Here is a 124,862-nt window from a genome sequence, read left to right on the forward strand (position 1 = left end):
CTAGTGGACGGCAAGAACACGAATCAAATCAATGGGTTGTAATGGGACATATCGCACAGCTAGGAGATTATAGTGAGATTTAACCGTAGTAATGCCCTTCCACGACTGTTGGCTTATTGTTTGGAATACAACAACATCCCATGTTCTTGCATAGATATATTTTGGTTTGTTTTCTTTGTGTTTCGGGAATATTTCAACCACAATTGCATGCTTATCTCCTCAGTGTATGAAGCAGCAGCAGCTGCTGCTATAGCAACCATAGACTATGAACAGGACGGCAGATAGCACTTAGGCAAAGATCTGAATGTTACCGCTCAAGTTTTTTTTTTAAATTTCCTATTTCTTTTCAATTCTTTAACTTAAGACATGTAAGAAGTAAAGTTTATTCGCTGGGCAACGCACAAACTGACGAAGTTACATTAGCCCTAGCACTATGAGCTACGATAAACGTTAGCTAGAATAGCTAGCTTTCTAAGTGTGGCAGCTAGTTATTATTTCATGTTCTGATATGAGATTCTTAACGTTTTGACTATGTTACAACTGATAAAAGCAAGACAAATAAAGTAACCAAATCGCTTTGCAATATTTTAGTCCAGAAATACTTATGGGTGTTCATTTACCATAATGTTAATTACAGTAGCCTAATGTAACGCTATCTCCCCTTGCTGTTACCACCAGTTTTAATAACTTTACATTTGGCGATCATGACCCATTTCATCTAACAACACCACTGGCATCTTCTTTGACTATCAGACCCCAAACAGCAATACATTGAACTACAAAGATGTTATAGTAATGGTGTTCAGTTCATCATAATCTTTATGACATAATGTAATTTGCCATCCGTCTCCCATCTTTTTGCCGTCTAGCATGGAGCCGTCACGTGTCTGCAAGGGGTGAATACACAACATAGACAGTAAAAGAAATGGACCAACAGACTCCGTCGTTTTCAATGGGGGGGCACTGAGTCAAATAGAACGATTTTTCAGTTGGTCCCCCAGTATTATGAGACTCACACTTAACTTCGTGGACGCTAGCCATCGAACTGAATCTTGTAACTCATATGATAGATACACAGAAATTCTTTTCACACTTCCTTCGCCAAAGTCATCTAAGTTAAACATTTATTTATGTATTATTATAATTCTCACCAAGTCGCGGTTAATGTTGAAGCTACCATACATGATCATCTTCAAAAACAGTCATGCTAAAACAAAACCAAAAAAGTTATAGGCCTAGCCTTGAAGCTAATCTTCTTCCACTTTTCCTGACCCACGGTCAATCCATTGAAAACCCTCTGAAATGATTAGTGCCGCTTTTTAAAAAAAAAAATTAGGTTTACTTTTTTTATTATTATTAGGTTGCCTCTGTGTAATGCTTTACCTTAACATACGGTCGCAGTATGTTTATGAGTTACCGCCATAGACAGTAAGGTGGACTGAGCTTTATCCAAACAATACGGTTATCTCCCACGGGCGCCGAAGAGAGATTACGCCAAAGCTAGCTTCCCTCCAACCCAACAAGCTAACCATTCTTCTTACGGGTAACCAATGTTATGGACGAGGTAATGGAGTCTGTTTTGCCTTTGTAGTGTTTATGTAGATTACACAGAAGCTACAATATCGACACAGGATATATGTTATATGAAGTTATGGTATTTCAAAAAAATCCTAGAATGAATGGACTTCTATGGGAGTTAGCAGAGAGGTGGTCCCTCCAGCCTACGCCGATTCTTCTACTTCTCCGAATTCTGCCTGCCCCCTTTGATACACAAACCGCTAAACACGGAAGTAAAGCAGCCCCATTACTGCGCGTTGCCTTGCTGCTAAGGAAGTAGCGAAGCAATGTGTTGGTCCTGTAGGCGGCTGTAGCAGACGTTAGCTGTAGATGCGAAATCTTCTTTTATTTCTTAATTTTTATTTAGTACGTATGCTGTCCAGTGATGCCAGGAAAAGCGTGTTGTGTGGTCGGCTGTTTTAACAACAGTAAGAATATACAGACCTAGAATTAAACCGCTTGTGAAATTCACAAACCTTTGTTGCACATTGAGTGCCCATGTTTACAGGCTTACGGATTACACACAGTTCCTTGTCGAAAGGGAGGACCAAGATGTGCTAAAAGTGGATGAAATACATACGATTAATAAAATAATCCTGAATACCTGTAAGAACATGTATTTAACTGCTACAAGTGGTCGTATAATAGTTATTTGCAACTTCTGAAGCTTGTGATATTAGCAACACAGCTACTAATGATAGCATTCGGCTTATTGTTGTCATTAATTAATACACGTCTTAATACATTATGTTGTCAATAAATTACCTTCATTGGTAAGTTTTGGCCACTGCCTGACATCTACCCAGTGTTCCCTTTCACCTGACATTTCATGAGCAGGATCTCCTATTTGATATTCTCTGACAGGATGCTTTCATTGAAAAGCCATTAGAAGGCACCGGCAAGTGTCACACCGTCACACTCTGCAGGCACGCAGTAATGGAGGCAGGCAAGATGGCAGCGCCCATAAAGTTCGCGGCGGATTGGTGTATATTCTGTTTATGTAGGCTAATGTAGCCTATAGTGAATGTAGCCTGCACAATACAAAGAAATAAAAGATAAACTATGGTGCATTTCCATACTCATAGAAATGAACATTGCGAGACACCAGATATAGATAGATACTTTATTGATCCCCAAGGGGAAATTCAAGATATCTCTTCTATGATCTCATCCCAGAAAGATTTTCTTTGACTTGTTAGTTTTTTGAACATTTATTTTATCTAATGACATAGCAAACATCATGAATTGAATCCACATATCCTTGCGAAAACTATTTTTCACTAGCCTAAAACCGTGAGACTGAAAGCTAATTGCGTTCACATTCTACTTAAAGTGACAGGCACTCAATTAGATTTAGCCTACATACCACAAATGATGATATTAAAGAGTGTAGCCTAATAATTTAAATATCAATGTGATGTATTCAAATGACTAAATATGTTATTAGTAATTATGCAGATCATAAAATACTATAAATAATTAACAATATAAAGTTTATATGAATTCCAAAATATGAAATAGAAACCTATGACAACCATCACTTTCTATGTGTGTGTGTGTGTGCGCGTTGGAGAGGGTCAGTCAAATTCTATGATTGCCACTGATGTGAATGATCTCACAAATCACACAAACCAAATCAAATGTTAAAAAAATCGCAAAAGTATCAAAATCGAGATTCTTCACTTACTATTGGTATTAAAACAATAATGTTGGTATCGTGACAACAGGAGTTGGGGATGTGTCCCCACCAAAGCTGAGACCAAACCTACACCCTTGATTCCATGCAAAGGTCATCCTTACCATGGAAAAAAAAGTTATGCACACACAAATATAACTATTGTTAAAATGTTCATTTAGGTCTATATTTTATTGTTTGTAACTGATCTGATTGAATTTCATGGAGAATTACACTCTTTTTACATCATAAATATGGTGTGCAACCATACAGAAACAACAGTTTTCACATGGCAATATTATACATATTTAAAAAGGGGATAAATGGACTCAAGGTTCCAACAAATTGTTATCATTTGACAAATTTAAGATTGACAAGGGAATGGTAGAGCAATGTATGCTCAGTTTGCCTTAAGAGCACAGCTCCTTACATTTGTAATGCTTTTGTTTTTAAGTCAGCAAGTTCCATGTCCATGTCCCATCCATAACGTTTTATAGGAAACGTTTATGCTACACATACAGTGTTGATGCAACAATGTCCAAAGTGTCTGTGCAAAGCTAATTTATAACAATGTAAAGTATGATTAACAAATTGTGCCCCGCTGACGATGTTTCGCGAAAATGGAATGAAATGTACAGGACTACCTGCAAACAATGTAAGAGGCCTATGCTGACTGCATCAGTGCTCAAAGTATTCTAAAAGTTTATCAATTAATTGCTAATAACTAACTAACTTCTATTCAAGTCATATTTCTGGGACTTTCTGGGATAATTATTTCTATTTTTTATTCACTCGTTCAAATGTTTATACGAAGAGTTCACAAAGTTGCATAAGGTGAGTGAAAGTTAGAATGGTGGTCATTTCAGACTTTTCAGCACTTCATAAAATTCTCATAGTTTGAGAACTTCAAATTATTTGTAGGATATTCACAACTTGAGCTGTGTATGCAAAGACACAGAGTTCAGAGTTCACACATTTTTAATAAAATATACTTTTGGGAATGCAAAAGTATTTTTATTAGTATTATTTAATTTGAGCTACATTTTACACTGATATGGCATGATGGCAATATAAACACAGCTAACAATGGTATTAAATTGCAATAGCCTATTAAATGTAATGGAATATTCAACTAAGGTAGACTGCTGTTGTTCACAGCACTAAGCTATTTATGGTTACTGATATACTCCTGAGTCTCTGGCCCTCTCTTAGAGCCACGCATAGTGAGCTGGCCCTCAAAAGAAAAAGTCTGGGGACCACTGTTATGTCACATAATGTGAATTTACAAGACTGGAGACTTTATTTTACCTCAAAGCTGGTAAACGTCTGATCTGGTGGAAACACATTTCACCTTAGTAATTACAATTGATGTTTCAGAGATTATTAGGCTGATCAAAACCACAGGAAGGCCTCAACATAAGCAAAACAAAACATAATATTAAAATACCTCCAGTGATTGGCATAGCCCATTTTCGAGTGGTCTAATAACGAAAATCTGAGCGATTATCTTCCCGTAATTATCATACTGTTGTTGTCAGTAACTGGATTATCGTGTTAGCTGGTGAGGATGGCTGACTTTGCAGCTGGAGTTAACGTAGCAACCTCCTTCTGTTGCAGATATGTTCAGCCTGCTGTTCACATCTGTTTAACACAGTTTAATTTTAAGTGTGACGCTCATTGACAAAGGTTTACAACACGATATGCCAGCATTTTAAGTGCTAATACCCACAGAGTAACATGAGTAACGCCAGCAGTAAACTAGATGTACCGCAAAGCGGTAGAAAATATGATTGCTGCTCAGTCTTGCACATTCTCTCCACAAAAATAAATCACGCTTGTCAATTTGTCTCCATCTCCTGCAACTCATTGTCATGTAAATGAGTGTGTGCACGTGTGAGTTTGCTTTTGTGTATAAAAATGTGTGTGTGTGTGTTTATGTTTGTGCGTATAGTGTGTATGTGCTTGTATGTCTGTGTGTGTGGGCGAGCCCGTGCATGTACTGTATGTGTCCAAATCACAAATGAGTGGGTATGGGCTAGGTTGATGCGGGCTCTTGAGACTAATATACCATAAGCATTTTATCATCTTGGGTGCAACAGTTCAGGTAGAGCTAGTTATTTAGCCTAGCGCAGTGGAGGAGTGGCCAACAAATGTCATGTTCCCTGGCATTTCAGTAACTATTTCATAGTAACTATTTCAATTGTTTCATATCAAAATTCACTACTTAAGTATGTGTTTTATGTAGTTTGTGGAGGACTGGTTCAGACATGTTACATCCATAACGGCAGTTTTTCCAACATAATGCATTACGAAAATGACTCATAGTTTCAAAAACAGACTTTTTATGTTCATTCAAGTCTCCTTCATGCTACATTTCACAGTTCGGCAGTTTCCTTCAAAATTCACAATTTGTAGAAAACCTGTAATCTCATAAAAGTGTGTCTATTTCATATCACATTCATAACGCTGATAAAATGCCTTGTATTAGGATGTTAATGATTATATAAAATTTGAGGAGTTGTCAGTATTCAGAGGACAGAGGTTACATTAAAAGTTATGCAAATTAATTCACTGTTACTAATTTTGCCCCTGCTATAAGGCATTTTGTTTACCAATCTGAGTCCAACCGTCACATCCATAAGGTTGGAACTGCCCTGTAGGCCTACTGCTTTTCCTCCTTACTTGTAAATGTTGCGAGGGTATTTAAATTCTCACCGGATTTGATTTACATACCTAACCCTTACCTCCACTAGTTGTGTAAGACAATAATAGTGCAGTGGCTATCATCAAGAAGTCCACATAAAATAATTTATTCTACGGCCCTTCACAATGCTAGTAGAACGCTCCATTGCTCCATGGACTTGAATGGGAGTTCCCATTCTACGTTTCTACGTTCTACGGTCAAATAAATTCATGTAATTACCGCTGCAAACATATAATTACCGCTGCAAACATATAATTACCGCTGTCGATGGCAACGGGTTTTGTGCTGCTGATCATATCACTCCGCAAGTATTCCGGTCACTTCTTGTATTGGAACTTCATTCAAAAGTGAAAGCAGACGGTTGATCAGCTGTGTTCTAAAGAATGTTTAATTCAAGTTCAGCGGGTGTTGCGAACTATTTGTTTCTTAGCAAAAGCCACGACGAAACGGTAACAAATAAGTGTAAAGAGACATATCATGGAGTTTATTTTTTCGTTTTGGCAAGTAGCCGTATAATAAGCGGGATAATGTACAGAACGCCGGTCATTATGGGAAAATAAGTCCCTTCAGGGCGAAACAAGACCCCTCCGCCTGGCTCAAACTAGCACACGACCTCAAAGTCATCGTTCTCAGCCACTCCCTCTGTTCGCTGATTGGACCTGCAGATTTTTGCAGGAGAAAACTTGTGAAAATACCGCAGACCCAGACGACGTACTAAAGGGAAATGACTATTGTGCAGAAGTATAGTAGGAGGGCGGAGCCAGGCTACTGTCTTGCACCAAAAATATTCCAGAATATTCTTCCCACATATTGCTCCTAGCATGTCTAGTCATTTCAAAAGCTTCCATCTCCTTTAATATATATATATATATTATATATATATATACCTAAGAAATGTGTATGACAACTTGTTATATGCTGGAGGAACAAGATGATTTAGGCCCTTCCTGTCTGTAAGAATACACAGGTTTCCCGTTTACCAACAAAACTAGATGCGCGCGCAGCCGTGAGGCAGAAGATGCTTGGTGGCCGTCCACAACGTTATAAACTTAACCTAAATAGTCGGCTGCTGTAAGCTACAATCGGATTTTATTGTATACCCCTGTTGTCTCAATGATAATAACATCTCATTTCAGACTATATTTCAAAGTTTGCCGTTCATTTGCATTATTAATATAACATCGTATTTTGTCATTTTTGGTGAAGACATGCATTCCGTTAGGGATATTGAACATATTTAACATTCTCTAACCATCGTGATTTCGAATTGGTGCAGTTGTCAGCACAAAAACTCATTTTATTCTTTTGCTCTTTTGCATTGCTCTGCTGTTCTATGGTGCTTTCTGCCTCTTGGTTGCGCACGCATGTTTTCGTGACGTTGCATAGAAATCCATGTATACAGGCATTTGTCCTGTTATAGTATGCACTGTCTTGGGGTTTCCACTATATTGTATACAGTTAATATGTCATCAATATATCATGAGTTTTACTTTTGAAACTTGTGCGCTGAATGTCCATTAAACATATTTATTGTCTTCAGGAGTTTTGTTATGTTTTCCAATCAGTCGGACTACCAGTGGGATTTCTCAACGTATCATTAACTTAATATGTAAGCATCATTATCCTCCTTATCCTAAGTACTGTGAGGTACCTAATTAGAATAACCTCTAGGTGTGGTTGTAAATCGCTTTTATATATCATTCACATATATTAGAAACATAATTTACGTTAGAAATATATTAAATATCTAAGAAGTGATGTTCATACAGTGTGACGATGTTTTACAGACATGACCACCATTAGCTGCTCATGGAGTTGATGTCAGTGTGCTGCAGATGGATCCTTTATTTAGGTCTGTGCAAAATTTTGCAAGTATTTTCATTGAAGCAAATATACATATTATTAAACAGATGTAAAAATGAAGAACAACCTTAACATTTCAAAAGTATGAGTTCAGAAATCGCATGTATACCCAATATTTAGTGTATAAATCCAAATCCAGTAGATGACAGTTGAAATTAAAAAGGAAGCATCTCATTGTTGTTATTTCCCAGGTGTTGTGTCTGCTGCTGACATTTCTGTTGTGAAAGTGAAAATCGGAAAGCCTGTGACACTCCATTGTGCCATAGATGTTGAGGACAATGTGGATGTGGCTTCAAAGAAGATAGAATGGAAAACTCTTGACCAAATGGTGGCTAAGTTTTTGGACAAAAAAGTCACACCAGGCTGTGGCTATGAGAACAGAGTACAGATGTTCAAACAAAATATTGAAAAGGGGAATTTATCTCTTACCATTACACCCACTTTGATGAGTGATTATGGTGAATATGAATGCCATTATAACAGACAACATAAGAAATCTTGGTCATTGCAGATTACAGGTATGTATTTCATGAACAGGTCAACCTAATGGTCAACATCTTCTGATCAACATCTTATGATATAATACTGTATATGCTATTGATATTGCATTCATATTTTTTTAGCCAACATTCCAGGTGTGCTTAAAGTGACTGTTGGACAGCCCATCTGGATTCCTTGTTATTCAAGACGAAAAAAATGCAATGGAGATGGAGAGCCAAACACGGATCCAATCTCTTTTGAATGGTTGAAAGACAATCAACGTGTATATTGTATGCAGAAGGGTGGAATAAAGGCACCGGGAAGAGCAGATGTATCACCTAATGGCATAAGAGATGGAAATGTATCTCTTTTCTTTCACACAGCATATTTTTCTGACAGCGGGACCTATCGGTGCAGTCAACAAAATGAAACTACTGTACTTAAGCTGAATAGTAAGTCTGCAGAATTGGTTATCATGTTGTTTAGGTGTTTATTGGTATATGATGTGATGTGGTTTAGGTACACTACCAGTCAAAAGTTTGGACACAGCCACTCATTGATACAAATGAGTAGCCGTGTCCAAACTTTTGACTGGTAGTGTACATGTTTGGTTCATGTCACTCTGACTGTACACAGCCTCTCTTACAGAACTTGGCTCGAGTGACACAATTTAATATGATTGTAAGGATATAGGTTGTGATTACTAGGCGGCACAGCTGTGGGTAAATTCTTACCAACCCCACATTTGTGCTACATTGTTTAAAGGAACCATATGTAAGATTGTGGCCAAAACTGGTACTACAATCACTTTCAAATTACTGTAGAGCGGTGTATCCCCTCCCCCTCCCCCCTGACTCGAGGTAGCCAACCCAGATGCCGAAACACCACTGACTTCCTGATTAGTAGATAGGTGGAGGGTGGCGCATCAGGCCAAAACACAACACAACATGACAAAACACAACATCAACATCAGTTGAGGGCTGCAACTTCACTTTTTAAATGACAATATCCTGGCCGGACTACTGTTGTCAGTGATATAAGTATTTGAAATGCACATGATTTCTTAATGTCTAGTGACATATCAGGGCCATTTTATGATTAATTGAAATACATTTCTTACATATGGTTCCTTTAAATAACTCAGTTATGAAAACTTTATTCTTCATGGAATTCCTCCTGGAAACAGAAGGGGTCCCATATACACTGCTATTCTCCCTGTCCAAATATTTGACACATTGTAAAATAAATCTCAATGATTTCTCAATAGATGTCCACTTTACCTGTAGATTATACTTTATCCATTTAAAGAGTAGGGTTTTGTTACTGTCATGTCATCTTATTTTTGTGTCATGTTACACAGCAGCACTACTATTCAAACACTGAGGGAGCATTTGGTTAGAAACATAGACAACATGCACATTTTTTACATTTTCATAAACCAGACTAACTACAAAAGGAAACTCGGGCACTATGTTATCAGATAAGATATATTGGGATTTCCCAGCTTCAGATGGCATAGGTTTATTCTGACAGAGTCAAACCTATTAATTCAATGTGTAGGTACTTCCTTTCCAAAGAACTTTTTCCTCTAAAAACTTTAGTGAAATTAAGGGAACCATATGTAAGACATGTATTTCAATTAATCATAAAATGGCCCTGATATGTCACTAGACATTAAGAAATCATGTTCATTTCAAATACTAATATCACTGACAACAGTTAGTCCGGTCAGGATATTGCCATTTAAAAAGTGAAGTTGCAGCCCTCAACTGATGTTGATGTTGTGTTTTGTCATGTCATGTTGTGTTTTGGCCTGATGCGCCACCCTCTACCTTTCTACTAATCACAAAGTCAGTAGTGTTTTGGCATCCGGGTTGGCAACCTCGAGTCAGGGTGGAGGGGGAGGGGTTACACCGCTCTATAGTAATTTGAAAGTGATTGCAGTACCAGTTTTGGCCACAATCTTACATATGGTTCCTTTAATGTTTTATCATCTGGACATTCTAAACATGAAAACAGTCCAAATCATGTGATTATGTGAATTTCATGAGTACCATATTTTTTTTTTTTCAGTTCACAAAAAAGAAGTACACGTTTCTATGAAGGATCCTCTCTCCCTTCCGCTTTACACAGTCGATCCCGTTGATGTGTACTTCCAGAAGGATGGTTCCAGCAATACAGTCTTACTTAGTGCATATGACAAGAACTGGAAATACATCAACAAGACTCAAACACTTGAGTTGCTTCTTGTAATGAGGAAGCATTTAGGGACATACACTGTAAAAGATAGAAAAAGAGAAGAAATATTTTGTACATACATTGTGACATCTCCTGATGACAATGTTACACCTGATGAGTCAAAGTATAAAAATGCTCTGATACCCATATTCATATTTATATGCATTGCAACAGTAGTGTTTGTCTATTATTGCAATATATATGGAAGCAACTGAAATCCATGCATTTCCACAGAATTATTTTTGGAATCTGATCCCTTATCATACCTGTTCATTCGTACTTGCCGCTCGACTTATCATGACTAAATTCAAGATGGCGGTGAACGGTAAACTTCCTGAAGGTACTGTCTGTATAAATCGTCTTGTAAATAAACTACCAGTGCTTTTTCAAAGTTCTCAATGTCTCGTTTTAAATGTCAAGGCCCTCGGAAGCCTATCAATGAAGTATGGAGCTACTTTGAGCCTCACAAATGGTGTAAAACAGTGATTTATTTGCATGGCTAGGCCGATGCCCGAGGCACTCCCATCGAAAAACTGTTGGTAGCATTGGCTAACTAGCGCCAGATTTCTGAGGTCATTCAGGACTTTAAGGCTGCTCTTCTTGGGAATGGGAATGATTGTTTCCATGACTGTGGGACAGTCAGTGGCAGTAGATAGAGACCTCTGGAATATCTGCTCTAACTCCTCTAAGTTGTCCAACACAGTATTTCAGTGTGTAACAGCAGATGTGATCTGGACCAGGAGCTTTCTTGATCTGTGTCCTCTTCAAACATTCCACCACAGACTCAACAGTGATGATGATGGGGTCAAGCTACTGATGATATCCACCAACTGAGACTGGTGATCTTTCTCAAACCTGGTGTAAAAAGAGTTAAGCTCATTGGGGAGGGATTTATCACTGTTGCCAGGCACACACACAGGTCAGACGGCTGACTATGTTTTTATTCGCCGCGATGCCCACAGAGGACTGATACGCCCACCCTACGAGGGCCCATTCCGTGTTTTGGATACAAACATTTTGTGGTGGACATGGGCAGCAAACCGGAGCGACTCTCCATTGACCACCTCAAACCAGCTCACTTGGACGTGGCCAGGCCCGTTGACCTGGCCCAGCCCCCACGACGCGGACGGCCTCCAGCTCTGCCCCACCCCCTGCTCCCCTCTCTCCCAAGCCTCCCACACGCCACATGCCCCACACCCGTGTCATGACGGGACACCTGCCGCAGTTGGATGTTATCAACCTCCAGTACAGCACAGCCGTTGCGGATGGTTAATATGCCCACCTCCCCGTTGACTGTTTGATTTTACTTCTGATATGGTGAATTCTGGGGGGACTTGTGGACTGAATGTGACATACATAATTCACCTTTGTTATTACATGTGGTTCTACACACCATTTATATTAAACACATCACTTTGTACAGTGGGCGTTACTTTCAAATGACCACTTCAGTCGCGCATTACGCGGCGTGGAGCTGCGTGAAACTTTAGGACCACTTTCAGCCACTGTGCGTCGCTCTGCTACTGTACATCACTCTGTCAGTAGCCTGCCTGCCGCCCCTTCTGAAAAAGCAGGAGGCTACCTTTAAACATAATTGTTGCCGAGAGGAATCCCAGCCTACGAATTCAATAACAAAATAAATCATGCATAATTAAACATTACCTCGATTTAGGCTACTTGGGTATGGCTTAAGGCTTGGCTGCACAGTGGTAACGAAAATCGAAATCTGCTTTTGATATCCTACTGGTGCCGCTCCACAAAAAGAAAAAATGTATGCATTCAAGTTAACTTTGCAAAGTTAGTGTTATAGCTTACTTATCACAAAATTGTCAATCACAAACGCTAATTTATTATAGAGAAATGACTGTTCAGAATTAATCTGTAGCCTAGGGTAGGCTCCTGCAGAAAACAATGTTGTTGGCGATTTAATACTATCTAGCGACGGTTTTAACAGGCTATGCAATAGAGGCTTAGACAACTATGACCCACGTTTTGGTTTCGTAAATTAATTTGTCCTACTTCTTGACTGCAATCTAGTCGATTGACTGCTTGACAGGTTATTTTTATTTTTCTGTACAATAAACAAATAGGCTACATCTGCTTAATGCGTTACAAATAGGCTAGCCTATAGAACGGGCAATTTTGGAGAAAATAGAGAATGTGGCCAAGAATCTGTAGGCTATTTGTGGCAGGTTACCAAAACAATGTTTAATGCATTAACTCAAGACGTCAAACGTTTTCTAAACAATAAAAACAGAAAGAATGCATCAGGCAGCAAATGTAGAAGAGTCATTTCCAGTGGAAGAACAAAATGCTGAATGAAGTCCAAAGATATGAAGGCATATCTGGCAAGTTGTTATTTTATGAAGATGTAAATGGTTGCGCTATAGGCCTTCAAGTTGGCAAGAAGGAGACATAACGCGTGAGCATGCCACACTATCCACAGCTGTGGTAGTGGGGGTAGGAGGATTACTGTTAGCGCAGGCTTTATATAAAATTCTTCAACAGGCCTCCCTCGAATGTAGGCTTTTGCGCAGCCTACTACAGTAAGTAGGTTAAATAACAGACCCGCCACAATATGCGGTATGATGATTTTTTATGTGCAAGATGTTTTTGGTGCCCTACGCGCACTGCATGTTCTTAAATAACAATGATCATCAGTAATGTTCGACCATTATTTTGTGTAAATGGGCTATGCATTGGGTTAGACACCAGGGGCCATATTCACAAAGCCTTTTATCTTACCACTAGGAGTACTCCTAAATAGCAATAAAAGATTTTAGCTATGAGTTTCTCTTATTAAGTTATTCACAAAGCCTTTCAGACCTACTCTTAGGGCCCCGTCCCATTTCTCCCCCCTTAAAACTTCCACTTGATTTTGATTGCCCTCAACATTAAAGCCCCCTCGACGAGGGAAGTGGGGGTGAAGATCTTTCCCTATGAATTGGGACACCACTATATGCAAATTAGCGTAGCTAACATGCTCACCTACGTCATGCGCAGCGCTGACGTGTCTACAGGTAGTGTAGCCTGCTACTATTTTCATTCAGGAACATGCCCATTCCAGTGGTCATTGTTGTGTGGGCTGTGCTGGTTTATCTACGTCTGGTTAATCAACAAAGACCAAGGGCATAGGTTTGGTCTCAGCTTTGGTGGGGACACATCATCAACTCCTGTTGCCACGATACCAACATTATTGTTTCAATACCAATAGTAAGTGAAGAATCTCGATTTCGATACTTTTGCGATTTTTTAACATTTGATTTGGTTTGTGTGATTTGTGAGATCATTCACATCAGTGGCAATCATAGAATTTGACTGACCCTCCTCCACACACACACACACACACACACTTAGAAAGTGATGGTTGTCATAGGTTTCTAGTTCATATTTTGAAATTCATATAAACTTTATATTGTTCATTAATCATTTATTTTATGATCTGCATAATTACTAATAACATATTTAGTCATTTGAATACATCACATTGATATTTAAATTATTAGGCTACACTCTTTAATATCATCATTTGGTATGTAGGCTAAATCTAATGTAGTGCCTGTCACTTTAAGTAGAATGTGAACGAAATTAGCTTTCAGTCTCACAGTTTTAGGCTAGTGAAAAATAGTTTTCGCAAGGATATGGATTCAATTCATGATGTTTGCTATGTCATTAGATAAAATAAATGTTCAAAAAACGAACAAGTCAAAGAAAATCTTTCTGGGATGAGATCATCGAAGAGATATCTTGAATTTCTCCTTGGGGATCAATAAAGTATCTATCTATCTATATCTGGTGTCTCGCAATGTTCATTTCTATGAGTATGAAAATGCACCATAGTTTATCTTTTATTTCTTTGTATTGTGCAGGCTACATTTAGCCTAGAAATCTAGACGCGCCCCTAGCGGCCGCAAATTACATTTGCTGCCAGGGCTAGTTTAGCAACTCTCCGTTGGCTTGTGAGCTCCAGAAATCGAAACTTAATCAGGCCAATGAAATCGTGTATAGAGTCGTTAGGTGGGCTTAACATAATGATTGATGGCAGAGTTGCAACGGTTTGGCTTGAATTCCCTGCTACTTGAAAACAAATAAGATGGATGTTGCTGCTGGCGAACAGTGTAACACAAGTTAAGCTTTTATTAAGTAGGCAAATGTTTGAACTAGCCAACTAGCTCGCTGGTGGGAAAACGATGGGACTCATATAGCTGCAGCTGTCCCATTAGCGTGCAGAGGGAATTTGAAAGACAACTGATTATCCCGCCCCTCGGACTGAGCACTGCGAACGGTGAGTGCCCAGACCCTACATTTTAATGTGGGTCTGGCTCGTCAGGCTAGGCTACATTCACTATAGGCTACATTCACCTACATAAACAGAATATAGCAACAGGAAAATGTCTTGGAGCCATTGTTTATTCCAACTGCAAGATTGGTAGCCAGTGATGGTGAGTTCTATTCTGTGCTATAGCCTATGCGACTGTCCGTGCGGCACCCTTATTCAACATGACTCCTAACTTTGGTTGAACGATTACAGAAGCTAGGTTTAGCTGTGACAATATCCTGGGTAGTAGTAGTAGTAGGCCTTTATTGTCACATAGTCACAAAGTAACCAGCGATTAGTAATATCCTAAGAGCTGCTAATGCTATTTTACACAGTAAAATCCGCATTTGAAAGCCTGGTCACCAGTTGCCAGTTTGTATGGCTAGTTATTTTATCTACTTAGACTCTGCATAGGCCTAATGAAACAGCTTATGTCCCCTTTTTTCTTCTTGGGTGGCATAGCTGTTCTACAAACCACAAAAAGGGGCAAATATGTACATGCTGAAGGGCAAAGGGAATATCAAAATGTTTTACTCTGGGCTTTTATGGGGTATGTATTGGCAGACAGTGGTACTTACCGTTGTCGTTGACACACCCGCTCGCTTGACTGCCAGTGCAAAGTAGCCTGTGCCCAGGACTTTTCTAAAACTTTTCTCTATCACCCGCACACCCATACGCGTAGATTGCAGGGGATATGTCCCCACCACTAATCATTGTGTTTCTATGTTTTCTTATTATTACGCTTCCGCCATTGAAGTCTATGGCAGCCCATAGAACCGTCTGGTAAAAAGTTGTGAAATTTGGCACACTGATTGGGGACAGTCCAATGATTAATTTCACCAAGATTCATGCGGCACATTCATTCTAAAAACAAACCTTGGACCAAGCCGAACTTTTGTTCATTATCAAAATGAAGCATCGTTGGAATCCTTGACGCCATTTGACGTCATTTTCCGCCATGATGGATTTTCCGCCATTTTGGATTTCATCAAAACACTTAAAAATGTATCAGGGGTCACATACTTTCTCTGATTCCCACCAAATTTTAAACAGATCATCTTCAGACCAAGCCTCACAAAGTTATCACTTTTTTGTCTTCGGAAGTATTACCGTTAGTCCGTAAAAGCCAATCAAAATTGCAGCGAAGCCACCAAACAGGAAGTGAGCTCATATCTCAGCAACCCTGCATGTATCAAAACCAAACTTGGTACATTGACTCATGACCCCATCAGGAGGACCCTCAATAAAGTTGGTGACCTTTGACCTCTAGGGGGCTGTAATTCACAAACATGCCTTTTGGCCTGTAGCTCTGTGTGCTTAGAATTAAATTGTACTAGTGGTGTCTGGTAATACTGTGAAAGGTCCTTTAGGTCAACTGAGGGCAACGTCAGGAAGATCTTCACCAAAATTGGCACAGACCATCTTCAGACCATGCCTTGTCACTTCATTTATTTCTGTAACAATTGATAGAAGCGTCTGCCCGTCACATCAATGCAAACAGGAAGTGAGCTCATATCTCAGCAATCGTTGCATGTATCAAATTCAAACTTGGTATATAGGACTCATGACCCCATCAGGTGGATGCCAAAGAAATTTTGTGACCTTTGACCTCTAGGGGTCGCTGTAAATCAGTAACATGCCTTTTGACTGTAGCTGCTGTTGTGCCTAGAATTACAATGTACTAGTGGTGTCTGGTAATACTGTGGAAGATCCTTATGTCGACAGATGGCAATTAATGACATCAACATAATTGATTTGGCCGCCATATTGGATTTAATCAAAACCACTATCAAATTTCCCTAGGTCACAAATTTAATCAGATCCTCACCAAAATTAGCACAGACCATCTTCAGACCATGCCTTATCAGTGCTTTGATTTCCATAACAATTGACGGAAGCGCTTTGCCCGTAGCAGCCAATCGAAATTGGTGCGCGAGCCAAACAGGAAGTGAGCTCATATCTCAGCAACCCATTCACCTATCATAACCAAACTTAGTCCATGGACTCAGGACCCAATCAGGGGGACGCTCAAGAAATCTGGTGACCTTTGACCTCTAGGGGGTGCTGTAATTAAGAAACATGCCTTTTGGCCTGTAGCAGCAGTTGTGCTTAGAATTAAAACGCACTAGTGGTGTCTGGTAATACTGTTGAGGTCCTTAGGCCACCCAAGCCAACTTGTGATGTCATCGTGAATTGATTCGGCCGCCATATTGGATTTAATCAAAAACACGCATCAATTTTTCGCGAGGTCACAAATTTCAGCGGATCCTCACCAAAATTGGCAGAGAACATCTTCAGACCATGCCTTATCAGTGCATCGCTTTTTGAACGATTGACAGTAGCATTCGGCTGTAACAGCCAATCGAAACTTGCGGCTAAGCCGCCAAACAGGAAGTGAGATCATATCTCAGCAACCCTGCCATGTATCATAACCAAACTTACTACATAGGTTCAGGACCCCATTAGGAGGACGCCAAAAAATGTGTTGACCTTTGACCTGTAGGGGGTGCTGCAATTAGCAATATTGCATTTTGATCTGTAGTTGCATGTGTTTTATCGATCTTTTTATTTTTGATGTGAAACTGATGACAACATGTTCCATCCAGTTCATTCTAATGCGCATGGTAGGGCGGACGGGTGGACGGGCAGGGGGTGATTAGGTGGGGGCTGGCTGGCGGAGGCGGTGGCAATACTCAGCCCCTGTTTCAGCCCTACAAAAATCAGTTATGTTTGATGTGACACTTGTTGAAAGTGTTGATCGCGAGTGTCTACTGAGTTCTATCTTGTCGCCCGGGCTACTCCGGCCTATACTGCTTGGCCCCCTCATTGCTGCTTGCAGCTATATTTGGGCTAAGCAGCGAAGCGGCGAAGGCCCCATTGTGTTTCTAGCTTTTCCTATTATTATTACACATTTTTCCTCTGCCATTGAAGTCAATGGCAGCCCATAGAACCGTCTGGTGAAAAGTTGTGAAATTTGGCACACTAATTAGGCAGTGCTCCATGATTAATTTCACCAAGTTTCAAGTCCGCACCCCGAGCGCTCTAGTGCCACCAACAGGCAAAGTTGACGCGGCGCTCACGCACTTAACTTTTGACCTGTTGATCCGATTTGAAAAATGAGGTACCGTTGGAATCCTTGGACCAAGCCGAGTTCAACGCACCCTATGACGTCATTTTCCGCTATGATGGATTTTCCGCCATTTTGGATTTCATCAAAATCACTTAAAAACGTATCAGAGGTCACACATTTTGTCCGGACGACACCAAACTTCACAGATGTCATCTACAGACCAAGCCTCATTAATGCATTGCTTTTGTCTTCGAACTAAACCGTTCTGCAGCCAATCGAAATTGGTGGCAAAGCCGCCAAACAGGAAGTGAGCTCATATCTCAGCAACCCATTCACCTATCATAACCAAACTAAGTCCATGGACTCAGGACCCAATCAGGGGACGCCCAAGAAATCTGGTGACCTTTGACCTCTAGGGGGTGCTGTAATTAAGAAACATGCCTTTTGGCCTGTAGCAGCAGTTGTGCTTTAGAATTAAAAACCCACTAGTGGTGTCTGGTACTACTGTTGAGGTCCTTAGGCCGACCCAAGCCAACTTGTGATGTCATTGTAATTGATTCGGCCGCCATATTGGATTTAATCAAAAACACAAAAATTTTGGCAGGTCACAAATTTCATCTGTTCCTCACCAAAATTGGCAGAGAACATCTTCAGACCATGCCTTATGAGTGCATTGCGTTTGGAACGATTGACAGTAGCATTGGCCTGTAACAGCCAATCAAATTTCATGGCTAAGCCGCCAAACAGGAAGTGATTTCATATCTCAGCAACCCTGCCATGTATCATAACCAAACCTAGTACACATGTTCAGGACCCCATTAGAGGACGCCAAAAAAATGTGTTGACCTTTGACCTCTAGGGGTGCTGCAATTAGCAAAAATGCATTTTGATCTGTAGTTATGAAGTGTGTTTTATCGATCTTTTATTTTGGATGTGAAACTGATGACAACATGTTCCATCCAGTTCATTCTAATGCGCATGCAGTAGGGCGGGACGGGGTGGGACGGGCAGGGTGATTAGGTGGGGGGCTGGCTACGGAGGCGGGCAATACTCAGCCCTGTTTCAGCCCTACAAAATCAGTTATGTTTGATGGACACTTGTTGAAAGTGTTGATCGCGAAAGTGTCTGCTGAGTTCTATCTTGTCGCCGCGGCTACTCACTCCTATACTGCTTGGCCCCCATTGCTGCTTGCAGTTATATTTGGGGCCAAGCAGTTAGCCGCGAAGGCACCCATTGTGTTTCTAGCTTTTCCTATTATTATTACACATCTTTTCTCTGCCATTGAAGCCAATGGCAGCCCATAGAACCGTCTGGTGAAAAGTTGTAAAATTTGGCACACCAATTAGGCAGTGCTCCATGATTAATTTCACCAAGTTTCAAGTCCGCACCCCGAGCGTTGAAGCGCCACCAACAGGCCAGTTGGACGCATGCTCACGCACTTAACTTTTGACCTGTTGATCCGATTTTGAAAAATGAGGTACCGTTGGAATCCTTGGACCAAGCTGAGTTCAACGCACCCTATGACGTCATTTTCCGCTATGATGGATTTTCCGCCATTTTGATTTCATCAAAATCACTTAAAACGATCAGAGGTCACACATTTGTCCGGACGACACCAAACTTCACAGATGTCATCTACAGACCAAGCCTCATTAATGCATTGCTTTTGTCTTCGAACTAAAACCGCTCAAGGCTAACAGCCAATCAAATTCTGCGCAAAGCCGCCAAACAGGAAGTGAGCTCATATCTCAGCAAACCCATTGATCTATCATAACCAAACTAAGTCCATGGACTCCAGGACCCAATCAGGGGACGCCCAAGAAATCTGGGTGACCTTTGACCTCTAGGGGGCGCTGTAATTAAGAAACATGCCTTTTGGCCTGTAGCAGCAGTTGTGCTTAGAATTAAAACCCACTAGTGGTGTCTGGTACTACTGTTGAATGTCCTTAGGGCCGACCCAAGCCAACTTGTGATGTCATTGTAATTGATTCGGCCGCCATATTGGATTAAATCAAAACACAAAAAAGTTTTGGCAGGTCACAAATTTCATCTGTTCCTCACCAAAATTGGCAGAGATCATCTTCAGACCATGCCTGATGAGTGCATTGCGCTCTGGAACAATTGATAGAAGCTTTGGCCTGTACCAGCCAATCAAAATTTGCGCTGCCGCCAAACAGGAAGTGATTTTACATCTCAGCAACGCTTTCATGTATCAAACCAAACTTAGTACATGTACCTCAGACCACATCGAGGACGCTCAAGAAATTTGGTGACATTTGACCTCTAGGGGCTCCTGTAATTGACAAAATGCATTTTGGCCAGTAGTTGCTGATGCGATTATTTTGCAATGGAAGTCAATGGTGCCCATAGAACCGTCTGCAAAAAGTTATACAATTTTGCACACTAATTGGGGACAGTCCACAATTCATTTCAATTAAAGTTTCATGCCGCACCTCAAGTGCTCTAGCGCCACCAACAGGCCAAAGTTGGACTTATGTTCACGGACGAATCTCTTTGGACCTGTTGACCAACTTGCTGTGACTGCTTAACCCTCGTGTCTGCGTTTTAACATTCCATTTTTTGGTGCTGGATGACCTCCTTACACAAAAAACCTTATTTCTTGAGTATAATACATACCATCAATGGGATATACATACTATTGTAATCAGAAGGGTCAGTTCTATCAAATGATGTAAAATACATATGGTAATGTTGATATAGTAATTAACAGTCTTTGAAAATCCTTTCCAAATGTATACCAAATTCAAGAAATTGAATTTCATTCAAGATAAAATGAATTTTCATCATATTTCTATAATGAGATAGAGAAAATATAGAGTGTATGACATGTTCAGCAAGTTGTGGGCTATTTAACAAAAAAGACTGAATTGGAATATAATTAACTTTCAAAAAGTTATGATAAATTAAGTGATAAGTGTAAAAATGCAGGAACGGATTTAGAATGTTGACAGAATTCACATTCTCTTTTCTCACCAAAACATAAAAGTATGCATAAAAACTAATAATGAAGTTGACACAATGGTTTAGATTTATTTGGTCCATAAGAATAAACCATTTATTTGTATATAAGCAAATGCTACAGTCAAATAATAATGATATATAAAAAAGAAAAACATGTACCTTTACCAGTAATACAGGAAGTAAGTATACTGTATATTTATTGAAGATCAATTCTGAAGAGACATAGAATACATTTGATTCAACAGATACAACTTCCTTATATAAATTAGTGTAATATGAAAATGATATACATCTATAAAATGTATTATTTATGAAAAGCTAGGAATACAATCAACTTCAACATCACTCAAAAATCAATGTGTCTAAACATTTGAAAGTGGATTACATAGAACAAGCCTGTTGAGAATAAACACATACACACATATAAACACAAACTCACACACACACACACACACACACACAAACACACAGAGGAGGATAGGGAAAGGTGGGGTGGGAACCTGAAGTTTAAAACACAGAGGACCTATGACTCATAACTAAACGCATCCCCCTTCTGTAGAATGCCAAATCTGACAGCAATTTTGTTTACCAAAAAGCATTCACCTACCGCTAAACTCCAGGCCATACAAGCTACTTTAGTGTTATTATGTATTGTTCTTATAACAAAGCCAACAATTTTTCTTTTGGCTCCTGCTGTACAGGAATATGTACTTGATGAAAAATGACAGAGTAGTAGTTGAGCAGCTGAAGGCGAGGCTGAAATTTTGACGAAATGCCTGCCAGTTGTTGTGATAGATTTTGCCAAAATCTTTTCTGGCTGTAGCTACCAAACCTAGGTTCAACACCAGATTCTGCATTGCCAAACTTGAAATAATAAGAAACTACTGAAACAGCAATGTCAATGGAGAAAAAAGTGTACACAATATGTATTTCATTTGGTCAACGCCCTGATCCTTCAGAGACTTGGTTCCCCAGTAGCAATGGATATTACGGAGGGAAGTGAAGTCCCATGTCAATGATCAATCCCAGAAAACTGTGAAACTCTTTCTGGGGTCTCTTCGCCCCATGCCCCTGCACTGTGTGTTTGCATACAACGCCTACTACACAACCTCCCACCCGTGCCGGTTGGTAAAACCACATATGCCTGGGACAACAACATAAAAAAATCAACATAAATAAGTCTATTTCATTTGTTTTAGTGGCAGTCTACACCACCCTACGACGCCACCTAAATCTATACCTTCTTCCTCCATCCTCACATGGTCTTCAACATTGTGAGCAAGCTCATCAGCAGTCAGCTACCCTCTTCAGGCCTGCAAGGAGGTCTGTGTAGGTCTTGTCATCCCTCCATCTGAAACAACAGTAAAATCATACAAATGTAATACATTTATTAATTAAAAAAATAAAATCACAAAACTACAGATGTGTGCGCAAAACACATACATACACAAGAAGAGGTAGCCTAAACTATTGAAGCATTTTGAGTAACTCAAAAAATATTTAGAAGTATGAAAAGTCATTTTATTACACATGGGTTTAGCTACCCTAAATCTGATTGCCTGGCTGGCATTAAGATAAAGGACAGATTACATTTCACCTAGTAACCAACTGCTTAAATGCAATAATGACATTTCTGACATAATATGTGATTTCACATCATGTTTTCTATAAAACTACATATTGAGAAGAGTAGAATATCAAGTCATGCCATCTTAGAAAAAATGTTGAGACAAGCACGCCTGATGTTTGTCATTTAGAAGCAAGGTAAAACAGTTCACTACAAACTGCCTAAGCGAGGTAACAACCCGGATGAGAGGCAATATCGTTAATTAGCACTACATTTCTGACAGAACTGGGTGATTTCACATCTTGTTTTCTACAACTACATATTGAGAGGAGTAAAATATCGCTCAACTTATTTCATGTAAGAGAACGCTAACTTAGAAAACGCTGCCATTGATTTATTCAGCTTTGGTATGCTATACTGACTTGCCAATATAATGCTTACCTAACAAGCAAATTGGTACTAGAAAAACAAACTTACTTTACAGGTTATATACTAACAGGTTTTAAAATGAAATTGTCAAATGAAAATAACTGATATAAAAAGCAACGAGAATACTGCAAGCAGTTCAGAGTAATGCAGCTAGCTAAAGTTACATGACGATGCACTTAGCCCCGCTTATGCCATAATGTTGACGGATGAGAAAGCATATTACTGTCAAATAACATGATTTTATGACTACAAATTAAGATTAACCATAACTAGAAACGATGTAAAATATATATTACCTCAGTTTATCCAGCTGTGTGGTTTCCAGTCGAGGTAAACTCCAACGGCGCAGTAGGTGGCATCTGGCGGTCCATGTTAAAATGTAATGACTGAAGTGAAACGTTTTTTTTCACGACTCATCTTCAAGTATCCAAAACATTTCAGGCCATAAACCCCTTTTAACCAATCTGGCTATCAAATTGAAGCTTATGTTGCCAGCATTACGGGGAAGATTTCAGAAATAAAATCAGTCATTGGACAGCTGAGATATTAGATGATTGGTCATCGTTAAAATTTTAACCAAATTAGAACGGTCGGGCTTGTAAGGGTTAAGGCTATATGTCTGATGCAACGGCATTGACATACATGGCAAATCTGGCCTGTTGATCTCCCTGCTTGGCTCCCTCATTGCTGCTTGCAGCTATATTTATTATATGCAATGGGAGTCTATGGCAGCCCATAGAACCATATGGGTAAAAAGTTGGGAAATTTGGCACACTGATTGGGGACGGTCCCATGATTCATGTCACCAAGTTTCATGTCGGCAACTCGAACCTCTAGTGCCACCAACAGGCCAAAGTTGGATCGCTCATGCATCGGACTTTGACCTATTGGTCCGATTTTCAAAAGTCAGGTATTGTTGGAATCCTTTGGACCAAGCCGAGTTCAACGCACCCTATGACGTCATTTTCCGCCATGATGGATTTTCCGCCATTTTGGATTTCATCAAAAACACTTAAAATGTATCAGAGGTCACATACTTTCTCTGATTCCCACCAAATTTGACACAGATCATCTTCAGATCAAGCCTCACAAAAAGTTATCACTTTTGTCTTCGAAGTATTACCGTCACCCGTAAAAGCTAATCAAAATTTGCAGCGGCTTCAAAACAGGAAGTGAGCTCATATCTCAGCAACCCTTGCATGTATCAAAACCAGACTTGGTACATTGACTCATGACCCCATCAGGAGGACCCTCAATAAATTTGCACCTTTGACCTCTAGGGGCGCTGTAATTCACAAACATGCCTTTTGGCCTGTAGCTGCTGCTGTGCTTAGAATTAAATTGTACTAGTGGTGTCTGGTGTACTAGTGGTGTCTGGTGTACTGTGAAAGGTCCTTAGGTCAACTGAGGGGCAACGTCACATCAATATAATTTATTCGGCCGCCATATTTGATTTTGATCAAAAACACCAACAATTTCAAGAGGGTCACAAATTTCATCTGATCTTCACCAAAATTGGCACAGACCATCTTCAGACCATGCCTTGTCAGTGCATCGTTTTTTGGAACGATTGATAGAAGTGTTCGCCCGTCACATCCAATCGAATTTGTGGCGGCCGCCAAACAGGAAGTGAGCTCATATCTCAGCAATGCGTTGCATGTATCAAAACCAAACTTGGTACATGGACTCATGACCCCATCAGGTGAATGCCAAGAAATTTTGTGACCTTTGACCTCTAGGGTCACTGCAATTAGCAAAATGCATTTTGCCTTGTAACTTTTGGACGTGCTAGACGAAACTTGCTTTGACAGCTTATGGCCATACATCTGATTGCAGCATTGAGCTAACAGCATTTCGCTGCCATGGTTACCCGCCTATCTGCTTGGCCCCTCATTGCTTGCAGCTATATTTCTTCTTGTTTTAGTGTTTAGTTAATAAGAAAGCATGTCTCTACCTCAATATGAAATGAAAAGAATAGGCTATAGGCACATTGTTTTTTTTTTGTCGGTTCGGGTCAGGTTCGGGTAGTTAATCAGTGCATATTTTGAGGAGTGGGTGCGATCGACTCTCCTGACGGGTCGGGTGGGTGCGGATGTTAAAAAACCTTAACTACCTACTGTTGAGCATATTGTAATGCAGCGTTGAATGGATGAATAGCTTACATAAGGGTACCCCGCACTTTTCAAACCACACTCAAGCTTATGGTTATTGTCCCCACCACTTCTAAAAACAAACTGACGCCCTTACGCACACCGCACTAAAATTATGTATTTAGCAGTCAAAATCCCAGACATGTCCAGGGGGGGAGAAATCGTCAGACATCCATTATTTTTGTTATTCAGCACCCTAAAAGGTTCCCACGCGCCTGCTATGCTTTGACACTCTCCTTACGTTTCCATTCAATCAAATGACGACGTTTCTTGTACTGCCATGCTGGCTGTCAGAATGATCAGCAACACAAATGAGTTCGCTAAAATATTGGTGGGGACAATTTTGTCATCTTAAAATTTTGATTAGGACTATCCTAGCGTCCCACCCTAAATCTACGCCCATGCCAGTCAGATGAAACGCCGCCATGCATAGGCATCGCATGTGTTCGTTTAATTGTGTTATAGGCTACCGTAAGCATTACTTCTGTAGATGTGGTTGGGTCCCGGAAATAGAGACTGTGAAGAGTTAAATCACCGAACTCTTCCGTATAGTCTTTGACGAACCGAAAGTATGCTACTCGGGCGTCCGTTCAGCCAGCACGACGAATGTAAGATATTACTTTTTGCACTTAGAACGTAGGCTAGACTAGGCTACTTCGCATTACGACTCAGTGTAGGCTATGTCTATGAAATATGTGATGTTGGGTTTAACATTTCTTCAGTGCCTTTTATTTATTTTTTGAGTCATACAGCCCACAACAACTCAGTTGTCTCTCATGGCAAAATTTCTCAAAGGAGTATAATAGGCTAGCCTTGAATTTAGTTTAATCCCTGCGATTGCGCAGGAAGTCATTTGTTAATGTTTTTATAGGCCTGTTTACATTTATTAGCTTAAAACAACGTAGGCTACATTGGTCTACATTTAAACAAAAGGACCAAACATAGCCTACTCATCAGACGGGCGCAGTAGGCTATCCCCAGAGGAACCCCAGGGGTTTCGTTTCTGTGAGACATTAGAAAACCCTTAACGTGAAAAAAAAACTTTAACTTAGCTTAATGTCCACGATCAATCATAATACATCAATCATCAGTCATTCAGACAGATCTCACTTTCACCTCTCCAAAACCGAAATTCAAAAATGGTGGATGTTTCCTACGTTACGTGTTGTCTTCTCCATAGACTTAGCCTGGGCACTCACTGTTCGCAGCGCCCAGTCCGAGGGGCGGGATAATTGTCTTTCAAATTCCCTCTGCACGCAATGGGACAGCGGCAGCGCTATGAGTCCCATATGCGTTTCCCACCAGCGGAGCTAGTTGGCTAGTTCAAACGTTTGCCAACTTAAAAGCTTAACTCGTGTCACACTGTTCGCCAACAGCAACATCCATCTTATTTGTTTTCAAGTAGCAGGGAATTCAAGCCAAACCGTTGCACTGCCATCAATTATTATGTTAAGCCCACCTAACGACTCTATACACGATTTCATTGGCCTGATTGAGTTTCGATGTCTGGAGCTCACAAGCCAACGGAGAGTTGCTAGACTAGCCCTGGCAGCCGCTAGGGGCGCGTCTAGATTTCTAGGCTACCATAGACTCCCATCCATTACAGAAATGTCAGGTTTCTGGCGAACTGTTGCAGCAAATGTTTACAGTGCAGGAGTCCGTTTCCTTTTCAACTACAGGAGGTTAGCATTTTACTAACGCGGTTAATGACAGGGTCATCAAGTTCATTGGTTCATATGCTGGCAGGTAATAAGCTCTATTCACTCTTGTCGCCGTCTGCTCTGTGGTGCAGTGTGTTGAGGCTGGTGATACGTTGGTATGGAGTGTAGGACTAGTCACCTACTAGTCCAAGCTCAAAATTGAGTCAAACCCGGAACAAATTTGTAACAAGTTGAATTTTCAGGATATGTTCAGAATACCTTTACCTTTAGGAATAATATACTAAAAGTCCCCGTGAATCCCCCTTGTGCTTTCTGAGATATTCAAGAAATGATTACAAGAAATGATACAAGAAAAGATTCACTATGTGAATTTCGTGTCATTTGTCACATTAATAACCAATCTTGGTTAACTTTAGCAGTGTATCAATGGTGAATTTGGATTCCTTGTATGAGAAAACATATATTTTAGCATTTTTATTACATTTGTATTATGTTTTAAGCCTGAGATATGGAAAAAATCTCCAAATGGCGGCCATTTTGAATGCCATCTTGAATATCTCAGAGAGCACAAGGGGGATTCACAGGGACATTTAGTATGTCATTCCTAAAGGTATTCTAAACATATCATGAAAAATTCAGCTTGTTACAAATTTGTTCCAGATGTAACCTTGTTACTACTGCACTATACTGCGGTAGGAGCTGGGCAAGCAGGCAGTAGCCAGAAAAGTTGTGGGTTGAATTCCCGGCTTCCACTGTTGTGCCCTGGAGTAAGGTACTTAACCCCAATTTTCTCCCTGGACAATGTAACAATGCCCCTGTAATATAACTGAATGTAATCAGTTTTTGGGAAAAGCGTAGACTGTTGGCCTTTAGACTTAAAGTTGGGGAAAGCGGTTCGTTGTCACACGTAGGTTTTCACATGTGTCTGATCTCAGCCACTCGAGGGCACTGGTCAAAACCGTTGAGACCATACAGAAATGATCAGAAATAGTGTCAGAGGTCATCTACGTTGGAATTTTCAATGAAAGATTTATAACCTTGATGTGAGACAACTTTAACTGTTTTCTATGTCTAAAGGTAAATTCACATTCACATTTCCTCTAACTCATTACACAATGGGTTGAGAATAAAATAATTAGGCCTTGTACCATTTAAAAGTATAAAGAGAGAGCTACAATTACCTTTCATCTTAGCTATGCTAAAACATGTGGCTGCTAGCCATGAAGAGCTAGCAATGTCAGTTGGGGCAGAGAATGTCTAATAGGAAGAGAATTGGCACTGTCTGGTTACTTCCGGTTTCTGGACTGGTTGCAGTTCCTCCTCAGATTCCACTTGAGGGCGCTCGCAGGCGAGTGCAGAATGCATTGAGGTCTATGGAGCTTTACCCCTCAATATTCACTTTTCTCTGGATATAATTTTTTGAGTAGTAATTTGAATGTTGCATTCACTAGGAGAGGCAAAGAAAATACACACTGTTGATTGTTATATTTTTTGTCACGTAAGTCTTCTAAAAAGCCTTTCAATTATGTCAATGACGTCATTCATTAGCACAATGCTAGCGTGATATGGGCAACAACGACCCAACCTGTAAGAAATGAAAAGGACATAAGTACTCGTTCATTCAACTTTAGATCTAAAATCTATATTGAACTTGCATAAACTACAATAAAATCTACGATTCTTCCACGACAAGCAGGTGAAAGAGATACATTTAGCCATCTAGCTCCATAGACCCCCATTTAACCTGAACTTGCCCGCGATCACCCCCAGTGGAATTCTAATGGAACTGCAACCAATGTTGATACAATGAGGCTTAATAGGAAGTGCCAAGGCTCTCCGTAGACGGGCTCTGGTTGGGGTTGGTTGTCAATTTTTTTGTGGGGTTGGTTGTCACGTGTTGGCCTATGGACTCTTCAGTATTTCATTATATCATCATATTACCTTGGTTTCAATAGGGTTTTCATCTAGTCTAAAAACCAACATAAATCGTAAAATACTAATGAAAAGAAGATACTTGATGTTTCCTAATGTATCCATTTTTCATTTTTATCCCATTTGAACATTGGGACAACCAACTCCATAGTGTGTGACAACCTTCCCCCCAATGGGGATGGTTGTCACATTTGCACAAGGTGCATTTGACAGCTCACATTTTTTAACAGACTGATTCAAGCAGAACAAGGCCCCTCCATTTGTACCTGACACATTAGGCTTCCTTTGTGTCCTGAAAGGTAATTCATGCAGGACACGGTTTTGGCGGAAATTCATTTTAAGTAAAAAGTGTGACAACCAACCCTGCCCCCCCCCACTAGCCTATGTCATGTTTTTTTAGGCAATTTTTGCCAAATTGACTAATTACCTGACGGCTGTTGTCTATTTCAGGTTATTGAAAATGACACTTCATCTGTCTGCAGTGAAAAGCATTTTGTTATTGGGTAAGTTGGGGAAGGGTGAATTTTTGGAGGTTCAGTGGAGCAGATTTAGGGACAAATACTTCTACACAAGTAGTTTATAAGTCATAAAATAAAGCGTGGCTATTATTGTTCTCATTATTAATGATCAATAATAGCTTATTAGTTAGTTAGTTAGTGGTGGTGTAACGGATGCCAGCTAGCTTAGCTGTGTTTGTGGAACGTTGGTAAACCTCACTCCCCGACGCCTCAAGAGTGCTGCTGGCATGCAAGCCAGTAGCCTGGGCTATTGGCTCAACTGTCAGCACGCTCGCCTCCCGATCCGTGGTGCTGCTGTTCGCGGGTTCGAGTCCGGGCGCGTGCAGAACTGAATCGCGCAGGTTCAACACAACGCAGGTTACAGTGGCACAGGGGGTAGCAATGTCGCCTTTCAGCCTGTAGACCCAGGTTCAAATTCCATCTGATTCTGTATTTTTCTAAATTGCTTCGGACTAATGCATCTGTTGAGCCAGGCCTGAAAGTATAAATAGTACTCGCTATAGATTTGGGGATGCTATATGTTTGAAAGTTTATATGGGGATTTTGGCATATATATTTGCTCAGAGCTTACCATTAATAAACATGTATGCATACAATGTGTTTTGAGTGTCTTATAAACTACTTGTAAGTAATCTATTAATAGCTACTGAATACATTAATTCCTTGTAAATGGTTTACTAAGCATTTACAGTATATTTGTAAGTGATTTGATCTTAAATGACATGGCACAAGATCATTGTCCAAACAAATTATACTAAAGTTAGTTTCCCTGCCAAGCTTCTTTTGTAACTTTTGAGGAGAAAGCAATTTAATACGTTCAAGCCCGGGGTACGCTTTCCTAAAGCATAGTTAGCAACTTCCATGGTTGGAACTATGCAAACACAACACAACTGTCAGGGGTCCGTTTCCCAAAAGCATAGTTGTTAACTACGATGCATCTTCCATGGTAGCATCACTGCCAAATGTGAGTCAACCGTATTTAAGTCACACGTCAATGACACAGAAATGTGGTGTTGATATTCGGTCATATTTCAGTCACATTTTAGTAAGAGCTAGCACATTTGCTCTTACTTTTTAATTTTCCAAAATTAAAAATGTGATATTAGACAATATGAACCTTAAAGGAACCGTATGTATGAAATGTATTTCAATTAATCATAAAATGGCCCTGATATGTCACTTGACATTAAGAAATCATGTTAATTTCAAATATTTATTTCACTGACAACAGTAGTCCTGCCAGGATATTCTCATTTAAAAAGTGAAGTTGCAGCCCTCAACTGATGTTGATGTTGTGTTTTATCATGTCATGTTGTGTTTTTGCCTGATGCACCACCCTCTACTAATCACAAAGTCAGTAGTGTTTCGGCATCCGGGTTGGCAACCTCGAGTCAGGGGGGGAGGGGGAGGGGATACTCCCACTCTACAGTAATTTGAAAGTGATTGCAGTACCAGTTTTGGCCACAATCTTACATATAGTTCCTTTAAGTGTTTGTGCATGCACAACTCAAATCTACTAACTCACATAGCATAGCAATATGCTTTTTGGAAACGGACCCCAGAATGATAGTTTGAACTATGGTGGTGCAACTTACGTAGTCAAATGCATTGTTAAGCGACACAATAATAACTAGATGTACCGCATAGCGGTACAAAATATGACCGCCGCTCAGTCCTGTACATCCGTTCCACTAAAATAAATCACACTTCAATTTGTCTCCATCTTTTACTCCATCCCCCACTCTTGAAACTTTTGTGTATGCTTGTTTGGCATGCCTGAGTGTGTGTGTGCGGCTGCACAGAAAGTAGCTTACTGGCGCTGAAAAGGTGAATAGATTGTAGAATAGCCAAAGAAGATGTAGCATTGTTATAAAACCTTTAAAATCTCTAAACAATCACAAGTAGGGCTGTTCATCACAGTTCATCCATTGCAACTGGATTGATGAAAGGTCACTTACACCTGTAGGCTACATTGTATTTGGGAAAAGCAAAAGGTATCAGCATAATGTTATTTATTTATTTATTTATTTATTTATTTATTTATTTATAAACAAAAACATTTCTGTCAGTTCCATGCCGTTTTCAACAGCTATCAAAAACAAAGGTAATTTTTGGATGGATGGATTTTTTGTGAATGTTTCTTCTTCTACATAAGATTTTAGTCATCTTAAGTTCATGTAATACTTTATTGTCAATGCACAAATTAAGTAACAGTAGTCTGAAACGTTATTGTTAATGCACAAATTAAGTAACAGTAGTCTGAAACGAAATGCCGTTTTAAATCTATCCAGTGGTGCAAATAACTGACATGTGACACCTTGATGAAATGCGTCGCTAGACTGTTCATACACATTTTAACGGGCCAAAGTTGAAGAGCTGTTGTCCGTTATTGTTTGTGCAAATATAGGCTGATTCATGTTCCCTTGCATTGTGTAACTGAGGTCCATGGCTAGTCTGGCTTTCACCAGACCAAGCTCAATCTTTTAAGAAATCAAAAAATAAATAGCGGGCAGATCAGGCTGGGTTCACCCAGCCTAGTCCATAGGCACCCGATATTGTTTAATTTTCCGATTGAGATATATACACTCTGGCTATTCTAAATGCAAAAATGCATCAGGGAGTTATGACAAAACTGTAACTAACAAACTAGATCCTAATAGAAAGCTGTTAGCTTCCCTAAGCTACAGGTAGGCTTAGGTAGGCCTATTTACAACATAAATTGTCAATAGGCTATGCTGGCGACACAAATAAAATCTCCTTTGGAAACCAATGGCTTACGCCTACAGTATCAAGCGGACTTAAACTGCCATATCATGGCGAAAAGTTGTAATAAAATTCACGCAGCTCCATGAGTCAAGGAAAGCGCGAATGAAGTAGCCACTTCTAAATGGGACCCACTACACAGTAGCTTAAGGTGTGTTGCTAAAGCAGCCATAATGAAATGAAGGTGTCATTGTTTGGATACTTCACACACACGCTTTTTTAATTTCACAGACTACAACTACCAAGCTGGAATCAAAGCACATTGATTCCCCTCTCACACCCTGCACGCACTTAAAACAAAATAAACAGGCGTCTCAGTCTCACGCATGTATAGGCAAAACTGTATCAGACCGGTGTAACGTTGGTAAATCTTCCATTGCACAGAATGATTTTTGTAGCACGTGCAACAAATGACAGTCGAAAGATACAATTACAGTGCTGCTATCAATTTGCTTGGTATAACCGCATTTATAGTTTTCTACAAATGCAATCAATCAAATTGGCCTCCATCACTCAACCAACGCTAACGGTAACATTACCTAGGTCCTTATTGATATTATAAGATTAACGTACCTGCAGTAAAAACCAAGCATGACCGATAAACATCCTCAGATTTATTTCGGCTTCAAGAAGAAATGGGAATTACATTTCATGTGAACATCATCCTATCCTTATTAGACGTTCTCTGCGGTAAACCACAGTCCTAGGAAGCGTCCATTGTTTTTCCAACCCACTTTTAACTTCCAACAAAATTACGTCTCACTGCAACGATGCGCCATCTAGTGGACAAACATCTACTTATCGCCAATACTGGAAATGCAGCCATGATGATGATGATGATGATGAATATTTATTTTGGCTTTATTTGGCCCCCGGGGACGAAACAAAATTTTTCCGTAAAACATACCCACCAAATTTCATGTGCCCCGGTGGTTCGGTGTCCCGGGTATCGTTGACCAAAAATTTGATAGAAGTAGATGACGGGGACTTTGACAATCCCTATATGATGCTTCACTAATTAGCTTTTGAAGCGGTCATAATAATAATAATAATAATAATATGAATACATTTAATTCGTAATGCACTTTACATTCACAAGGAATCTACATTCACAAGGAAGAGTGCTACATGTTTTAAAAAAATGTCATTAAAAACAGTAAAAGAAATAAAAGAATCACATTTGGATAAGATAAAAAGGCAGCAGCCATCAGGGATAAATCAGCAGTCAGAGGTGTTTTCTGAACTACGGAGGTTAACTTTTCAGTAACATGGTATGATGTAGGGATGTAACGGTATGAAAATTTAACCTAGCAGTTATAGTGATCAAAATGATCACGGTTTTCAGTATTATCACTGTATTTTTAAAAGTATGTTCAATATGTTCAGAAAGCACTGATAGGACTACACAAGCTGAAATTCTTTCAAAAAGTCTGACAGTGTTTATATTACAGATGTGAGAACTGCTTGTTGTCGTCTACGCCAGTGTTTCTCAAACTTTTTCAGACCAAGGACCACTTAACCAATAAATAGAAACCTCATGGACCACCTACTGTAATAGGTATAGCTAAAAAAAAAAACAATAGACCTACTTCAACAGTATACTACACAATAGGTATACTCACTGAACAACCTTGCTTATTGTCTTGGCACCTTGCTTATTGTGTTAGAGGATTCATATGATTTGAACTGGCATAGTTACATAGATAGTTGCAGAACTGTTTGGATTTACATAGGCTACAAGTTGGTTCAATATTCCAAACAACTAGGCTAATTTATATTTTACCACGTCTGCCCGCGGACCACTTGGGATAGCTTGCGGTCCGCCAGTGGTCCCCGGACCACACTTTAAGAAACACTGGTCTACGCCACCCTGGACCTAATGCCCAGGGACCCCAGAACAGTACACAACATATACTGATACCAATTAGACAATACACACACACAAATACAACAGGCGGAGACGTGAATTCCAGTAAAATCAAATGTCTTTATTGAAAGAACTACTTAGGGGAGGGGGAGAAGGAAGTTTGAGGTAACAATATACTTGTACTGAAAAAGAACTGGCAGGGGTTAGACAAATGTAAAAATATGTTATGGTTATGGATTTGGCAGACGGCTTTGTCCAAAGCGACACACAAATACAAAACAACATAATATTTACAATTGAACAAGGAACAGATTAGAATGTTGGTCAAATATAATAAGGAGAATATAATAATAAACAACAATATCAATTCAATCAATAGCCTAATAAAATAAGCAATGAAAATGAGGGGAAAAGCAATAATAAAACAATAATGTCCATTCAATCAATAATATAAAAACAATGACATGGTAAGACTACATTAAGGAGAATATCAATAATAAACAACAATGTCAAATTAATCAACAGCCTAATGAAAATAAAACAATATTATACAAACCATAACACATAAGCGCTTAAACAACTAAGTATGTGTTGAACAGAAATGTCTTTAGACCCCTCTTAAACAACCCAAAACTACCACAGGAACGGATGTGTACGGGATAATGCCCGACGACGTGTCCATTATCAGAAATAAATGGACGACGCGGAGGCGTGAACCATCCGACGCGAAGCGGATTTGCTTCCGCGAAGTCCATTTATTTCCGATAATGGACGCATCGGAGGGTATTATCCGTTTATACCATGGTCACTTACGAAATAAATAAATATGAAATCAATTATTAATACTAAACGAGTTTTAGAGGTAAAATTGTTAGTTTTTTCAGCTGTTTACAGTTGATTCCATTGTTGCGAAGCCTGCCTCCAGGCTCAACCGTCGTCTTACTATCTTTGTTATAGTTACCATTCATAAGCATTGATATGGAACGGCGATTAAACTTTTTTTTACCAGATCTACTTCAGGTGTAATGTATCACTTTTTAAACGACACCCTTTTCAACCTAGACCATGGTATAAATTGTATTATTCTTTACTTATTGCATGATTTACTGTAGCACAAAATGGGTCATGTAATACAATCAACTATACAAGTCAAGTCAAGTTAAGTCAAATTTATTTATATAGCACATTTCAAGGCAATAACATTGCACCAAAGTGCTTTACATAAAATAATAATAATAATAATACATACAAACATGCATACATACATACATATAAAATAAGGGAGAGGTGAGGGGGTCAGGAAGTGTTAAAAGCTAGGGAGAAGAGGTAGGTCTTTAGGTTGGATTTAAAACTACTAATAGTGGGGCAGGATTTCACAACATCAGGAAGGCTATTCCAAAGCTGGGGAGCTTAGACAGAGAAAGCTCTGTCACCTTTGGATTTAAGAGAGGCAGAAGGGACACAAAGAAGACACTGGGAAGATGATCGAAGAGGTCTAGGAGGACAGTAAGGAATTAAAAGATCACATAAATACTGAGGTGCTAAACCATGTAAAGCTTTGAAAACAAACAGAAGAATTTAATTCTGTGTTCCACAGGAAGCCAGTGCAGTTTAGCCAACACAGGTGAAATGTGTTCACGTTTCTTAGATCCATTCAGTAATCTGGCTGCAGCATTTTGGACCAGTTGGAGTCTGTTTAAGGTAGATTTAGTTACACCTACATACAGTAGTATCAGTTGTTGCAGTAATCAAGCCTAGAGGAAATAAAGGCATGTATAAGGCTTTCTAAATCACTGTAGGAGAGAGAAGACTTGAGCTTTGCTATTGTTCTAAGTTGGAAAAAACTTCCCTTGACAACGCTGTTGACTTGCTTGTTAAAAGTCAGAGAAGAGTCTAGGAAAACACCTAGGTTCTTGACCACACTGTGATGGTTAACAGACAGAGGGCTAAGAGCCTTGCTTACATTGTTGACAGAATTTGGTGGTCCAAAAATGATTACTTCTGTTTTGCTGTCATTTAGCTGTAAAAAGTTGTTAGCCATCCAATTCTTAATGTCATTTAGACAAAGAAAAAGGTTGATCAATGAGCAGGAATTTTCAGGGGCCACCGGTATATAAAATTGGGTATCATCTGCGTAGCAGTGGTAACGAATATTGTATTGATTGAAAATGGAGCCCAGGGGAAGCATGTATAAAGAAAATAATAGAGGCCCTAAAATAGAACCCTGGGGGACACCACACTTAATGGGAGCAGATGATGATGAAACATTGCCTAAATGCACTGAAAAGAGCTATTAGTTAAGTAAGATCTGAATCAATTTAATACAGTGCCTTGCAGACCAACTTCAACATTCAGGCATTTTAAAAGGATCTTGTGGTCAATGGTGTCAAAAGCAGCACTAAGATCTAACAGGACCAATAGGGCACAAGAGCCAGAGTCAACAGAAAGCAGTAGATCATTATGGACCTTAAGTAAGGCAGACTCTGTACTATGAAGTGGTTTAAAACCAGATTGAAACTTGTCAAGGATATTAGAGGTGTTTAAATAGGAAGAGACCTGTGACAGAACAACTTTTTCTAAGATCTTAGAGAGAAAGGGCAGTTTAGAAATGGGCCTATAATTTTTCAAATCAATGGGATCAAGGGAAGGTTTTTTCAGGAGAGGTTGCACAATAGCGTGTTTAAAGCCAGAGGGTACTACTCCATTAGCCAGGGAGCTATTAATGGTGCTCAAGATAAAAGGGCAAATAGCCGCAAAAGCTTCTTTGAAAAGGGTGAGATGGAAGGATATCAGAGTGGCAAGAAGAGGGCTTCATATGAGAGACCACGTCTGACAGCTGTGAGAAAGAGACTGGTTCGAATTGTTGGAGGCGGCAAATTACAGACTGATTTTGAGAGACTTTATGTTGTCAATTTTGTCAATAAAAAGAAATAGAAACATCTCACAGGTTTCTGTTGTAGCAGGCAGAGGTATATAGTAGTAAAGGATTTATGATAGAATGAATTGTGTTAAACAACACTTTTGGTCTGTGAGCATTTTTATGAATAAGCTCAGCATAGAAAGCTGCCTTTGATGCTTTGACAGTGTTTTGATAAGCCTTAAAGGGACACCAGGCAACGTTTTCGTGTTAATTACTCATCTTCGTAAGTCGGTATATGGTTAAATGACTCGTTACAGGCTTAATGAAGACTCTCGCCCGCCCTACTGCCTGTAGGAAGAATATCCCGCTTGCAAGTTCAGTGTATCCACCCGAATCGAAGCAGGATCAGTTTACATCCTGCATCCACAGCACAGAGGCAGGCTAACGAAACGCTAGCGATTGTTGCAAACGTGTGAATAATGGCAGAGCCGGCGAAGAAGCAGCGAAAACTCTTGACGGAAGATGCAAAGAAAAGGAAAAGAACTTCAGACCGAGCGAGGGGGAGTTTTGTAGAGAAAAAGCATCAGGCTTGCCTGGTGTCCCTTTAAGAGAATCTCTAAATATATCATAGGAGACCTGTAGTTTTTCGCTCTGCTTTCCTACAAGCCTTTCTGAGCGAACAGGTAGTGGAATTTAGCCAAGGAGCCAAGGACCTATTGGATTTACACCACTTTTGTTTTAAAGGAGCTACAGAATCAAGAGTGGCAAGGCAAGATGTATTAAAAAGAGTAAGTAGATCCCCAGTGTCTGTGTAGGTGGAAAGAGAATCTAAGACAGCAGGTCAAAGTATAAGTATATACTCTTTTGATCCCGTGAGGGAAATTTGGTCTCTGCATTTATCCCAATCTGTGAATTAGTGAAACATACCCAGCACACAGTGTACACACAGTGAGGTGAAGCACACACTAATCCCGGCGCAGTGAGCTGCCCCCAGTAAACAAAATAAAGTCCTGGCGACGTCCCCTAAAGGTCCCCTGGCGAACGTCACCTCCTCGACATTGTGTAGGGTTCCCTTTACGTACTGCGGACCTCTGTTCGGGAGGTCTAAAAGACGTCCACGAGACTTTGAGAGGACGTCCTGTAATGGTCACCGCTGACGTTATCGCGGCGCCGCGTTTATATTTTTTCGCGATGGTAAAAAAAAGCGCGATTTAGTATGGTAGGCTATTACATCCTGTAAGTCTCAGCGTTGCTAGGAGAGAAGGAACATGAACACGCATTAACGATTTGTTCTACAACTACACAATCAACTTTACTCACCTCATATTTTCATGCATGTATGAAATCACGTCCTCCGAATGCATTACACTAATGATGAGTAGACATGGATATTTATACCGGGCTAGTATGTGCTGCTTTCACATCTACGGTGTCATATTCTTAATAAACTAATACGACGTTTTAATGGGCATATCCCGTAGCATATTGTTAAAAACATCATCACCTAAGATAAATTGTTCAAACCATATTGTTTCAAAATATTAAAAACTAATAATAGCCAAAAATATGCAATGCATGCTGGGAAGCAAAACTCAACATGAAATAAAGTAGGCTAGGCTACATGAAACATAACTAGAATGCATTGACGTTATATCCACTCGTTTTCTTGGACCTGTGATCAAACAGGGACTATAAATGTAAGCCTATCTTCCTGGAACATTGCAGATAAAGAAAAATGTATCGTTTTCTCTAGGCTATGAATGCTCTTTGTAGCCAACTTTAAGATTAAATAAATAGATTCCAGATGTTTCTATTCTATATCATTGTTTTATTAATAAACAGTAAGGATCTGGTGAGGCAGAGAGCTTCTGCTCCTCGTCAGAAATCTCATGGGATATGTGCACTCTTTGCTGTTTCCACAAGGAGCTGCTGTAACATCGGGGACAGCTATGCGTGACACTTTTAAACACGAGCATGCGTCAAATAAATTACAATGACATTTAAACAAGTCATGAAGAAGCAGTATCCTTAATTCTTCTGCAATGTAGAGCTAGATCGTTTTGCTTTACAAATTAAGTAGTCACTTCTGTTGCTAGACAACCATAAACAAAATGCTACTGGTCTGTTTTTAACATTTCTCTAGTTTTATTGGATCGCATTCAGCTCCAAAAGTCGGTTCATTCCCAATTACTTTAGTCATCCCAGACATGTAACGGAAGTCCAATTTTGAGTTTAACTCCGGCGTGTGAATAAACAAACGTAACCACACTTTTCCCAGTTTATGAAGTTGTGCGTCTATGAGCAAAGTAGACATATGGCAACCCTCCAGTTACAGGTCCGAAGTGCTAACCAGTAGGCCACGGCTGCCCCTAAGAGAGGGCATAAAAGTATTAGTGAACTGTGAGGCTGTGGTGGAATTAATAGCTCTGACAAGGGAGTAGGATGAGGGGGATGGAGGGGGGGGGACAAAACAGTGAAGATTCAAATAAAATCATAAAATGGTCAGACACACTAGTATCAACTATTTTAACATTGGAAACTGAGAAACCAGAGGACAACACTAGGTCTAGTGTGTGACCCTTCTGATGTGTTGGGGCCATAACTGACTGCACAAGGTTAAAAGAGTCCACAAGGCCTAAAACTCATTGACCAAAAGTTTAGATGGGCAGCATATGTGGATGTTAAAGTCCCCCAAGATCAGTAACTTATCAGCACGAGAGGCCATAAAAGATATAAGTTCAGCAAATTCTTGAATGAAATTACAATTAATTTTTGGTGGACGGTAGACTAAGGCACAAAGTACAGATGCATTGATCTTAAACAGCTGCACTGTAGTTCAAAAGTAGAAAACAGATCAGTTGGTACAATTCTACATTTAAAACGGTTCTTAAACACTGTAATTAGACCACTACCACGACCAGAGACCCTAGGCGAATTTAAAACACTACAGTGAGGAGGGCACAGGTCACCAAGTGCAATGATGTCATCACCAGGGAGCCAAGACTCGATGATAAACAAAAAGTCTAGATGGTGGGACGTAAAATGGTCATTCAGAATAAATGCTTTGTTGGAAACAGAGCGAACATTTAAAACAGCAAACTTAACCAAAGAAGAGTCCTGTTCATGACGTTCTTGCAAGGGGCAACTATACAAACAGCAGCTGGGAATGCCACACTCACAAAATAAACAGAAAATTATATGGGCAGGTGAGCCCAGGGCTTACCTGGGGCTCATTTCTAGAAAACCCCCATGGTACGACGCAACATGCGATCAAACAACGACGATGTTTGTCACTGTTTCCAGAAAGCATCGTACCTGTGTCGCAATTCGCTACCTCCGGCATTCGAACACCGTAGTTCCAACAACGTTGTTGATGATGCAGCGATACATATCATTGGTGGAAACAGTGGTAATATGTAATACCCTACCCCATAGAAATTCTCTGCCACAGTCAATGTCGATATTTTTCTAATTTAGACCAAAAGTGATTAATGCTGCCATTGTCATTGCCATCAGCAAAAACCTAAACCTATTGCAAGCATATGAAACAGCCGACCAATATGTGTCATTATTTGTGTTAAATATCTATGTTAAAAAAATATATAGCCTGGACGAATTTTAGGGTATAGCAAGCTTTATTGTCTGTCTTGTGGCTTAATGGCAGCGCGTCGGTGCTCTGCGCGCTTGACATTGCATCCTCTCTCTCCTTTTCACTTCTGAGAGTAGGCCTACAAGACACAAAAATAGGTGTTGATCTAAAGTTACACTACATTGAGAGACCATTAGGAACATGACATCAGTCAAAAACAATTGTTTCATATATAGTTGCACTGCTTTATTTGGTATTTACACGTGTCACACTATTTCAGTATTTTATGCCTGTTGCTTGTACTGTATATGAAATATTTGTCTTGGAAATTGTAGGTGAAAGGACAGAATGTTGGTTTACTGTTTTAATGTTTTTCCCCCCAGTATTCTCTTCTGTATCTGGCCAACAACCCAAGCAAGTCGTACTTGGACATCCAGTCACTCTTTATTGTGATGCTAAAGCTAGGTCATACGATGAGTTTGAAATCACATGGAAAACCCCATATCAGTTGGTGGCTAAATTCTCTAAAGGACATTTCAGCCATGGCCCTGGTTTTGAAAATAGAGCACGTTTTGACAATGTTCTCAGTAAAGGAGGATTTTCTCTTCACATCAATCCCACTGTCTTCAGTGACACTGATATATACAGTTGTTTCTCTGGGGCAGACTTGATAAGGACATGGAACTTGGTAGTGACTGGTGAGTTCATAGGGGATGTTGTTATACATTGCCAATGATAATATAAACAAGAGGAGAGAACATTGCATTTCAGAATATATTTCACACTGTTTTTTACACTATATTTCATGGTGTCTTTCTCATATTAGTGTCACCAACTAAAGAAGTAAACATAATTGAGAGAGGCACAGTTACTTTGCCTTGCTATAGCCTCATCGACAGACAGCTGGCTAATGACAAATTCAGCGTCCAGTGGAGGAAAGATGGAAAAGTGCTGCTGAACCTGACCGAAGGAACAACACATCATTACCCAGACTTTGATTACAGGGCAAATATTTTTCTGGATGAGATTCGCAAGGGAGACTTCTCTTTGGTCATAAAAAACATTGAAATGACTGATGAAGGAAACTATGAATGTTTTACTAAAAATGACATAGGACATATTTTGAGTTCTGTTAAAGTCCATGTGATTAAAGGTAATTATGTTTATGATCACTACGCAGAACATTTAAAGCAATACATTGTTTGCAGTTAACTGTTGTTTTATTGACATTTGTTCATAATTTCTTCTTTCCTATTCAGGTGTAGACCATGGTGAACGTCGACGTGTACAGTATAATACAGGAGATTCTTTCACCTTTTATGTGTCTAACGATGTTGAAATCCAATTCCTCACAGAAAAAATAGGTGTTAAAAAAACGGTTTGCAAAATTAGAGAGACTGGTGCAGTGTGTCACGAGTATGTACAGGAACGTATTTCCATACAACATGGGTATTTAACTCTGAAAGATTTGACCAAGAACGATGAAGGTACCTACAGAGTAGTGTACACCAAAGACAATATCATGACAGAGATTGTTCTTGAAGTGAGGCAACTTCCCTTGATAGGTATGTTTGTGATCTCCAGATGCTTTGAAATGTTAGTGCAAGCCTCATATAGAAAATGATCATTTTTGTTTGTGTGTCTTTTCTCTTTTTCAGGATTAATCCTGATCACTATGCTATGCATACTGCTGGTATTTTTTCTGCTTAGTTTCTTACTTATAAGAAAGAAGAAGAAGCAGAAGTGCAGAAGTACTCCACTGATGTCATGAAATGGATTACTATGAAAATAAAATTTATGAAAATACATACTTATTATGAAAGTATTTTTTTATGATACATTCTCAATTTAAATGATATATTCCACCATTTGGGGAATTACACTAATTTTCCACCTCCCCTTGAGTTAAACAATTGATTTTTACCTTTCTCCAGTTCATCCAGCCGTTCTCGGAGTCTGGTGATACCACTTTTAGCTCCAGCCTTGCATAGATCATTGAATCAGATTAGACCATTAGCATCCACCTGCTAGCATCACGTTTAAAAGTATTTGAATGCAGTAAAGCAATTTGTTACACTCGTTATACTTCCTGACGCCGAGGCCGTCGGCCCGCCGGCCCACAGTTGCAAGGGTGGTTTTTCCGCTCACAGGCGCTAGGGGGAAGCGAGACGGCCACCATTCAACCCAAAAAAAGACATATAACCATTCCAATGACTCTGAAGCTGTTAAATGAAGGTAAATTAAGCTAAAAAACTTGCATATCAAGCTAAAAAACCTGCATAGTGTACCTTTAACTCAAGGGGAGGTGGAAAATAAGTGTAATTCCCCAAATGGTGGAAAATCCCTTCAAACTTTCCAGTGGTGAATGCTATATGTTGCAGTCGTAAAATAATTTCCAATAGGAAGTGCAACATTTTGTATGCTTCTTTTCTATTTTGATGTAGCCTGTAGCTTTTTATTTCTATGTGCCACCTGCAGGCTATATCACTCCCTTGGTTGATTGTTAAACATCTTACAGTAACATAATGCAATTTTAAAATAATGGATTAAATCTCATTTTGATGTACTGTACAGTGACATAATAGGGAGAATGGCTTCTCTGTCATTTTCTACTGCATGCTCAGAATGCCTGGTATTGCACTATATAACTTTGGTAAGTTATTAGCACACTGGGTACACCTTAAGCACAATTCCCCAACAGGGCATTCCTACTTCCATGGTGCCCTGGACATTGGAAATTATGCTAAAGGGATACCAAGTACATTGAAAAGTGATGTGGGGTCAAATTGACCTTTTAATGGACATTGTATGTAGTACGTTTTTTTCTGTCATGTTATATCAAATATTAAAATGTTTGCAAAAAATTGTAATTTGTCATTTCAGTTCCAAGTCACTTCTCAGGAAACATTACTCAGAACAGTATAGTTACAATAGCTGACTGAAAGCAAATTCTCAAGTCAAACAAGTGAGTCACAAATCCTCACATCTTCATCAGGGTATTTATGCATTTGCTAGGTTTTTGGAATTGGCTAAGTTGCAGATCAACATTCCACATTCAGATGCCTGGGTAAAATCCTTGCAAGTGTGGCGTTACCAAGAACTGGCAAGAAGTTTAATTTAGTAGCTGACTACGCCACCCTAGTATCAAACCAGGGAACAGGTTTCTGTTAATCAAAAGACTCAACAGGCTCACAGGTTCAGGCATGTGACTCAACAGGCTCACAGGTTCAGGCATGTTCCACAAAATGAAAGGTTTTTATTTAAGCACAGAGGATGGGGAACAAATGAAGAGAAACCTAGACCGGAAGGAAAGCTGTAACACAGACTAAGAAAATATAAAATTATTATTAAAAATGTACAACTTTGTGCCACAGAGTGGGAAGGTAACAAAACATAAGACAAGACAATTAGTTGAACAGGAGGAAGGGGCTTACCAGAGGGAGGCAGGCTATCCTGAAGAAAGGGATGTCAGGATCACACGTGGATATAAGAGACAGCAACCACCGCAACCCACACAGGTGAACAGTACTGGAAACACACACAGTGAAGCCACACATGCACTACAAGCTAGACTCCCACCAACACCAGGTGACCAGCCTCCCCTGTAGCACCCCCTACTCCTGCAAAACAAACCACAACAAACAACGAAAAATACAGACAACAACAGTAATCACACTAGGCCCGGATGACACCGGCTGACCCTTAGAGCTGACTGAATTGTCCCGTTACCACAAGGAATACAAACAGGAACTAAATCAAAAACATACAAGACAAACACACAATAAGGGAGTGGATCCAAACGACAAATTCAAATAGACAGACACAACTGCTTTGAGAACATCAATAGGGGCCTAGACTAAGCTGTAGAATTACACAGCGGGCAGGCCTAACTATGCCTGCATATGTTGCCCCCTCAGACCAGTAATTAAGATTCTCACAAAAAAGAACTTTCTTTTCATGTAGCTTTCTTTCCACTTCTTCTAATTCTGTCAAATGAAATTGAGGAGTTTAACAAATGTTTGCTACTTAAGATAGAGGTTGAGGTATTTCAGGGGACACACAGTTTCTTGTCAGACCCCTGCTGCAGATGGTGAACTAGTTATAATGAATAGCTAATAATTCAGAATTATTTTGGGCATAGGTTAGCCTAGAAATCTAGACACACCCTAGCAGCATGCCCGGGCTAGCCTAGCAACTCTCTGTTGGCTCGCAAGGTGGAAAAAATAAACTTTGATAGGGCCAATCACATCGTGTAGAGTCATTAAGTGGGCTTAACATAGGCTATGTTTTTAACCAATTGACTTATATTTGTATGACAGGCCTGTGCTAGTGAAACGTGGTTATATTGTACTTGGTGTACTGTTTCAGTCCTGCTTTATTTTAATAGAGTTATGTGAATGTTATGTACTTACATGACTTACCTTAAATGGTTGATCACCCCCTGGTCAACGGATATGCGGGTAAATAGGGCATACTGATAGGGTATATGTAATTCAGTAAGCGGTTTTGCTCAGTAAACAGCCTAACCTGCTATGGTCTACTTCATTATAATGTCACAGAAATAACATTTAATAAGCTTGGATGGACCTTATAAAAAGGTTAACTCTACACATTGACAAACGTCAGTAAAAGCAACAAGTAAATATGACTGCAACACAAAGCACAAAAAAGAGAAATAATTTACATGCTGAAGGGCAAAGGGAATATTAAAATGTTTTACGCTGGCCTTTTTTGGGGTTAGCCTGCCTACCGAACATACCCGTTCGCTTGTCTGCAAAGTGCATGTATGCTTTGACACTTGTGTGTGTCAGATAATCCTCCTTCAGTTTCAGCTAGTCAAATGACAGTGTTTCTTTTACTGTCGTCCTGGCCGTCAAATTTAGTCCAAATAGCACAAAAGAGTTCGCTAAAATATGGGGACAATTTTGTCATCTCAAAATATTGATGGTGACTGGTCAGCTGGTCACCAGTGTCCCCCTCTATACGCCCATGTACACATGTCTGTAAACAAGTTCAAAAATACAATATGTACTTATATTTTAAATTATATATATATATATATATATATTACTTATGTTTCTCTCTCTCTGTCTCTCTATCTCTGTGTGTGTGTGTGTGTAAGAAGAAATTGTGGTAGTAAAAAAAAACACACATCCAGTAGCAGCAGCTTTCAGATAATGCATAGTGAAGTGCAATATTGTGATTAAATAAATCCCCAAAAAAGCTCAGAACCTCATAATGCACAGTGAAGCGCAATATTGTGATTAAATTAATCCCCAAAACAGCTCAGAACCTCATAATGCACAGTGGAGTACAATATAATAATTTCAAAGCATCAACAACTTCCTTGTTTTGGCATTAAAACTCTGCTTAGGACTAAGTGTGCTTATGTGGTTTGCACATATATTTGCATCTGTTGGATTGAGGAAGTCTTCACATATCCAGATAAGGATGTGTCCCTATACTGAAAGAGAGAATGGAATGACTCAGTCGTCACCCTGAAGGTATGTAGTGTGTGTGTGTGATGATTATCTGCATTTGGGATGAAGTTGCTTCTGCCACCTCCCAGAGAAGAATATAGAGTGGGTGTGCAGCATACCAAAGAAATCATGATGAGTACACCAATACTAACTAGCTGAAATACATAGCATGAAACACGTGTTTAACCTTCTAAATTACAATACACTGGAGTTTATTAATCAAATTAAGAGTTTCATTTCCTAAGAAACAGATCACACTGGACACGTGCTCTGTCAGTTCACATGTGATCAAAGGTAGGGTTTAATGGATACATGGGTCATAAAAACAACTTTGATCCTAGCCTACTGTAATATCCATTCTGTTATAATGACCTGTGACACTATTTTTCTTTATGAAACTTTAGAAATTTTCAGTGGGCCTATAAGGCAAATTGATGGGACAAATAAAAGTACCAGCACCTTGAACAATAACATAATATGTGACTTACAAATTAAAATGACAAACCAACGTGTATTGATGGCATACTTTGTACTCTGACAATCAGTCATGTGACGTAATGATGTCACACACAGATATGTCTTTTGTCACTCCCTTACAGTAGGAGTGTCTTTCATAGGTGCATAGGTGTGTGGTTTAAGGTCAGTTATTAACCCAAAATAAAATATGTCATCAGTGAAGGTGGAGTGCCATTGTTGATTGAAACTGCTAACCAGGTGTATTTAAAGGCTGGACTGTAGCCGTGTTCATTGGTTAAGAGCAGATTCTTTCTCCTGAGAGATGCTCTACAGAGATTAGTCTGTCAGCGTTTCCATGCACTGGAACATGTGAGCAATGAATACTCCAATGAAAAGGCTGATTATTCCAACCTTCATTTGTGTTTGTTCATTCATCTCCCACTGTTTGCCGGTCATCGCTTGAAAGGTATGTGACTCCACGGCATGTATTTTCTGACATTCTTACCATCCACACTACTTTACCAGTACTGTACATGTCCTCTTGTCCTGTTGACATTGTAGTAAATATGACCTCTAATGTGATCTTGTAGTATCATCATATATTCCTAAATGGTCACTTTACTGGTATCATTCAAACACTACAGGTCTCTAGGTCAGTTTATAAGAACAGATAAAACTGACAAGAATCAAGTTTCACTAAGGCATTGAAAAATTAATCCGACCATACAGATCGATTTGTAAATAACTGAGGTTCTGTTTCATTTCATCTGAACTGACAAGGACCAGTCAGTCCTGTTGTTTCTGTTGCTTAGCAACCCTGCATGGGCTCATAGTTTCTGTGTGTCACTGTAGGAAAATAGCTTGATGCTGTTTAATAACATTTTCTTAAACAACATTGTATACTGTATATCATTGTACAGTCAGAGCAGAACTGAGTGTGGTAACACTGATTGTGATTGAGGTTGGCGTCGACCGGCACAAATCACACATTAACTAGATGTACCGCATAGCGGTACAAAATATGACCGCCGCTCAGTCCTGTACATCCGTTCCGCCAAAATAAATCACACTTCAATTTGTCTCCATATTTTACTCCATCCCCACTCGTTGAAACTCGTATGCTTGTTTGGCATGCCTGAGTGTGTGTCGGCTGCACAGAAAGTAGCCTACTGGTGCTGAAAAGGTGAATAGATTGTAGAATAGCCAAAGAAGATGTAGCATTGTTATAAAACCTTTAAAATCTCTAAACAATCACAAGTAGGGCAGTTCATCACAGTTCATCCATTGCAACTGGATTGATGAAAGGTCACTTACACCTGTAGGCTACATTGTATTTGGGAAAAGCAAAAGGTAACAGCATCATGTTATTTATTTATTTATTTTATTTTTTTTATGTATTTATAAACAAAAACATCTCTGTCAGCTCCATGCCGTTTTCAACAGCTATCAAAAACAAAGGTCATTTTGGATGGATGGATTTTTGTGAATGTTTCTTCTTCTACATAAGATTTTAGTCATCTTTAGTTCATGTAATACTTTATTGTCAATGCACAAATTAAGTAACAGTAGTCTGAAACGTTATTGTTAATGCACAAATTAAGTAACAGTAGCCTAGTCTGAAACGAAATGCTGTTTTACATCTAACCAGTGGTGCAAATAACTGACATGTCCAAATGGGCCTTGATGAAATGCGTCGCTAGACTGTTCATACACATTTTAACGGGCCAAAGTTGAAGAGCTTTTGTCCGTTATTGTTCGTGCAAATATAGGCTGATTCATGTTCCCTTGCATTGTGTAACTGAGGTCCATGGCTAGTCTGGCTTTCATCAGCCCAAGCTCAATCTTTTAAGAAATCAAAAAATAAATAGCGGGCAGATCAGGCTGGGTTCACCCAGCCTAGTCCATAGGCACCCGATATTGTTTAATTTTCCGATTGAGATATACACGCTCTGGCTATTCTAAATGCAAAAATGCATCAGGGAGTTATGACAAAACGGTAACTAACAAACTAGATCCTAATAGAAAGCTGTTAGCTTCCCTAAGCTACAGGTAGGATTATAAGGTCCCCGGGGACGAAATGAAATTTTTCCGTTAAAGTCTAGTGGGGCTACATACCCTCCAAATTTCATGTACCCCGGTGGTTCGGTGTCCCGGGTATCAATGACCAAAAATTCAGGGAGTAGATGACGGGAAAAATTCTTGAATTGTGTGCATGTGTGCGTGTACAAATTTATGTTTATGTGTGTGGGTGTGTGTGGGTGTGTGTGTGTGTGTGTGTATGTGCGTGCTTGTGTGTTTGCCTGCGTATGTGTGTTTGTGCATGTGCATGCATGCGCATATGTCTACTGTGTGAGTATGTGTCATAATGATGATTACTGTAAATGTATGTGTGTGCGTGTGTATCTGTTTATGCACATGTGTGCACATGGAATGGGTTAACATGACCCCTGGAGGCAAACATAATGGAAAAAATTGGTCATCCTAGGCCCTACAGTTCTCAAGATATTCACAGAGAACTGTGTCTGCCCTACCCTCCTTTTCGGGGGTCCAGTCCAGCCGGGGGCTACAGATCAAAACGAAGAATGACGGTTCCATGCTATCCATGTGGGGGTACATGCCCACCAAGTTTTGTGTACCCCGGTCTTTCAGTGTCCCGGAATCCTTGTTGGTGTGCGTCACTAAATGTACACATAAATTATTTTATTGTAAGGCCCCCATGAACGAAAGTACACAAATCTTGGCATGCATTCGGAGGGTGTCATAATGATCCTACACTTTTAATTTTGTGCAGTTTTGACCTTGTCAGCCAGAGATATTGTGATGAAAACACCTAATTTTTTTGCTTTTAATTTTTAACTAGGTGGCGCTATTCATGAAATAAGTGGTAATGGGATGGGTTGACATGCTCCCTTAAGACCAACATACATAAAAAAGGTGGACCTCCTAGGCCCTACGGTTCTCGAGATATTCACAGAAAACTGTCTCCGGCCACCTACAGGCCAGTTGGTGTATAGTAACATAAATTAATTTATTGTGTGGCCCCCCCATGAACGGAATTCCACAAAACTTGGCGTGCATACAGAGGGTGTCATAATGATCCTACACTTCCAATTTCGTGCAGTTTTGACTATGTTAGGTCACAGATACCTTCAATTACAACACCTCATTTTTACTTTTTGTGTTTAACTAGGTGGCGCCATACATGAAATGAGTGGTTATGGAATGGGTTGACATGGCCCCTTGAGATCAACATACAAAAAAAAAAATGGTCCTCCTAAAGCCTACGGTTTTCGAGATATTCACAGAAAACTGTGTCTGCCCTACCCTCCTTTCGGGGGGTCCAGTCCAGCGGGGGGGCTACAGATCAAAACGAAAAACGATGGTTCCATGCTATCCATGTGGGGTTACATGCCCACCAAGTTTCGTGTACCCTGGTCTTTCAGTGTCCCGGGAATCATTGACGGAAATTTGGGCATGGGCAAAAAAAAAAAAAAAAAAAAAAAAATCTGACTAAACCTATATGACCGCCGCTTCGCTGCGCGGCGGTCATAATAAGATGAAACTAGAGAACCAATATGGCAAAAATGAAGCATACTGTAGCGTTAGTTCATGCAGGCCACGGAGTCACGCCCAGCAACTTGGCTAACTGCTCAGCTGACTACCCAGCTGATTACTCCCTCTTACATTGGTGGACATCATTCAGGGCGCCCTTTTTAGGCTGCTGTAGCCTGCCATAACATAATGTGTGGCTTACAAATTGAAATGACAAACCAACGTGTATTGATGGCATACTTTGTACTCTGACAATCAGTCATGCGATGAAATGTCACACACAGATGTCTTTTGACACTCCCTTAGGAGTGTCTTACACAGGTAGGTGTGTGGTTTAAGGTCAGTTATTAACCCAAACTAAAACGTGTCATCAATGAGAGTGGAGTGCCATTGTTGATTGAATCTGCTGGTGTATTGAAAGGTTGGACTGTAGCTGTATTCATTGGTTAAGAGCACATTGTGTTTTTGTTTAATTCATATATATTTTATTGAGGTGCTGGCATTGACATTGATGTTTGGTCTGTTCTGTACCCCATTGAGGGTTTATCTTGCAGGGGGCTCCCAGAACAGAGCCATACTGCCAAATGAAACATTATGCATTACAAATAGCAATCAACCATCTGGACCAAGTCCTGACTGAACAATTAAACATACATAGATACAGCTCTACAATTATGAGATATAAAATAGGCAAACATTTCAGGAAAGTTTTCCAGACAGATTAGACTGATCAAGAATTCAAATCCAGTGTGTTCTCTGGTGTTTTTTGTTAATGTACTATCTGTTTACTTTGCATGCACAGTTCAGTTTGCTGAATTAGTACCCCTTAGTGCTGAATTAGTACAGTTTACCTCTTGGTTAGATATGCTTTTAGAGAGCAAATATACCTTCATATAATATCTTAGTTTTGTGAACTTCATGTGTACATCAGTTACATTTATGTGTGCAAATACGAAATCACTGGAGATGTCTGAAAATCTTTGCATTCAAATATAATTTACATTTTTAAAGGAACATGACACCGTTTATGGCATTGGGTTTTTCACTGTCTCTCCTAGAGTTAGATAAGTAAGCAAAAAAAATTACGCCTTGGCCTCCGTATTCACAACGAGAGCGCAGATATTGTCCGTACTGTGGCGAGTGAGACAAGGTACTCATGTGTTGCGTGAAATTTCTGCACCCATTCGTTGTTAATACGGAGACCACAAGAAGTAATTAGAGATTTTTTTTTTGTTGGTTCACTTTTACTCACGACATGCTATCTGGCAACGAGAGATTCACTACTGGGCGCTGCCGGACTAAGACAATGCATGTACGGAGACAAACATATTTTTGCTCACTTATCTAACTCTAGGGGAGTCGGTGAATAACCCAATTTCATAAAACGGTGGCATGTTACTGTAACGTCGGCGCAAAAGACAGTGCTAGCGTTCTCCCGCGCAGGGCATCCTGGGATATGAGAGCGAACATTTGGGGGGTTTATGTCTTTATATCTCCTTAGTTTTGAGTGTAATGTTAGCGTCTTTATTGTAACATGTTTCCCTTTTAGTTCAACCTCGTGTGTGATCCTTTTTGTGTGGGGGGCTGCGTCCTCCCCTGTATGTGTAGTGTGTGTGTCTGTTTGCCCTGCCCCGTGTGTATTGTGTTCTGTATCTTGATGTGTCTTGGTCTTGGTCTATGTGCTCTCGTTCTCAGCTAATAAACCTTTTGAATGGACAACTGTGTGTCGCTATCAAATCGTTACATTACTTTAAAGGCATACAGTCAGTTCTATTGCCTTCACATTGTAAAACTATTGCATCACAATTAACAAATTTTCACACAGATCTCTGTTTCCCGAGGTCACCAAGTACTGTCTCTGAGTACGGTGGGGGCACAATTTTAAAAATGCTCCCAGAGTGCAGCACTGTAGCTGCCTGGTTGCTCTAGCTATTGGCTGCAGTAACTCGAACTCAGTAGCACCGATTTTTTTCGTAACGACAGTACTTGGTGATCTCCAGAAAGAGAGATCTATATCTCCTTTAAGGCACTTTATCAAAGTTCTTTTAGGCAAGTCCTGTCTCTCGGCGGCCATATTGCAACGCATTTTGGGCACTTATCGGGCATCTATTTCGAACAGTGTCATGCTGTATCCGATTTTTTTATAAAAGGCATTCAGAACATGTTTGATGATGGTGGAGGTTATTGTCCAGTGTTTAGGATCCATTTAATAACACTGGTATTGTTATAGAGTGTTGATGAGTGTACATATTGTGAATGTGGATAAGATTTTTGAAAATCAAAAGTTGCAATTGGTAAAAAAAACTTTTTTGAGAGGTGGATAAATTATGTTTACTTGCGTTTAGCCTCCACTACATCCCTGCGTAAAGGGGCGGGATATGTGTAGACAACTGCCATATCAGCGTTACGAACTAAACTCATGCCTTTCTATGGAGGATTTTTTGTTTGCTGTTTCTTCTCATTAGAAAGTTTCTTGGGCTGGGCTGTACAAAGAAAGTGCTAATACCGACACTTCTATTAACACTTCTCCTCCCCTGTGTTTGCGTGATACTCCCATAAATACCCTACCATAAATGCATATGCATCAGTAAAAAAAGCACAGATAGCCATTCTAAACTCCAGTGACACGCAAAATGCAATTTGATCCACATGCGATCAGTTTTGTACATACGATGCCATGTTCTAAGGTGCAAAAAGTGTCAGAAAGAGGCAGTAATTTGGCAGTAATTCTCAGTACATCTAGGCCTCTGACTTTATCCTTGTTATAATATGTATAAGTGTGTGTGTGTGTGTGTGTGTGTGTGTGTGTGTGTGTGTGTGTGTGTGTGTGTGTGTGTAATTGTACCTATGCTTCTATTCTTTCAGAAACTCTGAACATGGAGCGGTTAGGACCAAGCACCTGTGATGCTTCCTTTAGAGTTTTAGGTCCAGATCTTGATTTTGAGTCTGATGAGGATGAGGATATCCGCCAAGGAGATATGCAAAAACTCCTGACAACAAAACCTCATGATTACAAACGCTGTAAGTTGGTCATAGAACGACATGATAAAGGACATGCCATTCCTTTTGATGAGCCAACTCTGCCCATTAGAATCAATGGCCGTGATGATCTCTGCAGATCCTTCTCTGGGGAAACCGTGTGTGTGGAGATATTAAGTAGAGAGGGAGATATAAGAACTGGAAAGGTGGTAGGAGTAATGGAGAGAAAGTCTTTCCCCTTCTTCATCTGCAAGATGGTCGAGGGTGATCCAAGCTTGATGACCCCAATCAGAAAACCTATGATGACGAGGATATATATACCACAGTTAAAAAGACCCAACACTGTAAAGAACAGAGGACAGGTTCAAACGAAGCTTGTTGACACAAATCCAAATGATCTCTTTCTTGTGAAAGTTCTGAAATGGAAAAGTAAATGTTTTTATCCACTTGGAGTAGTTACCAAAGTCTTACCACCAGAGAGCGAGGAGCTGAATAATGCACTGGACATTGAGTATGGCCTTGGAGGCAAGCCTCCATCCTTAAAACCAAGGCACACCAAATCTGACACCACTGAGAGGAAGGATTTCTGTGATTGCCTTACCTTCACCATAGACTCCCCTGGAGCTGAGGACCTGGATGATGCCATTAGTGTGACTGACCTGGGAGAAACCTTTCAGATTGCAGTTCACATAACAGATGTGGCCAGCTGTGTTCCAAAGGGCAGTGAAGCTGATAAATTTGCAAGAGATCGAGGAGAGACATTTTATGGAGAAGATAAAACATCTCACATGTTTGACAGAGATCTTAGCTTTAATCACTTAAGTTTGCTTCAGGGAAAGAAACGGAATGCCATTTCCCTGCTGGTGTCTGTAAGTAAGCAAACACATGAAATAGTCTCAAGTGATTTTGCTCTGTCTAGGATACAATCAGGTTATCAGCTTTCATACCAAGATGCAGAAAAATACATCCAGAACCACCTTTCCAGGGCACCTGAGCCTCTTCAATTCTCATCTGTTGAGCACTGTGTGGTTGTAGCTTATCGCTTTTCTGAGATGCACAGAGTGTCAAGGCTTGCTGGAGGAGTGAGTCGAGTACAATGTGACAGAGACAGATCACACTGTATGGTGGAGGAACTGATGAACATGTACAACAGCGAGGTTGCTAACTATCTCACCTCTTCTCCACTGACTCGAGACCTCACCCCACTGAGGTGCCACAGTCCACCTGACCCTGAGCCTCTACTCATCTTTAGTAAGAAATATCAGACTTTAATACCCCTCTCTCCTTTCCTGTCTCAACTCATTGTTACAGAGGAGTCGGACCATGAGTTGAATATAGGCAATCTGGAAGGATCAGAAGATAGCAGGGACGATGAGGAGGAGGACTCTGGAGAAGGTGAAAGTAAAGAGGTGGAGAGTGTTGAGAGTGACCACCAGGAAGAGAATGATGAGAACAGTCATAGTTATGAAAGTGACCAAGAGGAATTGGATAATACTAACATTGCAAACTTTGACACCAACAACCAACCATTGCTTCCACAGGAGTTTGAGGTCTTTAATGGTGTTGTAAAGAAACTGGAAGAAGCAATAAGGAACAGAGACCAATTCACTCTACTGAAACTTATGGCCTCTGATCATATCCACCCAACTCTGATCTCTGTGGAGAGAGAATTCAGAGAACTGCTTAGCCAGGCTGAGATTCTGCGATCTTGTTCCACTCTGAAGTCTAGAATGGGCCACTTTGACCTGCAACTAGATTCCTACACCAGGGCCTCTGCCCCCATGAGGCGATATGTTGACATCATCCTGCAGAGGCTTTTGCACTGTGTTCTTTGTGGAGAGATTCGAGATACGGGCTATACACAGGCTGAGATTGACCAGTTCTGTGCTCTACATGATTTTGACCAGGCTTCAGACTACACCCAACATGTGAAAATGCTAACTCAACTAAACAAACAGTGTGCTGTACATATGGCTTTTGTCCATACACTGCACAAAGGTGGCCATAATTTCTGGTTCTCTTTTCCTCTTACTTCAACATTAGGGGATCTGTCCATCCTGTACAGACATTTAAAAGTAGTGGATCAGCCAGAGTACAACAAGGAGCAAAATACCATGACACTACACTGGAAGAGAAGAGTGTACTCCTTCACAAATACAGGAAAGAATCCAGTCAAGACACTGGGCAGCAAATACACCACTTGCACTGCTGTGGATACCTGGCAAAAGATGATGAGTGCTGTGCAAAATCAGAATTGGGATGAAGCTGAACAATGTCTGGACACCATAAGGGCAGATTCAAAGGCTGGTGAAAATGAGAGAATGAATGCTGAAACAGATGAACACCACTTCAAAAAGCTCTCTCTGGAACTCAGGTTGGGGAAGGTCTTTCCAGTACAAATTGGAATGGGCCCAGGTCGAACTCCTGAAGTACACCTGATAAACCTCAGCCCAGAGTTTGAGGTCTGTTTGGAGCACTCAAAAAGACCCACCACATGCTTCTCAAAATTGGCGCTTTATCCATCAAAGTCAGTATATGAAGACTACAAGGAGTACCAGAAGATATGGACACCTCTTTGCAAAATGGATACTGCTCACAATGCCTTAGAGGAGAACAACAGTGTCATACTGGAGGGTGTGGAATTAACATGGACATCAGCGGAACAGAATGACTTGAAGGGGTATTTTTGTATCTCGGAGACCCAGAAAAAACTGTGGGCCATAGAGTTTGATCTTACAGCCTGTTTCCTGTGCATCCGACTCCGGAACCAAGATGCAGAGGCAGATCGTGAAGGGGGCAAGAGTGAGCAATTTGTGGAATTTTCTCTGCAAGATCCACTGCCTTTCACATGGGTAGCTCACGGTGTGGCCTCTAGACCAAAAAAGAAGAAAAAGAAAGAGAAAGATGATCCAAAGCCAACTCATGTCCAAGTAAATTTTTACATCAATCATCACTCTATGAATTATACCCCACCACAGGTCTTTCACAAAAATACAAAATTCACAGTGGAGGTTATTCCCAAAAAAATCCCTTATGTGTAAGTAATCCCATAAAGTGGGTTTTGCCTTTGATGTACAGTATAGTGAAATTTTTGTATTTCCAAAATCACCATTGATAGGTGAGTGTGAGCTTTACAGCAATTTTACTGTGATGTGATTGCAGACTTCAAGAAAATGCCATTGCCAACTTGAAATGTGCCAATCATCTGGTACAAAGTATTGCTGTTGGTGATTCATTAATCCACTCCAGTAACAGTAAGTAAATTGAGGGTTATTGTATGGTAATCTAATAGGCTTGTGTATATAATTACCCCATGAAAGACTGAAGTCAAGTTAAATTTGTTTGTTTATGTCTTGGTGTTGCGGGTATGCTGGCGACTACGCCGCTCCGTCCAGCATCTTTTGTCTTTTGTGTCAATGTCTTATGTCCTATTTAAATTCAAATTGTCAATGCAACTAACCACATAGAAATTAAATGGAAGAGATGCTCAATGCCAGTCAGATGGCCAATGCTCAAATGTTCCATCATGGGTGTCAAATCTCAGTTTGTGTTTGTTGTGGTTTTCTGCAGTCATACAAGTGGCAGCTAAAAGTAGCATGGCACTTGCTGCCGAAGGTCAAAAACTGGGCTTGCCCTCTCTGAACCCCAGTCAAATGAATGCAGTAAAGGAGGCTCTGCAGAGACCATTCACACTTATCCAAGGCCCTCCAGGTACAAAGATGCAGGTGCATCCTCTGTACACCCACATAAATATCAACATGTGGTTGCCTGCCAGTTAAACCAGGGAACTACAGTAGCAAGAAAAAGTATGTGAACCCATACTAAAGTTGACTAAAAATTTGGAAAATGATCTTAGTGCCTTAATTAACAAAATGAGGAAAAAAACAACATTTAAGGACACCAATTTTCTTTGTGAATGAATAATGCATTATAAATAAATAAATACATAAATAAATATTTTTCTTTAAAATACAGGTGCTCATAACTATACATACCCCTATGTTAAATTCCCATAGAGGCAGACAGATTTTTATTTTTAAAGACCAGTTATTTCATGGATCCAGGATACTATGCATCCTGATAAAGTTCCCTTGGCCTTTGGAATTAAATGCAAATCAATGCTAATCAAACCAGCTAATAGGCTAACTGAAATGAAACCAAGTCAGTCTCTACAGTAGGTCTGGTGAAGGGTATGTGATCATAGGGGCTATTTTAATTCCAAAGGCCAAGGGAACTTTATCAGGATGCATAGTATCCTGAATCCATGAAATAACTGGACATTTCCAAAATATCTCTTTTTAGTCAACATTTGAATGGGTTCACATACTTTTTCTTGCCACTGTAGTTCCCTGGCAGACCCATTGCAAAATTATATTAGCAAAATAAACGGTCGATCTACATTGGTAAATACTATAGTTGATCTATTTCTGTTATGAAAGGGATGTACTTTCCAACTTCAACCAACCACAAGTATATCTGTGTTTATACTTGGTTGAAATCCACAGGGACTGGAAAAACAGTGGTTGGAGTCCACATTGTTCATCAATTTTTCCAGAGGAACCAACAAGATGACATGTTTACATCAAATTCTGAGACAGACTCAAACACTGATAGTCCACCGAAGAAGAGAGCTATCCTATACTGTGGGCCCTCCAACAAGTCGGTGGACATTGTAGCTGGTAGGTTGTGTCCTTTAAATTTAATTATTTATAATTATCTTATTTATTTTTTAATATAGATGTTCAACTGTATATTTGACAATGTAAGACCCCGCCACTTTGTGTCAGGGCCCTGTTTGACTGTTGGGACTTATATTTCTGATATTTTATTAATATCTAATAACTATGTAACCCACAGGGAAAATAAATATTAGGATATGAAGTTAAATAGATAAGTTAATAAATATCTTAAATATGTAAAACTACATTCAATATTTAAATAGTTGTTGAGAACTTTCAAGAGTTTATTTGTAGGCACTCTAATTACAGCCAATTATTCCCGGGTTTTTGAACTGTGTGGGAGTAACCTGAGTTTGTTTGTTTTTGTTTTTTTGTAATAGTGTACAGACAAAATGAGTCTCATAAGTTTTGTAATAGTGGCTATAGTCTCGCAGTTAAGGGCTATAGTGTAAGATAAGTGGGCGTTGCTAGCAAGCTAAGTAAGCTAGCCAGTTAGCGAGTTCGGTTAAGTGTCTGCTGTTAAACCGGCGACGGTGAAGGAAAAACAGATAGCGGTTTAGGCTACCGTGTGCCTTATACCTCCTCTGGCAACGCCGGACGTCTCGCTCTCACTCCCTCTTGGTTGGATGTTTTCCCCCCGCTGCTGAACTGTCACTGCCTCTGGTCTGTGGAGCCTCATTGCCCGCGCGAGCTAACGTTGTTGGAGGTATCGTAACCCTTTTTGTTTTCAGGCTCAGCTGAGTGAAACGGCTAGTCTGTTTGTAGCCTCACCGAGCACAAGCAACGGCACAGGCCTGCAACGATAACTCCTCGATACCGTGCGGTATTGTGTGTGTGTGTGAAAGAGAGAGTGTATGTGTGGGCCCACATTGTGGTTGTCTTATGTGATGTTCAAATTGGTTGCCGTTGACTGGCCTTAAGCCAGGCTAAGGGGTTTAGCATTGAATTGACATATATTATTACTCATTCTGTAGTGTTTCTAAACCTAAACTTTATTTTATTATTATTATTAAACTCTATTTATTCATACTTCACCATTTCTAAACATAAATCTATTTAATCATACTGCAGTACTTCTAAACCTAAACTTAGCCTATCAATTCATACTTTAATATTTCTAAACGTATACTTATTTAATCATACTGTAGTACTTCTAAACCTAACCTTGCTTAATCATATTGTGTTATTCATAAACTAAATCTTCTAACTCCGCTGTGTATCTAAAGATATTTTACAGAAGTGATTTAACTAAGCGTTAAAAGTATTGACACAAAAAAGTAAGGAGAGATCCACCTTAACAGAACTCAGGCCTTACCTTATGTGAAACTACAGGTAAAGGGCGTTACAACTATGATAACTATAATAACTAGTGCTGGGCGGTATGACCAAAAATGTATATCACAGTATTTTTCTAAATTCTTACGGTTTCACGGTATATGACGGTATTTTTTCCCCATGCATAATCAGATGTTCACAGCATTTTCTACAGGGGAGAGAGGAATTGCTGCAGTACATTGACTAAGGATGGTCTATTTTACTGTTATGATGTAGAATAACTCCACACTAGTGGTAATGCAGTTTTGCATGGCCCCAGAAAATGATGCTGTTTACAAAGAGCCACTCATGATTCTAATGAAGAATCTAATCAGAATGCAAAGACAATTGCAGTCAAAATACCTAACTTTTACTGTGCAAATTCCACAAACATCAGCGAATATTCTTAAAGTGAGATGAATGATACTCTCATTAAACTTCACTGTGTTCGGTGGGTTGCTAACTAACGACATCACCTACTAGCCAGCTAGTTACAGCTGTTGAACAATCTCAATAGAATTTTCGTGAAGGTAAATCCCTTTCAATGCAGTATCCCTTAACGTTTTTCCTAAACTAAAGAAACAATTTAAGGTATTCTGTGCAACACCCTTAAATAAACCCCTTATCTAAGGAGAAATTAAGCCTTAAGGGTCATACTTCAGGGGAAAAACTTCAGGTGTTTAGTGTTTACCCTCACTATGCCTCACAGTGGCACCATGCGTGCGTGTGAAAAAAGTCCCGTCTGAAACACTGTCGCGTGGCGCAGCGTTCCAAACGTTGTGTAATCAAATACACCGGTATGGCGGTATATTAAAAATTCATATCAACGAAAATATACACCGGTATACGGTGTGAACCGGTATACCGCCCAGCATTAATAATAACTAATAACTTTCAGATGTCTCAGCTTACCCCTCAAATGGGACAAATAGAAACTCAACATCACTTTTTATGGGAACCAATATTTTGGGTTAGTGTAAGTCTATTTGAGGATTAGTCTATTTGATTCAGATACACTATCAAGGTTTCAACTGATGACACATACTAAATTTGTGTTTTATTATAGACTTAAGCTGCTTAATTCTGCTCTCTACCCATTCTGCTCTCTACCCATATTGTGTGTAAAAGTTTGGAAGTTGTCATAGAGTGCCATAATTCATGTGCTTTAATATGCCTCTGCAGAGCAGCTTCTGAAGCTACACAAAAAGGGGGTTCTGAAACCTATGCGGGTACACAGTGAGCAGATGGAGATGCTGGAGTTTCCGTACCCTGGCAGTGAACTGAAGCTGTGCAAGAAATCACATCGGGAAGAGAAGCCCAAAGGGGAACTCAGGTTTGAACATTTGATTTGCTATCTGGAAATAAGGATCTGTTTCAACCTCACTCTGACCGTCACTACGGTCTAAAAAAGGAATGATCACCTTCGTTCTGCCGATCACCGAGACCATATGTCAACAAAGTCATGCCCATGACCTCCGGAAGCAGAACGACTCGAGCTTGTAAATAGCGGAGATTGCTCCCGGTTCAGTCTCTCACCTTGATCGCCTCATCTGAGACCTGTGAGATGTGACCTGCTTTCTTGCTTTTTGACTGTGTTCGTTAGTCTGCACAGTAACCTGTGTTTTTTCGGGAAACTTCGTTTAACTTTGTTTAACTTGTTGACACCTTTCCTGAGTTCACCCCATACCGCACGGCGGAGGGGCTAGTGTGAGCCTGCTGCCTGTGTTCGCGCACTGCTGCGGGCCACCGTTTCAGTGTTATTTTCCCTTTTGTGTGTGCCAGGTTTCGGGGTTGTTTTTTGTTAACTACTGTGTACCTTATCTGGCTGTTCGCGGCTAGTGGGGCTTGGTGTGAGCCTGCTGGGTGCGTTTCTCGCACCAGCGTGGGCCACCGTTATTATTTCTGTTTACTGCTCTGGCAGCCGGAACCTGTGTGGGCCTGCTTAGGCGCTACTGTTACTGTGTGCTTCTTGATAGTTTTGTTGTTGTGTGCTAGGCTACTAGAAAAGGTGCAGTCTTGCACGAGGTGCGGACTGCTGTGTGTCTCTTTGCCAGTTGTCCACTGGTAATGCGTCGGGCGGCGTGCGTTCCGCGTTACTGGTGGCCGCCTTCTTTGTACATCTGTTTACACCCGTTGCCGCTGTCCGCAGCTAGCTGGGCCAGTGTGAGCCTGCTAAGCGTGTCCATACGCTGCTTCTTCGAACACCCGTGTACTGGTATTACACCACTGGTGTATCTCTCTCTTCTGGGCTGCTGCTTGCAGACCCAGTGCGTTGAACGGCCAAGGTAAGTGTATTGTATTGCATTGTATTGCATTGTGTTTTCTGTGATAGGCTATGGCGGCACACTACTGCAGAGTCTGCAGGGCCACGATGGCCCCCAATGGCGGGCATAGAGAGTGTCCCGCTTGCCTTGGGGCCGCCCACCTCCTGGTGGATGTCGACAGCCCTGCAGCGCAGCCTGTGACCTTCTTAGGGAGGAGCGGCTCCGCCCGGGCTGACCAGGCATGTGGACCGTCATTGAGGGCAGGCGGGACAGGCGGCTCACCCGACCAACCGTCCCACTCTCATAGGCATGGCCGTAAGCATGCCCTGGCGTAAATGGGACCAGCAACATGAGTCCCCTTCAGGCATGGTCAGGTGGAGGTCCCTGGACCTGCTAAGCGCCCGCTCAGCTGCGTGACGAGGTGGTGGCATGGAGTCGCTTCAGATTCTCTCAGCTCTCCAGGCTCTGGCTAGGAGGATGGACTGGCTGAAGGGTCTCCAGGGCACGTTATCCTCTTCTCTGCCCCCTGGCCAGGACGGTCTCTCCTCATCCAGGCCTGAGAGCCATGGTGCGGATGTTGATCTGGGTGATGTGGATGTGCTGTCACTCCATGCCCCTAAACTCTACGATTGATGGCGTGGCGGGGCGGCCTCCTGGAGGAGCTACATTCAGACATGGTGGAGCCAGCGGATGAATCCGCGGTGCGGGGAGGTCCCTGTCGGCTCCTTGATGTCATGGGTGTTGAGTGCCTCTAAGATCCTGGGTCTTCAGGCCCCTATGCCGGACATGGCTTCCCTTGGGGGCGTCTGGGAAGGCGTCTCGCACAATAGCCCACCACCCTGTATACCCGTGGCAGAGGATTAGACGAAGGTGCTGCGGACGGCATGGGGTAAGTCGCTACAGCCCCCCAATTCAATCCAGGTTGTCGTCAGCTGGCAAAGGCTACCTATCCGGCCGACTCAGGGCTGGGGGATATGCCACCCGGTCGAGCAGTCCATGCGCCGCCTGGACTTCCCTGGGGCCTGCCAATGCATCTCCCAATCCACACTGCCCGCGTAAAGGAGTGTGCCAAGGCGGACCGTCTCATCACTCACTGCTTTGGCAGCATCAGCGGGCAGCCGGTATGGGCAGCGCCCTGGCTTCCCTCTCTGGCGGCTCTGCGAAAACGATGAGCCCAGAGGACCATGATGCAAGGGCCCTGGTGGATGCCGCACTGTCAGCCCACTCCCAGCTGGCGTGATGTGGGGAGTGCTATGGCCTCTGCGGGTGCTGTGCGTGGACAGGTGTGGCTTGCCCAAACCTCTCTCCCCTGATGCCATCAGGACAGACCTGTTAGGTCTCCCGTGGTGCCTGGGCATGTGTTCCATCCAGACTCCCAGGGGTGCTGGACAGAGAGTGGAACAGGCTGGGCGCTTCTAGAGAAACTGGTCAGCGTGTGTGCCACAGGCGGGCTCCGGTTCCCCACAGGGCAGCATCAGGTAAGTATGGGCGGTGGCAGCCCGCCCGAACACCACAGGTGAGTATCAACTATGCTGCCCTGCGGGACCGGCGCTTTCGTGCACCAGACCAGAGCCCAGCCCCAACTCCCTGGTCCAGAGGACAGCGAAGACCTCAACGGGGCACAGGCAGAGGTGCAGGCCGCAGTGGCGGTTCTGCCTAGGGATCCGGGGCTGCCCGTCGATTGCCCTTCCCAGCTGTCCAGGACCTCCTCGGTAGAGATTGTGCCAGACTCTTGGGTTGTGGCTAAGGTGACTCACGGTTACCGCCTACAGTTTCGATGGCGGCCCCCTAAATTTTCAGGGGTCAAGATGACGTCTGTGAAAGACCCCCTTTTAAATTCTGTGCTTGTCAAGGAGGTCCAGGAGTTGCTTCTGAAAGGGGCCATCTGGGTTTTATGCCAAATATTTTATTGTGCCCAAAAAAGATGGAGGTTACCGGCCGGTCCTTGACCTCAGGCCCTTGAACCAATACCTCAAGGTGCTGTCATTCAGAATGGTCCACACACTGGAATAGTGATTCGGTCCATCCAGGAAGGGGAGTGGTTTACGTCTGGCTAATTTGACGACTGGCTAATTTGTGCCCCATCTCAGGTGCAGGTGGTGCACGGCACCGAAGCAGTTCTGACCCATATCCAGGCCCTGGGTTTCACGGTCAACTGGAAAAAAAGCAATTTGAAGCCCCGCCAGCAGGCGGATTTCCTTGGTGTCCTCCTCTCGACTCGGTCAGCATGGCCGGCGTCTCTCACTCCACAGAGGGCAGACAGCTTGACCGAGGAGGCTCTGACAGGCTTTCGGCTGGGCAGACTGGTCACCGCCCACAAAGTCCAGAGGCTGTTGGGCTTAATGGCAGCGGCAGCTCTTGGTGCTGCCATTGGGCCTGCTGAAGGCACGCCCCTGCAGTGTTAGTTCAATGCCTTTCAGTTCCACCCGAGGGCGACAGGCATGTGAAGTTGCGGGTGTCTCCTGCTTGCATCTGAGCCCTGCGTCCTTGGAGGGACAGGAGGTTCTTACTCCAAGGGGTTCCACTGGGGGCCTTCCTCACAAGAGGCAAGTCATCTCGACAGACGCTTCTCTGACAGGCTGGGGAGCTGTCTGGGAAGGGCTGTCAGCGAGGGGTGTGTTTGGCTCTCTCCTGGACGTTAGAGCACATCAACGTCCTCGAGCTGAAGGCCATCCATCTCGCCCTGCAGAGGTTCCTGCCAGGGTTGCAGAAGCCAACATGTTCTGGTGAGGTCAGACAGCACCTCGGTGGTGTATCATGTCAATCACCAAAGCGCCCGCGAGGTCGGCCCGGTGCCTCCAGGTGGCGGAGGAGTTGCTGTCATGGGCATGGCCCGCGTCTGTCTCAGTGAGGGCAGTGCACATTCCAAGCGTGGAGATCAGGGCGGCCAACATTCTCTCCAGGACCGGGCCACTCCCGGGGAATGGAGGTGAACCAGAGGTGGTCAGCCAGGTCTGGGCTCAGTATGGGACTGCGCCAAGTGGACCTGTTTGCGTCGTGGGCGGAAACGACTCACTGCCCAGAGTGGTACTCTCGTGGGACAGGGGAGGCAGTTTGAACCTGGATGCTCTGTCACAAGACTGGCCAACAGGCTTGTGCGGCTTTTCCTCCATCCCCTCTTGTACCTCAGGTCCTGCGGAGGAGGGATCAGGGAGGGCCGACACACAGTTCTGCTGGTTTGCTCCGCGGTGGCGGCGGGGCCTTGGTTCCCCGACCTTCTCCGGCTCCTGCAGGGTCAGCCATGGCAGTTACCCTGCCAGGCGGATCTTCTGTCCCAAGCAGGCGGGCAGATCTGGCATCGAATCAGGTGCCCTTCGCCTGTAGGTTTAGCCTGCAGAGTCCGTCATTGAACAGCTAGCGGAGTCTGTGCGGGAGACTCTGAACAACGCCAGGGCTCCTTCTACTAGAGCTTGCTATGCACTCAGGTGGAGGATCTTTTTTCGATTGGTGTGCCTGCTTGGGTCTTGAGCCAGCGGTTTGCCCTGTGCCACAAGTTTTGCGCTTCTTGCAGTCCTATTTGGATCAAGGCAAGGCGGTCAGTACTGTGAAGGTTTATGCCTCGGCCATTTCAGTCTTTCACCAGGGTGCGGATAACAGACCCTTGGGTAGGCATCCACTGATTGGTCAGTTTACAAAAGGGGCTCGCCGGTTGCGTCCAGTTCGCACTTTTGCGGGCACCAAACTGGGATTTGCCCACTGTTTTGATGTCACTTACTGTATGAGCCCATTTTAGATGCAGATCTGCGATCTTTGTTTCTTAAAACTTGCTTTGTTCGGCCAAGCGCGTCAGGGAGCTGTGCGCCCTCTCCGTCAACGAAGACTGCCTGAGGTGGCAGGCAGGGGGCACTGGTGTGTCACTTTGGCCTAATCCAGCCTTCCTGCCTAAGGTTCTAAATCAGCAGTCTATCAACCAGGTTCTGGAGCTGACGTAATTCCAGTAGTCTGCTGCCTCACAGGCAGAGCGCGACATGTTGCTCACTCTGTGCCCAGTCAGGGCTTTCAGAGCTTATCTGGGCCGTACGCAGTGGTTGAGGAGGGAACACACTCAACTTTTTGTCTGTTATGGAGCGTCGAAGCAGGGGCTACCGCTTTCCAAACAGCGGCTGTCACATTGGCTGGTTGAGGTTATTTCCCATGCCTACCGGGCTTGGGGAATGCCAGTCCCTTCGGGTACAAGGGCTCACTCCACCAGGAGTATGGCTACGTCTTGGGCTGCCCTTAAGGGGGTACCAGCAAGCGATATCTGTGCAGCGGCTTCATGGGCGGCGCCTTGCACTTTACCAGGTTTTATAGGGTGGGCGTCCACTTTCGCCCAGCTCCGGTTGGCGTAGCCCGGCGAGGTTTTAATGGTTAGCTTAGAGCTCCTCGCGACTTTTTTTGGTATCGTCATCCCTTTTTAGACCGTGGTGGCGGTCAGAGTGAGGTCGAAACAGATCGTAAAGTTCGCATGTAACTATGGATCTGTGAGACCGAGGATGACGTCACTATCCTTGTCGCTCGGACCATCCTGAGAGCTCAAGGTAGGAGACTGAACGGGGAGCAATCTCCGCTATTTACAAGCTCGAGTCGTTCTGCTTCCGGAGGTCATGGGCATGACTTTATTGACATATGGTCTCGGTGATGGGCAGAACGAAAGTGATCATTCCTTTTTTAGACTGTAGTGACGGTCATCCCTTGGTCTCACAGATCCATAGTTACATGCGTAACTTACGTTTTCACATTTACTCATGAGAAGGGTGACAAGTGAGCTCACCAGGACAATAAACACAGCAACCAGAAACCTGAGCACCCATGCAGTGTTTTTAAATTTAATTCAATCAGTTTAAATGAAAATGTATTCACTGAAGCCTTGAATCATTTGCAGGTCAATCTCTCTGATGTATGAGATAAGAAACTCCAAATCAAATCCATTTTCAGAAAAGATCAACAGATTTGAGGAGAGCATTAAAGATGGATCGTTCACCGAAGATGAAATTCAGGGGTAAGGTTGACTTCAGACAATGAGAGAGCTAATTATAAGAGAGAGCACCAGTCATATAATCATTTGGATTTGTTTACCTGAAATTGTATTTGTTCACAAGCAGATATAAAGACGTCCTGAGAGAGGCTAAGCTGCATGAGTTGCGTAACCAGGATGTCATCTTATGCACATGTGCAGCTGCCTTAAACCCAAACTTCATTAAGGTCATGGATTTCCGACAGATTCTCATTGACGAGTGTGCCATGGCAACAGAGCCGGAGGCCTTCATTCCACTGGTTTCTCATAATCCCAAACAGGTCTGTCTATAATTCAACTCCAAAGGGAAATTCCACAGATACTGTACTTCAACAGAAGATGCACATAAATTTTCACATTTTCAAAGCTGAAATGAACCATGTGAATTTTCCTTGGTATACCAAAAGAATGCTAATGAAAGGTCTTTGCTAGATTGTTCTGCTGGGTGATCATAAGCAACTACGGCCTATTGTTGAATGTCCAGCAGTGAAGGAGATGGGTAAGAAGCGGTCCTTGTTTGAGCGGTACATGGATAAAGCACTGATGCTGGACACACAGTACAGAATGGTATGACACCACACACACACACATACACACACACAAATATACCACTTTAGTAGCCTGGCGAGCCAGACCCACATTAAAAACCACATTAAAAAAAGACCTTTCCTATCCAAAGGCATTGAACGAGCAGTCTCCAAACAGGTCTCTGACTTCCTTTCACAGAACAACCTTCTGGATCCAAATCAGTCTGGGTTCAAAAGCGGCCACTCTACCGAAACGGCTCTGCTGTCTGTAACAGAAGCCTTAAAGAAGCCAGGGCGACCGCTTCGGTCATCAGTACTCATTCTGCTTGACTTATCGGCTGCCTTTGACGGTTAATCACCGTATCCTTCTCTCTATACTTCGCTGACATGGGAATCTCGGTTGTGCTCTCTCCTGGTTTGAATCCTACCTCACAGGGCGCTTCGTTTAACGTATCATGGCTTGGTCAGCTATCCGCACCTCACCATCTAACCACAGGGGTCCCCAGGGCTCAGTGCTGGGCCCCCCTCCTCTTTGCTATCTACACCACCTCCTTGGGACAGATTATCCGTTCGCACGGGCTTCTCATACCACTGCTATGCAGGCGACACACAGCTCTATCTGTCCTTTCCACCTGACGACCCCTGGTTTCAGCACGGATCTCGGATTGCCTTTCAGACATAGCTACATGGATGAAGGCACACCACCTCCAGCTGAACCTCTCAAAGACTGAACTGCTGGTCATCCCAGCTAAACCTACCATACACCACGACATCAACATCAAATTTGACTCCCTGTCTGTTTCACCCGACCAGGACTGCAAGAAATCTAGGAGTTGTTCTTGACAACCAACTAAACTTCTCGGATCATGTTGCCTCAGTCGCCCGGGCATGCCGTTTTGCACTCTACAACATAACGGAAAATCAGGACTTACTTGACTCAAGATGCTACCCAACTTCTGGTTCAGGCAATAGTCATCTCCGCGACTTCGACTACTGCAATGCCCTCCTGACAGGTCTCCCAGCCTGCGCGAGTGAAACCACTTCAGATGATCCAGAACGCCCAGGGCGGGCGCCTGGTCTACAACCAACCCAAAAGGGCACATGTTACCCGCTGCTCATCCAGCTACACTGGCTACCTATGGCGGCCCGCATCAAATTCAAGTCTCTAACGCTTGCCTACAAAGTAGTCTCGGTTCTGCTCCCACCTACTTGAATGCCCTCATACAGACTTACACTACCTCCAGACCGCTGCGCCTCCTCTGACGAACGACCTAGCTCTACCACCCGATGCGCTCAAGCCAATCCAAACTTTTTCTCATCTGTTGTTCCTCGTTGGTGGAACACACTGCCAGTTCCTACAAGGGCAGGGACATCCTTTTCCACTTTCAAAAACTCCTGAAGACCCAGCTCTTTAGAGAACACCTACTCTCATAGCAACACTTACAACAAGTCTTACTGATCCTAGCACTCACCAGCCGTTTTAAACTGACAAGTAACTGTTAAAAACAGCACTCACCGACGCACTTATTCTTACTGTACTCTAATGTTTTTTTTTTTTTTTTGTCCTAAAATTGTGAGAATTGTTCTAAAAACTTACTGTTTACCATGTTGTTAGTCGCTTTGGTTAAAAAGCGTCAGCCAAATGTAATGTAATGTAATGTAATGTAATGTAAAGTAAAATGTAGGGTCTGGGCACTCACCGTTCGCAGTGCTCAGTCCGCGGGGCGGGATAATCAGTTGTCTTTCAAATTCCCTCTGCATGCAATAGGACGCAATAGGATATTTGTTTTCAAGTAGCAGGGAATTCAAGCCAAACCGTTGCAACTCTTCCATCAATCATTATGTTAAGCCCACCAAACGACTCTATACACGATTTCAATGACCTGATTAAGTTTCGATTTCTGGAGCTCACAAGCCAACGGAGAGTTGCTAGTCCAAAATTAGTTGAAAAGAAAAAAACTTTTCTTCACCAAGGCACTCCAAGGAGAGTTGCTAGACTAGCCCTGATTTGCTGCCACTAGGGGCGCATCTAGATTTCTAGGCTACCACTTTAGTACATCTGCTCTCAAAAATGATCACAACAAAATTACTACAAATACTGTACATCATCTAGGTATATAACTGATTTGAACTGTGTTATTTTGTACTTCTTTATCAGCACGAGGGCATCTGTACATTTCCGTCAGCTATGTTTTATGAGGGTCGTTTGAAGACTGCAGCAAAAAGACAAGTCTGCTACCTGATGACCAAAGAGAAGAAAGCAACTCCCATCCTGTTTGGCCATGTTGATGCAACAGAGGATAGTCTGGTTGTCTCGACAACCACTGGGAATGAAAACTCAAAAGCTAACCCAGAGGAAGCTGCACAAGCGGTAAGGTGCCAAACAGGAAAGAGCTGTATGTAAAACCAAACCTTTAGTATAAAACATGAAATATACAATAACTTTTGACAGCACAGTGGCTGGTATAGTACGTAGATAGTACCTCTGTGAAGCTGTGTGTGATCCTATTTAAATATGAAATATGTCTCTCACAATTTCCTTTGTTTTTCCTGACTGATAGGTCCGGATTGCTGGACTCCTGATAAAAAACTCAAAGATTTCACCAGACAGTATTGCTATTCTAACACCATACAATGCACAGGTGTCTGAAATCACTACACATCTGAAAAGTTCTCTCATTGAAAATGTGACTGTATGTACCATCATGAAGAGCCAAGGTGAGGTCAAAATTTGTCTTTCACAATCACAAATTTTATATGTAAAATAGAACCTCACTGTAATATGAGAGGGGCAGCCGTGGCCTACTGGTTAGCGCTTCAGACTTGTAACCGGAGGGTTGTCGGCTCGAACCCTGACCAGTAGGAACGGCTGAAGTGCCCTTGAGCAAGGCACCTAACACCTCACTGCTCCCCGAGCGCCGCTGTTGTTGCAGGCAGCTCACTGCGCCGGGATTAGTGTGTGCTTCACCTCACTGTGTGCCGAGTGTGTTTCACTAATTCACGGATTGGGATAAATGCAGAGACCAAATTTCCCTCACAGGATCAAATAAGTATATATAAACTTAAACTTAAAATATACCTGCTCTCTCTCACTGTGTGTGTGTGTGTGTGTGTAGGGAGCGAGTGGCCGTATGTCATCCTCTCTACTGTGCGCTCCTGTGAGCCTTCAGTTCTGAAGACTCGTCCCATACACAGTAAATCCTGGGAGGGGAAGCACATGGGCTTCATCACAGACCCCAACCAGGTGAACGTGGCCATCACGCGGGCCCAGGACGGCCTATGCATTCTAGGTAAACACATTCCCTCACCTGACATGACTCAAAAAAGTATGTTTGAAGTTGCATGTGTCAGCAATTCAATAATCTCCACTTTTGTGTCTTTGGGACAACACATAAAGTAGGCTACCAGAGCCTATGGATAATTTTGATAAATAGAGCAGTCAGGCGATTTCAGACCCTCACCCCATATCTCGCAATGTTATAAAAAGTGAAACCAAATTACAGCATCCAGATCCTGATCCGGCTTATCATTTAGGGCGACCAAGATTTGGTGATCCTCCATCTTCTCTAAAACTTTACCGTAAATCAGACTACAAATGTTTAATTCCTGTGTGGGACATTAACACATACATACAGATAGATCAAGAATGCAGATCAAAGGTCTGACTGCTGATCCGCCGATACTACAGATAATACAGCAGATTTACAGTCCAACGTATGCGCAGTTGGACAGCATGTGAACCCACGTTTTTGTTGTTTTTGCTAACATAGGTGTCATGTACTGTAGTAGTCCTTGCATAAAGTTGTCTATTCTGTCTACTATTATTTATTTGTACATAAACATCTAAACATCCACTTGTTAGTGAAGAAAATGTGATGTAATTATAGACCTAGGCTACACCTAGCAATTTATTTTTTTCAAAGCAAAATATGAGGTAGCTAAATAGAAAAAGGCTGAAACAGAATCACAATGTCTACCAATCCGTATTCCTGGTGGTAGGTAGGTCCTAGTCTATTTATGAGCCAAAGTAAGATTAACCATTAAAACTAAGAAAAAACATTAAAAGTTGAATTCACTAGTGACAATCACTAAGGTAATCTGATCATTTTTTGGCTGAACAATCATTACGTTTACAGTGTTTCCCCTAGAATTTTTTCCAGCAGCGGTGCTGTTGATAGTAGGAAGCACCCCCAAACATTTGAAAAAATGACTCCTTAAATGGTGACTTCTGGTGGATTTTGTGAAAGAAATGGACATTTACATTATTCATTTATTCATTTACATTATTAGTATTAGCCACTGTACAACTGTACACTGTAGGCCACTGTACAAACTATTACTATTTAGAATATACAGTGCTGTGCATAAGTTAAGACATTTATATATAATGTATTTATTTACAATACATGATGCATTAAAAAATAATTGATGTCCTATTTTTTTTTTTAATTAAGGCATTAAGACAAAAGGCAAAATATGTTTTTTATTCCTCCCTTTTGTCAATTTCAGCATGGGTGTCTTAACTTTTGCACAGCACTGTATAAACTATATAGACTTCTCTTTCATGCCATTACACTGTATTGGTGCTGTGCAAATCGAATTGAGTGCCTGTCACTTTAATGCCGTGACGGCCTGTGACGCTGGCTTGATTCTCACGGTTTTAAGCTAACTTAGTAGCGTTGTTGTAGCCTGGCCTTGGCCTGTCTACGTACTTCCGGTCGATTTATTTTCCCTACAGTACAGTACTGCAAAGTCAGAGAGTCTGGTTTCCAGGCTAGCGTTGTTGTGCATGGTGCATAAGAATATGTGGATGAAATGAATTAGGTTTCCCATGTAATTTGGTAAAATAAAAATCTATCTTGGAATATAGCAGATAAGTGTCTTGTATCATATCTATAATTTTGGTGAGCTCTACGGGAATTACAAACTCTCAGATGTAAATGCTTGCGTATCCTATTACTCAAATTCAATTAAACCCACCAATAGGCTAGCTAGACCTTAGTTTCACAGCCCATGCACATGTGAGCTAGGCATGTTAGCAATACAGGGCTTAAAACCATTGCCTGCATCACAAACAAAAACGAAACAATGCGTGGATTTATCTGAGAATAGGCTACTGAAGGTAGGGGCGAGCTATCTCGCTGACGTGTTTAATTTGGTTCCTTGGTTAACATAATGTAGGCTACGTTTTTTTGCACAAAATTGCATCTGCTAATAAACTTAAACATAAACACAAACAAAAGTGATCTCCTGTGGAATCCCTGACTGCGCCTTCAACGTTAGCCTACTATTATTTGTTGACATGAAACCTGAACGAACGGCAGCTGTTCCTGAAGTTCACTTGCGTCTATTTTTATTTTTTTTAATTAGGCAACTTTTTTGCAGTGGCGCTTGAATTCCAGGAGTGGCGCTGCGCCGCTGATGAATACATTGTAGGGGAAACACTGTGTTTATAAGCCAATTACTGGATAGCGTGTGTTGAAGAATAATGGTAAAATTGCTGTGGTGAATCTGTTGTGGTAAAACTGTGGCTATACGTGTGGCTCGGCAGCTCTGAAGTCAGATATTATCAATAAATGCAATACCCTTTGCCACCTACTGGAAGATAAGGGTAATAATTACAGAACATTATCTCTAAAATGAACTGTCACACAGGTAGTGACCTAACTGTCACACTAATATGAGTAATACTACTAATACTAATATTGGTGTTGAAGAATTTTGAAGTAAGTTGACGTAAGGTGAGTTTTTTTTTACCTAACTTTGCTATGGAGGGAGAAAAGCCTTAGCCATAGACAGAAAACAATTCACCTCTCTGAGCTTAGAATACTGTGAAGTCACTTCCCCCTGTTCAAATCCACAGGTAACAGTCACCTTCTACGCTGCAATAAGCTCTGGGATTGCCTTCTGACACATTACCAAAAGCAAGGCTGTGTGGTGGATCCAGCAAAAGACATACAGGTGCTAGTAGGACCAAGACTTGAAAGCAAAAGATAAAAGTGTGCTTCAGTGACTGTGAGGTGTATGTACGGTATACACTAATTTCAAACATTCCAAAAATGCACGTATTGACCCTAGATTTGAATTTTAACATTACTTCTCATTTTGATGAATTTTGGCTTCCATTTTACTTGTTACTGTTAAGTCACAGTTAAACATGAACAAATGCAGTACAGATCTTGTTCCTCAATGTAATTTCATGCGTTCATCTAGCCTACACTCTTTTGATAATAAAAAAATAAATAAATCACTGCTTATACATATTGATGTTCCTTTACAATGATTGTTTACGGTGTTTAAGATAAGAGTTTGTTCAATTGTTACATTTAACTATTATGGTATGACAAAAACTTCATTTATTTAGGAACATATTATAGCCTGCCTTATGTAGAAAATACAGCTTAATTATTCTTCCATTCTTATATCTGTCCCTCAATATGTTTTTATAAAACCTCTGATGCTCATGAAATATCTTACCTCTTTAAATGGGAAACCAAGTGGCTCAGACCAAATAATACAATGTTTTTTTGTCGCTTCCTCGATCCGTCTCCAAGTCCAAACCTGAGACAAAGCCTGTTATACTAAAATCATATCAACGTAAATCATGCCAACGTGGAAGGTACCAGAAGGTACCAGCCATAGAATAGGAAAAGTACTAGCCCTGGAAACAGAATAACAAGGTGATATCTCATTCTGCTTATGCTATGACTATGGCCAGGAACATGACAGTCTGACCTGTTGATGGTCAATCCTATGTGCAGCCACACAGGCGCCTAAGAATTAGAACTAGGGAGTGAACCAATGGCATGTAAACACAGATCACATCAGAATACATACAGAAATACCCCAGATTCCTACAACTCCAACAGATAAGGAGCACCAAAGGGACCAGTGCATTGGATTGATTGCTTGATTGATTGATTCATTTTCAGTTTGTGTAAATAGAATTATTCAGTGTTGTTTTCAAATGATAACCTTTACTCCAAACAAATAAATAAATATGTAACATAATGTTGTTTCAAATAGTCTCATCGCCTTTCAAAGATATAGAACAACAAAGTGACATTAGTAGAAGTATATACCCTTCCCCAAAGACAACCCCTAAACTCTCAACATGTCATTGAGGTGCAAAGAATTCATCTTGTGCATCTGAAATGTTCAAAATTCTAATGCTAAAGTGTCAAAAGACATTGTGGATGCTCCTCCTGATCATGCTCCTGATACAGCATAACAAACATGCAAGATAGTGAAAGGACATTTACAATGTCTTTGTTGTTTGGCTCCTAATACCAATTACAGTTTCCTTGATTGCTTAAATAAGATCACCTAGCATGGTTTCACCAGACTCACTATTTTGTTTTACCTTGTGGAGAGTCTGAGTACTCTTCATTGGGAAATGTTTTGTATTGGGCGTAGACTTTGCGTGAACTTTTAAATGACTGGTCCAACCTAACCAGTCACACTGATCAGGGATTCCTAACGTTAGCCTACTTCTTTCTTTGCCTAACCTTTACTAACTGATAATAAACTAGTCAGGAAACAATGTATTTACTTTTGCGGTATAGATTTACACATTCTTCTGACTGCAATGTTGACATGCGCAGGCGTTGCTGCTACAGTTTACCACCTCCACTTTTGATTTTGAAACTAAGGTCATCCCCTCTCGTCGTGGATTGGCCCACCATCCGGAGAAGGTAAACACATTGAGAGGCAAGACTAGTATCTCAGTGAAATGAAAATGAGTGAAGATACCAGGCAGGCAGGGTCAGGCTAATTATTACCAGGCTTATGAATTATACATTTAAAATTGTAACACCATGTACCAAAGGAGGAAGTAACGTTAGGAATCCCTGATTGATTAGGCTGGACCAATGATTCAAACTTAACACAAAGTTACCATGCTAGTGTTGGAAACGTATCCCAATTGTGAGTTTCCAGACTCAAGTTTTAACCAGGCTATCCATTTATAGCAATCTGTCTGCTCTTATTGTTCAGTCAGAATGATGAGTGACTTCAGCTGACTAGTACTCATTCACACTTTCCCCTGTGCTGCTAATATGATTACACCAAAATGATGTTAGTTGAGCATTTGTGCCAGTGAAAATTGGGATCTAGTGATTTTAGTGAGGCATAATTTAAAGAAATGCACTTTATCAGTCGAGAAAAAAACTGTAAATGACACACATACGTGTTTGAGTGACTATATTTGTCAATAAAATCAGTCTGTTTGCTGCCATGATAAAAAAAAAAAATTCTGGGCAGTGCAGTGCATACTTGTAGTATTAGATTATGGTGTATGATGTATTATAGTAATACAGAGATGGGATGAATAAAGAGACCAAACAGTACGGTAGTACGGTACTGAAAGAAAAGGAAATACTGTTAATCATAATGACAATCACAACAATTGGATCTGCTGTGGTATGATGCCCTTCCCCTGGGGGGTTCCTGTTGTCTTCTATGTAATCCTTAAGGTGTCCAGAACATGTGAATTGCTGTCCTACTTCATACTGGCCCCATTGTAGAGTTTGTGTGGGAGTGCATGGTGAATACTTCACTTGGGGGTAAAAAAAGTGCTTATGGCTCAGTCAACTTTGAGTTCTCTCCTGAGGAAATGGCGTCTTCTCTGGCTGATCAGATGCCTCATGTTTATAAAAAGACCTACAGGATTAAACAGGTCATAGACTATTCAATATTGTCTCTCACACACTAAAACACACAACCGATCGAATCACAATACAACGTTCTACTACAACTAAAGGGATTACATAATTTATGGCTAATTGTGCCTATAGGACTTAAAAATTAAAATTGACATTATCAATCTAAAACAAATCACAGACAATAAGCATACCAAACCAGAGTTAAATTATCTGTATGGAAACATAATGAAATCGGCTTGGGTCCTTACCCAGAAACATGACAAATAAATATAGTTTGAGTGTGAGGGAGAAGCTGATGGACTGGCCAAGGGCTGCAGGTAAAGGAATACTGTACAGACCCGACGCATCAAAAAGGCTCAGAGACTGCACCACAGCCACAGCTGGAGAGAGAGAAAGAGAGAGAGAGAGAGAGGAATGCAATTAACTAATAATAAACTGATAAACAAAGAAAAGATCCAATGTGTGGAGACGCCTTTATGAAATTAATGGCAATTAAAAGAGCGCCTGCATGTTGAAACACAACCATAATAGAGATGGTAAGTGTCTGCTCACCTTCTGCTACAGTGCCCAGTGGGTATAGTAATGTCCAGACGGTGTACCTGAGCCAGGTGAGCAATCTCCACTCCAGGCCAATGCTGGCCAGCATATAAAATGGGTACCTGTGAAACAGTAGACACGTTTGTCACGATATGTCAAGCAAATACATACTGATTAAATCCAGCAGTTTTGCCCACCTGAAGATCTCAATGGTGCTCCACAGGTAGAAGACAAAGAACACCACAACACGGTTCTGCATTTCGGCCAGGCTTCCAAAAATGACAAACAGTATGACATTCCTGCCCATCACCTGACACATTACAGTAAAAAGAGAGAAGCAAGAAAAGGCTCTTAGAGTAATGGTCTCCATTTTCACCCACAGAAGAACTGACCTGGCCGTGCACTTAACCACACTCTACTGTACGCTCCATTAGACATACATTAATGTTACATGATCTTTACACAGTCCAAGGGGAGCCACCATCTGCCCTTAAAGGGGAAGCACACCCAGATGATGAAGCTTCAGGCAATCAACAGCCACATTCATGCCAGCAGAAAAGGATGGATTTTTTTTCATGGAGCATAAGATACAATTATTTGCTAATTCCTCTGCTTATGTGGGTTCAAAGAGCTGGTCTGACAAATAAGATTAGCTGATTCAGTGAGTAGCCTATAGTGGAATTCAACCAGCAAGACAGATAAACCAACCAGCCATTTCTATCTACCTGGACCATGGCAGGGAAGACTGCTGTGTTTACCAGCCCCAAGGCTGGGTTAATGACCTCAACCACTGCCAAAATCTGACAAATGAACATCGTAGTCCAACAGAACTTGAAGGTGTGATAAACAGACTCTGAAACAAAAGAAACATGTTTTCAGATTACCTATAACAAAACCAAAAAAATAACAAAATTGCCCACAATTGTCACACAGCCATTTGTTGAATTACTTTGCTTTAGATTTTTTCCACAAAGAGAACTTCTGAGACATGGGGGTAGCCTGTCACATAGCTTACCTTTCCCCTCTAGAACAAGACGTGCAGTCATTTTGGAAAAGATCCACACAAAGCCCAGGAACTGAATCAGGTTATAGGTGAAAAGGTAGATCTTCATAAGGATTGCCATGACTGGAGAAAGGTGTGAAGTATCTTAATAACTATCCACAGCCTAATCAAAAAAGCAGTGGTATAATAAGCGTGCAGGGTAGAGTAGAGTAGTGTCAGTGAACAAATACAATGTAAAGTAGGCAAAACAGTCTATGGCGAAAAGACGGTCATGCACTTACCATCCCGAGTCACAGGCTCTGGGCTATTTCGAGTCATCTCCTGAAACACAGCAGTCCGTTTTTACAACAATTACACCACTCAGTTTATCTGTATTAGAAATCCCAATGACACAGGAACAAATACTGAAACTGCGCAAATTCATCAGCGAATGTAAACTAACGTGGAACGTAGGGTTAGGTAGGCTATAGAAATTAATATTTTGACAGGCATACCGCAATTGATGGCGTGTCAATTTCACTCCCTTACAGGACTGGATCCAGCAGCCACAAACTACCTGAAAACTATTCCTAATTTGATGATACTGAAAAAAGAACAAAGCAAGGCGATAAGTAAATTGACATTTCAATAAAAGCCAACGAGGACAAACTTTTCATTTGTGATGTGCATAACGTTGCAGTAGGCTATGCATACCTACCTCTTCACTAGTAAAACCAAATTAAAGACGCAAAAAATACTTCTGAATCACCCATGATAAGCTCGTTGCAGTGACCGTGAGGGGTAAATACCAGCTCTCCTTGTTTAGATGGGCACTGATCTGAAGAAAACAGAAAACACGCTTCGACCAGAAATGGTCTTTGTCAGAAGGAAGGGCGGAAGCTGGCATGCATGAATCCAGCGTGCGCGTACCCCCAGGTTGCTGCGTGCTCGGCCACTTTCAAAACACAAAATAACAGAAGGGTGGAGAATAGGTGGGAAAGCATTTCGAACATACTATGTAGGTGGAAATTAAGTAGGCAAATACGGCTCATATTACATATTTCCTGATCTAACTGATTTTTTTTGTTTTTAATTTAAAATGATCAAAAATGTAGATAAAACATATCAATGACAGGTCACAGACAGAAAATTGTTTTTAAATGACATTTATTTAAATAGGACATCTTTTGTTTGTAAGAATGGTTATTAGAACACATGAAAGCGACAGTCTCTGATCTCTCTCATATCAGAGAAAGGATTCTCTATGATATTTAGAGTTCACACTTTGGTGAGATCTTAACTCTCAATGGCAGAGCCAGCACAGTAAGCCTAACTTCCCCCAATCCAGAGATTCAGTGCAATGGGGTAGCCATCCCAGGATACTCACAAACACAAACCATAGCAACTGGCATGGTATTTTTTTCAGAGCAGGGCCCAGTATGCGGTTCTAGGGTATGTGATGAAAATGGGCAAAAAAAAAAAAAAAAGATCAAACCACCACATCAGTCACATCTGTACTTCTCAGAGGCTTCTCAAAATCTGAGTACGTAGTCTACAGCGGCCAACTGCTGAGGACAGCATTAATGGAGATTTGACGTAATACCATAGACACGGAAAACCCTGCAAGAAATACTAGATTCATGTTACACATTGCAACCTGCTTCCGCTGTGTTGACCCTCCTTCACATCTCAGTTCTGTAAACAAAACTTTTGCAATATTCTGGACACACAGAGTAACAAGTCTGCAAGAATGTTAGGGGCTGCCCAATGTCTAAAGCATCGATGAAGAGGCCTACTTCACACAAGAATGCCAGGACAAGGGTAGCCAAACAAGACTTTTACCAGCCCTGTGCAAGACTGCTATGCATGAACATGACTGATGTAAAAGACTATTGTCTTGCACAATATGACACAGAGAACTGGCAGCAGGAGGGCCATCTCAGAGAAGACTGATGTTTAGTGTTCTGATGAAGTCTGCAGTGAGGAGGATGGAAGGCCATCATTCAGTCATGTGTCACCCTTGCGGTAGCTCAATAGCTGACACTCACCACTAGAGCTTTCAGTGCTACATCCCCACACTTGAACAAGGTGCATACAAAAGACAAAGAATACAAGAAACAAAACAAAAGGGGAAAAAGTACTTGAGACACGTCTTGCGAGAGTGAATGTCACTCAATTTGGCTCTCAGGGTACACTTGGTAGTGTATGACACTTGACCACCCCTGCGAGACAAAAGAAATCAAAAATGGAGGGCTGGCTTACAGTAAACAGAGGGGATAGGACCGAGACATGGGCTGGGGAAGGAGCCAGATGGGGTCCACACAGGCAGGCAGGCTGGATGGATTGGTTGGCTGGATGTTAGTCTCAGTGTAGGAGCTAATGTTACGTGTTAGCACACGCAGCTAAGGTTAAGGCTAGAATTCGCCCTGATAGCCTGGTGTTTAAGCACAGTTTTTGTGTGCAAGTTTTTTTTTTTCTACCATGTTTCAGGATGTTATCCGTCCACATTAAAAAAAGATGGAAGGGGAAAAAGTAAACTAAAATCTGCATGTATACCCATTTCAAATAACTAAAATGAATAAAAATGTCTGAAATTGAAACTGAAACTAAAGGACCCTACCCCCCTCGAAAGAAAATGCAAATGCATGCCACTCCATGTTCCATGCATGTACTCTATTTACAGTTTGAAAAATACAGACTTCCTTTTCCTACAGACCTCACACACTTCCTATATAGGTTGACTTGTACAATCAGCAAGTCCACATTCTGCACCCCCAAAAACAGGCCAACAACACACACAAACACACTCATGGCTCGGACAGGTTAAGCTGTGCCTAAAAACAAGCCATTCCGCCACGTCGGGCGTTCCGAGTAAAACTTTTTGCTGGGGAAAGAAAAGTATAAATCTAAAACAAACTCACAGAAAAAAAAGTGCAGAGAGGAGAAAAATATGTAGGGCTTCACCCCTCTCCACAATAAACTCTGCTGCAAACAATACTGCTGTGGGATGGTTTGAATTATTCTATTATTTATTTGGGTAAAAATGATTTAATTTAAATAAAAAAAAAGGTTAAGAGATAAGTAGTAAGATTGAGATGCCAAGAGGAGGCCCGTCAGCAAGGGGACGCCGGGGCCACAGTGCTGCTGCTGCTGATGCTGCGGCCACGCTTTGAAATGGGTTTTCCGGAAAGTTCTCCACCAACGGCCATGCCACCCTCAGTCCTCTATGTATTCCCACAGGTCCTTCTCATAGCCCTCGTGCACGTGCTGCAGCAGCACTCGCCGTCGACTCTCACAGTATCTGCAGGAGGGATGGAGGGAGAGATAAAGGAAGACAAAGGAGGTGTGTGTGGGGGGCAAAACAGGAGACCAGAAGGACAGACGGTGAAGTTAAGATTTCAATCAAACTGTACAGTACGAACTGCTCCCTCAAATGCTGAGCCAAGTTGGGTCCTCACCTGTACTTATCTTGAACCTTCTGTTTGATGTCCTGCAACGAGTCCTGGGAAATATCTCGCTCCAGGTATCCAGACAGAACCTCTGTAGCATTCTCCAGATCAGCCTGATTGTTCTGAGAAAGAAGCAAAGTGATTCCTTTATCTTCTGATGAATTCCATTTTTATCTGGCTCGACTAATCTACTGGTAATATTGACAATTTTAACATAGTCAGAACCACTGCCGTATCGGTAACCAATTGTACTTTTAAATTGGTTAGAAACAGGTAGACCAGAGTGAAAAAAAAAAAGAAATAAATAGACCACAGAGTGACTATTAAACACAATGTCATGTGCTTTTCAGCATTCATCATGCCACAATTTGATGAATAATATGTGTTAATATGCGACACTGCCTGTATTGAGACAATGCACACATGTCTCCTCCTGGTATAAGGTGTGTAGCAGCTGCTAGCCTGCCTTTGTTTGCCCTGGCCCCCCCTCACCTCGAAAATGATGGACTGGTTGTTCTTCTTGAGGTAGAAAGCGAAGACGTAAGTGAACATGAGCGTGGAGCGGCACTGGCACAGCACGTCCACGGCCTTCTTGAGGAACTGCACCTCGATCCAGGACATGTTGTGCTGCTGCATCTCCTCCATCTTCTGCTTGACCTGGGCGTAGAGCTTGTGCTCGAAGCGCAGGCTCTGCATGTGGTTCATGTAGCGGTTGCAGTAGAAGAGGTACCGCTGGAGGGCCGCCCGTGAGCGCTGCACCACACACAACTGGGTTTACATTCCAGCATGAGTCTGCGCGCTACATGCACACATGCAACACTACACACACACACTCTCTCTCTCTCTCTCACACACACACACACACACACACGACTACGAACTACATAGTTGTCTGTAAATAATATCACACTCACACACACCTAGATGTGCGACACACAGAGACAATATAGAGAGACAATAGACACAGAGACAATATAGCCCAGAAGATGTCGGTGCTACCAAGAAATGTAAAGGAACTACGGTGTTTGAATAATATGTCTAATATGCACCCCATATGTTCTGCTACACTTCCGCGTTATAACAGTGGTATTGCAATCACTGTATTTGATTTTATGCAATCATACTACTGAACATTCCCACCAGTCACACAAACAAATTACATACAGTAGTGCCTAGTCTATTCAGGATGAAAACTTAGTTCACCTCTTGGGCATCTCTGGCAGCCTTGGCGTCATCCTCATTGTAGCGATTGCAGTTGTACCTAAAAAGTAAGCAGATCAGCATAAGGACTAGAGAAGTGAGGAGAACCTTCACAACTCTATGTTCAGCCCAAAAGAGCCAACACTGATTATGCCAGAGGTAAAATCCCCTCAAACCCCACCGACACAGCAATATACACTTGCAGCAAACTCTTTGGTGTCTTAGTGTAAAGACTTGAATTTGTGAGAGCAGAACACCACAGGCCAGTTGCGAGTACATGGATTAAGCCCTGGACTAAAAGACAACTTCAATGGAGATCTCCACAAAAAAGCCTCAGGCTAGGCTCCCTCCATGTAGGAGATGAGCGACATAGTAGTGTTTGATACACAATTCACCAGAAGGGTGCATCCTTACACAAAAGGAGTTTCTTACCAGGCAGAGCCATGGGGCTCCCAGGGGCCGAGACACACCCAGCAGAACTCCGCCTTGCAGTTTTGGTTCCGGCACACCATGTGGTTGCAGCCCCCGTCCTTCTCTATGGTCACATGACACTTGGGACATTCCTGCACAAATGAGGAGACCGGTGAACATATACACTGTACCACCTGCTGGTCGAAACTGCCAGATGCTTCTAAAGCATAACAACTGGCTCCTTTCTCCTTCCTGCCTAAATTACTATTTACTTTCCAATGAGCACAAGTATTGATGTAGTTCATGAGCCAGAGGCCCATTTTGGGCCAATCAGTGCTAACTGAGGGCACCAAACATTATTGTTATTTTCTGATGTATATATGTGTCCAACACAAACATGCATTATGGATTTCTGTGACTCATAGCTGAAGCTTAGCAGAGCACTCAATATACAGGTAGCCATACAACCGATTTACCTAGGCCCACCCAATGTACTGTATTATGCATGGGCAGCAAAGGGAGGGAAAAATCAATGGGTCAAAAATCTATGTTAGTTCACATCTTGTGCGTGAAGCCTGCGCCCCCAAGACTACCAGACTCACCAACAGCTTCATACACCAAGCTGTAAGGATGCTGAACTCTCCCCTCCTCTCCCCCTCCACCCTCAGCTACATAACATCCTGGACATTGGACCCACAATGGTCTGCACTACTCCACCTGCACACTTGAACACTTGCACACTTGTACACTTTACAACTTGGTGTTGTTGTCCTGAAAACACAACACTTGCTGCTCTTACATAACTTGCAACCACTATGCCACTTTCTTTATTATTTAGGTCAAACAGTATTTTATAGTATTTTACAGTATTTGCACTAGTATTTTATTGACTGTCTATGCACAATTTCAACAAAATTTTGCTGCTCTTATTTTTTTATTATTATTATTATTATTATTATTATATGTGCCCTCTTATTTACTTATTTACTTACTTTTTTGTTTACTTGAATGTTATGTTTGTCTGTGGACTTAAAATTGGTCAAATATGTCTTGTCTTCACCGTGGGATAGTGAGAAACGTAATTTCGATCTCTTTGTATGTCTGGAACATGTGAAGAAATTGACAATAAAGCTGACTTTGACTTTGATCTTGAGGGTATATGCTTTCAGACAATATATGGTTTAGGTGGTTTAATTATTTTCCCTTCATGGTACAGCCCAAAATGTATCAGCCATACACTTGATTTATGAATACCCAATGTGTTATGTATGGGCAGCATACTAACGAGGACGGTGGGACATGTCTCATGACATGCCATGTTAGCATATAACCTCAGGGTGAGATCTATCAGAAAATTTATGGTTTGGGTAGTTAAACCACTTTTCCCTTAATGGCACTGACGCAAAGGTATCAGCCATATACCCATTTGACTTATACCCTATGTATTGTGGACAGGCAGCAACGTAAAGGGGAGGGTGAAAAATGCCTGTTAGATCACATCCTGAGGGTATATGCTTTCAGAAAATATATGGTTTAGGTGGTTGAATCAGTTTTCCCTAAATGGTATAGCCCAAAAAGGGATCAGCCATATACTCTATTTACCAATACCCAATATAGTATGCATGAGTAGCATACTAATAGTGAGGGTGGGACATGTCTCATGTCATCTTAGATCACATCCTTAGATCACAATCTTTCAGAAAATATGGTTTATATATGGTTTTCCCTTTATGGTACAGACCAAAATATATTAGGTGTACACCTTCACCTAAATCCATAAAATCCAATTCATTTCAATGGGAAATTTACTTAAGAGGCTGTAGAAATCTTCAGCTGTTAGTTTAGAAAGTCCATCACAGTAATGAAGTATAATGGAAGATGAGCATGTGAATGCATACCTTTGTGTTTGCTGCAATCCAGTTGGATGTTTCACTGTCATCATCGCACTTCTTGATCCATTTCCTCAACCACTAGAGAAAACACAAACAGTTTTGCACCACTGAATGAATAAAACAATCTATTCCAAATGTAAAAATCTTTCCGTTTCAGAGTGCTCCTGTAGCAGAGTACCCCCTGTGATCCCCCACAAACACACACGCACACACATCCTTCATTCTGCGTGTCGTGTGAAGAACACGTGAGATCAGAGTGAGTGTGCTGGTGCCTGGAGGAAGAGTGCTAATGAGAGTTTAGCCCAGCCTGGGGCTGCCTAATGAGGCCTCCTGCTGAGGAGCCAGGAGGTGCTTCAGAGGGGAGATCGGATCGCCACCAAAGCAACATCTGCCCTCATTTCCACCCACTTGGCTCAAACACACACAGGTTGCTGATTCTCCTCATCTGCTACTTCAACTCAATTACTACAGTGAGCAATACCTGGTTTCTATAAATGGGGAATCTACACACACACACACACACTACTTCCAGGATTCCAATCTTCCAAGATTTCATATTTATTTGAACCAATCCAGTATCTGAATTCTGCCAAGTGCTTTCCAAATCTCCACAATCAATCACCAATGAATATAAAGACTGTTGTAACATACCTTGCACTTCACTGGGTCATGCCAGTTTTCTCCACAGTTGAAGCTGGTTGTAAAGAACAGCTTTGTTAATACAGTATGATCAAATGCAAGGCAGAGGGGTCACTTGGACAAGACATACATAGGGATATTATGAGTATATTATGAGTGTGTATATGTGTGTGTGTGTGTTTCTGTGTGTGCGGGGGGTTGGTGGTCAGATATGGGTGGATTTGCAAGGTACTAACCAGAACTGCCGGCCGCACTTGCAGCGAACAGGTTTGGCATCAGGGTACTGGACTTTAACCACATGGTGGCAGTCAGGCGCAGGGCACCACTTTAACAGTCTATTGCACTGAGGGAGAAAGAGAGATGGGACACAAGACTAAATGGTCATTATAAAGTGAATTATAATGAAAAACAAAGCGCTGAGAAGGAATATTTCACTGCAATGCCTCATTTTTAAAAAACAAACCACGTGTCGTGACAGCACATTTTCAAGTGAAATGTCTTACATGTCTTCTAAACTCTGAATGCATTAAGGAGTGAGTGAGTACTATTAGAGCAACATCACTTTGGAATTTTATTGTGGCTTCAATATGGAGAGTGGCGATTGCTTACCTCTACAAAACTATTTGTGATTAAATGCTGGTACTTCAACTTCACCTTTGAGTCTGTGATAAGTCGCCTGGTAAAAAGACACAGATGTCTTCACCAAAAAGTTTGTTTCAAGGAAAACTAAAATAATTCCATACTGCAGAGGTAAACCCCCAATATTTGAACAAAATATTAAAATGATTTGATTTATTTTAAACCCAGGTATGGAAAAAAAACATATGCCACAAAAAGTACTGGTCAGGTCTTTAAACACAACCTAACATCTGCAGCTACTATATAGTTGTGAACTACTACAGAGACTTTCTAATGAGGAAACGCAGCACTCACAGAATCTCCCATGTATGGGGTTAGTTCATAACACCAACATGGCAGTCGTGTACACATATTCCGCCCCTTCCTTCGCCAAAAATTGACATGCGAATACACCATGTCAATGCCATGTGGTATGTTGTGAATACATCGTGCCAATCATGTGTTCGCAGCTGGAGCGAGGTTGGTATCGTGAAGCCTTGCGCACGCGCAGTTCTGCCCGAAATAAATGACCGATAAGTGCATAAAAAGCGTTGAAATATCTCCGCCGAGTGGAGGGGCCTTTGGCTACTAGCAGCAAGCAAGAATAAAAGTCTCTGTAGAGTTCACATATTGATGATGAATAAAATATTCCTGAATGAACGAAGACAGCAGTCTCACAGGAATACTCACATGACTGTGTTGTCATCTACTAAAATATCACAGCTGTGCGCAGGACAGGAGATGGTCTGTAAACAGAACAAAAATTCTGCATTACTTAAAGAGGTAGACACAGGGTGTGTGTGTGTGTGTGTGTGTGTGGTGTACTTGTGTCCTTGAATTTCCCCTTTGGGATCAATAAAGTATCTATCTATCTATCTATCTATCTATCTATCTATCTATCTATCTATCTATCATGCTGTAACTTCTGAGACGGGGAAACATGTGTGTCGCATGTCCATTCTGAGTTGTGGATGAGCAGAGCTCAAAGTTACCAGTAGACGTCAGTGACATGTATGATGTATGTATGTATGTATGTATGTATGTGTGTGTGTGTGTGTGTGTGTGTGTGTGTATAGCAGTGAGAAAGATAAAGAGGGTGGTAAACACACCTGTCCCATCCCTTCTTCTATGATTTTGGTGGTCAGGTAGTCGCCCCAGCACTGCATACAGAACTTGTGCCCACACTCCAGCCCAGTAAAGTACTAAGAAAGGAAAACAGACAAAGGAATCAACATCACCAATCCGCCCTTCACAATGTACCTTCTGATGATCTGTGGGTCTGATAATCATTCATGTCCGATTATGACCATCATGTCTGATGATCATTAAATGTCTTCTGATGACCAGTCATGTCTGGTCAGTGACATTAAAGTATATAATGAAACACATTGTACTGAATCATTCAAAATAAGCTACTCCGATGGGAGAAGCTACCAGTACACATACACACACACACACACACACACACACACACACACGCACACACTCACACTAAAATGTCAAATGCTTAGACACAGAATGCCAGAATAAAAAAAATAAAAAACCTAATGCTTAAAACCTTACACAATAGATCGCAAAGCCTTTTACTTCTGCAATAACAGCTGCTCGAAAGCAACACCTAAAGAAACTGTTGATAAGCATTTTTAAATGGAGATTGAAAGATGGCTTATTTACTGTACATGCTTTGTAAAAAAAAAAAAAAAAACCATGTCTGATAGGAGGACATGGGAGAGAGGTGAAGCTGGACCAGAGTAGGAGTTGGACCAGAGAAAAGGAGAAGTAAGTTTGGAGGGGAGTAACAATGTGTGGTGGTGTTCAGAGGAGAATAGAAGCTGTTGTCATTGACGAAATATAGAACAGGGTTATGCACTTTTGTCCCTCCTGTATTTTATTTTGAGACTTTTGGAACCAGAGATAATTTATGTCAGATATCACTGGCAGCAATTTTATGTTGCTATTAAAGTAAGTATAGGTAAAAGTTTGCAGTTGTAAGATACTGCAAAGATTTTACTGCAGCATTTTGGTCATTTTATTTTTTCTACTGCACATTCTAAGAGAAGAAGACTCCGCCATTAATGCCGCATTTGATACACAACCAAAAAGAGAGGGGTACAGTTAAAAACAATGGATGTGCATTCTGTGCAGGTTCCTGTAGTATTGAAACTACAAAAGCAATGCCATCAAATGTTCATATTTCAAGAGCTGGTGTGCAGTGATTGACTAGTGTTTTGACTGATTTGACATTAAATGAGGTTCACCGTGACTTGATAAAGTTAAAGCATATAAAGGGTAGCTTTCTGTGTTTTAAAATTTAGACTTAGTATTTCATGAACAAAAATAGGGCTGGGACAATATTTTTAATTTTACACCTTCAGTGTTTTTTCCATACGTTCCAGACTAATCTGTGGCTGGGCACCACGAAATCAAAACCAGCCACCACACATTGATGTTCTATGTTGTAGGCCTACTATTTAAATTAAAGATAAGATAAAATAATTTCATTGAGCTGCACTTTTTACTCACACAGCCTTTCCTCGCCCCGCCCGCTCTCTCTCGTAACGAGCCCGTTGCTCCTCCTCTGCATGTGCATTTAACAAAATATTCACGATTGTTGTTGCCACATAAAAGCACTGCATAGAACACAGTGGGCTAAATTGCTTTTAAATCCGCTTAGCATCGTGACCATGCTGCGCAAATTTGTTCAAAACTGCTGCATTAAGGTAAAGTAAACTCTGCTAAGGTCTTCCCACACAAACGTCTTAAAATGACAGGCACTCAATTAGACATACACTAGCCTACTGAACTTTATTGAATGCTACCTCTGACTAAGAATGCATTGCAATGAAGAGGAGTACATTTTTATAAGAGTCTTTCTGATCAAAACCAAAATCCCTCCTTTGCAATGAATATTGATATGCATTCTTTCCATTTTAAGATTTTTTTGTTGGCTGCCTGTTGCACTACTTCGTTGGAGTGAGAATGCCTTCAGGTCATTCCACGCCAACTCAGCCACCCATGTACATGACACCTCCCAGATTTTGCTGAAAAGCGGTGAATATATGCCTTATGTTACCAAACAAAGGAATCTGAAGTTTCAGGTCAATATCGCAAACGGTTTGCCTGTGTCGTCCATTTGAATTTTGGGTGCCACGGCCCTAATTGACACATTGGAATTTCACATTTCATCTTTTGCCATTTTTGGAAGCCCATAATGTCTGTTCTAATAGTGGTAGAGGGCTGGGAAACTGGTGTGGTAGTTCATTGTAGCCTGTACTACACAATTCTGGTGGCAGAATCGACATTCCTTACTGTTTGGGTGAGAGGTAGGTCACCAAAGTCCTAAAAAATGTCGGCATGTGTGAATTTCCACTTTTTGGGTGGCCCTAGCACCACAATTGGGGCAGCCGTGGCCTACTGGTTAGTGCTTCGACCTTGTAACCGAAGGATTGCCGGTTCGAACCCCGAACAGTAGGCACAGCTGAAGTGCCCTTGAGCAAGGCACCTAACCCCTCACTGCTCCACGAGCGCCGCTGTAGCAGGCAGCTCACTGCGTCGGGATTAGTGTGTGCTTCACCTCACTGTGTGTTCACTGTGTGCTGTATGTGTTTCACTAATTCGCGGATTGGGATAAATGCAGAGACCAAATTTCCCTCACGGGATCAAAAGAGTTATATACTTATACTTATACAATTAATGATCATATTTATTCTAAACAGGATTATTTGTTATATGTGGGAACCTTGCTCTTGCCAAAATTAATTTGAAGGGTATGGTACCACTGGTGGGGGTTTTATTGGGGTCCAAAAACCCTCTCCAGCAGAGGTGACTCTTTTGGAACCCCAAATTTGGACCCCCAAATGACCATGTGGGCACTTGATGATCCTAACGGGATTTATACCAGATAAAGATACATATTTGTTCTTTCTTTTAATGAAATAACATTTTTGACTATGAAGCTCCATAATATGAATTTTATTCTTCATAATGCATAATGCACAAGAATGCTATTAGAACAGACGTTATGGGCTTCCAAAAATGGCAAAAGATGAAATGTGAAATTTCAATGTGTCAATTAGGGCCGTGGCACCCGAAATTCAAGTCATACTTTAGCGTCCACTTGGTGATAAATGATTCCCAGATGGTAATTCCTAAGGTTAATGGGGAGTGGCATAGAAACGAACCGAGTTTGGGTAGGTGAGAAAACAGATTTGGCAGGGCATGTCCTGGGCAGAGGACCTGGTACTCATCGGCCGCGTCCGGGACTTCTTACTGGGGTTGATGACATGGCACTCAGAGAAGAGCTTATCCAGGTTGCCATCAAAGTACCTGCAACAAACAACAACCAGCTCATAGGTCAGTCAGAAAAAAAAAGGTCTCTATGGGGAAAGACCATGTTCAGGATTGTTCTTGAACAATTTTAAACACACCCCTACTGCAAATACACTTTCTGAACAAGATGTTTCAAACTGCTACAACATAGCAGATAGGTCCAAGATCTAGTTCATGGAGAAGAGTATAGCCTACCTTTCCATAAGCTTCTCTTTGTCCCAGTTGAAGTGACTGAGAAGTATTCTGGTGATTGTGGCAGGGTTCTGAAACAGAGTAGCAGCTATCAGGAGCAGATTATATCAGTACATTGACAGAATACCAGCCATGTGCCCATTGTATAAACTACTGCTTAACCAATCACGTTTCATACTTTCAGAGAGGCCACTACATCATGAAAATCAACAAGAAACTGGCTAACTTCAGTGCTTGTTTTCACATCACAGGCAAAAGCCTCATGCATGGCCATCTTCACCTCCAACGTTGCCTTGGACACCCTTCACACATTCTTTTACATCTTTAGTGTAGTACCAGTACTGCCTGACTGACCGAGGCAGCATGCTGCTGATTCTGCCGCCGCAGGCCGGTACGCAGTGGTATCCCTGCTCCTGCTCCACACAGTCTGCTCTGCATGTTCTCTGCAGAGCTCCTGAGAGGATAGCAGCTGAGACTTCAAAAGGGAGATTTGAGTTAAGAATAGCACTGTGTGGCTGCATCCCTGACAGACTCGTGTTTATGTTATTCCGTGTGCCAACTGCCAAAGCATTGCATAAATCGGTTGGCCTTGTTTTCATGGCTGCCCTCAGACAAGCTGAGGTTCAGCGCAATTATAACATATGTGAGTATGAGCCCCGCCATACGAATGGTAGAGTTACTCAGAAAATGTTCCGCTCAACCTTGAGCGATGCAGTACAAGGCTCAGGCTAAAGCAAGGACATCTGCTGCTATATCAATTAGAAGGCATCCCAGTTACTCTATTGTGTGGTGTGTTTTTTTTTTATTTCTGATGATCTAGTGGTAATACTCCCTACACTGGTCAGAGCAATATGACCTCAATATGTTGAATATTTAAAAGCAAAGTCATGTCCTCACTGTAATTATTACTCTTGTATAGAAAATGATATGGGGCAGAGACCAACCCAGAACCCAGTCATTAATATCGCACTGTAAAATATTTAAACATTAACATCAGCCTTTGTTAACCATTTGTATCTAACAGGGGGGCTACACCGGGCGTGTAACTGAAACGTTCCGTTCGCGACGCGTAAAAACAATTTTAGAAGACTCTATTTTTTTCGAATGTACACTATCACCACTATCACGTCTGGTGTAGCTAGTGCCATTGATCATAGCAAAAGCTAATTGTTGCAGCAGACAACGCGAACGGAACACTACAGGTATGCATCCAGTGTAGCCACCCTGTAATAAAACAACAGGCACTACTATTCTTGCATTCATCCATATAACTGCTAGAAACAATGCTAACTTAGGTTTACCCTAAGCTCAATTCATTTGTTTGTAAATGTTCAAATGGAACATAATGTTCACTGATGACAGAAAAACTAACAGAATCTGAGCTGAGAAACTTTCAGCCCTCAGTGACGAGATTTCTTTCTGAGAGAATCCTGCTCCCAAAAAGTTATTTGCCAGAGCAATTGACAGATGTGATGTTCACCAATAAACAAACAGAAGATTATCTTCATTTCCCTCTGTTTGTGCTTGTCTGCATTACTACCATGTTAAAAAAAAGTAGAATTTTGAAGCAAGACAACTCCCAAGCAAAACAGACCACATGTCAACGTGTCATGTTTCTAGCCTACACCAAGCAGGCAAGCTGAATTTCACAATGTGTGCCAAATGAAAGAATTTAACTTAGAGAGTAACACAAGTTCTTACTTCATGGTTAAGGTCAAAGGTCATTTAACAATACTGCCTGAGGTTCCCCAGAAAATGAAAGCAAGGCTTGGCTTGTAAGAACTTATCACAAACTAGTGGGAGTTCTCTTCCAGAACTGCATTGTAGAATGATTTGCCTGCATATAGGTCTACATTGTAACATGCAAGATGTGGAGGACTGATGACTGTGTCTGATAATGCACTTCGAGGTTATCAAATCTTCCCCAGTTGGTATATCACTCAAGTTGTGACAGAAGTAAAGTTTGTTAAAATTATCAAAATCATAGATGTGAATTAATGATGCATTGAGAATCTAAACATTCCAAGAAGAGCGGCACATCTTGCCTTATGCCTGTACTGTAGCATAACATCGACTTCCAGCCTCAAACGCAGACCTTGGAGAAAGATCTGGGACTGGCTGTTGATGTTACCATTTACCAATTAGGATGAATCATGAACCAGAGTTGGCGTGTTGTCAAGGACTCTAGGTCTCTCCTGGACTATGTCAATGTCAAAAAAACATGGTGCAAACAATTTCATTACTGATAAATATTGCTGTTAATATCACCGATAACGTTAAACAAGTCAAATCGGACTTGCAACAGCATAACGTTAACGTTACCTGCTGAGTAACATTGGCTAAATACCAAGCATGAGCTAACTGATGCAGAGCAACGTTAATTTTAATTGACGTTAATTAAAATAAGCAATATCAGGCATATGTGTTAAAGTTTGCAACGTTGGGTAGCTATACAAAGTTTCTAATTAGATAACGAATACCGTGAATAGATTACCACCGATTCTAGTATGAGAGTCTTGTGCAACGTTACCCTTTGGTGGTGTTGAATAGTGTTGGTGTGTTGGCTAACGTTAAATCAGTAACGTTAGGCCCACAAACAGTTGTGTTTTTTGGATTACTAATAGTTAATTTGATGACACACACCTATGAGTGTATAGCCACATCTATACAGCGGTGGTTAAACATTTAGCATCGAAAGATTACTATGGTTATGTAGGTCATTGCAAGCTTCAAATCAGAAAATGAACCTAACATCAGCTAGCCAACTAAGTCAATGCCAGACGGCTAACATTATTTATATGTTAACTAGGTAACGTCAAAGAACTCATGAGCGATTTGTCATGAAGCACATCTAACGATAATATTTTCTGTTTCCCCCATAAACCCGTCTCGTTACACAGAAGTCAGCTTTCAATTGACATTGGTTTAACTTGTGTTACTTGACGTTGGTTAGCTAGCTGCGGCCAATAGTTAGCCAGATTCCACAGCTAAGTTAGCAGCAGATATTACCAAGGGATATTTGGTTAGCTGAACAGCATCTGCTAGATTCAAACAATGTCAACTATTCAGTTACCGTTACATTTGGCTATTTACAATAATTTTGCTTCTTTCCATTTTGTTGTCACTGGCTACTTGCATGACTTGGCAAGATAGAGATGAGGTGACTACCAAGCTATCTACCTAGCCAGGAAGCTTGTTTTTATTTCGCAACCATCGTTAGGCCTAGCAGCTTTTTACATCCTCGGTCTCTCCTACTGTTTTCACCTGCCTTAGAGAATACCTCACCTGGATGACCTCGTTGACCTCTTTGATGCACTCGACCATATGCTGGAGAATTTGTTCAGTGGTCAACACCTCAAAACGGTAGTCCTCTTCATCCTGTCCAGGCCCAAGGCCACTGCCTCCGGTTTCTCCACATTCATCTCGCTCACCACCAGCCACGACAGGATCAACCAATTCCACCTCCCCGAGATCTAGGGTGTCTTCTTCGGGTTCGTCTTCACCGCTGTCTTCGCTGCATTCCTCTTCCTCGTCGTCATATTCATAATTGTAACCCTCGTCCGAGTCCATTACTTTAGAGACTCGTATTATGTCGAGAAAATATGTTAGTAAAGGCAGTAAGTAGTGTTGTCAACGAAGTCTGACACAAAGGGTCGAAACAAATCCCAGTTCCAAATTTTCCACTGTAACGTTGGCTAGCTAACAGAATCCACATTCACAACGGTAAAAGCGCCACTGCCGCTGCTACTACATGGCCAACAAAGAGACGTATTACGTTGCTACGTCATCATAAACGAGCGAAAGGTAACCAGAGATGTTTAGTCTTTATTTAAAATAGTTTATTTGTTAGTCTCATCCAACAAATACATAAACATTTCCATTTCAGAATTATTGAAAGTGGTCTAAACTCACTCTCAAAGTTTTATGAAATCACAGTATTGTTATCATATTGACCTTTGAAGTGCACGCATTCACCAGTAGATAGCGCTAAAATAGAAGTAGCCTACAGTAGGCCCAGTTGTCTTTTTTCATTTACAATAGAATATTTTTACAATAACTGTAGCCTACATTTAAAAATATATATATATATAAATTATTGACCACGCCACACATTCAGTGAATTTAGCATTTTTCATATATTTTATTCAACTGCACTTCCATATACCAAGTACAGGCCTACCCAGGCATCAGTTGAGTTCAAAAGCTGAAGGTAGAGTTTAATAAACTGCACTCAACAAAAGAAATAAAAGAATGGAAAAGGAAAACTACCACAATTCACCACACATCCACATTGTGCAAAAAAAATAAAAAATCTGACACCAATAGATTATGACATGGCACACTGCACCACCTGGTGCTGTCCAGTGCTAACCCTTGCCAGCCTGCCAGATTGACTGAAGGACTCTTCAACAGTGACAGGCTGAATCTTTAGCAGGTGCACTCTTTGTTTGTCAAAAGTGCAGTTTGTATTCAGATTATATTTTAACAACCATCTCCACTAATCACTTGAGCAGCTCAAATGAGTGCAGATTGGAGAGATTTGGCCTTCTTTCTTTGACAGATGTCCATGTCGTGACAATTATTGATATGACTCTGATGGCCCTCCAAATCTCTGGTGCAACCTGTTGCAAACAAAGATACTTTATGCCCAGTTTTGGTGTTGTTCAATGAAAGATGTTGTTCATTAAAATTCATTGTTCATTGAAAGTTCATTGTGGGCAGCCGTGGCCTACTGGTTAGCACTTCGGACCTGTAACCGGAGGGTTGCCGGTTTGAAACCCGACCAGTAGGCACGGCTGAAGTGCCCTTGAGCAAGGCACCTAACCCCTCACTGCTCCCCCCCGAGTGCCGCTGTTGATGCAGGCAGCTCACTGCGCCGGGATTAGTGTGTGCTTCACCTCACTGTGTGTACACTGTGTGCTGTGTGTGTTTCACTAATTCACGGATTGGGATAAATGCAGAGACCAAATTTCCCTAAAAAGAGTATATATACTTAAGACAAAGAAGTTTATGATACCTACTAGAAGAGGGTCATCAGGCATTTATGATTAGGCACCTATTCAGCATATTTTGAATAATAATCATGGCCGCTTCCCTAGCGAAGCAGCAGTCATAGGTAAAGTCAGAGTTTTTTTTTTCCTGGATTTCTTATTTTTATTTTTTCTTCAGTAATTTTGTGTCGACGATTCCCGGGACACTGAAAGACCGGGCTGCACGAACCTTGGTGGGCATGTAGCCCCACAAGGATGACATGGAATCATTGATTTTCGTTTTGATCCGTCGCCCACCCACCGCACCGGGCCCCCCGAAAGGAGGGTGGGCTGGACACAGTTTTCTGTATATATCCCGAGAACCGTAGGGCCTAGGATGACCAACTTTTTTTCGTATGTTGGTCTCAAGGGGCTATGTCAACCCATCCCATATCCACTCGTTTGAGGTATAGTGCCACCTAGTTAAAAATGAAAAGGCAAAAGCGATGTGTTGTAATCACAGGTATCTTTGGCTGACAGGTTCAAAACTGCACAAAATTTGAAGTGTGGGATAGGGCTGGGACAACGCGTCGACGTAATCGATGACGTCGACGCAAAATATGAGCGTCGATTCCTCAAGCATAACATGTGATGCTAAATATTTTTAATTTTACACCTTCAGTGTTTTCCATACGTTGACTAATCTGTGAAATCAAAACCGGCCACCACACATTGATGTTCTATGTTGTAGTCTATGTAAGATAATTTCATTGAGCTGCACTTTTTACTCACACAGCCTTTCCTCGCCCCGCCCCCTCTCTCTCGTAACGAGCCCGCTGCTCCTCCTCTGCATGTGCATTTAACAAATTATTCACGATTGTTGAAGGATTGTTGTTGCCACATATAGTCCATGAGCCAGGGCCCCAAATTTGGGCTATCGGTATCATCTGGGGGGACAAATGCTATCATTGTTTTTTGGCAAGGTATACACCCCTAGTACTAGAAAAATCACGATAGCAGTGCAGGGGTGGTAGCGAAATCACTTTTTTCAGCTCATGAAGTTACTAACCCCCTAAGATAAATTCCGTTTTTGAAATCTGGTGTATATCTGATTTAGGCTCATGGTTGAGATATTGTCAATATTCTATAATATGGTGCTTGGTTTCATTTGAAAGGGGACCTTTTAGGCTTTCATTTAAGCCCAGTACTGAATTTGTCTGACAAACACAGAGGTCACATTACTTCTTTAAACCAGAAATAACACATGTTTTCTCACAATTTCCGCCTAAATTGTATGCTTTCTTTTATCCCTGTGGCATGAAAGAACACCAGGGACACACAATCCAACAGCTACAATACTCAAGGCACTCTGATGATTCAGAAAATGTATAATATGCCCATATTATTTATTTGTGAGAGCCTTAAATTAGACTTGTGCAACCAGCACAAGTCTTCAAAATAGAACAGAGCGAATAGAATGGACAAATAGGATGGAGCCCTATTAGTTGTAAAAGTCAATAAGGAAACAGGTTGTAAAGTGAATATATTGAATTAATCAAAAGACTGCTGGTTTGTATGTTGATATATTATTTTATTATCTAATCATCATCATTTTCCATGTTGTCCTCGTCTTCATCTGAACTTTCTACACAGGTCGCCTGGTTTTCACACTCTGTCAGTTTACACATGTCTGTGCATCTGAGGCCATTTGCAAGACAAATACATCGTGGGAGTGAACATTTTTTTGTGCAGTTGCAGGCGAGTAGATCCAGGACAGCTTCAGGTGCTGGCTGGCCTTTCTGGCCTTCCATCCAGTGCAGCACCAACTGTTCACCTTCCTCCTCTGTCTCCATCTTTCATCCTCTGCCAACAGGGCTTGGCACTTGTGGGTCCTTTTCTAAACATCTTCTCCAAATACCAGCCTGATAGTTAGCTCGCAGTGTGTGTTGCCTCAAGCTATCCTTGCACGGTGGGAATTGATGACTCTCGATTTCACCTTTCTTTGCACAGAAAAGGTGGTATCTGAGCTTGTTGATGGTGGTTGATGTTTTTGGGGCATAGAGGACACATGTAAATGCCTCCAGTCTTGTGTTTCTTTGTTGTTCATCAGGAGTGTAAGTGCCCTTGTCTTCCCTTTGCCTGCAAAAGCGCTTACAGTGTCACATCCTGTGTAGGCATGCAACCCAATGAGAGCCCTACAAGTGTCCATGCCAACAGTGACTGCAACCTTTCTGATAGCTACCAGCCTTGTACGGGTCCTTGTGCCACACTTCAGGAATAATGAGGCCTCAATCTTGTCACAGAATGCTAAAGACATGATAAAGACATCTGTGTCTTCTGAACAGATAACTATGGATTGGTATCCCTCTCTTGCAGCATGGGTGGCATGGAGAAGTAGTCGTCCATCTGCTTCTTCTTGTTGACATTGAAGAGTTGACATCTCCTCACTGTCTTGATGTGATTCTGTAACATTTGTCAATCACAGTTGCATATAGAATCTTCTTCTGTAGCTTTTCTCTGTATTCTGGCTTTCTCCATTCATTCACTATGAAGCTAATGAGACTGGTTTTGTTATTCACTTTGGTCAGGAAGCTCCTCCACTGCCTCACCATTTGTGTGCTTGTGATATCCTGCAACTCATGACCAGTCTCTTCACCCCTTAGAGATCTTTCACTATTTTTGATTGAGTTCTGCTTGTATGTGTCGAACACAACATCTATTCTTCTACTCTGACTACCTTCCCTCAGAGCCATACGCAGGATTGTTGTGGCAACATCTCTGAAAGTCACCTCATCACCGTTCACTCGTTGGACTAAGTTCATACCATCAACCACTGTTTTCTGGGTGTTTCTCCTGTAGTGCTACATTTTTCTGCAAGGCTGTTGCCAAAGTAGCTTTGTTTGTTTTTCTCAGCAGTCCATCTGGTGTGGAGAGTGCCCAAGGCAATGGACCAAGAGGATGAGAAAGGATATCCTCCATGTTAAGACTACGTGCTTGTGCCATCACTATGATGCGTCCTAACAGAGACCTGTCTGCTTTCAAGATGACTGCCCTTCCATTTGATTTCACTTCTCTCTTCTTACACATATCACTGAATGTTTTCAGCTTGTTGGTTTTCATTGGGTCGTGGAATTTCTTTGCTGGTGTTTCTTTGTCTAGTCTCTCATCCTTAAAGTTTGCATAGCATTGCTCACCAATCTCATATGCTCTCATCAGGTCGGAGGCAATGTCTTTGGGAGCTGTCTTTGCCGTAGAGATGCTAATGAGGTCCCGCTTCTCTGCAAATAAGAATATATTTTATTGTCACCATACTATTTTGTACAACAAAATTGAGTGCTCACAGTCCGTGTTTACAGTACATTTTATGGCAGCATTTAATGTGACTACTGCTGTTGTGTATAAACTGTGTTTTGTCTGTTTGTGCATGTTTTGATTGATATATACCGTCAAATGGGTTTATCCATCCTTGTATGAGGCTAACCACTGCTGAAACTGCTTCCTCATCTTTCTGGATTCTTGGTGACTGTAGCTCTGAATGAGAAAGCTGTGATTTGTTACCTTGTAGCATCTCCCTTAACTGTCCTAGGAATGCACTGCGGTGCTCAGCTGCAGCTTTCAGGCTAAACCGTGATGTGCCTCCAGGAGTCTGTGTGTCTTTATTCACTGTGACTTCAATAGCCTGATCTACAGGAATCCTCCCAAATATGTTGTTATTTGACAGCTGCACTGAGAACTGGCCTGCCTTGAAGGCCTCATACACAGAAGGATACTTCTTTTGGAGGTTGGTCATCTGAGCAAAGTAAGGGGACAGGTACCTGAGAGATGAGAGAGAGATTGATTTGAATATTTTGGCTAGCAATCTTTACTAATTAAATCGATGCAGAATAAACAAACATACAGAAATGCATAAGAAATGTACCTGGCATAATTCATCTTATCGTAGGCAAAGCACCATGGGATCATGGTTCTTATAGCGTGGAGGTGCAACTCCCGAGTCCCCCTCACGAGACGCACGCAGAAGGCCAAGTACTACATCCTCTACCATGTCAATGATGACATCCAGAATCCAGAGAGCTCTCCATTGTTGTGACGGAGGTGTTCTAGAAAGTCTGTCCACAGGGTTTTCAGCTCAGCGGAGAGTGGACAGAGAGAGAGAGAGAGAGATCATGCCAAACAACATATTAATTCATTCAGGGTAGCTTCATATTATAGCCATGTAACTTACTGGGTGGTTTTTGGTGGTAACATTAACGTTACAGACAACTTGAATTTAACTAACTGAATGTGTTAACATGAGCTAGCTAACGGTAGAACTATCACTGCCACTAACGTTAATATTACTGAACGCATGTTTGTCAGTCTGCTGTTAAACAACTCCATGAGGTGGTCATGGTTTCGAGTGTGTTAGCTAATATTTTGTCTCGAATTTTTTAATGTTTGTCAACATCATTCACTGATCATGGTTCGTGAAAGTCTTGATCTAAAGTTCTGTCAATAGCAGTGATTAATTTACTCTTTTTCTTTCTTTGATTGACAGGGCTGACCCCCAAATGGACCGTGGAATCTAGCTGTCTTCATGGAAGTAACTTATCACATGCTGATGCTGCTTGCAGCAATGTTTTCCAGGATTCATAGTCTTTAAGACCAAAGATTTCATCACCTTCTTTTGATGTTTCATGGTGTATGATACACACTTCTGATTCTTTGTACTGGCTGTCCATTCTAAATCCAAATCTAAATCTCCTCTACTCAGTTCTATTGTGCAGGAGTATTTCACCAGTAACTAAAAAGAAAATCACAAGGGTGGTGATGTAAACATTACAGGCTAATGAACAATTGAGAAAGAAAAGGTTTTTTACTTGACATTACTTAAACCCAGCCCATCATAACATAAGCTTAACCTCATGTCACTTACATCCTCTTGGAAATGTTGTAAGATGTCCAACTGATGTAGCTAGCTAGCCTGCACTGTAGCAGTTACTGTTATTGTTACACTGTTTAACCTGCAAGATAGGCAGCCTACAAAAAAACACCAAGCTACTGTTACAGGTACAGCGATAGGTATAATCTCATTCTGTCTATTCCCATTCAATTCACAAGCACAAGATAAAAAAGTATTTTGTACTTACATTTAATACCCCTGGAACTCATTGGAAGTTGATTGAAGATGGCATAGTTGGTAGTGTTGTGATAACCAGTAAATTGAACGAACAATCTTTTCACATAACTGACAACACCTTGTTAAACTGTCAAAATCCATCAACATTCTGTGCATGAGCTACTTTCTGACATTCTAACTGAAAGTGGGTGAATATCAGAATACATGATAGAAACATTTTGTAAACCATTTATGACACTATTGAAACAATTACTGTTTATTACAACTGTACAGGGGCGTAGCACCAGATCCTGGGCCCCTGCATAGGCAGTCCTGATGGGCCCCCATGTTCCTCAACCCAGGTAAAATAAAATGTATTCCAGACTTTTCTAGGGCCCTCTCTCCACTTGGGCCCCTATAATCAGTAGTGGTTTTACTCCCAGTCCGACGCCCCTGCAACTGTACATGAATAAATAGGCCATTTGCCCTGGACTAATAGGGTATTCTATTTGTCCATTCTATTGGATATCAACATACAAACCAGCAGTCTTTTGATTAATTCAATATATTCACTTTACAACCTGTTTCCTTATTGACTTTTACAACTAATAGGGCTCCATCCTATTTGTCCATTCTATTCGCTCTGTTCTATTTTGAAGACTTGTGCTGGCTGCACAAGTCTAATTTAAGGCTCTCACAAATAAATAATATGGGCATATTATACATTTTCTGAATCATCAGAGTGTCTTGAGTATTGTAGCTGTTGAATTGTGTGTCCCTGGTGTTCTTTCATGCCACAGGGATAAAAGTAAGCTGGGATAAAAGAAAGCATACAGTTTAGGCGGAAATTGTGAGAAAACATGTGTTATTTCTGGTTTAAAGAAGTCATGTGACCTCTGTGTTTGTCAGTACTTGTCAGATTCAGTACTCGGCTTAAAAGAAAGCCTAAAAGGTCCCATTTCCAATGATACCAAGCAAAATATTATAGAATATTGACAATATCTCAACCATGAGCCTAAATCAGATATAGCCTACACCAGATTTCAAAAACGGAATTTATCTTAGGGGGTTAGTAACTTCATGAGCTGAAAAAAGTGATTTCGCTACCACTCCTGCACTGCTATCATGATTTTTCTAGTACTAGGGGTGTATACCTTGCCAAAAAACAATGATAGCATTTGTCCCTCCAATGATACCGATCAACCCCCCTGGCTCATGGAATAATAGAAGCACTGCATAGAACACAGTGGGCTAAATTGCTATTAAATCCGCTTAGCATTGTGACCATGCTGCGCAAATTTGTTCAAAAGTGCAGCATTAAAAAGTTAAGGTAAACTCTGCTAAGGTCTTATCACAACATTGAGGAGACTAAACTAAGTTAAGTTACAGTATGCAATCAAGCAGTATTTCAAAGCTAACGATGTAAATGGAAAAGTGTTTTCCAAGACTCAAAAGTGCTTGTCCAAAGGAGAAGTACGAACCATTATTTGAGCTAACTACGTTATGAATTGCATCCACACATCAGCAACCTTTTAACTGTGTTAATGTTAATTGCAAGGATTCCCACACAAACGTCTTAAAATGGCTCTCAATTAGACATACAGTACACTACTGAACTTTATTGAATACCTCTGACTAAGAATGCATTACTTTGCACTTGTATAGTCTTTTATTTTGGAATCTTAAGAGCAATAAACATATATTGCAATGTTAAAGAATACATGTTTTTTCATTCATGTAATTAAACATGTATAAGTTGCTATTAGTGAATTAATTGGGAGATAATCGATAATCGAATCGAACTGAAAAAATAAATCGTTAGATTAATCGATGCATCGAAAAAATAATCGCTAGATTAATCGTTTAAAAAATAATCGTTTATCCCAGCCCTAGTGTGGGATGATCATTATGGCACCTTCTGAATGCATGCCAAGTTTCGTGGAATTCCGTTCATGGGGGGCCATATTAGCTACACACACACACACACACACACAGGCACACACACACTCCCACGCATGCACGCATCCCAAGCATGAGAATATGCAGGACTGAGCAGTGGTCATATTTTGTATCGCTTCGCATTTCTGTTTGCAGTTGGCCATTAAAAGTGCAGGGGGAGACCGGGTATGGTTGTAACACATTTTTCTTCAGCACCTAAAACTACCATTTCTTTTAAAGCTACAGTTCTGGAACTTTTCGGCAAAGTACCCACATTTGTCTACTACAAGTGGCAACCATTTAAATCTCTTCAACTATATTACAGAATTTGTGAGATTATGACAAATACAGTGTGTACCTTTGTTACAACCTACCCCACTACTGGGGTAGATTGTAACAGGTAAAACAAATGCAGAAACACAATGGAATTCCATTTGATATACTGATTTTTTGCATAAACAGGGTACACAGGGTGTGAAAATAGATTCACCAACATATTGTATACCATACAATCCGTTCTTCACATAGAGAATGGAGATCATATTAACGTTTTAAACTAAATATAAAAACCACAACGTTTATACTTTTGTGTGTGTATGTATTTGTGTCTCTCATGGAAAGAGAGAGAGGGCTGAACAGTCACACACACAAAGGTGAAATTAAACAGACATTAAATGGGTCTACTAGCCCCATTCCACAGGTTGTAACATATTCAAAAAATGTGTTACAACCTACCCCACCACTGTCATCCATTGTTTAGCTAGCTGTATTAGCATGGTGCTTTGACATTAGCAAGAGAGAGCTACACCATTCTTTACTAGAGAAACTATAGTTTGACCTGATGTAACTCATACAACTGTATCTACAATGGTAAAAGCACTAGAAAAAAAATAAATCTAAAAAAAAAAAAAGTTACTTTTCCCTCTTTCTTTTTCTATTTTTAGTCATCAACAGCTTTGTTTTGCTGTATCCATCTTTTTCCATAGACGGCAACTCACTACTCGTAGGCCTATCTGCTCGCCCAGCGCTCACGGCGCCCCCACTCCCTCTTCTATGTCAAAATTCTATGATGGAATATGAGATAGGGCGCCTACTCTAGCCTGTTAGTCCTCTAAAATGTTATAGAACATTGAGAAAATGCTGAAATGATTCAGAAACGGACAGCAGTAGCTACATATAGAAAATACCAAATATATTATTTTATTTTTTTTTACCATCGCTTTGGCGCCCCTATGCGCCGCATATAGCGCATACCCACTTTTTGCGCCACTGCACACACACACATACTTTCTCTCTCTCTGCTGCTGAACCTCCTGCTCCCCTGGAGTGTGCACAGACACAAAAACACATTTCGCACAGGTGTGTCACTATATATGTGGATCAAGATGGGGTGTCAGCCATGGAGGGTCTCAGTATGGTGCTGGGTTTCGTCAGCTTTTGAGTGGGACACCCGCTCGCACAATGCTGCTGTTAACACTTCTGACGGCAGAACCTTTGGGCTCTCTGAATCTTTAATGCCATTGGCCAAGCGACCTGGGCTGCTGAGGTCAGAGATGAGCGCCGGATGACAGCGGTGCGGGGTTGCCGTGTGTCGTCGCTAGGGGTAACATGTCGCCAGGGAGGAGGCATCAGGTGCGTGAGTTGCTTTGTGTGTGTGGCAGGCATAATGGCCCGTCTGTCGACGCTGGGGGCATCCTGTGGCACTACTCAATGCCTGTCCTGAAAAGAGCACAGGTTACCAATCTGATTCATACGGCCCACAGGCGACTTGATCTCAGACACACAAGCCTGCCACTCTGAATCATTTATCTCTCTCTCTCTCTTTCTCTCTCCCTCCAGCTCTCTCTGTTTTCCCAATGGTTTAGTATGGAGTTCATCAAGGTAATGTCTTGTAGTCTTTTACAGGGACTCATTATAATAAAGGTTATGGCACACTATTATGACTAAAAGCATTGAATATGCCATGCTATTTAAAGAAGAATGACACTCATGCATTTTCAACCTGTAAAGTATATTTACAGAAAACTTAGTACACTAAAACTAGTGCTGCTAAATACAGTAAACTTTAATTTGTTGTTTTTAGAAAGTACATGTACATACAGTAGGTTCAGCGAAAGCTATTTTTAATTCCTCTGTAACAAGCTCCACTTCATTCCCTAAGAAGACTGAGCACAAAAAGGAGGTCGTAGTAGACTAGTAGTTAGCAGTAGTCTAGTAGTTTTTCTTAAAGGTGCTATAAGCGATGCAGGAAGATGTGTGTTTCTGGTTTCAGTCTCAGACCAACATTAAATTTGTTCTATTTGCAGCTTTATAATAACCAAAGGGGAAGCTTTTCACAGAATCTGTTGGTACTGATTCTGTCTCTCTGACACACTAATGTCATAAGCGGGAAGGAGATGATGACACTTTGACAGATCCAAGACCTTATCAATGATCAAGACCTTATCAACAGCTGAGAGATCTCATTGCTCAGCTAAAGTGTGAAAGACATGATCTAATTATATTTAAGGAGCCTCAATGAAGCAAACTGAGATGGTGTTTCCACAATGAAGGGGGTCACCGGAGACACACAGTACGTTTCAAGTGACCCCTCCTCATTGGGCCCTGCCAAGATACTCTTAACACCACTGAGTCAGCTTCTGGATGAGCCATGGTGGAGTCAACAGCTGATCTTGAGACCCAGCTCTCACAGCTGGATCTGCATGCCCAGAAGTTGTCTGGTGGAACGACAGTTCAGTCAACAGCTTCCCCCTTGCAGGATTGGGTATTATAAACCTGCTAAAACAACACATCGAATTGGATTGGAACCAGAATAAATAAAGCTGTGTACATATTTCCTTTGTTTTCTGGCTATATTCCAGTAAAGAGTGAGAAATAAATAGATATTGTCCTTATGGCATTGTTAAAACAGCAAAATATGTAACCAGGACTTTTGCACAAAAGAAACCATATTTTGAGAGTTGAATTGACATTTAAAAAGACATTTCTAGAAACATGTTGGACACCTATGCTGGTTTACAAAGTGTTGAAGCTAGAATGTGGAACAATCTAGCGGTGACTATTCGGCTGTGGCCCTGGCAGTAGTGTTGGTTTGGCTTGGAGCCGGTAAGGTGATCTCAGGGGGTTTTGTAGCGCTGTAATCAGACAGCGACATCATCAATCGTGAGGGGGGGGGGATTACGTGAGCTACAAAGGCAGATAAGATAATGAAAGGGGCCTCAGCGATCATGGTGGCACAGCTCGGGTTGCTGTCCTGATTACAAGCCTCTCCCTGTCAACCTTTCTTTCTGCCCACCTCTGAGGTGCAGGCTCTCTACCTGTCTATCTGCTCGTCGGCCTGTCTACCACTGTTCTGTCTTTTTATGACCTAGAAGTTCCTCTTCTGTCCATGTACACCCATTTTTCTGTTTTTACCGCGCTCTACATACTTAATTCCAATCAATCGATTATTTAGCCTGCAAAATGGAGTTTCCTGGAGGAAACTCTTGCTCAACTTCTAACAACAACAACAACAACCAAACTGTGTCTGCATTACTTAAGACTGATTCTATATAAATAATATTTAGAAAAAATGTCCCCATCATTTTTGACAATTCAGTCACTTTTAGCTGTAACAATTACAAAACCAATATCGGAAATAATTTACATAATGGGATCTGTTTGCCAGGTTCCATATAAACGGTGTGTCTCAAAGGATAGATAGGGACCAAGAACATGCTTCAGCATAAATAAAATGCTTGTAAAGTAATCAAGATAATTCACAAATTGTACCTTTTGCTAGCATCTGGTATAATATGATATGATATGATATGATATATGATATGATATGGTATAATGCAATGATCAGAGCTTAAATGTCTGTCTAATTAAATACAAAGACATCATCTTAATAATCTGAAGACGAGTAAATTGAAATATAATATTTGATAGATTAGCATTAGACTATCCCAATGGGGTCTGTTTTGGCATTCATAATTGTTCTTGTGATTGTGTACTAAAGCTTATGCAGGGATAGCACATGAACTCTCTCTCTCTCTCTCTCTCTCTCTTACACACACACACACACACACACACACACACACACACACACAATGTTCCTTGCTCAGCCTTAGCCCTTGCATTAAGTCTTGTTAATGTTTAATTTACTCTCTGAAATGAGCTTACAAGCCGGTGATATTTACCCAGACACTGACGCCCCCGTTCTGTGCATTACCCTAACCACCTTGCGAATGGATGGGGGGTGGGGATTTGATGATAAACCCCTGCTCTACACACACACACACACACACACACACACACACACACACACACACCACAGGATCAGCAGAGTCAGCGGTCAGGCGACTAGAGCAAGACCACCTGTTGAGTGCAGGCACACAGACACAGACAGACACATAAACAACACACACATATTATATCCATCTGTTGTGTTGCATAAGTTCCTGTACATTGTGATGAAATATTTAACAGACAAAAGAAAATAGTGAGATCATTAAGTTTGCCATTTTAACTTGAACCTCCTGTATTGTTGTATGTACATAGCCTCTCAAACTCAGCTAGAGGGTCGTTGCTCCAAAATGCCATAATGTTCAGAAAACATTTTTTTTTCCCAACATTGGAACTTGAATGAATTTTGCCTATGTGTCTTTTTACCTAAGTCATATCCATAAAATCCAGCCAATGCCACTGAGGGGGACATCACCATCACCTAAACTCACCTCTTCAGCCACTGTCAACACAATGAGTGACAGAGTCAATCTTATTCTTTGATTATAGCTGACACTCATAAGGATTATACACAAATCTGTTTATGATTGATGGTAAGCAAAGAAGCAGGAGTATTTAAGGAACTCAAAGTCGTAGATATGTCAACAGTTTGTCCAAGGTCACCCAATTTTAGAAGACAATAGGGGAGAAATGGATGGAAATATGAAACTAAAGCACTGACATGAATATATTGAATAAATATATGAGTAAATATTTCTGTTTTGTCAAAATTGTTTGTTACATAGCACAATGTGGAAAAACTAAAAATTCAATAAATTATTCTGAAATGCTTGAGTACAACTACTGAGTATTATGACACTTATTCAAGAGAAACATTACACCACATTAGTTGTGAGAAACATTACACCACATATAGTGACTGTCTGTTACTTGAGATCCAGTTGACATTAAATCAGTTTAGCAAACTATTGGCCCTGGCAGTGGAGAAACAGTAGTCATGGTGATTAGCTAAATTATATCGTTCCACAGAGATAAGTCAGGCATTATTATCATGGTTTATTTCTCATTTTGTCCACTTGTGTGCAAACTATAAATATATAAGGACCATAATGCTGAAAGCAAATCTGTGTTTTCAGTGTTTTTTTGTTTGTACTGCAGTTATTTTTTCAACCACAGGTGACAATTCAGTTGAGTTACTGTTACTGTAATGCTTTAAGTGAATGTTTTGGAGTTAGTGCTAGAAGGGGTTAATTTCAAGTGGCGCGCACTGCTGGATCTTCTGACCTGGGGTGGGGGTTGAGCTCTGTCAGGGGACTCAGGAGAGGAGGAATCTGACACTCATCCTCCTCATCCCCCTTCTCCATCCCTCCTTTCTGCTGACGGCAGCGCCCCTGGCCACAGGGCAGCTGCCGCTCACAGTCAGAGATCTAGGTCAGGACTGCATGGCAGGGCCACAGCGCATGTGTATGTGTATGTGTATGTGTATGTGTATGTGTATGTGTGTGTGTGTGTGTGTGTGTGTGTGTGTGTGTGTGTGTGTGTGTGTGTGTGTGTGTGTGTGTGTGTGTGTGTGTGTGTGTGTGTGTGTGTGTGTGTGTGTGTGTGTGTGTGTGTGTGTGTGTGTGTGTGTGTGTGTGTGTGTGTGTGTGTGTGTGTGTGTGTGTGTGTGTGTGTTTGTTTGTGTGTTCTCTCAGTTTCTGTGTGTATAAGTAGCAATTCTCCTAGTTGAAAATAACCACTCAACTGACCAGTTACCTTTTAAACTCAATTCAGTCACTATTTATTTCAATCAAGTGAATGATTTAAATATTGACAATATTCATAGGTCAGATAAACATTGTTAATGTCGCCATGATGGATAAGTAGCTTGCCCTGCATATGAGAGCAGTACGTCTCTCATTAAAACCATTGCATAACCCAAAGTGCAGATAATCATTCTCTGAATTCTAATATTAGGCTGTTCTCTTCTTGAGCGCTCCTCTATAATCTCTGTGTTGTCTCAGCAAGTGTGACCCATACCTGACCTGAGCATCAGCTCAGCTTGAATACAGGTGTGTCTGACATAAACTAATTATACAGGCGAACAATCACGTATGCATGCGCACACACACACACACACACACACACACACACACACACACACACACACACACATCATAAATGATACATTTACCCTATGTCCAGATGTGTCAGATCATTGTGCAGAGGCCATATGCAATCCAAATGTATTGAACTATAATAATCATTCAAGTATTAAGTTCATAGATTTGAAGGTTGGAAGGACATCCAGTATCAATATATACAGTGCATATATGCAGTGGCAGTGTGAAATAAGACAGCTCTGCATCCAGCAGTTGTGCAGGGTGCCGCTCAGGCATCCCGCGTAGCACGCATCTGCCCCACAGTCACACTCTGCCGCGGCTGTAATCACACGTAGATCGTTCTTCACATTAATTATGCCTTCTGGATGACTAATTATCACAAGCTGCTCATAAGAATTAGCGCATTAGTCCCTTGTTTGCCGTTATGTGCCGCACTAGTGCCCGCTGGGTGAAGGCCATAGCATGACAGCCTGAAGGATTACAGAGGACATGATGTAGCGTAGAAGGAAAACAACTGTGCCAACTGTTGATTGCTCTGACGCAGACAGGCTGATCTGAGCCAATAGTGTTGTGATGCAATTGCATATAGATGCAGGACATTTTATACTAAACACACAAGCCTGGCAAGTTAAATGCAGTTAAATGGTAATTATGCACAATAGACACATGACTCAAAATCATGTCAACTGCAGTAACAGCGATTTCCATAGGAATGCATTGAAATGAATAGGAGTACCAAAAACGACAAAAACGGGCCTTTAAACACCATTTGGAGACATTTTAAAAATTATATGCATATCTTGAGTGCTTTATGTACCCAATAATCACCAGTGGTGGTTAACCTGCAACACAGCAAATTTAAACATTGGATGTAAATATTTCATGTTTCAAATGAACATAAACTTTTACTTTGTTTATTGTACTCACAAACACATACATGAAGTATGTTCAAAAAAGGTTATGCATCAGTCATGCATCAGTGGTAGGTTCATTAGAATTGCCCTGTGTGTAACCAAAGTTACAGCAGCCAATTACCAGCAATATGTTGCCAGAAAGAAAACATGTAATGATTCTAAAGAAACTCATCGCAGATGGGTTTATTTCTATTAATTTCATCATCCTTCAGTCTTTTTCAACTCTTCCCGCCTTCCTCCGTCTTATTTTCCGTTGAAAGACAGAAGGCGCTGAGCACAGAGCTGTAATCTGATTAGCTTGTTTTAAATGGTTTTGGGACTTTTCTACGTATCCAGAGTTGCTGGTGTCAGCTTTTGTTTGTAATCTGCTGGTGTTTACGATGAAACTCCCCACATGTAAGCATCTTAAGAGGATCAACCCCTCCAAACACATAGATTTTCAGGTGAAAATGTGGATGGCGTTTAAAGATTGTAATTCATCTTTTTGGGGTGACTTTCATGAGTTATTGTCTTGTCTGCACTGATACTTCAAAAATAATGCCTTTATTTAGAATATACCATACAGCTTACTGGACGACTTAAGGACAATATCAGTCCTGCATCGATGCAAAAATGCTTGATCTAATTAAATCTTTCCCCTGTATTTTCTGTATATAGCTTACTTTGCTTTACATTGCATTAAAGTATTCTAGTGTAGTCAGGAAAAAAACAGAAACATTAAAATTAGATAAAATTGTTTGCCATCAATACCATGATCATAACAGTGATAGTTTCAGACAGTGCCTCCGTCAGGCTGTTTTCATTTTGGTCTTAACTTTAACATTCATCTGCCATGGTCTCTTCCCTTTTCTCCATCCTCTCTTGATTTTCCCATAAACCTTCTTTAATAATGTATATCCCTGGCCTCCACCACCCCAATAAAGAAGTGAATTAACTCATGCAAAACTTGGGCCATTTAATATTCCATTCAAATTAGGTTGGTGGCCACCCCCAATATAACCATCCCTCTAAACTGGTCTGAAGTATTTGCCCCCTGTTTCAGGGGACCAGGAACACAGTCAGTGGGCACCGTCAGGTTGGCAAACAGTCAGCCTCATTATGAACCGGGCTCAATCACACAGACCAAACATGGCCGAGGGAGCCGAGGTAGGGTTTCGCAGTGCAGAGAGAAAGAGGCCGATACAAATTGAAGGTCTGGCAAACATAATAATGCCCCCCCCCAGCCCCTGTTAATCAGCACGTTTAAACACACGCGCTGAAGAGAGGCGCTGACGGATGGGCACCCCGGCAGACAGAAAGAGAGAGAAAGAAAGATAGAAAAGAGCAAGTTGGAGAGAGAAGGACAGAGAGAGGTCTAAGATTACAGCGCCTCTGTCCTCCATCAGTGTGCCCCTTGCACACTCATGCACGCACACACACACACACACACACACACACACACACACACACACACACACACGCAGCGCACACACACACACACACGCACACACACACACACACATACACTCACAAACACACACACACACTCACACACACACACACACACACACACACGCACACACACACACACACGCGCACACACACACACACACACACACACACACACACACACACACACACACACACACACACACACACACAGGCACACACACATGCAGACACACACACACACGTGCGCGCACGCACACACTAAAGCACAATGGACGTACGCAGGCACACACACATGCACAAACACACACACACACACACACACAAATGAGGTCTTCTGAGGGGGCATTAAAAAGTTACCCCCAACAGCCCCGCCTACCGCTCTCGCATGTGTGTGTGTGCGGCTGATTGATGAAACTCTGAATGGACAGTAAAGATTAAGAGGATGACCAATAAGCGTGTTGCTTACACAGCAACCATTGAGTGTAATCCCCCAGCGATACCTTTTAGTAGCCCCCATCTGACACGATGCTCTCTTATTCATTCTCGCTCTCTCTGTCACAAACACACACACACACACAGGCCCACTGTCCCTGACTTCATGCTGGACACGCGACGGACAGAAAGGGACAACGACGGAACAGCAAACTTCAGCACCGACTCCCTCCGTTTTCTCAAACACCTTTCAGCGCCCCTCAGAAGTTCTGCTGGCAACCAAATGTTCACTAGAGGGAACGCTTTCAAGAGACAAAGACTGGACTGCCTGACCTGAGACAGTGACACAGAGAGACGGAGAGACAGAGCGAGATGAGTGGACGCAAGGACAGCTGTCTCTGACCAGTACACACAGTCAGCCATCTGTCCCATTAGATGGGACACAAACCATCACATCCCGACGCTGCAGTTTGACCGGAGGACCCCCATTAACTTTCTGCATCTGCGTTTGTTTGGATTAACACAAAAAAACTGCCTGCTTCCCAAACACATGGACCAAGCCGCAGTGTGAGCAGAGGCAGGGGAAACAACGCGTGATCGCCACAGGGTCCGGTTGCTTGGATACGGAGTCAAACTTTGAGGGACCCCTGGTGTGACTCCTGTCAGCTCCGCAGGGGAGGAGGTGTTTCCAGCACTTCCCTTGGGTCAGTCATTCTCCTCCTCTCTTCCCTCTCCAGCTATTTTGTCCGAAAACAGGAACGATGGACGAGCGTCTCCCAAAGCTGCCTCTCCTCTCATCCTGCACCTCCCCGGGCCAGTCTCCTGGTAGCAGCGGGACAGATGACAGCAGAGGGGGTAAGACCCACAACACCACACACCCACCCAACTACACCATCCTCCCACACATCAGAGACATAGAACGATCCACAGGCAAAAGAAGGTCCATGGCTGGCCCACTTTAGATACAAGAAAGCTCTATTCAGGAGTTGCAATTCACAAGGGACTGTGTGAGGGAAAAGCCAGAATTCCAAATGGCAAATTAATTAAAAACATCTACTGGCCCCAATTTAAATGACTGGCAAAGTGTACAGTCAAGCAAAGAGCATAATGTGACTGATGATTATGTGTAGGATCTTCTTCATGTCAATACATTAACCAATATATTTTGATAACATCAAATTACCTTAGATTTTAGACTTTACACTTTGCTCATCATATAAATTAGGGTCGACTTGTTATTTACAAACAACTTTAACGGACAACTTTATCCAAAGAAATGTACAATAGACTAAAATAGATGTCCCTACAACCATGGTGTTAATAACAATTACTGCTGCACAACTGTTCTGCCAGTTGAGCAACAATGTGAAATTTAACACATCGCATGTTAAATTTTGCATCCAATTTTGCACTGCATGTGCAATTTTTCTCAAAATAATTTCAAGACAGGTTATGTAAAATTGTGACCTGAAATTTCAAGGAATTCCATGTTTATGTTTAAATACTTTAGGCAGGGCACAAAGAAAAGACCTCAGACAACAGGTAGTCATTCTGCCTGGGTAAATAGGATTTGTTGTGATAGTTTAAGTTCATGAAGTGATCCTGGCGCGTTTACAAAACATTACCTAGAATAATGGATGAGGCAGGTTGTTGTTCATGATCACAAACTGACAAGAGTTCCAGGAATATACGAGAGCAGTTATGGTGGAATGTATTGCTTGACAAAACAATGGCATAAAACTACCTGCTTTATGGACCAAGAACAAACTTTTTTATGTTAAATTCGAGATTATATGACCAAATGACATTGCATACAGTAATTGTTTTTATTTAGAAACAATTACTGTATGCAATGCCATTTGTATATATTTAGAGTTTATAATATTTTTTTTGGGATGACAGTTTTGTAAAACTTTCTTTAGATGTTCATTTCACCATTGAGAAATGTTAAGCTTTCTGGAAAATAATAATAAAAATAAGTCTAGAGAGAAAAACTTGCATAGTCATTAGGTTAATAATGAAGAGAAGTGGATTAGAGTTCAACTGTCCATTTCAGCTCATCAGGGAGCACACTTGCACAGGCATCAACAGAGCGCAGATGGCTAACTGACCTCTGAAACAATGCAACAATGCAAGACATCCACAAAGGCATGAAGCCAAACAGCCAAACACATGCTTTCTCTCTCTCATTCATGCACTTCACACGCATTCATGCTCTCTCAAACATAATGAGGCATACACACTCACACACACACACACACACACAAACAAACACACACACACACACACACACACACACACACACACACACACACACCTCACCTGCAGAATGAGACAGTAACTAACACACACACACACACACACACACACACACACCTAACCTGCAGAATGAGACAGTAACACACACACACATACACACACACACACACACACAAATGTCATATATCTCTTACTGTCTCCATTTCCTTCTTCCTCTTCTAGCCAAAAGCCCTGCTCCTGGCAAGGCCATGAGCCCAACCCTGGTGTGTAAGGTCTGTGGGGACACGAGCAGTGGCAAGCACTACGGCATCTACGCATGCAACGGTTGCAGTGGCTTCTTCAAACGCAGCGTCAGGCGGAGGCTCATCTACAGGTATAGGAAAATAACATCTGACTGCAACAAGACATTTTTGACAGCAGTAAACTGTATCAAACGCTTACTAAAATAAACCGTATCAAACACTTACTATACTAAAATTACGCTTACTAAACACTTACTAAAATGCACTATATTTACATTCATTGGCAATTTGATTTATTTGCCATAATTGTTGACACAATACAGTAGCAATTTTGTTTCAGTACTACTTCATAGTACTATGTATAGTACTACTTCAAATATATTTTAAATTAGGGGAAATGTGGTTGCACCATCAAATGTGTTGCTTTTCTGTTGTGCATTACAGATGCCAGGCAGGTACTGGCATGTGTCCTGTTGATAAAGCCCATCGGAACCAGTGCCAGGCCTGTCGCTTGAAGAAGTGTCTCCAGGCTGGCATGAACAAGGATGGTACGTGCCCTCAAACTAGATATGGCAGACACCTCAGCTAACATGGCGCCCTACCTTTTATGGTTATGGTATTTGGCAGATGCTTTTTTCCAAAGTGACATACAGAATATAAACATTATATTAGTTAAAAATAATAATTTCAAATAAAGTTTAAAAAGCAGACATTAAAGTTAACAGCAATAGTAATAATAAAAACAATATCAATAACAATTACAATATGAAATATCAGCAATGAAAATAATAAGTTTCATATTAACAAAAAACATAAACATACAAAACATAACTTTTGTATGTAAGATTAACTTTTAACTGTAAGATAATTAATTCATTAAGAGCAAGGTGAACAGAGACTTTAAAAGTCCAAAACTATCACAAGAACTCAGAGCACTAGGCAACTCATGCCACCAATGAAGAACCAGTGAGGAACAGTCTTGATTTTAAGATAAAATCAATATAATATAATAAAATGGGAGACCTTCTATTCTGTGTTATCTTCTCTTGAAATCATCTTTACCTCCCTCTTTCCCATCCTACAGCAGTCCAGAATGAGCGGCAGCCCCGCAGCACTGCTCAGGTGCGTTTCGACTCGCTGGACATCGACCCAGAGAAAGAGCACCTGGCCACCACGCGAGAGCCCACCACCTGCTCCTCCTCCTCATCTTCCTCGGCGTCGGCTTGTGCTTCCGTCGTCTCGCGGCCCTTCATCGCCTCCGCCGTGAGCTCCTCGGCTCAGACGCAGCACGCCGCCTCCAGCCCCCAGAACAACCACCGCTTCATGGCCAGCCTGATGACCGCTGAGACATGTGCCAAGTTGGAGCCGGAGGATGGTACGAGAGGAAGGGGGGAGACAGAAGAGAGTGTGATTGAAAAGTAATGGAGAGGCATGGAAAAGAGTAGCAGACGAGGGAAGGTACAAGGAGGGGCAGCATTAGATGAAATTAACGGAGAAATGTACCAGAATAGATCCTTATGGGAGGCTTACAGCATGATAAAGGCATAAGAATGAGTTGGATAGCAGGTACAAACATATACAGCAGCATGGGGAATACTAAATGTAAATAAAACAAAAGAACTGAGGAGAATAAAACCATACAGAAAAAGGCACTGGACATATCGCAACATGTATAATCAAGTTCTACACCATTGTTTCAGTTTGGATTGTTCACCTGCTTGAGCATTAACATAGCCTGAGTTCATTCCTCCCTTCTCTTCACAAAAGGCATTTCAAATTTAAACATCTGATGTACAATATTTAGTCCTCATTATACAGTAAATATAGTAATGGGTAAACATTACCCCGCAGTTGATGAGAACATCGATGTGACAAGCAACGAGCCGGAGAGGGCGTCCTCAGACTATCACATGTCCCTGTACCAGTCCAGCAGCCCTGAGAACGTGTACGAGACCTCAGCTCGCCTCCTCTTCATGTCTGTGAAATGGGCCAAGAACCTGCCCGTCTTCTCCAATCTGCCCTTCAGAGATCAGGTAGGAACCAGGAGAACCTTTTCACCTTTCCCCTTCGTCCCAGCCCTTTGGGGTTTTTAAGGTAACCAATGTTTAGAGCTAAATGGGCTTATACTGAATATGAAACTACCATTCCTTAAACATTACTTCATGTACGTAGCCAGAACTATGAGTCATGACTGCACTCAAACTGCTAGCACTGACCATCGTAATTGATGACAGCAGCAAACAATGTCTGAGATGACAGTTTTAAAAGCCTTGATTTTTTTTTATGTTAATGATATGAGTGGAAGCCTTGAACATTTCCTGATGTTGATGACGGTAAAGAAAGTTGTGAACGTGGATGTTGGTTTCACTGGTGTGTTTCCATAAGGTGATTCTTCTTGAGGAGGCTTGGAGTGAACTCTTCCTGCTGTGTGCCATCCAGTGGTCACTGCCACTGGAGAGCTGCCCTCTACTCTCACTGCCGGATCTGGCTCCCAGCATGTCTTGCAAGACCACGCTACCTGGCGTGGATGTGCGTTTGCTCCAGGAAATCTTCAGCCACTTCCGCACCTTGATCCCTGACCCCACTGAGCTGGCCTGCCTCAAAGCAATCGTCCTGTTCAAGCCAGGTGGGGCATGGTTGTAGTCAGAAATAAGAAACAGGGTCCAGGGTCTCAGTGGTATATTCAGTGGTCACAGTTTGATTTTTTCATTTAAATAAGTGCAATGTTTAGATTTTGGTTAGAGATTGTGGTCAATAATGGTTAAAAAGTAACAGTATAGTGGATGTAGATATGCATGTTTGTAGACATGATTCGTGAGGACTAGAATTCAATTTTAATCATCATATAATTAGATCAGAAAAGCTCATGTCCAATATGTGTACCCCTATTAATACATTTTTTTCCTGCCCTTCCCTGTCTCTGCCTTGTGATGTTCTCTTGGTAAAGTAGAGGCTCGAGGTCTAAAGGACCCTGATCAGGTGGAGAACTTGCAGGACCAATCACAAGTGATGCTTGGCCAACACATCCGTGCACATTACCCAGGCCAACCTGCCAGGTATCTTGTGTTCATGCACGCGCACGCACGCACACACGCACACACACACACACACGGCTCTCACACACACACACACACACACACACACACACACACACACACACACACACACACACGGCTCACACATAGACACAAAACAAACACCCACTTAACACATGCGGTGCATGTGTGTGCAGGTTTGGGAGGCTGCTGTTGCTGCTGCCATCTTTGAGGCTGGTGAGCTCAGAGCGGATTGAGCTCCTCTTCTTCCACCGCACCATTGGGAACACGCCCATGGAGAAACTCCTGTGTGACATGTTCAAGAACTAGCCCAGGATGTCAGCATCTACTCATCACCTCTCACTAGCACTGGTCAACAACAACACAGGAATACATATGGGTACAAACCAAGCTGGCAAGCAACAAACCACAGCAAGATTCTATCATCTGCAGGTCATTAACTGAACTTACTTATACTTGTTCCAAATTATAACAAGATCCACGCACAGCCTGGTTAGGTGCAGGTAGATTGCAGGAACATACTTAAATAGCAAAAATTGGAATAGTTCTACCGCACACTGTTGACGTTTACTTGATTTTATTCAGAGCGAACAATGCGTTTTGCATACAGCGTCCTCAGGTTCGCTCAGGTATGGTCATTAAGGTCTCTTGATCACAAACACAAAAACTAAAAACTGCCTCAAGTATCCCTCACAATGTATTTTATTTGTAAATTAGAGAAATTATCTTACCATTATGAAATTATACATTTACCAAGGTATAAATTCTTAGTATTCCTAATACTTAATATTTACTGTACTGTTAAATGTATATAGACCCCCCTTTAATTCTGTCAAACCATAGGGTTTCCTTTGCTTCCAGGACCTTTCTGTTGTATGTTCATGTAAGTTGAGAGACAGCCAATGCTAGATTAGTGTCAGGATTCATCATGTATCTGTTTGTTTAGCTTTGTCACTGAAAATGAATTCAAGCTTTTTTTTTTTTTTTTACTTCTATAGTGATGTCAAGAAAAATAGTTTTATTTATATGGCACTATATGTCTATCCCTGACTGTTTTGGGGTTTAGGGGTTCTGTTCAGTATTATTGTTTTTCATTTATCCCTTTTGTGTGAATAAATTATCACAATTCCAAATGCTCCTTCTTGAATCATGCAATATTGACAACCATTCTTGCTTCCATGCATCTGCAAAATTTTGAACGTGGTAAGGCGTCTCAACATCTAACATACGTAGGCTAATAAAGTCATGACAGTGGACAGTTTACCAATGGAAAAATTTAATTCAGTTCTTGAATGACTGAGTGTCAATTAAATGAGTGTCAATAGACAGATATCTATAGCTGCTGTGTCCATACACCTAACTGATACATTTCATAGTACATCTAATCAATGTGGTTTGCTGTAGGATGGGTAAGCTACATTTGACTATGACTTAATTTCATATCTGGCTGTAGCACCCCAGAAAACTGAACACTGGGATGGTAATAGTGTAGTTCTACAGGTTACTGGGGACTTTTACTTATCAAGGTGTAGCGGTGCCATCCTACTTGTCACTTTGTGGATTAGAGTGTGTTAAAGTAGGGGATACATTGTCTGTCAGCAGCATAAAAATGGGATTTCCGAAAGAAAGTTCTGTTTAGGTGATTCAGCTATAAAAGAATGAAAACAGATTTGTATGGTCAAATGAACAGTTTACAGTAATGAGGAAATGTTTTGTAATCCAAATAAATATAAAGAGACAAAAACAACAGCATATCGGTCAGAATTTCTTTATAGCTTTTACATTATCAGTTATATACACACATGAGAATATGTATTAAATTGATTATGCAAATAAGCCATTAATCCAAAAATTCTGACCATCAATAAATGTGGACAGTTTTTTTTTATATAATTTTGATAAATACTGTGTCTCTATGCAGATTACAAAGCAGTCAGCATCCTCGCCTACACTAGGTTGACAAGCAGGGACTCCGTGGACACGAAATGCTGGTCCACTGAGAACACTTTTCTGCTTCGGCAGAGCGCCTGGCATTGATAGGCTTTTCTTTACAGAAAACGCTGAAGACATGTATTATGTGTCAGAGGTCACCAACAACTTTCCACACCAACAGGACTATCTGGACAAGTTGATCAAGTAGACTAATGGTGCCAAGCCACCTAAACGTTGAGTACTGTTTCAATGTTGGTTATCCTACCATCTTGAGTTTGGAATCTGTTACTGTCTGTTGCGGGACAGGAATCTGTTGTACCTTGTGTTCTAGTAAGAATTCAATCAGGAAGTATTTACACACTACACCAACCCTCCTGGTACCCGATAGTGTATGGTCAAAAAGTGTGTATTGCCAACAGGATAATTAGCTTGAGGTAATTTTTTTATGAATCAGCTTTGAAAGATTGACTTTACATCTTTATGCTTTTAAGTCATGCTGAAGTTCCGTTCCTCCCTGTACATTAAGTCAGACTTGGGAATGAGCATTCATTGAGAACAAATCTGATCTCTATATCTCCAGGGTAGAAGCCAGTGGCATAGCAGTAGAGATAGTTAGGACTTTCTGGCTTTGCAGGAAAATGCAGCTGCATTAAATGAAAGGCTTACTGTTTGCATAAAGAGAAAAATAAAAAAAAGTTAGTATGCCTTAATATATTAACATCCTACCCCTTCCCAGAGAGGTGTGTGCGTGCTGTCAACCACAGCCATGTTCAATCTAAAATAACTGTCTGGCTATGAGTATACCTCACTAGTTACACTGTTATTCTAAAGATTAGCCAGTAGATGGCACTGTCACACAGCTGAAATAAGTACAGGGCTGTACATTTATTTGAACAAAGAAAATATTTGTTAATGTGGCCTCTTTTTTTTTTTCTTTCACATACCACACACACTCAACATGCATATGTGCACACACACATGCACAGGTACACACACCATTCCTGAAGCAATCAAAGCAGCACTGGTGCCCACATGGGATGCGTGTTAAGCTTCCTGTTGTACTCATTGTACACTCATGACTGTATGGCAACTCACACCTCAAACACCATCATTAAGTTTGCTGATGACACCACCATAATTGGCTGCATCACAAGTGACAATGAGTCTGCTTACAGAGCAGAGGTGGCAACCCTGACATCTTGGTGCCAGGACAAACACCTGCTGCTCAACGTCAGCAAAGCAAGGAGCGGACAGTAGACTACAGAGTGCTTCAGATTCCTTAGAATTAACATCAGCGAGGATCTGAGCTGGTCACACCGTATGGTCACAAAGGCAGCAAGACTTCTGCCGCTTCGGAAGTTTGGTATGGTCGGCGAAATACTTACCATCTTCTACCACTATAGCATTGGGAGTATCCTGACTGGCAACATCACAGCATGATACACAAAGCTCTGCAAAGGGTGGTCAGCTCAGTGCAGCGCATTACAAGGACTGAGTTACCAACTATTCAGGACCTTTACAGCCAGCACTGGACAGGAAAGACAGTCCCCCTACCATCTGGTAGAAGGTACAAGAGTATTTTTAAATTACTACTATTTAATGTATTTTTTGAAGTTGAGCTGGATATTTTGGAAATGTTACAATCTGGTTTCCGAAAGTATCACAGCACTGATGAGGGTTACCAACCTTTTAAGAATGGGATCTTAGTCAGCCTTTGATACAAGTGTTCACAATGCATCTTTATCTTTCGCCCTGTGCATTAAAGTAACTTCACTAATTACTTGATTTTCTAAGATGGTTAGATTGCAAGTTACATTCAGTAGCTGCCAACACACCCGCTGCCTCAAAAATAAAAATGACAACCGGTTTTGCCAATGCTCACTTTATTTGAAGTGCATTTTAACAGTATATAGGCCTATAGATAGTAATTGTGATAATAAAATATATGTACATTTTGGTAGTTTGTGAGAAAGTCTGTGATAGGAGAGACAAAGTGATGACATCAAGTGTTGACTCCCCCTAACCCCATTTTTACTTTCCCTCGCTTTGCAGTCATTGCTGTAGCCTCTCGCTAAACTTTGAATAATGATGTACCTATTTCCTGTGCGCGTAAATGCCGAAAGTAAGTTACCTACCATACTTCACCATTAGGTCACAGAAATGTTAACTTGTTGTATTGAGTATGTTTGCATACAATATTAGTTTCAACCATGATCCATATTCTGTGTTCTCATGGCTAGTCTGGCTAGTCTAGTTAATTAACATGTTAGTTTACTACTTAACCTACTAAATCACCATTTTCCATGTGTTGAAGTATACTAGTAATGCCTGTTAACATTGGCATTAACTGTATTGCATTAATATGCTTAATAGCGTAGCAATTGCAAGTTAATAATTTAGTAGGCTGGCTACCTACCTCACGTTCACGAATTTACTAGCAGTCTGGTCATTCCTTATACACTGATGCCATCTAGTGACAATTCACTGTAACGGTAATTGGAAATCTCATGCACAACATTAACTAGTACCCACTGTATGCACACATGTGCATAAACATATACACACATGTGCATAAACATATACACAGGCACACACACATGTGACCCCTAGGGGGGGACTTTGTCACAGGTTGAAAACCAACAATCTGAGATTTAGATGTTACAAGCAGGCTATCCTAATAAAGGGACATAAATGGAGAAAGAGGTGCTGGAGTATTATAAAAGTAAACAAACAGTTTATTTTATTCTTCTTCACAAGTTAGATGTACACGTTAAAAACAGACATTAGGCCTCTGGGCAACAAACTCAGGGACAGGGACAACAATGCTTACTAATTATTCTTTATTTTTAAATGATTTTACCTTGTGTTTTAGGTTTTCTTTTTATTATGATCTTTACCTTTTAACTATTCTTGGACTATATTGCCCTTCTATGCTTTTATTTGTTATTATTGTTTGGTTTTGTTTATGTAAAGCACATTGAATGACCTCTGTATGAAATGTGCTATATAAATAAACTTGACTTGACTAGAATGTGCAAAATCAAGGTGTTTGAATAAATAGCACTCAATTAAGATTCAGCAAGACTCAATAAGCAAACACAGAATATATAGGGCACATCACAGGTCACACACAGAAAATCATTTACACTCAGCAATCCAGTGACCACACAACAAGATTGTTACCCCTCCAGAATATTGCACTAACCCAATGGCCTAGAATACAAACATTACTACAACATACAGTACAAACATGAAACATACAGCAACACACACAAGAGAGAGGCTGATGGGCAACACGGTGGGCCTCCCTCCCACACACACGCTCACACACAACTGAATACTAAAAAACAGGGCACAGGAAAAACAGTGGCCAAGGTGGCCTACGACGGTCCTCCTGTATGAACGCAGGCCGCGGCGTCTAGCCAGGAGTTTGTTTAGTTGTAATTCTGTAGCGATCACTTAATGCCGTCTGGTTTTTACTCATACATACCCAGGCCAAGATTCTCGGCACAACAAACAGCACTCAGCAAGATCGTAGTGGTCACACTCTAAACCGGTGAATTTTCGTTGAAACACGCAGACACAAGAGTCCAAGAAACCGAAAGTCTGGGTAGCGAAACACACTAATGACACCGGCAGTTTGCTGGATTTAAAGGTGCAGCGCCAAGCGGCCACCACCTGATTCAATCAAGGCACAATTCCTGCTGCCCACGTCCTATCTGCTACACATACATTCACAGTAATCATACGTATGACACATACACACACACACACACAGTGTGTCCCACAGAATTGAATTCTATTTGTGGTGGTAGGTTTGCAGAATTAACTTGTTAACAGTTTTGCAACAGTTAACAAATTAACACAGTGTGGTTATGATGCAGATTTAAGCACAATTTAGCCAGTCGACTTTTATGCCAACAACTGCAGGATTGTTAATGTTTTCTTTAAACGTGCATAAAGGTTTGTTAAAGCCAAGGAGAGGCTGCGCAAAGGTTCTACAATGAATAGTTCCATCCAATGTAAACAGTACAACATGGGACATCATTGTGTGGTGGGCCGCCACAAATAAGTCAATGTATGGGAAACACTGCACACAGAAGACATTATGTATGCATACATGCACACAAGCACATGCACACACACACACACACACACATAAACATAAACACGTATACGCACACATTTCAAGAATTTCTCAGAATTATTAACAGGCAAGATGGGGGTGGGGTTGTATAAAATGAATTTTACATGTGAAATCTATGAACTAATCATGATTTGGTACTTGTTGTCTAGCAGATACCAGTGAGAATTGAGTGTGCATAATGCAATTCAATGAGACAGTTAGAATCATAGACATGTATGCCTTTTACCTTTTGTTTTTAGCCAGCAGCCAGACCAGACTACCCTGACTTTGCTGAATTACTGAAGCTAAGCAGGCTTAGTACTTGGATAATAAACCTCTTTGAAAGAGTAGGTTCCTGCTGGAAGTGGTGTTGGTGGCTGGCCAATAGGTGGCACTCTTCCCCGTGGCCAAAAGCCATCAAACAAATATCACAATGCCCTTATGCAGTGACAGGTGGGGTATACTACGAAGCACGTTAGACATATCTAGGTTATGTAGACATATCGAGGCTTCACAAAGCTTTGACTCAGGAGTATACGTTAAGTGACACTACGATAGCAGTTATGTGATATATTTGTCAAACTAGGCTTTCAGCTCAGATCTGTGCGCGTTCTCGGTGTTGGGATGACTTGAGCTGTGTGAAATCTGCTGATTCCATCTTGGTCTGATCGTACTGTCAGGGTGGTCAGAGGAATTAAACGCAGATTACGTAATATCTTGCAGTCTTGGTTTATTGGAGTGAAAAATATTAAAAATCCACAAACTTAATCATCAACAAAAAACAGGCTCTTGATAACACAAAAAACTGAAAAGTCAGCAGAGCTTACGTGCCGGTAACAGGTAGTCTCGGCAGGTCTCACAAACACAGAAACGACGATCAGACAAAGAGCAATGAACAACACAGGGTTTAAATACTCAACAAACGAACTGAGATACAATGCAGGTGGGAAGGTAAATTGGGAGATAATAGGCAAGACAGGAAACAGACCAAATAAGGACAAGGGTGTGGCAACAGGAAAAAACTGAAATGTGAAACAAAAAACATAGAGCAACACCAGAGGGAGCCAAAAACAACCAGTCCTATAGGCTCACTGACATAAAATTGTGGTCAATTTGTGGAAAAACACTTAAGATACGTTAAAACAAACTGAATATGAGCTGTTAACTGACATTTTAAACTAAACGCTCACACGCGACTGAACGAGGGGAGGCAGCGCGACCCCATGTGTATGTCGTGTCGTGCAAGTGGATCCGTTAAACGTCCCACATACTCGACGCACCCGACCAGTAGCGCGACAATGTGACCTAACAGAAGCGCTGTAACCATTTTTACTCGCGCGTGGTGGTGGTGACACTAGTTGCAATATTCTCCTGGTTGCTACTATTCACAACTACCATCATCATTATCATCTAGTTGGGGGGCAGCCGTGGCCTACTGGTTAACACTTCGGACCTGTAACCGGAGGGTTGCCGGTTTGAATCCCGACCAGTAGGCACGGCTGAGATGCCCTTGAGGAAGGCACCTAACCCCTCACTGCTCCCTGAGTGCCACTGTTGATGCAGGCAGCTCACTGCGCAGGGATTAGTGTGTGCTTCACCTCACTGTGTGTACACTGTGTGCTGTGTGTGTTTCACAGATTGTAAGTAAGTATATATACTCTTTTGATCCTGTGAGGGAAAGATTGGGATAAATGCAGAGACCAAATTTCCCTCAAGGGATCAAAAGAGTATATATACTTATACTTATACTTAGTTTCCAAGGTGTGTGCACAGGTAGATAGATAGATAGATAGATGGATGTATAGATAGATAGGCCTACTTTAGTCATCCAGAGGGAAATTTTAATAATTTAAACAGTTTAGTTAGCTGGCTAGCTAGCTAGCAGCTGGCTGAGTTTGTGTAATTTCCTGAAGTGGAAAGAGATTTTGTTCAGGCCTTAATAGATATCCTTTGTTTGAATATAAATAGTTTCTATTCTTTCCTATTAATTCCATGTGTTGCAACTCTTACTGGTAACTTTGTTAACTTATCCAGCAAACTATTAAAAATTCACGACTGTAACAAAACACTGTAACTAACTCTCGCTTGCCCTCGAACTAGTCCATCTTCCTGTTTCCGCCTTGTCGCGCTCGTCTGAAAAAAAAATGAGTGGTGCGCTACCTCGCGCTACCTGGCTTAAATCCTGGCGCGCCAGCAAGATCTACGTCATTTTGACATCACCTTGTCGCGCTACCGGTCGTGTGCGTCGAGTATGTAGAAGCCCTTAGGTGCCTTGCTCATGGGCACTTCAGCCATGCCTACTGGTCGGGGTTCAAACCGTTAACCCTCTATGAAAGGTCAAAGTAACAAAAATTAAATAAAATTAAATGACAAAGTAAAATGTCATGTAAGTCAAATCACCAAGTATCAAATTTAAATCGATCAACGGTCATTAAATGTAATCTAATTTGAAGTTTAAATCTATGTCTTTTGAATTTTGAATTACGTTAAACTTGAAATCAATTGAATAAGAAGTTGAATTAATTTGAAGTCATACATTACATTTACATTTCCCTGTTGTTTTCATTTTGAATGAGACTTAATATTTCAGTCTCATGCAATTCCGTGCGCCACCGCCAGTCGATTTATCAGGTCTTTCGTAATAGCAAAGATTCTAGAACAGAGCTCTGTTCTAGAATCTTTGGTAATAGTTTCCTGGTTTCTTTTGTTTTGTTTTCTTTTGTTACCATAACAACGTATGCTAATCCTTACGG

The 124,862-nt window shown here is 41.3% G+C and overlaps 7 protein-coding genes and 1 long non-coding RNA gene across 10 annotated transcripts in view; 4 read left to right on the forward strand and 4 right to left on the reverse strand.

Moving 5' to 3' along the window:
* The window catches only part of LOC125307289, an 11,998-nt gene extending 1,248 nt beyond the window's left edge, over positions 1–10,750 (forward strand). The window contains exons 2-6 of the mRNA XM_048263185.1: positions 7,477–7,545; positions 7,724–7,788; positions 7,991–8,317; positions 8,423–8,731; positions 10,353–10,750. Of these exons, the coding sequence (XP_048119142.1) occupies positions 7,746–7,788; positions 7,991–8,317; positions 8,423–8,731; positions 10,353–10,732 (1,059 nt within the window). The 5' untranslated portion in view covers positions 7,477–7,545; positions 7,724–7,745 and the 3' untranslated portion in view covers positions 10,733–10,750. The remainder of the gene's footprint in view (positions 1–7,476; positions 7,546–7,723; positions 7,789–7,990; positions 8,318–8,422; positions 8,732–10,352) is intronic.
* A 16,697-nt stretch (positions 10,751–27,447) lies between these two features.
* Positions 27,448–42,031, forward strand: LOC125307709. The gene is made up of 6 exons (XM_048263794.1): positions 27,448–27,466; positions 29,077–29,129; positions 40,607–40,921; positions 41,050–41,376; positions 41,483–41,788; positions 41,882–42,031. Exons 2-6 carry the CDS (start codon positions 29,087–29,089, stop codon positions 41,992–41,994), a joined length of 1,104 nt encoding a protein of 367 aa, XP_048119751.1. The 5' UTR covers positions 27,448–27,466; positions 29,077–29,086; the 3' UTR covers positions 41,995–42,031.
* Positions 42,032–46,283: 4,252 nt separating this feature from the next.
* Positions 46,284–73,481, forward strand: LOC125307610 (helicase with zinc finger domain 2-like). The gene is made up of 13 exons (XM_048263664.1): positions 46,284–46,625; positions 52,577–55,727; positions 55,853–55,944; positions 56,261–56,401; positions 57,196–57,369; positions 59,866–60,016; positions 65,812–65,928; positions 66,032–66,224; positions 68,629–68,841; positions 69,032–69,188; positions 69,587–69,760; positions 72,334–72,431; positions 73,340–73,481. The coding sequence occupies exons 2-13, from the start codon at positions 52,588–52,590 to the stop codon at positions 73,373–73,375; spliced, it is 4,686 nt and encodes a 1,561-aa protein (XP_048119621.1). The 5' UTR covers positions 46,284–46,625; positions 52,577–52,587; the 3' UTR covers positions 73,376–73,481.
* Positions 73,482–74,657: 1,176 nt separating this feature from the next.
* On the reverse strand, positions 74,658–77,618 carry LOC125306843 (very-long-chain (3R)-3-hydroxyacyl-CoA dehydratase-like). 2 transcript variants are annotated; one of them, XM_048262411.1, is made up of 9 exons: positions 77,371–77,618; positions 77,168–77,256; positions 76,955–76,994; positions 76,686–76,796; positions 76,396–76,523; positions 75,868–75,980; positions 75,686–75,792; positions 75,382–75,513; positions 74,658–75,131 (listed from the first exon to the last, which is right to left on the reverse strand). In XM_048262411.1, the coding sequence occupies exons 3-9, from the start codon at positions 76,989–76,991 to the stop codon at positions 75,055–75,057; spliced, it is 705 nt and encodes a 234-aa protein (XP_048118368.1). In that variant the 5' UTR covers positions 76,992–76,994; positions 77,168–77,256; positions 77,371–77,618; the 3' UTR covers positions 74,658–75,054. The 2 variants fall into 2 exon arrangements, with proteins under 2 accessions (XP_048118368.1, XP_048118369.1); XM_048262412.1 differs by having other exon boundaries at positions 76,686–76,836; positions 77,371–77,615.
* Positions 77,619–77,802: 184 nt separating this feature from the next.
* Positions 77,803–93,158, reverse strand: LOC125306844 (E3 ubiquitin-protein ligase arih1). 2 transcript variants are annotated; one of them, XM_048262414.1, is made up of 14 exons: positions 92,668–93,158; positions 89,386–89,453; positions 89,043–89,187; positions 85,971–86,063; positions 85,552–85,607; positions 84,853–84,919; positions 84,480–84,586; positions 84,256–84,298; positions 83,611–83,682; positions 81,734–81,864; positions 81,305–81,362; positions 80,594–80,869; positions 80,111–80,223; positions 77,803–79,953 (listed from the first exon to the last, which is right to left on the reverse strand). In XM_048262414.1, exons 1-14 carry the CDS (start codon positions 92,950–92,952, stop codon positions 79,869–79,871), a joined length of 1,599 nt encoding a protein of 532 aa, XP_048118371.1. In that variant the 5' UTR covers positions 92,953–93,158; the 3' UTR covers positions 77,803–79,868. The 2 variants fall into 2 exon arrangements, with proteins under 2 accessions (XP_048118371.1, XP_048118372.1); XM_048262415.1 differs by having other exon boundaries at positions 80,594–80,854; positions 92,668–93,156.
* Positions 93,159–95,654: 2,496 nt separating this feature from the next.
* LOC125307364 lies at positions 95,655–98,565 on the reverse strand. The gene is made up of 3 exons (XM_048263299.1): positions 98,272–98,565; positions 97,797–98,167; positions 95,655–97,630 (listed from the first exon to the last, which is right to left on the reverse strand). Exons 1-3 carry the CDS (start codon positions 98,313–98,315, stop codon positions 97,179–97,181), a joined length of 867 nt encoding a protein of 288 aa, XP_048119256.1. The 5' UTR covers positions 98,316–98,565; the 3' UTR covers positions 95,655–97,178.
* A 317-nt stretch (positions 98,566–98,882) lies between these two features.
* LOC125307553 lies at positions 98,883–99,564 on the reverse strand. Its single transcript, XR_007195741.1, has 3 exons — positions 99,482–99,564; positions 99,268–99,371; positions 98,883–99,135 (listed from the first exon to the last, which is right to left on the reverse strand). It is a non-coding gene; the product is annotated as an uncharacterized LOC125307553 (long non-coding RNA).
* An 11,032-nt stretch (positions 99,565–110,596) lies between these two features.
* LOC125307293 (photoreceptor-specific nuclear receptor-like) lies at positions 110,597–117,184 on the forward strand. The gene is made up of 8 exons (XM_048263187.1): positions 110,597–111,349; positions 112,976–113,126; positions 113,440–113,543; positions 114,080–114,370; positions 114,847–115,028; positions 115,381–115,621; positions 115,946–116,051; positions 116,228–117,184. Exons 1-8 carry the CDS (start codon positions 111,256–111,258, stop codon positions 116,358–116,360), a joined length of 1,302 nt encoding a protein of 433 aa, XP_048119144.1. The 5' UTR covers positions 110,597–111,255; the 3' UTR covers positions 116,361–117,184.
* The last annotated feature ends 7,678 nt before the right edge of the window (positions 117,185–124,862 follow it).

The sequence above is a fragment of the Alosa alosa genome, chromosome 14 (assembly GCF_017589495.1).
Source record: "Alosa alosa isolate M-15738 ecotype Scorff River chromosome 14, AALO_Geno_1.1, whole genome shotgun sequence".
Lineage (NCBI taxonomy): Eukaryota > Metazoa > Chordata > Actinopteri > Clupeiformes > Clupeidae > Alosa > Alosa alosa.

What these genes read in the sequence shown, in the direction of transcription:
- LOC125306844 (XM_048262414.1), bottom strand. Translation starts at nt 92,952, where the DNA reads ATGGACTCGGACGAGGGTTACAATTATGAATATGACGACGAGGAAGAG. An exon ending in AGGTCAACGAGGTCATCCAG is followed by an intron (nt 89,454 to 92,667) that starts GTGAGGTATTCT and finishes ACTCTGTTTCAG; the next exon opens with AACCCTGCCACAATCACCAG. An exon ending in GAGCCCCATGGCTCTGCCTG is followed by an intron (nt 81,363 to 81,733) that starts GTAAGAAACTCC and finishes CTTACTTTTTAG; the next exon opens with GTACAACTGCAATCGCTACA.
- LOC125307293 (XM_048263187.1), top strand. Translation starts at nt 111,256, where the DNA reads ATGGACGAGCGTCTCCCAAAGCTGCCTCTCCTCTCATCCTGCACCTCC. An exon ending in GGCTGGCATGAACAAGGATG is followed by an intron (nt 113,544 to 114,079) that starts GTACGTGCCCTC and finishes CCCATCCTACAG; the next exon opens with CAGTCCAGAATGAGCGGCAG. An exon ending in CAAGTTGGAGCCGGAGGATG is followed by an intron (nt 114,371 to 114,846) that starts GTACGAGAGGAA and finishes ATTACCCCGCAG; the next exon opens with TTGATGAGAACATCGATGTG.
- LOC125307610 (XM_048263664.1), top strand. Translation starts at nt 52,588, where the DNA reads ATGGAGCGGTTAGGACCAAGCACCTGTGATGCTTCCTTTAGAGTTTTA. An exon ending in ACTTATCCAAGGCCCTCCAG is followed by an intron (nt 56,402 to 57,195) that starts GTACAAAGATGC and finishes TGAAATCCACAG; the next exon opens with GGACTGGAAAAACAGTGGTT. An exon ending in ATCCAGCAAAAGACATACAG is followed by an intron (nt 72,432 to 73,339) that starts GTGCTAGTAGGA and finishes CAACTCCAACAG; the next exon opens with ATAAGGAGCACCAAAGGGAC.
- LOC125306843 (XM_048262411.1), bottom strand. Translation starts at nt 76,991, where the DNA reads ATGACTCGAAATAGCCCAGAGCCTGTGACTCGGGATG. An exon ending in TCTTCCCTGCCATGGTCCAG is followed by an intron (nt 75,981 to 76,395) that starts GTAGATAGAAAT and finishes GTAATGTGTCAG; the next exon opens with GTGATGGGCAGGAATGTCAT. An exon ending in AGCACCATTGAGATCTTCAG is followed by an intron (nt 75,793 to 75,867) that starts GTGGGCAAAACT and finishes ACTGTTTCACAG; the next exon opens with GTACCCATTTTATATGCTGG.
- LOC125307364 (XM_048263299.1), bottom strand. Translation starts at nt 98,315, where the DNA reads ATGATCCCATGGTGCTTTGCCTACGATAAGATGAATTATGCCAG. An exon ending in GATAAGATGAATTATGCCAG is followed by an intron (nt 98,168 to 98,271) that starts GTACATTTCTTA and finishes CTCATCTCTCAG; the next exon opens with GTACCTGTCCCCTTACTTTG. An exon ending in ATGGATAAACCCATTTGACG is followed by an intron (nt 97,631 to 97,796) that starts GTATATATCAAT and finishes TCTTATTTGCAG; the next exon opens with AGAAGCGGGACCTCATTAGC.
- LOC125307709 (XM_048263794.1), top strand. Translation starts at nt 29,087, where the DNA reads ATGACACTTCATCTGTCTGCAGTGAAAAGCATTTTGTTATTGG. An exon ending in GAAAAGCATTTTGTTATTGG is followed by an intron (nt 29,130 to 40,606) that starts GTAAGTTGGGGA and finishes TTTTCCCCCCAG; the next exon opens with TATTCTCTTCTGTATCTGGC. An exon ending in TAAAGTCCATGTGATTAAAG is followed by an intron (nt 41,377 to 41,482) that starts GTAATTATGTTT and finishes TTTCCTATTCAG; the next exon opens with GTGTAGACCATGGTGAACGT.